Below are 144,179 nucleotides of genomic sequence, written 5' to 3'. Positions count from 1 at the left end.
GGCTTATTGGGAACCTATTCTCTTTGGATGGATACCATGCTTAGCCTAGATATAGCAGGGAAGGTCTTAAACCTTTCCCAAATCAATGTGCCTTACCTTCTCTGAGGAGTGAATGTGGGTGGGGAGGTAAGTGGAAGGGATGTGAGAAGGGGAGGGAGTGGGAACTTGGATTGTGTATGTATAATAAAATTTAAAATTTAAGCAATTTTTATAATCAAAATTAAAAAATAATATTATGCTATCTATTTTCAATGTCCCAGAATTCAAGGGAGGGAATATAGGGCAGGTCTTCCCTTTGTACCTGAGCTACCCACTGAAAATTGTTCTTTTACAATGACAAGTTTAGTCATTTACCACTGAGCATATACACACAAGCACACCCACACACAAGCACACACACACACACACACACACACACACACACACACAAACACATACAATGTCTTATGTAACCTGAAAACAGCACTAATCTATGTATAGAGAAATATGAAATTAGAGAGAAATTGCATACTATGTCAGTTTAGCAAAGAAATAGCAATAGGTTCATTCTTGAGGCCCTGATCTCCTCTAACGAAGATTGTTAGCCAATTTTGCTTTAACAGAAATGGCTTTCCTCTTCTGCAGTAGATCATAAATATAATCAGACACTGATGGATATAAACTTGACATATTCTTGCAATGTTCTTATTTTAATACTCTGGATTTCAAACACTGTCTTACTGTCTTTTGTTTTTGATTTTTTGAGACAGGGTTTCTCAGTAGCTATGGAGCCAGTCCTGGAACTCGCTTCTGTAGACCAGGCTGACCTCAGACTCACAGAGCACCACCTGCCTCAGTGTTCCGAGTGCTGAGATAAAAAGCATGCACCACCATTGGAAAACAGAACAAAATAAAACAAAACAAAGCAAAAACATTCTTAAGAAAAGAGGAAAGGACCATTTTTTTTCAATTTGTCCCATTACAAAACTTAAAAATATTAAAAAAAAAAACTATTGATTGTATGCAAGTCAGACTTTATATAGACTGGAAAATTGTTCCATTCCACCTTTTTTCTACTGAAGTGCTATATCCTATTCCATGTTTAGTATGATAATGAGTGTTCCATAAATTGTAAAACAAAGCATAATGATGAAGAGCTGCCTTCATATACTAGCACAATGGGAAAAAATAGAATTCAGTTTCTTTCCTTAGACATATGCTTCCTGAGCTGAGAACATGGCTCAGCATATGCAAGTTTAAGTTCAGCAGTTTGGGTTTCTAGAATTCCCCACATGAAAAACAAAGGCAGATGAGCATGGCAGCCACTGTATAACCATTGCTCTTAGGAGGCCGAGACAGAAGGTTGCTGGAGCTAGACAGCTAGGCCAGACTAACACACATGGAATTATCCCATTCAGTAATAGGTCCTGTGTATAAGCAGGGAGAGTGGAAGGGGGATATAGGGATATTTCCCACATCAATCTCTGGCCTCCCCAGATATATAAACACATTTTCTGCACCAGTGCATCTGTATAAATGCGCATTCAATTGTGCATGCATTACTGTACACATACGATAGATATACACAATAAAAGTAAAAAAAATGTTCTTACTTAATATGAACTATATTGAGAATAATGATGATTCTTACACCTCATGCTCCTGCCATCATAGCTTCCCTATGATAATGTACTATACCATTATTCCAGATGCTCAAGGAAGTATTTCCTTCCTTGGGTTACTTTTGCCAGATAGATTGCCATAGTAAAGAAGAATGTAATGAATACAGATTCCAAATATTTTTTTTAAATAGAGTTGGCGGTGTTCACTTTTCAAAAATGAACAAAAGCTAGTCAAGAGGCAGAATCTGTGAAAGCAGAGAGTAATCATATGTTAACTAGCATGGTGCTCGGAGAACAAGCTCAGGTTCATTTAAGAAACTGCAACTTTTTAATTGTTTTAGTTACTTTCATGCTTAGTTCATCATTTTGGGGGGAAAAAAGCCCTGCACATATTGTAAAATTTTTGTGCATATGTTACCAGCTCTTCTTTGGCTGTTTCTATCACCACTAATTAACATTTTTAATTAAGACAAAAAACACTGTTAGCATAATACATGAAAAACTGGAGCAGGTGCTCAGGGTAATAATTTGTATAAATAGCTATTGCCCTACACTAGCATCTAAATTATAATCATTAACTAGCTTTTTAGTGCATGAAAGTGAAATTCAGCCTTTTATTTAATTTAAGAAGGTAGGAGAGAAAAGCACAAAAATAAATGCAGACACCACAAAATTCCATACCGTTTTACTGGATGCTTCATTAAAAATTTACCTCTCTTTGAAACTCAATCTTCCGCTTCTGATATACCTAGTTTTGGTTCTAACCATGATTAAAATATCAAACATTAAGTCCTTCCTAGAGAGTAGACCTTAAATCCATCCATGGTGACAATTAGTGACCCCATTAATTACCCATTGACAGTGCTATTACACCTGTAGGTAAAACTTTCTTTGCAGGATACCACAGGGGATTAAATAATTTTTGTTTTTATCGCTATCAGCCTGCATAACACCTACCAGCATTAAGAAAGCAAACCAACAGGGAGAGAATTTCTTGTTTAGCTTAAGATCCTGTAAAAAAGTTGAGGGATTACACATTTGTTAAGATCATTTGCTTTTCTTGCAACTTACTAGGGTAAAGTTTCTATCATTTACAATGGGGCTCACAACCCTTTGTAACTCCATTTTCAAGAGGTCTTATGCACTCTTCTGGTCTTCATAGACAACAGATATTCATAGGGCGCATATATGCTTGCAGGCAAACATGTTAAAAAAAACCAACAACATCAAACTACAGAAAATATAATTGTTAAGGAAGAAAGTCTGCATAGGAACAAACCAATTTATAGGAAATGGCTTGAGATCCACCATCATTCATAGATAGGTACTATTAACTGTAAATGACTTTGGGGGAAGAGATAGTAAATTACTTTAATGCTTGGCTACTAGTTGGCCAGGCCTCAGTAGATGACCTCACATCCATAAACATATGGGCAAAATTAACTGAATGACCATGAATTGAAAAAAAAAGAGAGAGGAGTTTAGGAAGAAAATATACTAACAGAGGCTGAAAATAAAAAGTAGGGGTGGATTTGTTCAAGTTATATTGTAAGTAACTTTTAAATTTCATTGAGCAAGAAAAATTACCTCTCTTCCCTTTATGATCTATGACTAACCTTATGTTTCTTCTCAACTTGATCTTGAGAACAGTTCAAAAATGATTTTATTGTAATGATCTTGGCACATTTCTATTAGTTGTAGAATGAGTTTTAACAGCACCCATGTTGCATTCCATTGGGAATATATTCATTGAAGGAAAATAACTTAATACATGCTCATTTCTATTTTTATTTCGTTATTAAACTAATTGTTCTCTTTTTATATACCCCAAACACAGGTTCCCCTCACCTTCACTCCCCCCTTTTTCCCGCACACCACCTCACCTCTCCCCCAAATACATTTCTCCTCAATTTTTCTTCAGCAATAACCAGGTCTCCTAGGAATAGCAAAATATGATAAGACTAGGCACAGGGTTCATATCAAGGCTGAATGAGGCCACTCACCAAAAAGAAAAGGGTCTCAAAAGCAGAAGCATAAGACTCATTTTGAAAAGGAGTTAACTACATAGAATCTATACCACCAGTATGTTGCTAACATTAATTACCTCCTCTTAATTGAGTATTCAGAGATATTGTGCCTTTGCTTCAATACATCTTATTAGAATACAAGTATTTGTTCAGGAGCTGAAAGGAGATAAGTGTAAAGCCTAGATGCTCCAAAAATGGGCACTAACCCAGTAAAATCATTTTAATAAATGAACAATAATACACAGTGGTCTAAGCAGTATTATATCTATCTTATGCCATACTTAAATTATAATGTAGTATGTTTTCTTGCTTATATAAATAAAAATGATCAATGTTTCTTAGATATGCTCAAAGGTATACTTATTTAACAAACAAAACATTTCCACTGAAAATATATATGTGTTTGTGAAAAAGAAGAGAAAGAGAGAGAGCAAAAGGAGAGAATAAAACATTTTTAATGGGCAAAAATGTATAAGATTTCTGGATACAAGTATTCACTCATGACCAAAACTCTATTTAAAAATGCTATAAAATAATAATCCTCTTTTTGTTCATTTTTATGTGACTGTCTTCAAGCTTCAGAAATACTGCATTTGGATGATGAGGTAGAATTATCAAAAACAGTAAAATCATGACAAGCTTTGTAGATTCTGCGGGAGACTTTGCAGGAGGTGGTTCAGCTTCTACCCTCTCTCCAAAGAGGAATTATCCATCACCAAATATTTCTGAGTTTTGACAAGTTTGATGATATCTAGTCTCTCCCCATAAAAAGAAATTCAGTATGAATTCCCCAAGGTGATGCCTATTTTTTTATTCTAGATATATATTTTATCAATTAATATCATACCATATTTTCCAGAAGATACTAATAGGTTTCTGGTTAAAAGCTCTAACAATACACATTTTCTAATCTGTAGTTTCCTTCATTCTCTCGTAGAAGAGCTTTATTTAATTAATTAAAAAAATGCAACCATTAATAAAGACTTGCAAATGATAGTTAACCAATACATGCATTACTTATTATTTATTTACCTTGCTCTCTCATTCAGTTAAATTTAAGAGAGAGGTACTTTAAAGTCATTGGGAATCTGTTCATAATTCTCTGATTTGACAAGAACACAGGAATCACATTCCTATAGCTAGACATAATGCATATAACTTCAACAAAAATTTTACCTTCTTTTAGAACTCCCCTTTTGACATTAAAATCATACATTACAAAGTTGCATGCTGTGAAGCCATTACATAAAACAGTGCATTTATATGGTTACACATCATATAGCAGGACCATATTCTCACTTAATCCTGCTGTTACTTGCCATTCCCTATGTTGTATGTAAAATGCTTTACTAGAGTATCAAATTTAAATATTTTTATATACTAGTAAAAAGATGCAATATATAGATATTCATTCAATATATAGATACAGATATATATTCATTTATATATATAAATTCATTAAAAATAAATTCCTATGTGTTGTTCGCTATGTGGAAGGATACAGAGTCCTTTGAATATTCCTATACATAGAAGAGTCAGAGATGAGTTAAATGGTATAGCTGTCTTTAGTTTTTAGGAAAATTCTGCATTAATTTCCTCAGTAGTTGAATGAGTTTACATCATCACAGTTTAATGGTGATGGTTTAATGTTATTTTATCCATATCCTTGCCAGTATTTTTCTCATTCTATTTTTTGATATTGGTGACTAAGAGATCAGTGGAATCTCAAGATCTCAAGCAGCCTTTATTAGTATTTATCTGATGACTATAGGTAGTAAAGAGTTTCAAAGAATTGGGGTTGATGATTTGTATTTCTTCTTTTAGTAACTATGTTTAGTCCATTTATTGATGAACAATTTGGATGTTTGGTGTTGAGTTTATACATTTATTTATTTTAGATATTAACCCTTGACTGAAGAATAGCTGGTAAATATTTTCTCCCAGTTTGTTAATAATTTATTTCAAAAAGACAATTGTACATTACTATTACTACTGTTGTGTCCATAATAGCAAGGAAATAAAATTAGCCTAGACGTTGCTTAACAGATGCCTTAATAATGAAATTGGGACTTATTTATTCAATGAGAGTTTATTCAGCCAAAAATAAAATGCAATTTTGAAATTTAAAGTAAAATGGATGATCCTGAAAAGCATTACATATAAGAAAAGTGAGTCAGGTAGCAAAACCCTACACTGTGCATTCTCTTAACATGTAGGTCTCTGTTAGTGTATCCTATCCAAGTGGGAGTAAACATTAACAAAGGCAAAGAAACAAGAAATGGGCCCTCAGCTTGAAAGAAAAGAGACTTCAAGTGAGAGATTGGCAGGGATAAAGAAATCAATGTTAGGATAAATACTGCTAGAGAAAGCATGTCATGGAGAAAGACAACTGGAAGATGTGAAGAGACAGCAGAGGGAGAGGAACCCACCAAAATCATTATTATAAAATCATATATGAAAACTTGTCATTTGGAAAGATAATATACATGCAAAAAATAAAAACTATTTTAAAAGAACACATACATTAGCAGAGAGAATATTTTTCTAACTATGTTTATAGCAGCATTATATGTAATAGCCAGATCCTGGAAACAGCCTAGATGCCCCTCAATGGAAGAATGGATAAAGAAAGTGTGGAATATATACTCATTAGAGCACTACTCAGCGGTAAAAAACAATGAAATCCTGAATTTTGCATGCAAATGGATGGAAATAGAAAACACCATCCTGAGTGAGGTCACCCAGACCCCAAAAGGTGAATATTGTATGTACTCACTCATTAATGGATTCTAGCCATATAATTGAGCCTATATTTCATGATCCTAGAGAAGCTAGAGAGGAAGGTGAACCCAAAGAAAAACATGTAGATATCCTCCTGGATTTTGGAAGTAAACAAGATTGCCAGGCAAAAATTGAGAGCTTGGGGGTGGGGGCAGGATGGGGGTAAGGAGAGATGGGGAGAAAGAAGTGAGAAAGGGAGAATGGGGAGAGCTTGGGAGAATGGGACAGTTGGGATGGAGGAAGAGTAGATATGGAATCAGGGAAGTATATATCTTAATTAAGGGAGCCATTTGAAGGTAGGCAAGAGACTGGACTCTAGAGGGGTTCCCAGGTATTCAAGGAGATGTCCCCAGCTTGCTGCTTGAGCAGCTGAGGAGAGGGGGCCTGAACTGACCCTTTACTATAGCCACACTGATGATTATCCTTCATTTGACGTTGGATGGAGATAGAAACAGAGACCCACATTGGAGTACTGGACTGAGCTCCTAAGGTCCAAATGAGGAGCAGAAGGAGAGAGAATATGAGCAAGGTAGTCAAGACCACAAGGGGTGTGTCCATTCACCGAGAAAAATGGGACTGATGTAATGGGAGCTCACCAAGGCCAACTGGACTGGGACTGATGGAGCATGTGATCAAACCAGACTCTCTGAATGTGGCTGATGAGGAGGGCTGACTGAGAAGCCAAGGACAATGGCACTGGGTTTTGATTCTACTCCATGTACTGGCTTTGTGGGAACCTAGTCTGTTTGGATCCTCACCTTCCTCAACCTGGATGGATGGGGGAGGAACTTTGACTTCCCACAGGGAACCCTGACTGCTCCTTAGACTGGAGAGGGAAGGGGAGGGGGGAAGGAAGGAAAGGAAGGGAAGGGGGAGGAGGGGAGAAGGTGAAAATTTGTAAAATTATATAATTTAATAAAAAACAATCTGGAAAAAATATCATGGTGGCAAAGTCAGTGGGTCAAGCTTCAGAAAACAATGATCTAACAAAGTGTATTAACTCTACTACATTAGTACTACTACAGTAGTACAATACTACTCTTGTATTAACTAGAGCTACAGTAATGAAAACAGCCTTGTATTGGCATGAAAACAGACAGGAGGACCAAAGAAATCAAATAAAGACCTGAATATCAGTCCACACAATTCCAACACTTAATTTTTTACAATGAAGCTAAAAATATAAAATAAAAAAAAATGTGTTTGTGTAACTGGATATCAACATGTAGAAGAATTCAAATATGTCCATATCTATCATCAAGCACAAAACTCGAGTACCAATGTATCAACGACCTCAGCATAAAACCAACCACACTGAACCTCATAGAAGAGAAAGTTGGAAGTACACTTGAATGCACTGGCACAGGAGTCGACTTCCTAAATATACCCCTAGTAGCACAGGCACTGAGAGCAACAATTGATAAAAGGGACCTCCTGAAACTGAGAAGGTTCTGTAAAACAAAGGACACAGTCAACAAGACAAAATGGCAGCCTACAGATTGAGAAAAGATCTTCGAGTAGCCCACATCTGACAGATGGCTTATCTCCAAAATATACAAAAAGCCAAGAAGCTTGACATCAAAAGAGCAAACAATCCAGTAAAACAAAACAAAACAAGCAAAATAAACAAACCCCACCCAAAAAACCCCAAAAGAACAAAACAAAACAAACAAAAAAAACAAAACAGGAAAACAAGGGTGGGGGGAGGGGTCAGTATACAGATCTGAGCAGAGAACTCTCAGTAGAAGAATTTCAAATGGCTGAAAGAAACTTGAAAAAATGTTCAAAATCCTCAACCATAAGAGAAATGCAAATCAAAACCACTTTGATATTCCATCTTACACCTTCAGAGTGTAGAAGATAAAAAACACAGATGACAGCTTATTTTGGAGAGGATGTACATTAAAGGAAACACTCTTCCATTGCTTTAGGAATGCAAACTTGTCTAGCCACATTGGAAATCAGTATAGTGGCTTCTCAGAAATTTAGGAATCAGTCTATTTCAAAACCAGGCAATACCACTTTGGGGCATATATAAAATGGATGCTCAATCATACTTAAGGACTTTTATTCAACTATGTTCATAGTAGCATTATTTGTGGAAAATAATAGTAAAAAAATAATAAAAGTGGAAACAACTGAGAAGACTCTCAACTGAAGAATGGATATGGAAAATGTAGTACATATACACAATAGAGTACACAGCACTAAAAAAAAAATAATGACATCATGAAATGTGAAGGCAAATAGATGGATCTAGAAAAAAATATATTGTGTGGTAACCCGGATGCAGAAAGACAAATATAAAATGTACTCACGTATAAGTGTCTTTAGATATAAAGCAAAGAAAAGCTATAGGACACAACACTAGAGAACCTATATAATAAAGAGGACCCCAACCTAAGAAAGACATACATGATTCTACATAGGAAGTAGAAAAAGACATGATCTCCTTAGTAAATTGGGAGCATGGGGGTCATGGTAGAGGGCTCATGGAAAGCAAAGAAAGAGAGGGAAGCAGAGAAAATCACATAGCTCAAAAAACAAAAAACCTAAAAAAAATAACATGTACAAAAAACCCCAAATAATTTGAAAAAATATAAACTTATCTCAAAAGGCTACTGTTAAGATCTATAGTAGGTGGTCTCCCGTTAGATCTGTCCCACCGTCTCAATGGGTAAACGCACTCCTCACGGTCCTGACTTCCTTGCTCACGATCTCCCTCCTTTTGCTCCTCATCGGGACCTTGGGAACTCAGTCTGGTGCTCCTATGTGGGGCTCTGTCATTTTCTCCATCCAATGCCAGGTGAAGGTTCGCTGAGTGGAATGGGACTGATGGAACAGGGGACCAAACCGGACTCTCTGAATGTGGCTGACGGTGGAGGAGGACTGAGAAACCAAGGACAACGGCAATGAACGTGAACTCTACAGCATGGACGGGCTCACTGTGAGCCTTGTCAGTTTGGTTGCTCACCTTCCTGGACTTAGGGGGAGCTGGGAGGACCTTGGACTTAACATAGTGAAGGGAACCCTGATGGCTCTTTGTCTTGGAGAGGGGTGGAGTGGGGGTATGGGTAGAAGGGAGGGGAGGGAAGGGGGAGGAGGACGGAAGGAGATGGAAATCTTTAATAAAAAAAATGAGGAAAAAAAAGATCTATAGTAGGTATGTGGAGCAGACAATTAGAGAATTTTATTTAAGATGCTAAATTTTAAATTAGCCATATCAGTTTTGTGGAAATTTAATTAAATGCTGTTGAGATTTTCAATGGCTTTCTCCCCTAACTAACAAAGGATCTAGTTCATGAAATTTCCATGAAACAAAAATAAACACTGTGGAGAATAAGTGTGATTATGTTTCTTGCCCCAACTACTAATGAATTATGATCATAGAGAGATTTGGTTGATTCAGATGGTTTCCTCAACTTAATGTGTTTAGAAGAGTTCACTATCTATTATGATATAACTCTATAAGTATTATAATAGCCACATATAAATAATTATATTTACATATATATATATATATATATATATATATATATATATATATATATATATATCCCTTTAAACAAAATTGGTTTGGAGACCAAAATTTTATACTCGCAGTCACATTAATTGAGAACTCCATTTGCACATTGTGCACAACTTATCCTTCATGTTCTAGAGAATTATTTTCCTTACTTGTCTGACAAGATACTAGTAGCTAGTGAACAACAGTAACTAATGTTACTTTATATATTTAATCATAATTGTAGCTTAGCTTTGCTAATTCAAGACAAACAACATCTGAACAAAGACAAAACTCTGTAACTGTGACTGAGTGCACACATGTTCAGAGCCATAGCCAATGTACAATAGGAGCAGATGAAACAGGGTCATTTGTGAACTGGGGTGCAGCTCGGTGCTAGAGCACTTTTATTTTTTTGGCAGGAAACTTTGGTTTTATTCTCAGAACTGGGAAGAGGGCAGCCTCATGTAAACTGATGTAAAAGCATTAAACTTTACTTGCATGAATGAAATAAAAAAATCTTAACTCTCAAGAAATGAAGGTGAATTAGATCCTTGAAAATGTATTTAGTGTGTATAAAAATACTTTATATTAAGCATGGGATTCAGGAAAAGATAAATGATTGTATCCTCTCAAAATGTCAAAATAGTCAAAATGAATAATAGTGGTGCTTTCAAGAAGAAATAAATCAACCATAAAATAGATAGTCATACAAATACATTTTTGTTTTCAGTTATTTTCTCCTTTAGGTCTAAAGAGTTAAAATAATTAAATCACAGATTAAGTGAAAATATTTTGAACTTTTCTTGGAACAAGATCTAAATAAATTTTATATTTACCAGGAAAATAGTATGGCACGTAAATAAATATTAAAGGCTTGGTATATCATGGAATATTCTCCTAACTTTTTTCTCAGGTGTTTCATGAGTAACATCCCTTTGCAAATTTGATCACTGTCACAGAATGCAAAAGAAGATAAGAATCCTTTGACCATCGACCTTCCCAGTCAGACAGGAACGTTTCACTGTTTCAGACATCGCCTTGTGTATTTGTTTTTAGACTTAAAAGCTGTCATCAGATGACTGTTGACTAGACAGTTGGTTTTGCTTCAAATCATAAATCTGTCACTGCCAGCCCTATCGTTTGCTGTCTGACACTCTCCGCCAATAATAATGTCTGCAACCGGACTCTCTGAATGTGGCTGATGGTGGAGGAGGACTGAGAAACCATGGACAACGGCGTTGGGTTTGGACTCTACATCATGGACGGGCTCAATGTGAGCCTTGTCAGTTTGGTTGCTCACCTTCCTGAACTTAGGGGGAGTTGGGAGGACCTTGGACTTAACATAGTGAAGGGAACCCTGATGGCTCTTTGGCCTGGAGAGGGAGGGAGTGGGGGTATGGGTGGAAGGGAGGGGAGGGAAGGGGTAGGAGGAGGGGAGGAGATGGGAATTTTTAATAAAAAAATGAGAAAAAAAAGAAGTTGGAGGGGACTGCTCCCTGCAAACCCCCTCCATAGCACATTTGTCAGCTTCGGGTTTTTAACTCCCAATAGCTACTGTAGGGAAATTTCCAATTCATTCTCATTTGAGAGTCCTCATTGTATCTGCTTTCCAGAGTGCAGTGTTATCTGATGCTATTTCATGCTGAGATGAAAGACTGACTCTATCAGGAGGGATAACTGCTGAGAAGAACAAAAGGATGGCATATATCTCACAGTCCCAAATTGTCCCTCTGCTTGTGCTGAGCTACAGAGGATTTACTTATATCCCAAAAGGATGCTTTCACAATGTAATGGTTCCTATAAACTTTGGGACTTGCAAGGGAAGCAAGAATTCAACTACAAGTTTCATAATGACAAATTTTTCAAAGTGATCTTCTTTCTGTCACTATTCCCCATAAGGTCATCACTTTGCATATGCAACAATGTTGTCCTTGAGAACATTGATCTACAATTGAAAATTTTAAGAGTTTAATTTCTAAAGATGAGTAAAACTTTATATTTGTTGAACATATAATCTTGTAAGTGTGATTAAAAAATAGTGTAGGTGGGAGGAAAATTTAAAAACTATGACCTAATAAAAGAATTCAGAGGACTTAGCAACCTATAGCTTTAAATATTTGCTACAGTGTAGTTTTTGACAATTTTTACAATTAGAAACTTGGTTTATTCTTTATTCTTGGTCAGATAACCTTCATTTATGCAGTAGGCACAAATCAAAGTAGAGTTGCATAATTGGTAAGAGTTAGAGACTTATTAAGCAGGTGGCAATGTAGAAAATTAGTGTAGTTGAAACTCCTTAATATAAACCAGAGTGAAGTTAGTGAATTCTCCTAGTAATGGGGGAACAGACAAAGAAATGGCCATTCTCTGCTCTCAGCAGTGGGACTAGAACATCAACCACTCATAAAACTTTGATCTAAAATTTGTCCTGCCTGCGAGATATTCCAGGATCTAAAGGAGGCACAGAATTTTTAACAGTGGCCAACCAGTGACCAGTATAAACTTGAGGAACACTCTACAAGAGAGACCCATGCCTGACACTCCCTGATGGCCAGGAACTAGATGCAGGTTAGCCCAGAGAACCAGGGTAGAACTAAACCTACTAGCAAAAGCAAACCAAAACAAAAATCACTGAGATGATTTTAATGTTATTCTCCTATAGTCTTAGATTCCTGTCTAACCTAATTGTTATCACAGAAGTCACCCAGCAACTGGTGGGAGCAGATTCAGGGCCAAACAATATGCAGATTTAGGGTAACATACTTCTAAAGAGAGTAGGAAAGATTATAGAATCCAGAAATGTCAGGACAGCAAAAGAACACGATCCAAATCAGCTAAGTACGGATCATAGGGTCTCACAGTGACTGATAGGATAAACAGTAGTCCTGTATGGGTCTAAACTAAGTTCTCTGCATATATTTGATGGGTTTTTGTTGTTGTTGTTGTTTTGTTTGTTTTAGCATAGTGCTATTTGTAAACTCCGATGAGTGGTAGTAATGTTGTCTCTGACTTGCTTGCCTACACTTGTGTTCCCTTTCATCCTACTGGGTTGCTTCATTCTGCTTTGATATGAGAGTTTGTGTGTGCCTAGTATTATTGTAACACCATGTTCAGTTGCCTGGAAGTCTTGCCTGTTCTTTTTAAGGGAAAAAAGAGGAGAGGAGTAGATATGGGAGGCGGGAAGGTGCTAGGAGAAGGGAGAGATGTAAACTGCGGTCGGTATGTTCTGTATATGATAATAATAATAATAATGATAATAATAAAAGAATAAGAGACCGTGTATTTGTTCATCTTTTATTAGCATGTCTATATGATTTTAAACATCAAGTCTCAGGGAACATTATGGAAGAGGAGGAGAGAAACTCAAAATGAGATGATGGAGATGAGTGATGTGTAATGCTGACTTTTTTTCAAGTCTGCCAAGACTGATGGAGTTGTTGATCTCCAGACCCATGCAATATGTAGGACCATCAGTAGTTGATAGTTGCCAAAGAAGTGAGAAAATTGTTCTTCTATTTTTTATTTTTATTTGCTTATTTATTTTTAATACAACCAAGACTAAGTAAGGTTTGGTACATGGCCCATATTGGTGCATATATGCCTAGCACTAAGTAGATTTAGTTAGATGTGTAAATTTTATAAAAAGAAATGTAATTGTACTAGAATGTGAAGTATTGCAGACAGGGAATGGGAAATATTTGTGGTAATATTTCATTGTATCTATGTATGAAAGTATAAAGAAGAAAGAAATATAAAAGTAACCAGAAATATCATGTAAAATAAAAATGTCATGGCTAGAATACATTGAAAACTCTTTCCATTATAATAGCACAACTATAAGGAGACTGAAGACTCTAAAATATCTGAGCATATTTTAGATGTCTTTTAAAATTATATGAGAAAACTTGATAGGCTTTCATTTAAGTTGAATATAGTACTATATGCTACTATTTTGAAATACAACAAACATATCATTATTCCAGGTTGAAGATACATCATAAAATTGACAAAACTCTAAACATCATTGGAAGACATTGCAACTTAAATTATACAAATAGATACTAATGATGTTGCTGTGAATTTTGTTGCCTTTATGAAATCTAGTCTAATTGATAGTAATAATGGACATCAGTGGATGGTGTCACTAATGTGAGCCACTAGAATCTAGATTTGTGGCTGTCATCTAATTCCTTCTTGCTTTCAAATACTGGTATAATTATACTCCATATTTTATTAAACAGTTATTTGTGTGGTATATAAAAATTTAGTGATATGTTAATTTATAATAAATATAAAATGAATACAACGCAACAATACATTTTCTGAGTTATATTTATATTAAATTTCCATTTTCCATAATTCATTGCATGAATTCTTCCTGAGTAAGAAATATCATATGAGCTTTATTTATTATGTAAGCAAAAATGAAAAATTGTATTCTTCTTCTACAAAGAATACTTTATTAGTATTTCTGACTTTACAATACATGTTAGTTCATGATTAGATCTTTATACTTAATTTGTATTTAACTTTTACCAATTTGCTAACCATCAATAACAACTATCTTTCACAAATGAGACCACACACACATTAAAAATAATCATTGTATTAAATGTTACCACTTTCTTATTTTAATACACAGTAAATGCCCAATAAAAATAGAAAATGTTATCGAATATAGTTCTAAAATTGACTCATCAAATATTTTAGAAGAATGTAGAATATCTAAAACAAAGTTGGTAGCCAATGCTTTAAAATCCTTCAACTATGAAACATTTCACCATGATGCAGAGTAGAAATAAGAAGAAATTAAGGTTACACAACAACACTCTTTTGTTAAATGGCCTTAAATGGTTGTGTCGATGGAAATGCAAACAATAGAGTTGGTGGATTTCTTGAAGATAGTTTCCACAACAAACAATACAGTGACTGGCTTGCTCTGGGGAGAGTCAGTGGGAGGCAAGGTGACTTCAGTTTTGATTGGAATGACCAGAAGTATAGAAACTACTGCTAAATACCCCCAATCAAAGTAAAACATAAGGCCTAGCATGAAAAAATGTTTGAGTATTTAAAAGAGTGTTGTTGTGTAAGCTGAAACAATTAGAGAATGTATTGTGAAATTTTGTTTTACCTGGATGTTTTAGTAATAATTTAATACAATAAACAATGCTAAAATTATCAGCAGTCTTCTAATATTTGCATTTCATTTATGTTTACAGATATAGTCTCTTTTAAATCTATTAAACTATTTTTTAAGATGCCCCAAGCTAGTTCCTTGGGCAGTTGAGGAGAGGGTGCCAGAAATGTCCAGATCCTATTGCCATACTCATGAATATCTTGCATATCACCATAGAACCTTCACCTGGCATTGGATGGAGAAAATGACAGAGCCCCACATAGGAGAACTGGACTGAGCTCCCAAGGTCCTGATGAGGAGCAAAAGGAGGGAGATCATGAGCAAGGAAGTCATGACAGTGAGGAGTGCGTTTACCCATTGAGACGGTGGGACAGATCTAACGGGTGACCACCAAGTCCAGTTGGAATGGGACTGATGGAACAGAGGACCAAACCGGACTCTCTGAATGTGGCTGACGGTGGAGGAGGACTGAGAAACCAAGGACAACGGCAATGAACATGCACTCTACAGCTTAGACGGGCTCACTGTGAGGCTTGTCAGTTTGGTTGCTCACCTTCCTGGACTTAGGGGGAGCTGGGAGGACCTTGGACTTAACATAGTGAAGGGAACCCTGATGGCTCTTTGTTTTTGGAGAGGGGTGGAGTGGGGGTATGGATGGAAGGGAGGGGAGGGAAGGGGGAGGAGGAGGGGAGGAGATGGAAATCTTTAATAAAAAAATGAGAAAAAATCTATTAAGCTAATATGTTGTGCATTGAATAGAGTTTTCCACCCATCTGAAATATTCTAAATAAAAATTTAATTTAGCAAAAAAAAGAAAGAAAAGAAGAAATTATGGTATTTTATCAAGATTTTTGTATACAGTGTTATAGTATATGTGGGTAGCTGAATATTCCAATCTGAAGTTATAGAGAAGTAGAGACTGAGTAGAAATGACAATTATGAGGAGAATAGGGCATGATTACCTACTGAAGGGAATCATGATTGCTTTCAATGTATGCTAGCTATAATACCAAATTGTTATGGTTGTTTGTTAATATGGTTTCATCGCCTTCTCTGAACACACATTTAAAGATTTGGATGCAATATACTTTTGGTTGCTAGATCTGATGGGAAAAAATGTTCAGCCATGAAGATGTCAAATATTTTCAGTAGTGGCTGTAAGATTTTGCTATATTTTATTTACTTTCTTATAAAATATCAGCTGATCATATATACCTTGGTTTGTCATTGGAACTTCTGTTCCAAAGTTCTACTTGTGTTTTCCATTACGCTCAATTTTGTCCTATGGATTCACAGCGAGTTTTGAAATAGGATATTCCTACCACCATGTTTTACTTAGTTTTTCACAATTTTGTTGATTTTTATTTTTTTTTTTTAGATTTTTTTTTTTTTATAAATAACACACAAAAATCTTGTTTTATTTTTCTGACATGACATTGTCTAAAACGGAGCAGCACTAAAGTAGTTATGAACAAAGACTGCGTGCGGGTCCCCAAGCTCGCTGTTGCAGTGGTAGGAGAAATGTGCCTTCACCAGAGTCTCCCACGTGGACAGGAAGTGAGAGCCTGTCCAAGAATGCCAGAAATCTGTAATGTACATCGTTAGAGGAGAGGAGAGATGCAGGGAGCCGATTTGCCGGCCACCATCACAAGATGGCGCTGAGCCCCTGCAGGGCCAAGTAAACAACTCCATATTAGGCAAGGCTCTAGACAGAACCTCCCTCAGGCATGACCCGTGTCCACTCTCCCTATATAAGCAGCTGCCGTTTAGTGCTCGGGGCCCTTCGCTTCCTGCTCTCCCTTAACCAAGAGGCTCCAATAAAGCGTGATAGGAGAAGAATCCTTGACTCGGTGGTCGTTCTTCCCTGCTGGCCAGGGGGGTTCGCCGCAACTGGTGCCGGAACCCCGGGACGCCGGGACATCTTTCGGTCACCGGGCGAGGGGCCAAAAAGGATCCAGAACTCCACACGCGGGGCGGCGACGTCGGTAAGCAAGTCTCCAAAAAAAAAAAATGATGATTGCTGGAGTTGATCCTGAAGTGTTCTGCCTAGCTTTTGTGGTAATTGTGATCTGTGTGTTCCTGTGTTGTTTTTGATTGAGCTGCCAGAAGCCTGGTCAAGAGAGTGCCTTTGTTATTGCGACAGCGCCTAGTCAAAATCGAAAGTAAGTCCGTTGTAGATAAAACGGCTTTTCTCTGAGGGGGAAGTAAGACTGCCGTAAATTAAGCGGCTCCCCGGTAGGGCGCCCGTGCATAAGTGCACATTAAGGAAGATTGATAACGGTCGTAAAGGACATTGACCAGAACGCACCGTGGTTCGCGGTCTCTGGGGATTTCACCTTGCCTTCATGGGAAAAATTAGGACAGGACTTGGAAAGAGCTAAATATGAGGAAAGAATAGGCAACTGCTTACGGGAGGGTGATAATGCAGATCTTGTTAGAAAAGGTAGAGAGGCATTAATGACACACCAGGACAACTTATCAGAATCGGAATCAAAAGGGGGAGACTTGGATAGGCCTAAAAGAAAAAAAAAGAAGAGGAAAAAGAAAAAGAAAAGGAAAAAGAAAAAGGATCCAAAAGTTAAGTCCAGGAAAATGGGCCAAAGAGAGCCCTTGGACAGAGAAAATAAAATATAATAAAATATAATAAAATAAAATATAAAATATAATATAATATAATAAAATAAAATATAAAATAAAATAATATAATATAATAAAATATATAAAATATAAATATAATATATATAATATAAAAAATATAATCCCCAAGGCCAGGGGATTATTAAAAGGGCTAACAGAAGCCTCAAAGATATTCTAACAAAACAAAAACGGGGAATAGCAGAAACAGCATCCCCCAGGGATAGAATTGCCTTGGCATTTTTTACATTTAATTTTTTAATTTTTGATGGTCAAGGCCGAACAGCGGCTGATAGACATGCTAACATGACCCCCGAAGATAAGGGAGTATCTGTTATATGGAAAGATGTGTTGGATAATAAATGGTATGGACCGGATCCAGTCATTGCGGGATCCGGGGGAGCTGTTTGTGTTTTCCCACAGAGTCAAGAAGTCCCTCATTGGGTACTGACACGGCTGACAAGGAGCCTGAGACCAACAGCTGAAGATGAGGGCTGCAACGACATGGATGCTGATCCTGGCAATGGAGACAGCCCTGCTGAACACGAGTCCAATGACATTATGGGTGGTAACGAAGGCCTGGCCCATGCCAATGCCTGTTCATGCTAATTCCTCCATATTGCCCATACTGTTTTCCACCTCCTGCGATCTGGAGGCATCCTGTCTGCCTAACTCAGACGCTAAACAGGAGTTGTTTAATGCTACAAAGATAGCCCTAAATGGGACTATGTGCTTCTCCCTTGAGGGGAAGGGATCCTGCATAAGGCTTTTACGCAAGAACTTGACCAATTAGATGGATCCCCTGATGCAGAGTAAAGTTAGGATAGGGTCCCTGGGCGCAGTATTAGCCCAGGTGACTCAGGGTGCCACCTCAGGGTGAGGAGGGCCCAGTAATGCTACCACCTTGGCCATGAGAGTGGAGTCCATGGTACCGTTGGGAGGTGCATCCACTCCTAAAAATGCCACTCGTTTTAGGGCGTCACCAATACCTTTATAATCAGTCTAATCAAGATTCTACTATCTGATCAGGATGGTCCTGGTATCAATGGTTGCTCTCTAATGAAGTAGGAGCCACGGTGGACATCTCAGCCCTGGCGACGCTACAATTAACTAGGACTTGGCTCCTTAATGTTTCTGGTAGCATATCAGAGTCACGGGGCTGGAGAGATGGCTCAGCCGTTAAAGGCTAGGCTCACAACCAAAAATAAGAGTTCATAGCCATGGCTAATCAGGTACAAACGGCGACCACAATTAACGACGTGGTTTCAAGAACAGCTGATGCATTAGAAACCCAGAATAAAATCAACAATCGTATCCTTTCTGGCATAATAGCTGCCAATCAGAGCATAGATTATGTGCAGACTCGGGTGGATAAATTGACCCGTCTGGTCCAGATCGAATGTGTCTCCTATCAGAAACATGTGTGCATTACTTCTCTTATCTTTAACAATTCCAGGAATGAGTCATGAAGAATTGGGGGACTGGTCGCGGGAAGCAGAGCTGTTTCTCCAGAATCAATTGTTCCAGATCACTATCCTAAATAATACTCGTGTCCAGCCCATCACCCTTAAACTGATTGGCTATACTTCCGCTTTCTCCTTTTTTAAGGAATGGGTGGTGGTTGGGATATTTCTGGCATGCTGTCTGGGAGGATGCATGGTCTGCTTGTGGCTGATTTGCCGTCTTCGAGCCCAAACGAATAGAGATAAGGTTGCTGTCCTACAGGCCTTAGCCGCCTTGGAGTGTGGTGACTCTCCCCAAATATGGTTATCGGTTCTTAAGAACCAGTAGGCAATTGTCCTGCATAGCCTTTGCACCCCTGTAGGGCTTGTTCCCATTGCACCAGGGAAGGTATGCTGAGACAACGCTTGAGGTACTGCCTTTGCACCTCCTAGGGGTTTGTCCCATTGCACAGGAGAAGGAGTACCACGAGCCTGGGCCTCCCTTGATCGGCCCCCACATCATGAGGTGGGAGCCAGAACGGGAATAAGACCCCTTGTTGCCTACTTTGCTATAAAAACTAAAAGGGGGAACTGCAGGGAGCCGATTTGCCGGCCACCATCACAAGATGGCGCTGAGCCCCTGCAGGGCCAAGTAAACAACTCCATATTAGGCAAGGCTCTAGACAGAACCTCCCTCAGGCATGACCCGTGTCCACTCTCCCTATATAAGCAGCTGCCGTTTAGTGCTCGGGGCCCTTCGCTTCCTGCTCTCCCTTAACCAAGAGGCTCCAATAAAGCGTGATAGGAGAAGAATCCTTGACTCGGTGGTCGTTCTTCCCTGCTGGCCAGGGGGGTTCGCCGCAGAGAGAGAGCGTACATATTTTCAAAGTATGAGTAATTGTTATCTACTTTAGTGCTGCTCCGATTTTTATTTTTTTATGAAGAGTAGTTTTCTAAAAAAAAAAATCATTTTTTTAATACTGTTTATGTTATCCATTTTGGAGACATAGTGAACATTCCCAAACCACTTTAATACTGACTTGTTTATTTGTGAAACAAATCCCAATGTATTTTCGTAAATTTTTGTTTTCTCTGTTAATTTTGGGGCATTTAAAAATAACCCTTTTTAATAAACATAGATTCTTATCTAATGCATTATAATTTGAACTTAGTTCTCCTTCCTCCCATTTCCTCTCCACCTCCTCTCCCATTTGGTTGGTTCCACTCCAAATTGGTCTCTCATTTAAACAGAACAGTCTTCTAAGACATAAAAACAAAACATAACAAAATAAAATTTAATAAAAGGCCCACAAACTCATGGAAACTGAACAGTCAACTACTGACCCACACCTGGGTCAAGGAAGAAATAAAGAAAGAAATTAAAGTCTTTCTTGAATTTAATGAAAACAAAGACACAACATACTCAAACCTATGGGACACAATGAAAGCAGTGCTAAGAGGAAAGTTCATAGCACTAAGTGCCCACTTAAAGAAAACGGAGAAAGCACTCATTGGTGACTTAACAGCACACCTGAAAGCTCTGGAAAAAAAAGAAGCAGACTCACCTAGGAGAAGTAGAAGACTGGAAATAATCAAACTGAGGGCAGAAATCAACAAAATAGAAACACAGAAAACAATCCAAAGAATCAATGAAACAAGAAGCTGGTTCTTGGAGAAAATCAACAAGATTGACAAACCCTTAGCCAATCTAATCAAACGGCAGAGGGAGAACACGCAAATTAACAAGATCAGAAATGAAAAGGGGGGCATAACCACAGACACAGAGGAAATTAAGAAAATCATTAGATCTTACTACAAAAGCCTGTATGCCACAAAATTGGAAAATGTAAAAGAAATGGACAGTTTTTTAGATAAATACCATATACCAAAGTTAAACCAGGACCAGGTAAATGCTCTAAATCGTCCTGTTAGTCGCGAAGAATTAGAAACTGTTATCAGAAACCTCCCTACCAAAAAGAGCCCAGGACCAGATGGTTTCAATGCGGAATTCTACCAGAACTTCCAAGAAGACCTAATACCTATACTCCTTAAGGTATTTCATAATATAGAAACACAAGAGTCACTGCCAAATTCCTTCTATGAAGCTACAGTTACCCTGATACCTAAACCACACAAAGACTCAACCAAGAAAGAGAATTACAGGCCAATCTCACTCATGAACATGGACGCAAAAATTCTCAATAAAATACTGGCAAACCGAATCCAAGAACACATTAGAAAAATTATCCATTACGATCAAGTAGGCTTCATCCCAGAGATGCAGGGCTGGTTCAACATACGAAAATCTATTAATGTAATCCATCATATAAACAAACTGAAGGAAAAAAACCATATGGTCATCTCATTAGATGCTGAAAAAGCATTTGACAAAATTCAGCACCCTTTTATGATAAAGGTCTTGGAGAGATTAGGGATACAAGGGTCATTCCTAAATATAATAAAAGCTATTTACAGCAAACCAACAGCTAACATCAAATTAAACGGAGAGAAACTCAAGGCTATCCCACTAAATTCAGGAACACGACAAGGCTGTCCACTCTCTCCTTATCTCTTCAATATAGTGCTTGAAGTTCTAGCAATAGCAATAAGACAACATAAGGGAATCAAGGGGATCCAATTTGGAAAGGAAGAAGTTAAACTTTCATTATTTGCAGATGATATGATAGTATACATAAGCGACCCCAAAAACTCCACCAAAGAACTCCTACAGCTGATAAACTCCTTCAGTAACGTGGCAGGATACAAGATCAACTCCAAAAAATCAGTCGCCCTCCTATACACAAAGGATAAGGAAGCAGAGAGGGAAATCAGAGAAGTATCACCTTTCACAATAGCCACAAATAGCATAAGATATCTGGGAGTATCGCTAACCAAGGAAGTGAAGGATTTATATGACAAGAACTTTAAGTCTTTGAAGAAAGAAATTGAAGAGGATACCAGAAAATGGAAGGATCTCCCCTGCTCGTGGATTGGGAGGATCAACATAGTAAAAATGGCAATTCTACCAAAAGCAATCTATAGATTCAATGCAATCCCAATCAAGGTCCCATTAAAATTCTTCACAGAGATTGAGAAGACAATAATCAACTTTATATGGAAAAACAAGAAACCCAGGATAGCCAAAAAAATCTTATACAATAAAGGTACTTCTGGAGGCATTACCATCCCTGACTTCAAACTCTATTACAGAGCTACAGTATTGAAAACGGCTTGGTATTGGCATAAAAACAGAGAAGTTGACCAATGGAATCGTATAGAAGACCCGGATCTTAAACCACAAACCTATGAACACCTGATTTTTGATAAAGGAGCCAAAAGTACACAATGGAAAAAAGAGGGCATCTTCAACAAATGGTGCTGGCATAACTGGATGTCAACCTGTAGAAGAATGAAAGTAGATCCATATCTATCACCATGCACAAAACTCAAGTCCAAATGGATTAAAGACCTCAATATTAATTTGAACACATTGAGATTGATAGAGGAGAAAGTGGGAAGTACTCTACAACAAATGGGCACAGGGAACCGTTTCCTATGCATAACCCCAGCTGCACAGACTTTAAGGGCAACATTGAATAAATGGGACCTCCTGAAGTTGAGCAGCTTCTGTAAAGCAAAGGACATTGTCACTAAGACACAAAGGCAGCCTACTGACTGGGAAAAGATCTTCACCAACCCTGCAACTGACAAAGGTCTGATCTCTAAAATATATAAGGAACTCAAGAGACTAGACGGTAAAATGCCAATTAACCCAATTAAAAAATGGGGCGATGAACTGAACAGAGAATTCTCAACAGAAGAAGTTCGAATGGCCAAAAGACACTTAAGGTCATGCTCAACCTCCCTAGCTATCAGGGAAATGCAAATCAAAACAACTTTGAGATATCATCTCACACCTGTCAGATTGGCTAAAATCCAAAACACCAATAATAACCTTTGCTGGAGAGGTTGTGGGGTAAGGGGCACACTCATCCATTGCTGGTGGGAATGCAAACTTGTGCAACCACTTTGGAAAGCAGTGTGGCGGTTTCTCAGGAAATTCGGGATCAACCTACCCCAGGACCCAGCAATTCCACTATTGGGAATCTACCCAAGAGATGCCCAATCATACAACAAAAGCATATGCTCATCTATGTTCATAGCAGCATTATTTGTAATAGCCAGATCCTGGAGACAGCCTAGATGCCCTTCAGTGGAAGAATGGATGAAGAAACTGTGGAATATATACATGCTAGAATACTACTCAGCGGTAAAAAACAATGACATCTTGAATTTTGCAGGCAAATGGATGGAAATAGAAAACACTATTCTGAGTGAGGTAACCCAGACCCATAAAGATGAACATGGGATGTACTCACTCATATTCGGTTTCTAGCCATGATTATAGGACATCGAGCCTATAAGTTTGGGATCCTTGAGAAGATAATAAGAAGGTGAACTCCCAAAAAAGATATAGTAATCCTCCTGGATATTGGAAGTAGACACGATCGCCAGGCAAAATTGGGAACTTGAGGGTTGGGCAAGACTGGGCCAAGGGAAGATGGGGAGAGAAAAGTGTGAAGGGGAGAGCGGGGGGAGCTCGGAGGAATGGGGTGCTTGGGATATAGGAAGGGTGGATATGAGAGCAGTGAAGCATATATCTGAATTTAAGGAGCTACCTGAGGGTTGTCAAGAGACTTGACCCTAGAGGGGTTCCCAGGTTTCCAGGGAGACGCCCCCAGTTAGTTCCTTGGGCAGCTGAGGAGAGGGAGCCTGAAAAGGCCAGTTCCTATAGCCATACTGATGAATTTCTTGCATATCACCATAGAACCTCCACCTGACGATAGATGAAGAAAATGACAGAGCCCCACCTTGGAGCACCGGACTGAGCTCCCAAGGTCCTGATGAGGAGCAGAAGGAGAGAGAACATGAGAAAGAAAGTCAGGACCGTGAGGGAACCTCCAGCTGGCGACAGATGGGGAAGGTGACTGAGCCCCACATTGGAGCACTGGACTGAGCTCCCAAGGTCCCGATGAGGAGCAGAAGGAGCGAGAACATGAGGGAGAAAGTCAGGAACGAGAGGGGTGCGTTCACTCATGGAGACGGTGGGACAGAACTAATGGGAGATCACCAACTCCAGTTGGAATGGGACTGATGGATCATGCGACCAAACCCGTCTCTCTGAGTGTGGCCAACAGCGGGGGCTGACTGAGAAGCAAAGGAAAATTGCTCTGGGCTCTGATTCTTCTTCATGGACGGGCTCTGTGGGAGCCTTCTCAGCTTGGTCGATCACCTTCCTGGACCTGGGGGGAGTTGGGAGGACCTTGGTCTTAGCATAGAGTGGGGAACCCTGATGGCTCCTTGGCCTTGAGAGGGAGGGAGGGGAGGTATGGGTGGAGGGGAGGGGAGGGAAGGGGGAGAAGGAGGGGAGAGAAAGGGGAGAAGGAGGGGAGGGAGGGGGGAGGAGGAGGGAAGGAGATGGAAATTTTTAAATATAAAAAAAAAATAAACCATGAGAAAAAAAAAAAAAAAAAAGAAAATAACCATCTTATCAATGTTTGACCAGACAAGCTTACTGAAAAATAAAAGAGGTCCAAGAGAATATACAGGAATCCAAGACCGATTCATTCACACATTCTAGTTCTATGTAAGTACTGAACTGAAAACTGTAGTTTTTACATAGAGCATCTGATGGAGATTCCTGTCGGTCCTGTGATTGCTGATTCTATCTCTGTCAGTCTATATAAACTTGGCTCTGTTGTTATAGTGGGCCTTGTTCTCCTTGAGTCCTCTGTTCCCTCTGTGTCCTCCACTTTTTCTGCCACCTCTTCCATGGGCTTCCCTGATCTCTGAGGGGGAGGGATTTGATGGAGACATTGTATTTAGCTATGTATTCTTAGGTCTCTTTCTCTCTGCAATGTCTGTGTGTGGGTTTCTGCATCTGTTCCTGTCTGCTTCAGGAAAAAGCTCCTCTAATGATGTCTGAATAAGGCACCAATCTATAAGTATAGTAGAGCATAATTAGGAGACAACTTATCGTTACATTTTTTTTTTGACCATTAGTATTTGATTTTACCCCAGGTCTATGGGACATCCTTCTCTGCTTCTTAGTCATCAAAACTGTGTCAGGTACTGATTTCATCTCAAGGAGTTGTCCTTAAATCAAATCAGACATCGGTTGGATACTCAAAGTTTGTGTCACAATTATCCAAGCATATTTTGTAGGCAAGACAGATTGTAGATCATAGGTTTTGTGGCTGTGTGGGTGTTGATGTTTCTCATTAGGTAACCTTCAGAATACTAGAACGTGGTGAATTAGGATCTATGTATGTGCCTACTGGACCTCTCCATGTTCAATGAGTTGTGTTGGTATTGTCTTCAGCAATGGGGCTTTACAGCCAGTCTGTGGAGAGGAAACTATTGTCTTGGCAAAAGCTTGAATTGTTTGGGGATTACCATGGAACCCTTTTCTCCAATAACTTTTCATGTATGGAACCAGATCCCCTTCATTTGGTGAAAAGATATGGCAAGTATGGGCTTTTAAAATCCACTTCTAGGACAGGTCTGCTTACTTATGGAAAGACAGTGATAAGAAAATTGTATTCTCTTTCCAAATACCCATGTGGAAAGATTAATACTGAACTGGTTAGAGAAATGTTGATTTCTTGGGCAAAACTCTTATAAAGTACTCTATTACCAAAACAGTAGCAAAGAATAAACAGTTGAAACAATTTCTATACTAAATTGTAAACTTCTTTACTAAATTTAGTAAATTTTTTACTAAAGAAAGGTCATTCCAGGCAGGTTCCTGAACTGTTAGAACTAGAATGTTTGCTGTCCTACCAAAGGAAAAAAGTCCCTAAAAGCTGATAATTAAAAAATAAAAATAATACTCTTTCTCTACCATTGCATTGAGGTCATCTCATTTCATGTTCTATGCAAATGTATCACCCCTGAAAAATCCTAAGTTAAAAGCCACTTAACTTTTCCAAACTCCTTTAACTAAACCGTTTGACATAGCAAAAAAATAGAATGAAAACAATCTTCTTCTCTTCAGCAACCAAAAATATGTTTCAAAACTATATTCTTAAAAGCAATGTAGGTTATCCCTATAAGGGAAACAGATATTGCTATCTTATGCTCCTAATATACTTATCTCTATTGATAAATATATAATTGTACAGCTTTTAAATTCATTTTAATAAATTTATATTATCAGGAATTTTTATTTATAACATATATCAAAACATAGAAACGGTGTATATTAATGAAGTAAAAAGTGATTTAAAAAATACTTTTATTGTTATATGTGTAACCCTGTGTCAATTATTAAATTATTAATGTTTGATAGAGGGAAGACAAGTAGATGAATGTTTTGTTCTTGTCAATATTACAGCTTGAACAAATGTATTAATGTAACAGTCATTACCATTTTCCATTATGTTTTTAGATTATTACTTTCTGAAAGGAAAATACAGTTTTAAAATAATTCTACAAATGCAATCAGAAATTCATTGTGACCTCAAAGAAATATTTACTTATATATAAAAAGCAAAAGCAAACTTCCTAACCCTCAGAAACGGTAAAGCATCCAATAGGGAGTCAATAAAGTCTGATACATCACAAGATGGGTATGTAAAGTGAGAAAATATCATTTTTTAAGAAATTAATTAATTAAAAAGTCATGACTCCGAGGTTCAGTGAATATGGCAGATTAGGGGCAGAGAACATTATAAAAATCATAAGACCAAGATGCCTGCTGTAAGACAGTCTCCTGAATATTACGGGGGTGATACATCTATAAAATTGAAAAAAAAAATAGCAGGTTAATCCAACCATAAATGTTTCTGTACCCGATAAGCTTATCTGTTGATGCAGTAATCCAAATCAGACCAAATCAAACCAAATTAGAAAAAGTCCATGTTTAATGGATACCAATGCTCCCGGATGGCTTTCCAGCCCCCAGAGAGGAGCCCAAGAAAGAAAACCTGAAAACCACATATTTGTTCTTTGAGGTGCAGTTTAAATACCCCGCGGGAGTGGTTTTAAGCAACTCTGGGGAGGGGTCATCATTTGGTGGGCTTTCTCAGGGGTGGAGTCTTGACTGGGGCAACTCCCAGGGGAGGTGGCTTGGGATGGAATTTTCACCGGAACATTCCAAACTCTGGGTATATGGATGCCAGGGACTAGAGTGACACTTCCATCCTGAAAAAAAGCCTTCACAATGACCTCACCAGTTGATAGCCAATGTGCATAGTAGTAACAACTTCAGAAAGCTTCAGCTTTACAAATGTTTTCTAATTAAAAACAATTAGAACACTGCAACTAATCAATGATGATTGCTCAGGGAAGGAGAATCAGTTTTACTCAGGGATAATCTTAATAGGTTATCCAATGACAAGTAGTAAGCCCCTAATATATACATATGTGTATATATAGCCCAAGCTAAATAGGCTCAAGATAAGTGTATACGCACAGCCATATTAACATTTTCATACTATTGTTATACATGCATTCACAAATGTTGCCACTCGTGCACATGTAATTGTTAGAGGTTAGAGGAGTAGTGAAAGCTGGAAACAATCTAAATGATGTAACATAATGTTCAATATTCAACCAATAAAAATAAAAGTTTGGTTTAATTTCTAATTGAATTAGGAAAAGTTTAAACTAAAAACAAAATGACAATAAACCAGAACTCTAACCTACACATTTTTCTTGACATTAACATTCATTCAAGACATATTCATTAAAATGTTTCTTTGCATTTTCAGAATTATCATCTCATTTTAGCTAAGCATGTCGAGAAACATGACATAGTTTTTCTTACACTAATAAGAAGCCCAAGATTGCTATGCTGAGATTTTGTTTTCTTAAAGCTTCTAATAATAAAACAAAATTGCAGTTTCACAGCTGTGATGCCTGTTCTGTTTCCATAGAAGATTTTTTTTTTTAAATAAAGCAAGGACTGAGAATCCATCCGTATTTAAATGTTCCCCTTGCATGATGGCTCAATTATTATTGTTGGTACTAATCATCTCAGTCCTTGGCAAGGCTCATTCATCCTGCAGGAAAGCAAACTTTCCCAGAAATCAAAACACCAAATGTTCTGAACAAAATAATTGGAGGATAAGGGTCCCCTTAGAATCTGAAATTTTCACTTGACAGAACCTTGACAAATGTGAGTGGGTGTTTAATCAAAATGATATTTGTCATAGAGCACAGCTCACAATTTGAAGCACAGCAAAGGAAATATTTGATTCCTATGGTACAACTGGAGTTTAGGTTCAGGTAGACAATTCCAGTCCTTGGATCCATATTGCTCTTTAATTCAAAACTCAATGGCTTAAAGTTTCCATTACTGGGATTTTCACAGATTTGAAAGAAGCTTGTTTTGCTTCCAAACGCAAGATTAGTAGAATTGTTCATGATGCCATGATGTCAGAATACAAATAACTGAATTGAAGAGAAATATATGCTTTCTATGTGCTTACTCAATAAAAATTAGACTCCAAAATATATATTTTATTAATTTTATAAAAACACACTTTGGGAAATATTTGGGATGAGAAAGTGAAAAGAATACAAAAATGAAGATTGACAAATAAGAACTTAGGATAAACTGTCATTCCTTGGAAAATGCTTATGATTAAGCATGAAGAACTAAATACTAAATCTCTTTGAGGTTCTTGAAGGGGAGCAAGCGATTCATTTACGCTGGACTGATGACTGACCCTCCTCTGTTCTAGGAAGGTAGTCGTTACAACCAAGCACACAGCTTTGAGGTGGGAGGGCAATGCCCATGGAGCACTGATGGAGGATGAACAACTTCCTAAGCATCCAGATAAACAAGGTGATCAATAGGATCCCAGATCATGAAGAGAAATGAGTGGCAGTTAAGGTAAGGGGCTGGGAGGAAAGGCAGGAAGGGAAATTGCAGTCAGAATGTTAGTATGAGAGAATAATAAATTTAAAAGAAAATCAAAGATCTCTATTGTGAAAATCAAGTATGTATTCATAGAAAATACCTTGCATACTCACTTTTTGGAAAAACAAAATTGTTAACAGTGCTTGAACTCTTACTAATTAGTGGGTACAACTTAAAAGAAATCTTTAAAAATAAACATAACATATTTCATTATTCACTTCTACAACTTCCAGCACATTGAAGAAAGAGTGGTCAATTATTTTAAAAGCTAGGGTAGTTGAAAACATAGTATTCTGATTTAAGATGTTTGCATTTATAACTACTTTCTCAAGTGCTTTCTGTCAGAGGGGAAAAAAAACACATACCCAATAAATTTGTATGTTTACTCATCTCTTAAATAAATCTGCACATAATAAGTTATCCTTTGTGCATATTTTAGCTTGTGCCAAACAGAACCAAAAGAATGTATACCTCAAATATCTGAAGAGTATGAAGACTAACAAGCTTTTTCTAAGTTTTCATTATGGCTTTGCATAATCATCCTAGTCCATTAAAGTTCTGTGTTATCTGTTTTTTGACAATAGAACTAACATCATAATTACAACTATGTTATTTATTTCTGGAATAATTTTTTTTCCATCTGGAAAGTTATTACTTTATCAGCTTCCATCATGTCAAAAACATGAAGCTATATTTCTTTTCTAATGTCTTATTCATGTATTAACATTCAGAGGAAATTCACCATGCTCTATAATATACCTATAATCAACTAGTGTTTGAAATTTATAACTTTATAATTATTGTATCTAAATAGATATCTGTCTTTTCACAAATACATGGATACCTAAATGTGCATAACAATGTGATAAATAAATTGGAAATATTAACTAGATGCAACATTTCCTATTAATGGGAACCCAGATTATTTCCATATTAGTTGGTCTCCCGAATTGATTATTATGATTTGTACATTCTATATTTCCAATAGCTAACAGTAGCTAAATGCATTTTAATGCAATAGAACCCTTTTTTATCAAGTCTACTCCTCAGATGACAAGTATTTCAAAACTACACTAAGTATAATGCTTATAATCTGGTGATCATATATATTATGAGAAATCATACTTGTATAAATCTCAAATACACACTGACTCAGTTGAAAAGAGTTCTTTGTGTTGTGAATGGGCAGCTTGAAAATGCCACAGGAACTGGCTATGCTTTATGTTCTCCAATCCTTATTAGACATTTCTGCCATCTTTAACATATTTTAGAAGAATAAAAGCAAGACTGAAGTTCTAATTTTATAGTGTATTGGATTAATTGTCTTGCTTATAATTTCTATTTAATAGTTTATACAATAAAAATATACTTTCTTAATATATTTTACATGATTTTTTTGCAAACAATTGTGGTCAACGTATAATATAACTTATGTGAATTAAAATAAAATCAATTATGCATGATCATTTGTTTAAACTTTCTGTTTTTGATGCCATTTTTCCTTGTCTTTATAATACAAGATCTTTAAAAATAGTAAATAATGTGTGATCCATTTGGTATAACTGGCCATCTTCCTCCTAGGCTGTAATGTTGGCCAGAAAACAAGCAAAAATATTGAATATGTTTACACAAGTGAGTCAAAACCAGCTAAAAATCCGTAATAGCCTTAGTTTTTGTTTTAACATGTTACTATATTTAACAACTAGTCAATGAATGTTTGATATACAACTTTTCTCTTTGGGTTTCAAGGTTTGAAATATGTGAATAAAAAATTTCAATGACCTAAACAACTAAGAACAACAACTCATGTTTTAACAATGTTCTAACATGACATGTGAGAGCCATTCAGCATATTTCTTTGTTCAGACTTTCAAAGCTACCATGAATCTATTGATAGTAGACATAATCATTTGGATTCAGAAATGGGAATAATCTTTTACCCAGGTTTCTCAGGTTTTGGACAGCTTTTATCTATCTCAAGGTCGCTATGAGAAGGAAAAGGTTCTTATTGTTATATAATAGCTACTCAAAACTAGGGACGTTTTAAGGTTCTTTACACAGGACGTTTTGCCAATATAAAACCTCATGGCATGTCCAGGAGGTATTTCCCTTAAGGCCCTTAAAACCATGCTATTTATGACATAAATAAAGAACATCATCCTTTTCTGAACATAGAAGTAAAATTCCAAAACATCAGTTTTCCTATACATATGTGTGTATACCATATGTTTTTGTCTATATATACACACCCACAAACTCATATATTGCAATGTTTGTTATATAAAATAACTTAAATGAGACAATGTTGTCTAATTAACATTGTGACATTTTAATTATTTTCAAGCAATATATGCATATGCAGTGACATATTCGCATCAATAACTCTCGGTTGACTGGAGTCTTACCTCAGTGGAAATGGAGGTGAATTTATCTGTGATCCACACTACTCTTATTTTATACTAATTATTATATAGTTTTGTAAGTTATGTATCTAATATGTCACGACTCTATTTAATTAGCCGAGGAAAGGATATAATTGGTTGATTTTTTTTTCAGCCAAATTCTAGGGTGATATTTTGTTATTGTTTCTTCTTAGGTTAAGCTTTTAAAATGAAATCACTTATGCAATTTCATTCAATAAACAATATTTAACATATATTTATATATTAGTAATGACCATCTAAATTAGCTAGGCAATAGGTGAATAGTAAAATACACTGTATTAAGACTTTAGAAGGTTTTCATTTGTGTGTATGTACTAGGAAATCTGGAATAATGCTGTGGAACAATGCTCTTGTACACTGTAAATATTTGTCACTCGTATTAGTTTAATAAAATTCCAGGTAAGAAGTACAAGCAGGATGGCCAGACTAAGGGAATTCTGAGAAGAAAGTTAGTCACCATCCAGAGGCAGAGAAAGGAAGATGAGAATGCATCACTGAAGAAAGGTAAAAATCCACGTGACTAAACATAGACAAGAATTATGGGTTAGTTTAAGTTGTATGAGCTAGTTAATAATAATCCTGAGCTAATAGGCCAAATAATTTATAATTAATATAAGCCTCTATCTATTTTACTGGGTCTGAACAGCTGCAGGAGTGGGTGGGACAAAAACTTCTGCTGATATAATTTTAAATACTTCCTGTTACCCAAATAGACTCCTGGGTACCTCTCTGTCATACACTTCACTTTCTCTATAGAACAGCGTGATTCATCACTGTTCTGCCAAGAAAATTCTCTTCAGTCTATCCTAAACTATTAGATCTACTGAGGTATTATATCATATCTCATGGAGATGTGGAGGATATTAATTTAATCTTACAAAAATGTGTTGCATCAAGAAAAAAATCATTTGAGGTATAACACATCAATTTTCATTTTTTCCACTGAGATTTTGTCAATTAAAGTTAAAAGAATCTTGGAAAGTAAACTATTTTAAATGCCTTCCATGTTATAAGTGAGGCTTAAGAATAGTACATGATATATCTTTAACTAGCAAAGAAATTACTCAAAGACTAAAATTCAAATTCTAGCATTTAAATCTTGTCAGTGGACCTTGGACTTAACATAGTGAAGGAAACCCTGATGGCTCTTTGGCCTGGAGAGGGAGGGAATGGGGGGTATGGGTGGAAGGGAGGGGAGGGAAGAGGGAGGAGGAGGGGAGGAGATGGAAATTTTTAATAAAAAATGAGAAATAAATAAATAAATAAATAAATAATAAAAAAAAACCATGTCAGTGTTACTTAGAATTAAACCTTTATGGATACTATCCCAGTCAGGTTGTATAAGTTGTAGACTTGATGTTAAAATGGACCTAAATTCCTGTCATCTTGTTTCAGTCATTTTAGGTCAATTGTGAATTTCAACTCCATGAACTTATTTTTAACTCTCTCAATCTTCTTTATCCTTATGAATTTTTTTTCTAGATTATATATTAGATATAAATATTTTATTTGTTCTCAAATCAGATTTTGATAGTTTTTCTGAGTGGGTAATCAGTAGTCAATCCCTTTGTCTTTGCCTAATATTCACTTTTATTATTTAACTTCTCTTATGCATAAGTGTGTATTATTGTATATGGATATGTGAGGGTGAGTGCAAGAACATGAGGAGGACAGAACTGGATCAACTGAGGTGGAGTTGCACAGAGTTATGTGTGGCCTGATTTGGTTGTAGAAAATATGACTCAAGTCCTCTGGAAAAACATGAAATGTTTGTAATTTCTGAACCATCTGTCCTACCTCTCTGTGCCTTTTTTTAATCTTTCAGTCAATCATTTTTCACCTCTTCATACTCAACACATAATCAATATTATGTATTGTTTTTTTCCTCTAATATAAACCAGATTCCTTGGAGTGCAAAAATATGTTATGCTAAATCTTGATTCCTTATTGTTTTTATGTGTATTTACTAAAATTCTTGTCTCATCCCACCCAACATTGCTTTTGGCATTTTTCTTTTTCTTTCCTTTTTTCCCTTCTCAATGTTTTAGTTGGGGATTCTATTGCAGCAATGAAACACCCTGACTGAAAAGAGAGTTGGGGAGGAAAGGGTTTACTCAGTTTACACTTCCAAAGCACTGTTTATCAATAAAGGACATCAGGGTAGAAACTCAAACAGGTCAAAAACCTGGAGGCAGGTCTTATACAGAGGCCATGAAGGGATGTTGCTTACTGGCTTGCATCACATGGCTTTCTTAGAGAACTCAGGACCATCTTTCTGAGGATGGCACCACCACAATGAATTGGTCCCTCTGCCATATATCAGTAAATAAGAATAGTCCTTACATCTGAATCATATGGAGGCTACTTCTTAGTTGAGCTTGCCTTCTTTCAGAAAACTCTAGTCTGCATAGCAGGCTGGTATAGATAGCCAGCACCCCCAACAAGTTCAGCTTGTGTTACTCAGCTTGTCTTGGCAGTTTGTCGTTAACCTAAAAGAGATCACATTAATAAAATATCTTTCTCCATCTCTCACAGTTACACAATGACAGTGGTTCCCCCAGTAAGTAGTGAGACTTCATGTCAATCTTCCCCATATATGCTGGGAAGTTTTCTGGCTGGAGTTTGCAGAGACCTGTGGCTACAGAGACATTCACTGAGAATTCACAAATATATCTGTGCAATTATGTGTGCAAACCACTTCTTCCTTAGAGTTACTTCCTACCTCTTCCCCTTTTAATATGTCTGCCATGTTTTTCTAGAAAAATTATAAGATCCCTGAGACTTATAGTAAAAAGATTAATGTGAATATCCCATTTAGGACTAAGGACTACAAACTCTTTATTCTCAGCAGGTCAACCAGTTTGGAGGCTCTGTGTTAATGTATCAGGGTATATACTATAGAAAAAGATTTTCTGATGTAGTCGAGAGTTGCATTGATCTATGTGCATGTCAATAAATCATTAAGAATCATTTTAATATATCCATTTATTAAGGTATTATAATGATACAGGGCTTTCCCTGGGGCCTGTGACTTATTTAGTTATAGGTTATTGACTACGTTGACATTGCTGGGTGTGGGTTCCAAGTCATAGAGTGGGCCTTAGATCCAGTGAAAAAGTGTTCAGCCAGTTCAATAATATATATGGCTATATTTCACCAGTGGGACTCTTGTCAATCCATTCTCTGTAGCTTGTGGAGTTCATACTTAGATGAGATTAACACTTATCTTCTAGCAACATGCACAACAACTTCCAAAAGCGTGGTGGCCATAGATATTAGACTTGTAGGTGAGTTCCAGCTTGATCTCTCCATATTATGTCACTGACGTAGGAAACAATTTCAATTAGAGAGTCTTACTGTCATGTCCTGAAGGCTAGACAAGATGATTGACAATAGCCCATAATGCTTGAGGGTCTATAGGACCAACAACACAAAAGTAGGTATTCAATTACCAATCCTGGGGTTTTTATTTTCAATCATTGGATATCAAGTTTGGTATTATATTCCCCTAGAGAAAAGTAACTGTTAAAACTCTTATCATGAGTTTTTATATTTTATGAATTATCTATACAAGTAGGTTTGAATATGACTTTTTCAAAAGGCCTGTGGTGTTAGTTACTCCTCCACATAAATCATCCTACACCATGCCCTCCCACTTTTTGAAAATGATTTTAATTCACATTTTCCTTGGATCTGACTTACATTATTATTATTAGATTTCAATACTTTGATGTGATCAAATGGATTTAAAAATTGAAAAAATATCTACTCTACACTTTCTTTAATCATATCCTTAAACTAAAATAATAAATTGTCCTAGAGTTAATAATTGGGTAATAAACATTATTAAATTTTAAAAAGTTGTTTATAGTAGAGGACTATTGACAAACTACAAATTCAGTAAATTATTTTTGAGATATTTGGTTGAATTTTTAGTTATAATAAGGTGAATAAAAATTCCACACATGGATGAAATCTTTGTAAAAAAGTTTTGTTCCTTATAAAACTTTACATCTTTATCTTTGAAATATTACATCAGATTGAAAGTGGGACATAAAAGAATATTTCTAGGGTAGAACATGGAAATTAAAAAGCTACTAGAAAAGGTATATTATCACACTGATTTTTTGATAACAAGAAATATATTTTATAAGGACTGTTAACTAGAAAGTTTTAGGTGATATTTAATATTTTGTTAGATTTCTCTTTATAGTCTACACATTAGTGTTTATTTACTCTTGAGTTTGTTTCTCAGATGTCTGTAACACATATTTTGTTTTTCAGTATATTTATTCACAGTCCCTAAGCACTTATTTAAATGAATTTAGACAAATTTAGGAGCAAATCTTTTCTATTCAACTTAATAACCATTTTCAGACATTTCCCTGTCATTGTGTCTCATAGTGTTCATTAGCTGGAGCAGAATAAGCCAAATGACATGAATAACCTAAAATTATTGATTTTCAACATCTTTCTTTTATAGTAGTTATATGATTAGTTGTTTTTCTGAGGGTATGTCAAAAGGTATTATTTTACAAGATATTTAATTTTCCTGTTTGAAATATTTCCTAATTAATTCACCAAAGTTTTTATTGATTACTTTCTATTGTTAAGTTTTTGTTTTAAGCTTATACTATAAAGACAAATGAGAAAATGCTAAAGGGTGCATGAGCCAGATATTCAAATGAGAGACTTGAATTCTTAAAAATGACCTACAGTTTATACTAAAATGGCTGTTACTATGGTTACTTTCAGGGAACTCTTCAAGATTAAAAAGAAAAGCATAAAACAAAGCTTAACAATTTGCCATTTCCACCACTGTTAAATATGCTAATTATTTGTCTTTTTTATGTTTGAGAAAGAAAGCATACAAATTTAAAGTGTATTCACCTCCTTGAAAGAGAAAATCAGGGGATAAGACATATTAAGGTGCATTGTTAACAGACCAACAGAATTATATGCCAGAAATATATTTCATATCTAGTTAATTCCACATCAGGTCATCCAAAAATTGTAATCTTATGGTACTGTTCTCAGCCTATCTGATTTATCTTTATAATAAAATATAACACAAATTAGCAAAAGAAGCAATTTCTTTAGTGTTCTCTTGTTCTGTAACAAAAGGATAGATATTTAATTTCTTGAAATATAAAATATTATTCTCATTTTGTGTGAGTTTGTATTTGTGTTTGTGTGTGTAAGTATGTATGCATGTGTGTGTGAGAGACAGGGAAGGAGTGTGTGTGTGTGTGTGTGTGTGTGTGTTTGTGTGTGTGTGTGTGTGCATGCATTTCTCTCTGTGTGGTATTGTCTACAGAGAGGTTTTATCTCTACTTAGGATCTCATAGAAGTGGCCATTCATGTCCATCTCTGTTAAATTAACTGAGAAAACATTTGTATTCAAGAAAAATCAAGATGTCTTCTGGTGGGGGTGTAGAATCAAGATAACTCTTGTGTTTCTAGGTATTAATTAACAAGAATCAGTTCCTAGATGTTTCCTCACAGATTTTGCTAAGTCACACTGTCTTAGCAACATCTATCGCTTTTGGAAATAAATGCTATCTTTTTTCCAATTCTACAATATTCCAGTCTAAGTATAGATAAAGAATTTAGTGAAGGCCTAAATTAATTAGAAAAGGTTTCCTCAGATAATCTCCCTATTTCAAGGTCAATGATATTTTATAATGTAAATCAATCGTTAATGAAACTTTAACTTACAACATGTATATGTCACATTATTTGCGTTGCTGGAACATAAGATATTTTGCTTATCATGTTATTCATGAGTTTTATGAATCTGCTGATTTATTAAACAAGATGGCTTATCATATCAATGGTTGGTTTTAGTCGCTTATGTGAGTATAAAGAACTAGGCATAAGAGCAGGGTTGTCTGCTTTATGGCAGCCTCCAACAGAACATATTCAAGTAGCTCTTTTTAACTTTCTATTTCTAGAGGATGTTAGCCTGATATGTGTGCTAAAAACCAGTTTCAGAATTCTGATCAATAAAATAGGTTTGCAAATATTCTCAGGCTTCATGTTCTAAATCTATACACTGTTCCTTTTCTCTCACTGTGGTCAGTGACACTCAGGAGCCATTTCCAGATTAAAGATGTGAGAAAATAGACTTCACATTTTAAGAGATAAAATGAATCTTTTTTCATTGTCTGTCCCAGCACATGACTTCTAGTGGATAATATGCATTTTACCAAAGGAAAAATAATTCAGTAAAGATAATTTCAAAAATTTGTAATTAATCAACATTCATATTATTTTCTTTAACATTTCGAATAATTTTTATTGAAAGAATAAAAATAAACAAGTATAATTTAGAAAAAGTATATAAACTACAGACTACAAGAACTAGACTGTTTTACATTGCTTGTTATGTAATGAAGAGGAATGGAAGACAGAAGAAGGAACATTATATCTTCAACTAAATTCATCCCTTGTGTTTCAACATTACCTGACCATAATCTTGGACTATTAATGACTAGAATGAAAATATTTGACTTGAAGTTCACATTTCATAATTTGAGTTTCATGCACAAGAAATATAAAATATATTACATGTCATTTCATTGTATCCACTCTTTTTGATGTTGCACTTTACTTCCTGTTTGGGAATATTATTTTCAGGTTTATGATTTTGTTTATGCTGCATTTGCTTAACTCTGTGATTCTGTGATTCTTTGCCTGTCTAAAACACCTGATGGTTCTAATAAATAGCTGATAATAAAAATAAAAGCTGAATGGCCAATAGTAAGGCCAGAACTAGGACAGGCAGGGCTGGCAGGCAGAGAATATAAATAGATGTAGAAACAAGGAAGAGGAGAGCAATGAGAGAACAAGGAGAGGAGAACTTCAGAGGCCAGCCACACAGCCACCCAACCTGTCACAGAGTAAGAAGGAAAGTAAGATATAGAGGAGTAAGAAAAGGAAAAATCCCAGGGGCAAAAAGTAGATGTGTTAATTTATGTTAAGAAGAGCTGCTTAGAAGCAAACCAGGCTAAGGTCAGACATTTATAACTAAGAATAAGCCTCTCGAAAATTCTTTTGGGAGCTGGATGCCAAGACCCCTAAAAAAGCCAAAAGACTAAAATGTCAAACAACAACTTCCACTTATCAATCAAGTTTGAAGAAAATCTACAAAATGTAAAATATCTTTAAAATATCTTTATTACATGTAAAGGACGGGCTATTCTACAATTGTCTTTTCATTTTACGTACACTCTCATGTAAAGATAATGGAAAAATAAACCAAGTGAGATGGATCCAGTTATTAGGAAGATATTTGCTGTCTCCTAGACAATGAAAAACAATAAAACGATATCCCATAAGAATGAGATATCCATAAGATAATTTCCATAAGAAAATGGAATATAAGAAAGGTATTAGCTAATTTATAATTATATATTAAGAAAATTATTCCTGACTTCTGTGATTTAAAGGATTTTCTAAGGTTGCAGCCTCCATAAGTTGGTTAGAATATTAGAATAAACAAAAGCATGTTAATATTTAGAATTAGAGAGATTAGCTTTTTAAATACAGTGATATGAAAGATCCAAGATTTAATTATACTTCTGTTAGTGATTCCTCGAATCCCTTAATCTACACATCACCCTATTAATCTTTCCTTACTTTACTTGTATTGCTTTAGGAAGAAAGAAGGGGACAAAATTTTCTTTCAAATATATGTATGTATATGAAATCTGTTTAATTCTCAGTGATTAATTAACATGCAATCCATTATAATGCAGGAAATTAAGGAATCATAGAATTCTATTTCTAAGTGGAAAAACCTTCCTAACAATCTTTTTAATCTCCCTCAGTTCACACAAAAGACTACACAGTATGTCTTCTGAAATAATAAAAAATAAAACAAAGACACAAAAACAACCAGTAACAACAACAAAAAACTACTAGCAAGAGAATATATTTAGTAAATGAGACAGATGCGCTCTAAATTGTATTTTCTTCATTCACGTTGAATGTAAAGTGGAGGACTCTAGCAAGCATTTTGTGATAATTATAACACAGAAAGAGGCAGAGATCTCTTTTCCCGAGGTACTTATACCTACTTGAAAAATGAACAATGTAAATTAAATTATATGATTAGTGATAAGAATGAAAAATATAGTAAATCTAATATAGAATAACATACACACCATACATTGTATATATTGCCAGATACAATTTGTATATCATTCAGTATTCCCTAAGATACTAATTTCCTTAAAAAGAATTTGCACTAGGTCTTCTTCATATATGTTATGGCTGTGAGCTCGGTGTTTTGAATGACATAACAGTGGGAGTCAGTGTGTCTCTGACTCTTTTACCTGTTCTTAGGAATCTTTTCCTCCTCTTGAATAGCCTTGTCCAGCCTAGATATGAGTGCCTTTGCCTTCTCTTATTGTACCTTCTTTTGTCCTATCTGGCTTTTTTCTCTTAGAGGACTGCTTGTTTCTGAAGGGTGTAGTGGTATGCAAGTGAAGCTTTATTGAAGGGTGAGGTCCTGGCTTTAAGTAAAATATATAGGAAAGCCTTTGTTTCTGACTTTGAGAAAAATATTTCAACAAAGTCTTTATTATGCTTGTGTTAATCAGTAGAAGTTGTTAAATGGTTTTGAGACTCTTTAAACCTTGAAGAAATATTTATCTGAAGAATGTGCACTTGGGACTACATGAGAGCTTGTAGCTATATAGACCTTAGTCATAATATACTCCTGGAAGACCTGGAGTTTACATTTGATTATGCCTTGCAATAATCAAAAGGGACTGAGTAAGATTTGTATGGGTTAGATGCTCTTGTAATTAGAAGGCCTAGATGACTGTGGTAGTTGGAACCTTTCCCAGCCCCAATTAACCTTATAATGTTGGAATGAAGTAACTAGAGTGAGCTAGCTGGGATCAGTCTTTCCCAAAGTCTGTACACCTCTACTCCTTTAGAAAATAAATACTTAGCATCTTGGTGAACTTTTCTACTTTTTTAGAAAATAAATACTTAGCATCTTGGTGAACTTTTCTCTGCTGCTGCTGAGTCTAGAACCAATATTAAAGAATAGAAGCGAAACAGAGGGCAAGATGTTATAGGGCATAGGGAATCTTGGGGAAGCTGAGAGAATTGGAGGGAGGAAAAGTACTTTTCAGGATGGATTGTAGCAGAAAAGAATCTATTTCCAATAAAATTAAATTCACTTACATAGACCAAAAAAATAAAAAAGAACAGTAAAAAGAAAGAGAGGAAAGAAAAAGGGAAGAAAAGAAAGAAATAAAAAAGAAAAAGTTCAAAAACTTTCTGCTACAAGAACATAAAGATGAGCTCCTTCTATTTCTGTGTAGCTGATTAAATCCACCCATAGGTGTTAGAAACACTATGAAAGGATGGCCCAGGAAACTGTTTATCTATTATGTAAAGAAGACTTATTAAATGATGAAGTCTCTTTTCACATTCAATTGTACAATTCTCACAATTGTTATATGAGATCCACAGAATTCTTGAGTAATTTTCTTAGAAGTTATCCATTCAAGACCAGTTATTGAGTGTAATATTACCTTGAATTTTCTTTCAAATTCCATATCATATTTTTAGGATCACCTTCTAATAAACACTTATAGAAAAATCCAATTTTAGATTATCTACATAAATGAAACTATGAGAATATATTGCTCTATGTGGAGCCATAGTCTGTTGGTGTGGGAAGTCCTTCAGTCTATGTGTTGCTTTTACTGGTTAATGAATAAAGCTGTTTTTGGCCAATGGATTATCCGAGAAAGCCAGGTGGGAAATCTGAACAGAGATGTAGAGAGAGAGTAGCCAGAGTCAAGTGAAGCCAGGTAGCTACAACAGGAGACAGACACCTCCACCAGGACTCACTGAACCTTTGCCAGACTGGCATGCCAATGTAGTCAGAAGGTGCTTGTTCATTTCTGGCCACTCAGACTTGAAATAATCACACATAAATGGTATTATTTAAAACACTGCTTGCTTAATAGCTTGGGCATATATCTAGCTAGCTATTATATCCTAAATTAACCCATCTCCATTAACTTGTACATCACTACAGCATTGTGACCTACTGGCAAAATTTCAGTGGTTTAATGGACCAAGACCCCTGGAAATGTCACCATGAACACCACCAAAATGACTTCACCCAACAAAAAGCAAGAAAATGTTTGGAGAGAACTATGCCCAAATTCTATAAATGATTGTTTATAAATGTTTATTTATATTTAAAGGGGGATATGCTATAGAGATTTGCATTGGTATGGATAGTAATTTATTGATATAAATTTTAGGTCAATTTTCTTATCTGTATATAACTGCACTTGATTAAGGTATTGTGTTTGTGCACTCTTTTTACGGATTAATAGATAATCATCTATAATAGCCAAACTGTAGTTGTGTTTGTTAGGTTAGTTACATTTTCTAGATGTACAGAGATATATTTTAGACGGATAGGTGTTCTTCAATTCTTTCAAAGACTAACAGAATATGACATTTAAATTGTCCTAAGAACTTCTGACTTTTCATGACAATAAGACACATCTGCTTCTGGCAGCATCAATCTACTTCAAGAGGATAATGGGTATTGAAGAGGCTCCATATGGAGTTTCCTAGCCATTTGTACAAGAAATTGCTCTTGCCTGGCCTTCTTAGTGTTATGATGCATGTGTTGGATATGCAGACTTATAGAAAAATGACTGTTGAACTTGCCTAAAGATGAGACCATCCTTTGGGGTTCCTGTTTAATGAAAGCGTCTGCAAGACATTCAGAAAAAAGTGACTGACTGACAATGTTGTTTAAACTGTCTTTGAAATTTCCTGCTTCATGGAAATGTATGCTGGATACTATGGGCCTGTGGCTGACTTTGGGTGTCTCAGTGTTGCAGAAGAAATTTGGGTGACTGTCCAGGGAGCAAGTTGTCTCTGCCAATTCTAGAGTTTTGGAAGTTGCTTCAAATGCACTTCCTATTTACCCAGGTAATATCCTTCTGGAGTCTTTGATGGAGTTGAAGAATAGATAGTTAGTTTTCCTTAGTTATGATGAAAGATAGAGTAGATATAAATATTGTGAATATAAGTCTTGCTTGATACCTGTTTTGCTATATGTTATTTTACCTTGTGAAAATTAAAATAAAACCTTATTTTTTTATTTGAACAGAAAAGGGGAAATTGTGTGGGAAATTCTTCTGTATATGTGTAGCTTTTGTTGGTTAATGAATAAAGTTATTTTTGGCAAATGGCTTAACAGAGTAAAGCCAGGTGGGAAATCTGAACAGAAATAGAGTAGGCAGAGTGAAAGAGAAGCCATATAGCTACAACAGGAGACAGATGCCTTCCCCAGATCCCACTGAAACTTTGTCAGCAGGCCACAATGTTGTAGTGTTGTACAAATTAATGAAGATGGGTTAATTTAGGATAAAATAGATAGCTAGATATATGCACAAGCTATTAAGCAAGCAGTGTTTTGAATAATATAGCTTTGTGTGATTATTTCAGCTCTTAGCAGCTGGGAACAAATGAGCAGCTTCTGACTGCAGTCTAAGTTGGATTCTAAGAAAAATCAGTGATATATTGTAACTGACTGTTATAGAATGAGATCACCCATGCATGGTGTAGCTGTGGTGTGTGTACAGATGTCAAAGAACTTCAAGGACTCATTTCTATAGGAAGATAAATTTAGTACCCACATTCAAAAAGTGAGCATAGTTGGTAACTTCCTTCAATTCTATTCAAACTATTGATGAATTTTGTTGATGGCTAAATATTTACGGATGTCCATAGTCCTTAGCAAGGGAATATGCACAGTTTTTTCTTTAGATGCTAGTTTAGTTGAGATAAACTCTAACAGATAATCTTCCCAATGATAGTCTTTCAGCACTGTGGGCATATTTTAAGCTAGTCAAGTTGAGAAAATAACTAACATATAAACCCACTATGAGGTATTATAATCTAACCCAGAGCTTAAGGACAAATACTAAACCAAGTTTAGACTCTGAGTTAAGAAAACATGCATGTATATAATTGTATATTATAATAAATAATAAGTATTGTGTAGACTTGAAATCAGGAAATAATATGTATGGGGTAGACCTGAAATTAGGAAAATATAAGTTTAGGATGATACTGACAATGATGATATATCATTCATATAGATATTACTACCTTGGTATAGTGTACTTAGTAAAGAAAGAAAGGGTTGAGAGGATTCAGTGGAAGGGTCAACAAGGTTTGATGATTCATAGAGCTTAGTTGTTAGAGAAGTTCAAAATATACCTTTCTACATTTTTTTGTTTGAGTGACAGAAAAATAAAGAATCCTTCTAACAAAATTTGAAGAATTACATGAGAAATATATTGTTCAAAGGGATGAAGTATAATTTTAGAGATGATTTTGTAACATAATTTGTCTCTTTACTCCCAGATCCTTACCAAAACTTACTTTATACTCATATATTAGTAATCTGAAATGGTCATGCACATGCTGTCAATATTCCCAGCATTTCCATGGATGGGAAAAAGCCATTAACATCTCTAAGGTGGAAGCAAACTCTGTAGCTACAGAGTTCATATTCAAGTTACATTTGTCTATAAAGGACCTTTGTTTATACTTTGTTTTGCAATCAGTGTAAATCACAATGAAGATCATTCTTTGCATTTTAAGAATAATTTTCTCTATTTCTATAGTGTATCAGGAAGTACTTAGTAAAATTCTATACTGTGCTCATAAAAGAATAATAGATAAAAACAAACAATATAAGAAAACAACAAAAAGAATAAAAAAAACTACTTATTAAAATGTATTATTGTGGATACATATATCAAAGAATCAGTGTACGATTTTAGTATATATGTATTATTTTATTGTATATATATATATACATATATATAAACATGAACAAATCAATATGAACAAATTGTATAAATGAATACCTTCTTGTTTGTGCATGTGTTTGGAGCTAGGAAGTTGATATCAAATATCTTTCTTACTTGCACGTTACATTATTTTTGTGACAGAGTGCTTCTGTACCTGGAGCTTAAAGAGTCAGGTAGGCTAGTTGAAAAGGAAGCTGAAGAATTCTGCCTGTCTTTACTTGTCCACCTTATGATACTGCCATATACCATGGCACTGCATTTTTATGTGAACACTATGAAATGGAAACCTTGTGCTTGAGTGTTCAGCACTTGATTGCCTGAGACATCCTGCTGACTTTCTTAAGACATATTTTATTATAAAAAATAAAGTAAGTTTTACTGATATAGAAGACGTAAATTGTAATTGCTGAGAAAAGGAGATCAAAATTTGTTGAGAAATTCAACTTGATACTAAGGAAAAACATAAGAAGGTAGCAAATAAAAGACGAAGATGGCTGTTTCTGAGTGGGAAAACATGGCAGTTGAGAGAAAGACACCAAAAAGAATATAAAGTGTTTAAGTAAATAATGTCTGAAAGGGTAGTAATAGAGGAATTCCAAAGGTAACCTCATAATGACAATGGCAAAAAGTTATTAATTGTACATCATGAAACATTTGCTCACTTCAAGGAGCCAGAGTTAATACTAGTGATGCCATGAACTAGAATAATAACGTAATGCATGAGCAGGACACAGATATTGATGACTGAGGAAGCCTTCTCCAGTAGCCAAAACATCTACTTGGTGTTGCTCCTGAGAAATCAGGTTTTCTAACACACACACACACACACACACACACACAGACAGACACACACACACACACAAAGGTAAACATGGTTGCAGAAGTCATAAAGTCAAAGACTGGTGAGCATGACAATTGTTCTTGTGACAGAGACAAGTGTGTACTACTAGCAAATTTTTGCTTCAGTCCATTATTTCATATGTCAAGAATTTGAGTAAATGTCATAAAACTAGTTCTTTCATTATATTATTTACACTGTAAAAAATACTTTGTGTAAATAATTCTCTTTTTATTTGTCATGATTTCTCTTCCCTCATAGCATAAGTGAACTCTTTTAGGGAACAGTCTCTGTTAGGATCTTTAATTACTTTTGTTTACTTTATTTTATTACTTTAAAGTTCTACTAGATTAGTTTGTCTTCCTCTTAGTATTCTGAATTACACAAGATAGATCTCTGTGCTTTTAAGCATTTCATTGAGTCAAGCCAGTTTAAATAACCTTATATGAATATTTGCTATTTTTGGAAGTTCCCCTTCAGTATACAATGAAATAGGATCATATGTACTGTTACATCTGATTGCCTCATATTCACTCTAGAACAACCCCTCTTTCATTTATTTTATGTTTTCATTTATGATATATTATTTTTATTATTTGTGAATATTTCATAAATATAAACAGAAAATTTAGATTAAATTCACCCTCAATTTTCCATGATATCATCTCCAACATCATTGCCTCCAAACTTATAAACTACATTGATATACTGCTTATATATGCATGAGTGAAGGCACATTCAATGAAACTTTGTCAACTTGTTAGGAATAACACACTTAGAAAAAACTGACTTTCTCACTCCTCAAAACCATTAAGTATACATAGTGTCTTACTTTTGGGTGGAAACTCATGAATCGCTTCCCAGTTCATGCTAGATTTTAATCAAGTCCTATACTGGCAACCACTTCTGTTACAATATCATAGATATAGAGGATTTGTAGATGTTGTTTTGGTGCTTTGTTTTGTTTTATGTCCAGAAGACACTGCTTTTATCTGATCCTTGGCTACTTCAGGGTTTTACATACTTGTCTCTTGGCTTCAAACAGGGTTTCTAAGTCATTGGTGGGGAGTTTGACATAGGTGTTCCATTTCTGGCAGACCACTCCACAAATTTTATTTTGCCATTTCCTATATAAGTTTTGTGATTTCTTAAGCCTTATTTCAGTTTAACATACCTACAATATTTCTTTTTTTATTAATATAATATTATACACTGAATATCCTTAAGTACATAGGAAAATTTTTTATTACATGTAACATAATACAACCACACATAAGTATGTTTTCTTCAGGACTAAAGTAGAAATTCTCAAAGGGGTTTTAAGTGCAGTGATTTCTAATATTCATTTCATTTGTTACAAAATATGCTTTATTTTGTCTCAAGCACAAGATATTGAACACTGTCTAACTCAATCATTTGTCTCTGATAACTGCTTTTTGCCAGCATAACAAAATTCAAAGATATTTCACCTGCCACCTTTAATATTTCTTTAAAAATGTTTCTTGATAGCAAAATTAGGATTTAAAAAACCCATATTATTTGTCCTCAAAACTATTGGCAGTGCTTTTAGACTATAATTTTATTTATCAGGAATTATGTTTCTAGATGGATAGAATTGATTCTAAATTGTTTTGATAGAATTGGATAAATAAGTGATACAGTTCTAAATCATTTCTGCCAAGATTTTGACACTCCTATTAAAGTTTGGATCAATATTCTCTTAGCATGTAGTTGGGCTATTCAGTATCTCAATTTTATCCAGGCAATGAATCACTAATAGCATTATAAGACATTATAGTTGGCACTATCAAAGTGATTTTTTCATGTATTTTTGAAAAAAAAAAAAACGGATCACTTGAATCCTAGTGTCGACACAGTTCATGTGGTGATGTTGTATCACCTGGAAAAGGAACTTGCTTACACTCATATAGGAATACTTACCATTTGCCAATAAATTAATCTATGACCTGCCAGAATGGAAGACTTAACATTCAGAAATTTACCTTTTTATCACTAATAAAAATGTAAAAGGAGCTTATAACATGTTGGGGATTTGAAGTGAGTCTTTCTCATCCAAACTGTATATAAGAAGGACATGGCAGAAGAACTGTAAGGAAACATGAACTTGGGAGTATGATTTTCCTTCAAGAGATGATAGCAGTTCTTATCAAAAACAGAAAATAAGGTTGAGGGTCAAACAGAATGAGCTTAGGAACAAATTCCTCATGCCTTTATTTGAGAATAAATGGCTAAAAAGGTGAATCTGAGACAGTATGGGGATACTTGTAACCAGACTTTAACATACAAAATGATGAGATTGAATACATCCTCTGGAAGTAAGTGTATAATAGCATCTCATAAACACAATGTTATGCTTTGGGTTATCATTTCCCAAATCACCTTATTAACAGTGTATCCTAAGGTGAAATAGGCAAGAGATATCTCAGGACACTCAGAAAAGCCACACTTCTGGATCCCTTAGATAAATGTTTTAGCCATGGCTCCAGACAATAACTAGTACCATTAATCAAATATGTGAATAAAGACATCTACTGAGGAACACAGACTGGCACTGAGTCACCATTTCTTCCCAGCAAAACATCATGACATTGTGAATACAAATCAAGGCATTTGACTGTTCTCTGTGTGAATGTGGGAAAGAGACAGTGAGACAATGAAGCTAATCCTTATAGCTGTCTAACTTCTGGGTAAACAGCATGAAGCAATGAAACCCAACTTCTATCAGAAAAGGGATTTTAAGAAATTTTCCTTCAATGGGCAAACTCAATGATCAGGAAGTCTCTTTTTTTCATTCAAAATGTTAAACACAAGGTCTGAGGAAAAGTGTAAATATAGTTCCTATTACAAACTCACATTCACTTAATATTGTGTTGTAGTCACCTATTTTATTTTTTGATACATACTAATATTTGATGTATTTTATTGAATTCTTTATTGATTTCACCTTGATTGTATTTGGGTACTGCAAATACCTAGTCAGCACCTAAAGCTGTTTCTGACAAATGGCCTAATTCATCTAATATACAAAGAAGAGAAATATTTTATCTTTCAAACTTGTGGGTTATTTCCCACTAGCTTCACTTTCCTTGACTTAGATTCATCCTTTTATAAAATTTGTGGATGTTTTCCCTTCTATTTTATGTTATTTCCTTTCTTAAAGAACGAGGTTCGGCTGTGCATCAGTTGAGTGCTGCTTGGTGGAGTCGTTCATGCGTGAAGTGGACTTCCTTCAACAGAGCTTTAACAAGGGTTGGACTGTTTCTATCGCTCTCTGAAAGGATCATTACAGCATTACGCAGAGGTTGTTCAGCATTTTCTTAACTGTCCTTAAGAATCTTCTTTCACCCTTTACCTCTTCACCCTCGAGATGATCATCTCATTCTTGTGATTAGTATGAAACTGCTTCCAGCTTTCGATTTATTCTGGGCTGTCACTGTGTCTGTTGGCACTCAATGAACATTTGCAATTGTTGAGCAATAAAGAATTTCCCTAAGGGTGCCTTCAAAAATCAAAAAAAAAAAAAAAAAAAAAAAAAAAAAAAAAAAAAAAAAGAACAAGGTTTACACTTTTACAACATATGTGCACATACACTCGCTGTTTTTCTTTTTGGGGACATCCTAGTTATGTTCAAGTTTCCCATATATGTTGAATCAGAAGTCAGATATTTGAAAGATAAAGACATAAGCTTAGATTGTGAATGACATTAGATAGCAATAAGATTTTTGCAAAAAGACATGCTCGAGTCAAGAATTGTATAATTTTCAATATTTCCAAACAACAAAACCTTCCACTTGTCCATTTAAAAATCCACAAACCACCACTTTATTATTTACTAAGTACTTCTTGTAAAGTTTTTGTGGCTTGGTAAGCCTCTCTGCAAACATTAGAGAAGAGAAAGCTGGGAGTCTGTGGGCTCGTGCTCAGCAGGAGGTAGGACTGGAGAGGCATCCACTTTATTGCCATCCTAGAGACCTCAGGCTTCTGCTTCTTCAAGGAGATGAGAAGGCAGGTGGCAATTGAAAAGTCACGGGCTACATTATTAGTTAAACATTCTGTTGCTAGAACAAAACAAGTTACCAAGGAACACTCACACCCTGGACCAAAACACTCTGTAGGGAAACCACCCCCAAGGATGGAATCTCCATCCTTTATCTCCATAAAGGTAACTCTATTTTAGTTGTATTCTTAGACTTTTGTTTGAGATAGGAAGAAATTTACGTCTCTATTCCTGTAGTACAAGGTCTGGCAATAAACCACACCTGTTGACAATAACCGTGAGAGAGCAGAACTCTCAGATTATCATCTAGGTGGGGCGTTGTTTGAGGTAGAAGCAAACTAACCTTGTATGTTCCAACTCTTTGACCTTTGGTTAACATGGAAATAGGCTTATAATTTTGGGCCTCTACAGTCTTGGCCCAGATGGAAAGAGTGACCTGTAATATATGATTGAAAATGGGTGGGGATAAAATAGGCTCTGGAGACTGTTAGTTCATACCAGAACTGGTTTTTGATACAGCAGCAGAACATTTCTTAGGAACCTGCCGTTATCTGTATGACATCTGGAACAGTTTATACATCTTGGTGTCATAGCAAACAGCTATGGCTTTAGGTTAAAAGGAGTGAACATTTTAGAAGATAATTAAACGGATTTGGGAGCTCTGGATCTTTGAAACATCTGAAACCTGTTAATCCTGGATTTAGAAGCCTGTGGAAAAGGCACACCTGTCTGTATTTTAACTTAACAAATAAAGTAATGAGTTACCAATACCCTAAGTCATTAAAACTTAGACAGACCTAAGAGGGATAAATGGGTAGAAATGAGACAGCTTTTTTAGCTATGAAGACAATCCCAAGTCTCTCCATGGTAGTCTTTGATGAACACCAGTCTAAGAAGCAGTACTTGCCATTAGTTGCTGAGTCCAGGAGGCCCAAAGATTTTTCTGTGGGGGAGGATTTATTCTACTGGTCCTAGCAGGATGAGACAATTGATCCTCCAGTGAAGCATCCAGGAATCTAATGAGGTGAAAGGCCGCTTTTTGCTGTGTGGGTGGATTTGCCTTACCCAAAGGCAAACCTCCAGGTGGAAGGTCTTCTGTAACCACGTTATCTTCTTGGAGGAACTATAGGATGCTGCAGGAGCTTGCATGTCTCTGTGTTAGAAGCTCTCTTGTTAAATGTCATAATCTTACATCTGTAAAGGGAATTAGGGTACCACTACCTGTTAGGGATATTTAAATTAGACATAAAAGTTAAATTTAGAGAAATAGCTTACCCAATCAGTTACAGTTTTCCAATAATATTAGAGGCAAGAATACTAGAAAGAATATTTTAGTAAGTCAAAAAATTTTGGAGGCAGAATGTCTCTTTGGTAGGTCCAGCACATATGGGTACTCTTACCCAAGATAGTGCAAGAGAGAAGAGAAACATAAGGACAGAACATCTATACAGTTTTAGAGTACCAGGGCAGGGGAAATGGATGCATTGTAGAGAGAATCCCAGCATGAGCCAAACAGCAAACAGCTAGAGAGAAAGGGGAGGAGTGGGGAAGGGGAGCAGGAGCAGGAAAGCAGCTTCCAGAAACAAGCAAATGGGGCCTTGTTTGCTTTACGTTAGGCATCAAGGGATATTCAGTATCTGATAGCCCCAATTTTGAAGGATTTTTTTTTTTTTTTTTTTTTTTGTAAAAAGCAGCCAAAGGGCATTTGAGGACCTGGCTTTGAATTGCAGGCACCCATATTAGAAGCCTATGCTGAGACTTGTGACTTTAATATAGTGAAAGTACATATGCAAACCAGTTATTAAGTATATTGTAACTATAATTCTAACTTAATAGCTGGTTTGTATATGTACTTTCTCTATCTTAAGACCATAGCAAACATAAAGATGTAATCCCAAACTACAGTAGGTTGGGTGACTGTTTCATACATAAATACATTTAAATGCATACTTAAATCTTGTTAGCTTATCTTTTCTAATGTGTCTTCAATATTATACAGAGTAATATTAAATAGGTAAATCTTTCTGTAATGGTTTAATAATTCATTAATAACAGTGAGGCGCTGGATTCTATTTGAAAACTATGATAAAATATCTGAGACGAGAAGCTTAAGAACACCTAATATGTATTTTTTCTATTCCTACTTCTACTTATCACTTGATCTTCTATGTGTTGCATTCTAACACACAAAATGTCTCATTTAATTGTGAAAATGGTATGTGTGTATACATTTGTCTATCTTCTTCATGCATAGAAGATTATAAGAATTGTTGGAAGGAAATAAGAGCAAAACCATAAACTACTGGAACTGTATAAAAATTGGAAATTTGAATAATCATAATAAAAAGTATATCTTATAAATAAAAAGTTCAGGTTCTAAAGTTCAGGGATTGAGGCATATTTCATTTTTTCATGAGATGATATCAAAAATGGTACTATATCTAGTTGATTTAATTTTTGTGATAATAAAACACTCTAACATATTTAAGAGATCATAGCCCATTGGCATCAATAAATTACAAACTAAAATGAGCTATCCATTGGGAAGATTTAGAATTTGAATGTTAAATTCTAACTTATGATATGGAAAAGTCAAATGATACATTCATTAAATTAATATCTACCAATACACTAAGAAGAAGGAGCCAAAGAGAATTTAGGGATATTAATGTCAAAATTATACTTGAAGTGTAGCATGAACTATGCAACTTTGTTGAATATTTTAAATTAAATTATCTAGTTAGCTTAGAGAAAAATTACATGAAGAAATAAGAAATCAAAGTTTAACCTTAGTTCTTCAATTTAGTTGTATTTATACATGATATAATTTATCTTAAAATCTTATTCTCAATATCAAGTTTAGATTTTATATAAATCCAAATAATATAAATGAATAATTTACATTACAGTTAGGTGAGTATTATAGACACTGAAATTTATCTTAATTTTTATAATAAGTGAAAATTTTACATTTTAGGATACAATAACATAATACAATGATATTTCAGATACAAAGCACATATTTTTGCTGACTACAATAACGTGATCTACAACTTATATAGCAAGATACCTTACTAACACCTTTGTTTTATTAGTGTAAATTAATTTCAATAATATAATATGCAATTTACTATAAATAGCTTCAGAAGTAAGACATTCTTCTATTTCAATCACCACTTAGGAAAAGGGCTTTGAGAGAAATGATTCTCTCATAAATTATCCTAAATAGTCCCCAAATGACAGATAATTGAAATGTGCCTGGCAATATTTAACAAGTAACTGGTTGTGTGACCAAAAACTTGAGAATAGCTAGCCTAGATTCCTACCATAAAACCAAATAATATTTGTCAAAGAAATGTAGCAGTTAAATTACTTTTAGTGATAATCTGTTATACTTATAGATTAGTGCCTTGTTAGGTATACATTGGAGAAGCGTTCTCCTGCAACAGATGGGAACATATACAAAAACTCACAGACAATATTCAGAGAATGAAAGACTTTGAAACACTTCATGCTAAATGGGAGGCCTTAATCAAATTCCTCTCCTCTGGGCTCAGTGAACCTGCAGAAGAAGAGACGAGAGAGTGTTAGAGATAGAGGAAATAGAGGATACCAAGAAGAGAAGATCCTCTCAACCAACATAAACCAAACCATAGGAACTCACCTGGAGTGAAGCAGCAAATACAGGGCATGCTGGGTCTGTACCAGGTCCTCTGTATTTATATTACAGCTTCCAGTTTACTGTTTTTATGGAATTCCTGGGTATAAGAATGAGTGATTGTCTGATTCTTGTGCCATCTTTTAGATTCTTTTCTTTCAGTTGGTTTATCTTGTCCAACATTGATGTGATAGGTTTTGTTTTTTTCTTACTGGATTTCTATTTTGTCATATTAGAAATGAATGAAAATCTAGCCATTAAGAAAATTCATAATGAGTGTACTGGTATTTATTGCTGTTGGGAGCAGGAAAAATCAGTTTTCTCCCAATGAGTAGCATTTTTTATATTAGGGCAGACCTCATGCTCAAGAGAATTTGACCAACATATCATGGGATGCACTGTCTTCTAGTGTGATTTTATTTGGTTGCATTTTGACGTTTTATTTCTTTTTTGTGTGTGGCTTTATTTTATTTTATTTTGGGGGGAGAATTTTGAAAGTGCATTAGGTTTTCATTTGGTTGTTTTTTTGTTGTTTTAGAAAACTTAAAACAACATATATGTTGAGTAGGTGAAGGATAGTAGCTGGCATTTCTGCCTTCCCTTTCCTCCCCTAAAGTCCTGCCCTCTATCTTTAATTGCTACCTTCCAAATTCATGCTCTCTCAATCTTTTATTGAATATTATATATACATATGTATATATAATTAAAATGAATCCATAACATCAGGATTATAAACACTAATGTTTTAATCATATACACTGTTCAAAGTATTTTACCTTTTAAAAGTGTTAATCATTCAAAAATAGTTTTTGTAACACCAAACAAAAAATTTTATGATTACTTTTGTGTAGACATCATAACTGATTCTTCTCAGCTCATCATACAATATTTCTGAAAGTACAGAAATAATATTTCTATTAATTGTTTTATATAATTTATGTAATTATATAAAAGGCTTTTTAGATATAGTATTTAACTAAGATTAACAAGGCTAAATAAAACAGTATTTAGATTTATATTTAAATAGTTTTGATTTATTTTAAAGCATCTTTATGAAATTGGTTGTCTCATAGAAATAAACTAGACATTTAAGAATTAAGATATCATCTTGTCATAGTGGCAGATACCCTTAGTGCCAGTAATCAGTAGACAGAGATAGGCAGATCCCTGAAATTGAAGCTATCCTGGTCTACAAAGTTCTAGGACAGCCAGGGTTACAGAGACTAAGTTTGTCTCAAAACAACAACAACAACAAAAAGAATATTCAAAAGTAATAAATAAAACCAAAATAATGCTGTTGCCTTTAGGAAATCATTAACTCTCAGTAACTTAAAATTTTTCTCCTAAAACAATGGTAAAAGATTATATTTGTTAATTTTTAAGTTAACCATTTTTTCTGTGTTCATAAGTTTGTATTCAACACAGTAGTTTTATTTAATAGTAGCTTTATAATTTTTCAGTATTCTACTGACCATATAAATTATTTCAAATTTAATATTTGTAACACTGTATGTATGGAAGATTGTCAACATATAGTCCACATTTATTTTGTTTTTACAATATATATGTCTTAAAATTGTTAAAAATATGTAAGAAATTTATAAGTATAAATCTGAAAAGGGAAAGGTAAGACACATGTCTGCTAGCACGTCTTTTGTGTATATGCTATGGCTGTTATCTTGGTGTTTTGTGGGATGCTTAGCAGAGGCAGCAGCTGACTCTGACTATTTTACTGCTTTTGTACTGTTTTCCTCTTTTTGGTTGCCGTGTCCAACAACAACATGAGGGCTCTTACCTTTCTTATTTGTATCCTGATTTGTCCTGTTTAGTTCCTGTCTCTTGGAGGCCTGCTCGTTTCTGAAGGGAAACACAGAGGTGTGGTTCTTGAAGAGATGTGAAGTGAGAGGATTGGGGAGATGTGTAAAGAGGAGAAACTGGGAATAAGTTGCATTTTAATGAGCAAACACTCTTTTCTCAAATTAAAGAAGGGAAAAGAAAAGATGAGGAGAGGAGAAGAAAAGAAAGGAGGAGAAGAGAGATGAAAAGGAAAGATGTCTATAAGAATTCACCTTTTTCGATGGAAAAACCCTTAAAACCCTATGTTTTACATAGTACTTTGTTCATGAATGCAACCAGGCACATCAGATCAAATTAAGAATGACTGCTCCCAAAGATTCCTGAAAGCAAACTTCACTGCTACTATAAATTCTTAGAAACTACAAAGGAATATGGGACATTCTTCTTCTTATGCTAGTGATTCATTAATGTTGAACTATGTTGGGTGATAATGGGACTATCCATGCACATTAATGGAAAAATGTAGCCCTGGAGAGTTGAACAAATGTAAAGCAAGGAATGATGTTTCCCAAGAGGGAATGGATGACCTACTCAGTACATTAACTTTGTATTGTCTTTTCTCCCATGATTGCTTAAGAAAACCTATAAAAATGGTCATTAATATTTTAAGAACTGTTGGAAAGACGATTACTCTGCATATATAAAGGCAACAGCTAAAGACTTTATGTACAAGGATAATTTGATACTGCCTTATTTATAGCATACACTATCTTTGAATTTGACATGTGTTCACAAATTGTTATAAACCATTTCTAAGCAGACTTTGATTTCATAATTTACTTATGAGACTATATTAATGCCTTAATAAATTGTTATACCTTATTTTGTATTTTCCAAATACTATTTGGTGACTTCCCTAAATCTTTAGCTCTGCCATAAAAGATATTAGAATCATATTAATTCAAATATATTCTATGTCAGCAAACATAGATGAATTATTCACAAAAGAAAACAGTATGGCATTATCATTTTGTGTATGTATTTGTCTGTGGTGAGCATGCATATGTGCTGAAAGGCATAACAGTTATACATAAATATGTTGTGGTATAAGTATACATATACACATATGTCTTTGCACACTGTAGGCTGACATTTAGGTGTGTTCCTCCATCAATTTCTTTCTGTATGTTGAGAAAGAGTCACTCTATGAAACAAAGCTTGCATGTTTTGCTAGTCAGTCTTGTCAGTTTGATCTGGTATTTTCTTTATCTTCCTACTGATTACTGAATGTATTTGTAGGTCACCACAGCCACCCAGTTTTTTACATTGTCCCCATGTTTACCAGTCAAGTGTATCAAATTCTGACTTATCTACTTAGCCCTATCTCCTAAAGCTTCTGTAAAGCAATAGCTTCAACAATAATTAGCTTGTAACTGGCTACAGTTTGAAGAAATGAGTTTATTGTTGTATGCTGATGTGGCTATTACTACCTTAACATTCATAATCCTTTATAGGACTTTACAAGTTTTCATATAATATTCTTATCCACCTGAAAGCATGGGATCCAGTTTCCTTACATAAGCTGATAGATAAATCTTAAATGTTTGGAGTCCATTTGTAAAACTTTGACAAGTAGTGCTTAAAATAAACTATAGATTAAACAATCTTATGAAAAAAGAGAAACTTTGCATACCTAATTTACAAATGAGGAAACTGTAGCCCTTGAAACATTGATATAAGGGTATGTGGAATTGTAGTAGAAATGTAACATAAAGTTGTCCTCATAACATTTCTAGTTTTTTAATGTCTACGGTTCATTGGAGAGAAGAAGAAAGTTAGTAGTGGCAAAAGGAAATTTTCCTTAAAATAAATTTCTTATTGAACTTTGGGGAAATATATATTTATTTTGTAGTTGGAGTTAAAATATTGCCAGAAAGTTAATTGAAATATTGAGGACTAAATGATATAATGTCAGATGCATTATTATATGATTAAATATAATCTAAAATACTGTCAGAAATTTTGCTACTAATATCTTTGAGTTGTCTTCTTTTACAAATATGATGTACTTTGCTAATATTTCAGTTCATTGAAAGAAGTGATGTCTTAGCCAGTTATGGGCACCAGTCTTGCTGAGTTACCGTGAAATAGAGAAAGGAAAAAGCAAAAACTAGTAACCGTAACCAGTAAATGAACAACTGGGATCGGAGAGACGTTCTGTGGGAGTAAATGTCACCTAACATCTTTCTTGCTCTCTTCTACCATTACTTCGTCATCCTCCAAGCACTAAACACATTCTGAAAATAACCAAAATTATTGTCAGCCTATGTCTCTCAATTTTTAAATAACTTTCCTATGTGGATATAAATGCAATAAAATTTATTCATTCAATGGAATCTCTATTTTCTATGTCAAAATATGTATGCTCCTAAGAAAAAATTTCTCTCGTAATCTGTAAATATTTAATTATTATTTAATCTTACATCTTTATGCTTATTGCAATGTGTTCTTTACATTCATGGATAATATAATTAGATGTTACAAAAGAAAATATCTCAGTAAATGACAATATTGTAATTCCTGAAGGCAATTATTAATGCAGGAGAATTAGGACTATGAAAACAATAAGTAATAATAAGAATTTCCTAAAGAAATTTAATAGAACTAACGGCATTGTATCAGATAAAGTCTTACGTAAAATAATTTGCTTCTTCCCCTTTAGGCTATGTTAACTATTAAAAATTAAACTATAAATAGATGTTTATTAAGAAGATATTTGATATGTTAGTCATGCTCTATGTGTAGTTAATTTTCATTTACTTTAATTACTTTGAGCCCACAAACAAAGAAAATTAACCAAGAGATTTAACATAGAGAATGAAGACTTTGGACTAGCAAGGTCACATTTAACAGACATTTTTTTTTCTCAGGAATTTTTCCTAATGTGAACAATTACTCCGCTGTTTCTTTATTAATGGAGTGGGGGCATACCATACTGTATTTAGTTATTTAACCTACCAATTTGTGGGTAGCAATTGATCACAATTTTTTTCAACATTTGCTCTCTAATGCATAGATCATCACATGTTTATGGTAATACCAAGATTAACATCATCAATGACTATTAAACAGCTCCGGATGTGGACCAGTGGGAAACACCCTCATCATGAGTAAACCTTTGAAAACTGCTGTCAAGTATGACATCAGTATTATCTACAATTCCCAGACAATGAATCTAAGAGATTAGAAAAAATGTATTATGCAATAATAAGAACACTGCTATTATAAAGAGGGTCTGGAATAGAGACCTAAAGCATAAAAGTCTAATTTGTAACTCTTCCTCTAAATTCCTTAAACATAAACTTAATTACATAAATAAACACATACAGATGTTTTCATATATATTAACATTTTTTCTGAAAAGAATTCTTTGAGTGTGTTTGAGAATACATACATATATTTAGTGTAGATATATAGACTATATGTCTCTGTGTGTAATTATTTATGAAACGTCAGCTTTAAAAAGTTTTCAAATCTATATTTATCTAATGAATAAAGAGGGATATTTTCAGAATTAAGGGTATAAATAAGAGAAATAAGAAATAAGAAGAAAGGTGGGGAGAAGGGAAATATGGGGAGTAAAAGGAGGGGAAATGCTGTCCATATGTAACATACAAAAGAAGAACAAAATAATATTAGCATTATGTCTGCAATAAATGCAGTTTACTGATGTTTAATGATAATATGATTAAGAATGATGTAGGTGTGTCTTCTATCTATCTGATGATTTCATTGGATAATTAATAAAGAAACTGCCTGGCCCATCTGATAGACCGGCCCTTAGGTGGGTGGAGTATACAGAACAGGAAGAAGGAAGTGAGGTAGATGGCTCAGTCAGATGCCACGCCTCTCCTCAGGGAGAGAGATGCGATGAAGCCAGCCATCAGGTCAGACATGCTGAATCTTTCCTGGTAAGACACCACTTTGTGGTGTTACACAGATTATTCGATATGGGTTAGTCAAGATGTGAGTAAGAGGCTGAAAATAATGGGCTAGGCAGTGTTTAAAAGAATACAATTTGTGTGTTGTTATTTCGGGGCATAAACTAGCCAGGCAGCCAGGAGCCGGCCAGGATGAAAAGCAGGCCTGCCCGCACCTCATCACTACAGAATGGCACCCAACGTGGATAACTGAATCCACAGAAAGCTTGAGAAAGCTTGGGAAAGAATAGAGTAAAGCAAGGCTTCTTGGTAGCAGCAATTTCTCGAGACTGAACGTGTGTTTTTCGGTTTTCAGGCATAGCCAGAAAAAAAGCTATGCTGTTTAAAAATGCCGGCTTTCTGGGCTGTCCTGCCAGTGAAAACACTGACTCTTTGAGGCAGGAGGGCCGGCTACAGAGAGAGAACTTGAGTGTTGTCTGTGGACATACTTTTGCAGCTGGCTTGCTGGCAGGGACCATGAAACACCATAGAGTTGTGGCCATAAACATGGCTACAGCCGGTACCTCTGCCATGAGGCTGGAAAGCTAAGGAATGGGCTGGATCTAGCTGTCAAAGCCACAGCTTCAGTCTTACCGATATTGTTTGGTAAATTAAAGACTCATGTGGTCTCAAAAAGAGAGATATACAGTAAAAGAAAGATTCAAAGTCGAAGAAAACATCAAAATGGTTTACAATGTGTTGAAAATATATGCAGGCTAAAGGTGACAGTTCTTAAAATTAAAAAAAAGGAAGTAGTTTGTTGTGGTGGTACACACCTTTAATCCCAACACTTGGGAGACAGAGATTGACCTCTGTGACTTCAAGGTGTGGTAGCACACACCTTTAATCCGAATGCCTGGGAGGCAGAGACAGACAGATCTCTGTGAGTTCAAGGTGTTGTAACACACACCTTTAATCCCAACACTTGGGAAGCAGAGACAGTGGATCTCTGAGAGTTCAAGGACAGCCTGGTCTAAAGAGTTATTCCAGGCCAAAGATATATAGAGAACCCGTCTCAAAAAAAAAAAAAAAGTAAAAATAAAAGAAATAGAGGTTAAAGTAAAGTCGCATAAAGATGGAAAATACACAAAAAATCTTGATACTGTATGCTCTTATGCTCTCTTTGAATTGTTTGAATGCTGAGGAAGAAGCAACTAAAACATATTTGCTTATAAATGTTGCTGAACTAATCCAAGAAAGATATCTTGAAAATACCTTGACTTCAGAATTTGGATCTAAGGATATGATACTTTGGAAAAGAGATTCTTTTGTTTTTACAGAAAATGAGACCCTATGGATTGCATCTATCCCAGTATGGTATGATAGACCATGGCCTCCTGAAAGGTTGCTGTGAACAACTTCAGAAAATTACTTCACCCAACTGATGACTGAGATGAACCTGGCATACAGGTTACACCATGAAAGATCTGCTTAACAGCGTCCCCATTCAGCAGGAAGCAGTTTGGAGAGAAAAAAAAACTGCGCCCATATTCCCAACTATTGCTTATGAATGTTCTTTTACATTTAAAGGGGGATATGATATAGATATGAATAATTTGCATTGGTATAGATTTTGCTTTATTGATAGAGATTTAAGGTCAATTTTGTTATATGTATATGTATTTCTGATACTGATTAAGGTATGATTGTGTTGTTCATTTAAAAATGTAATGTGTAATTAAGAAATATAGGTTGTTAATGGATAATCATCGATAATAGTAAAGCTTATAGTCATGTAAGTTAGATTTTTCTAGATATATAGAGATATATTTAAGTTAAATAGGCATTCTTCATATCTTTTAAAGACTATAGAATATGGCATTTAAAATGTTTTAATAATAACTTAGGGCTTTTCATGACAATGAGACACATCTGCTCATGGCAGCACCAGCTACCTCAAGAGGAAGATGGGCATCGAAGAGGCTACTTATGTAGTTTGATAGCCATTTGGGCAAGAAACTGCTCTTGCCTGGACTATTGCATAAACTGGACACAGAGAACCCTCAGAGAGAGGACTGCTGAACTTGCCTATAGATGAGATGATCTTTTGGGGTTCCTGATTCAAGAAAAAGTCTGCGAGACATTCTGAAGGACACAGCAGATACTGACTGAACTGCCTTTGAAATTTTCTGCTTCATGGAAATGTCTGCTTGAAACTATGGGCCTGAAGAGCAAAGATGGATGCCCCAACCGTACAGAGGAACTTTGGGTGACTGTCCAGGCAGCAAAATGTCTCTGTGTCACAATTTCTAGAATTTTGTAAGTTGCTTACTTCTCATTTACTTAGGTAATAGTATATCCTTCTGCAGTCTTTGATGGAGTTGAAGAATAGATAGATAGTTATAGTTTTCCTTAGTTATGATAAAAGATAAAGTAGATATAAATATTGTAACTGTAATTCTTACTTGATAACTGTTTTGTTATATGTAATTTTACTATGTTAAAGTGAAAGCTTTTCTTTTTTGTTTAAACAGAAAAAGGGGAAATGATGTCTTCTATTTATCTGATGATTTCATTGGATAATTAGTAAAGAAACTGCCTCGCCCATCTGATAGACCGGCCCTTAGGTGGGTGGAGTATACAGAACAGGAAGAAGGAAGTGAGGTAGATGGCTCAGTCAGATGCCATGCCTCTCCTAAGTTAGTTAGACTGCCACGCCTCTCCTCAGGGAGAGAGATGTGATGAAGCCAGCCATCAGGTCAGACATGCTGAATCTTTCCTGGTAAGACACCACTTTGTGGTGTTACACAGATTATTCGATATGGGTTAGTCAAGATGTGAGTAAGAGGCTGAAAATAATGGGCTAGGCAGTGTTTAAAAGAATACAGTTTTCATGTAATTATTTGGGGGCATAGGGCAGCGGGAAGCCAGCCCACAGCTAATCACTACATAAGAAATCATCTGACACCATATGAAAACATACTTTAAAGATTAAATGACTGGGATGCCGAGACACAACTTCCTTTAATCACATAATGAGTTTTAGAGGTACAATTATCAGTGACTTAAGATTTGTATGTATAGGAAGTACTTTAACAATAGGTTTTCACACATGTGATTATTCTGTACTTTCATGACTTTACATAGAACCCTTTCTATGATTATAGAAACATGATGAATATGTTTAGTTATCTATAATGAAAATATGTTTTCCTTTGGAATATTAATCCTCATAATTATGTACAACAGCTTGATATGGTGAGTCTTAAGTTAATGCATCAATGAAACTGTTGAGGTGATCACAAATGTCAGAGGGATAAAAATACAAAACCATACATGAGCAAAACATGTTCTACTAGTAAGTGGATAACCATAGAAGACTTTCAAATCAATGACCAAGATAATACTCTAGGACATTCTGGGAGACAAAGAAAATTATTTTTGGTTATTTTAATATAAACAAAGCAGAAACTTTGATTTTAAATATGGATCCTAAAATAACATTCTCAAGATGCTAGCAAAAGTTCATTAAGTTTGTCACTTGTCCAAGGACCATAGTGGTGGATATTTTCAGATAGAAGGAATCTTGTAAAATTAAGAAGAGACAAAGAGTCATCTGAAGAGTTCAGAAGCCAGCTCTACCTTTATCACCATCACAGACTGAGACTTTGGAAAACTGAAAGTACATGCCTGTAGCCACCCACCGATGAAGAAAATATACAGGATCAGTACTTTGGAATGAAAACAGACCTTCAGATATAACTCTCATTTTATTTAAAAGCTTTTTAAAAAACTCTCCAATCAGTAGATAATTAGGCAAACAATATGACAATGTTTAGTAAATAATCTCAGCAAATATATAAATTATAATTAATGGAGTAAAATTTTCATGAGTAAAAATAAAGATGTGTAGTCTTTTTCTCTTTGGGGCATGATATACTAGCTAAAGGTCAGTTGGCAGACTAGCACAAAGATGTGCTTTTACTCCCCTCACTTACCTTTATGTTTTACATTTTCAGAGATGTTTCAGAACATGGTTTCCTGCAGTTCCTGTGTTACTCCATGACTAGCTACAGCTGATATCCATCAGCAGACAGACTCAATTACATAAAGTATAATATGAGTCATTGTAATTATTAGGAATGCTCCTCTTTTTGTCATTGTTGTTTGTCAAAAAATAGATTCCAATGTCTATGAATTGCTGTGATGCATAAACTTTTAATCAAATATTTTAATACTCTAAACACTCTTGAGTCCAACTTCTTAATTGTTTTTAATTAGGTACATCCCAGAACAGTCATTTTTTTTTATTTTTTATTGTTTTTTCATCTTCTAATACAAAGAAAGTATCACTTTGTGCCATTTTACAATGCAAAATTAATTATTCTGCCTTCATGAAAAATTGTTATTCTTGTTTTATCTTAGGTAATTAAATATATGAAGTGAAATGCAGATGCTATCGTTTGTGGTAGTTTTAATCACACACAAAATAGCATATTCCTTTAAAAATACACACCTTTTCATCATCAGGAAAAAATTCAAAAATTACTATTTTTCTGTACTTAAATTTTATTAATTTCACTGATGAAACAATAACCTGGAACAGTAATATGGAATTCTTGAGGAAATATAAGAATAATTTCTTAGAGTAAGCCATTTTATAAAGATACACTAAAAAATAACTATGTCAGAACAGAATCTCAAATGTTATATAAAAAACACATTAAATGTGCCAGTGTCTGTGAATCTCATATGGTACTAACAAAAATTTTTTAAACACTAAATCACAAATGGAATTGAGATGAATATTTTGATTTTACTTATGAGGACATTCAGATTAATTACTTACTGTGGTTTCATATTTACTACTAGGCATTTTTATTTCTAAAAGGTGTCTGAAGAAGATAGAGAAAAAATGAATTGAAATGAAAGTAAAGTCATATTAAGCTGTCTTTGATACTAAATAGGAGCACTTTCTTGTAATCAAAACTGGGTCAGTTTGATTGACTTAGCTCCACAAATGCATGGGTTTAAGATTTCTACCAGTAACATTTATAGACAGAGTGCTAAAAAAAATAACTGCATGCAAAATTAAAAGCGACAAGTGCACTGAAAATTATACCACACTTGGCAATAAGTAGGCTGACATATATATAAATATTAATCTAGTTTAAAAATCAAATGCCTAAATTTTAATGAATATGTTTATGCTAAAGTATATACTCTATGACAAATAGACAACACTGTGATAATCATAAAGTCCATGGACAGAAAAAATGAAAAATTTAAATAATGAACAAAGTACACTGCACTGGTAGTGTTAATAGTAGCTCATAACACCTTTTTTGTAGCCAATATTTGCCACCAACTCAGAGAGTAAATATTCCTCCTGGATAATATTTAAGTATATGAATAAATAAAAAATATGGTAAATAAATAGGAAAAAGGAGCTGGACGGTGTGGGATACACCTTTATTCCCAGTTCTTTGGAGGCAGAGGAAGGCAGATCTCTGATAGTGCAAGGCCAGCCTGGTTTACAAGAGCTAGTTCCAGGACAGACTACAAAGCTACAGAGAAACCCTGTCTCTAAAAACAAAACAAACAAAATAATATAGGAAAAATGTATAAAGCATGTGTATTGCTCTGAAGACAATATTCCATGATTTATATTTTTAGGATTTCAAGAATAATACAGACTTTCATAAAAAAAAAAAAAAAACTACTTTTGATTTGAAACTGTCACTGAGGGAGTTTGATAAAAGAGAGTGATAAAGTCATCAAAGCTTTAAAAAGAAGGGTTATACAAGTAATAGCGAAAGGTTACTAAAAAACTATCATTGTAGACATTCATACGCAGAGGTTAACACCATTATTTCGTATGCTTAAGCAGGTTAGTCAATGAAAATATTAAGAATGACTTAGATCAAGGGTTTTTCCAGAATATCATTAAAGAAGTTTAAAATGGGACATTAGTGAGTATATCTGAAGTATACACACCTGGTTAATTTTCTACTATAAAAATTCTAACATATGAAAAGTTAAAAATCATGGTTGTCTAAGGATTTTGAAACTTGGTGCTCATAAGAAAAAAAATCTTACTTTTATGTTCAGGGGTACACTCATCCATTGCTGGTGGGAATGCAAACTTGTGCAACCGCTTTGGAAAGCAGTGTGGAGGTTTCTCAGGAAATTTGGGATCCACCTACCCCAGGACCCAGCAATCCCACTCTTGGGAATTTACCCAAGAGATGCCCAATCATATTACAAAAGCATCTGTTCAACTATGTTTATAGCAGCATTATTTGTAATAGCCAGAGTATTCTGGACAATGCAAGGGGAATATTGATTCCAGCATTGAAAAGTTAGAGCAAACTCAGTTTCATGAAGTCCCGTTTATTGATTGTTGCTCTCAGTATCAGTGATACTGGTGTTATATTTAGGAAGTGGTCTCTTTTGCCAAGTTGTTCAAGACTACTTCCCACTTTCTCTTCTCTCAGGTTCAATGTTACTGGATTCATGTTGAGATCCTTAATCCGTTTGGACCTGAATTTTCTGCATGGCTATAGATATGGATCTATTTGCAATCTTCTACATGTTGACATCCAGTTATACAAGCACCATTTGTTGAAGATGCTTGCTTTTTTCCATTTTATCATTTTGGCTTCTTTGCCAAAAATCAAGTGTTAATAGGTGTGTGAATTGATGCCAGGGTCTTCAATTTGAGGGGTGGGTGTAGAACTGTGGATGAAATGTAAAATGAAATTAAAAAGTGAAAGGAAAAGTTCAGTCAAACTCATTTTTATAGCCCCAAACTATATATTTTGGTATCAATTAGCAATTTGTATTAAAGAAGAAATTGAAGATCTTAATTCTTGTTACAAATTAAAATGAGAAAAACAGATGATACTAAATTCATTCTCCAGAGGAATAGTGTGTTGGTTTTCAGGAAATGGTTCTATTTTTATATTCTGTTAGAAAATATGGTACCTGCCAAAAAGAAACCACTTTTTTATATTTTGTAATGGTATTCTGATTGTAGCTAAGCTTCTTATCTCTATTTCTATGTTAATTTATAGGTACTATATGTTTGTCATTGGTTGAGAGACTTACTGCTTTGGAAGATTATACAAACTTACCCTATGGTTGCCTAAATATAGTGTTAGATATCTCTGTTGGTTTCATAGCAACATAAGTGAAATATTTGACTAACAGATGAAGTGACTTGATCTTTAAAGGTTGACTATGCACCTGTCCTCTTGACCTAAAATTAGCTCAAAAGTTGCAAGCAATCATTTTGAAAAACAAATTGATACAGAGGAAACTACACATTTAAAGGAAAAGTAGGACTTATTACTGGATATTCCTTCTACTTCAAAAATCAGTGATTATAATATTACACAAAGAAGTCTCAACAAATACAAGAAAATAAGACAACGTCCAATATCCAATCTGACCACCAAAGATTAATGGCAAGAGAAAAAACAAAAAGTTTCCAAAATCATGAAACTGAAAAGCTCACTACTGAGTGCACTATGGTTCAAGGAAGATATTTAAAGAGACATTTAAAACATTTAATGAAAGTACAGACCACCCAAACATATATACGTTCCAACCACAGTTTCCTCTCCCTTTATTCCTCCAAGCTCCCCACAGCCTTGCTTCACCCAAGCTTCACTCCCTTCTGTGTCCTGTTCAGAAAGAGCTCCAAGAGCTGACAGCCAAATAGGCAAAACAAGATGCAATGTGACAAGGTAAAAGCCCTTGTATTGAGGCTGGACAAGGCAACCAAATACGAGGAAAATATTCCCTAGAACAGGCAAAAAAAAGTCCTGATCCCATTCTTAGGAGCCCCACAAAAACACCAAGCTAACACCCATTACATATACACAGAGGACCCGGTTCAGATTCATGCAAGCATAGTCCTCGTCACTCCCATCTTCATGAGCCCATGGGAACCCTGCTTACTTAATTTGGTGGGCCGTGTTCTGGTGTACACCAAACCCTCTGACTTTAGTCTTTCTTCCCTGTCTTCAACAGGGTTCTCTTATCTCTAAAGTAAGGGGCTGGATGAAGACTCCAATTTAGAATGACTTCTCTGAATAATGCCTGGCTGTGGGTCTCTGGTATCACTTCCATCTTCTGTCAAAGGAAGCCTCTTGGATGACAACAGAAAGAATCATTTTATTGCTGTTGTTGTTTCCTGGATATCTTTGGTTCTGCTGCAAATCTATGGACTATGCAGTATCCTTTTCCTGGACTTCCAGATAGTGTAGGTTATGAGTTCATCTCTCACAAAATAGGCCTAAAGTTAAGAGTCAAGATCATAAATAGCAGTAAGATTCTCCATTTAAAAATGGAGATTTATCATATGAGTAAATTTACATCACACATTTTAGCCTTATAGCTAGAAGAAATGAAATATCACACCATAAAAAAAGTAGATGACTAGAAATACTCAAACTGAGGATAAGGTCAGTAAAATATAAACAGGAGAAAATAATAGAGTCAATGAAACAAGAAGTTGGTTCATTGAGAAAACAGAAATATCAACAAACCCTTGGTCAAATTAAATGATAGACAGGTAGAGAGCTCAACAAAATTTGAGAAGAAAAGCAAGACACCAATAGACACCAAGGAAATACAGAGAACCATAAGGACTGTTTAAAAGCTTACCATCCAACAAATTGGAAAAGCTAAAAGAAGTAGATATTTTAGTCAATATATACCATTTGCCAGAGTTAAATAAAATAAGACAAGAAATTTAAACAGAAGGACAATCTCATTACTTCTCAAATTATTCCGCAATATGAAACAAGAAGGGATAATGCCTAATTTGTTTTATTTGGCAAAAGATACACTTACACATGTGTGTAGAGTCACACAAAGACTCTACAAAGCAAGAGGATTATAGACTAGTTTCCATTATTGGTCTGTAATTGTGTAATTACAAAATTTCATAATAAAATATTTGTAAAATAAATCCAGGAACACATTAAAAACATCATCTACCATGCTCAAGCAATCTTTATCTCAGAAATGCAAGATTCATTCAACATAAATCAATACGTGTAACATATTACATAAGAAGACATAAATGAAAGCAACATGATCATTTCATTTGATGCACAAAATGTGTTTGATGAAACCCAACACCTTTCTTGCTAAAAGTCCTAGAAAGATTGGGAAAGCAACAGACATATGTCATCATAAAAGAGACCCTCTATAGGAAGCCCATAGCCAATATCAACTGAAATGGAAAGTAATTAAGAGCATTTTCATTAAAACCAGGAACAAGATAAGGTTCTCCACTTGATACCTATTGAATATAGTACTTGAAGTCTCAGTTAAAGCAATAAGACAATTTTAGGAGATCATGAGGCTACAAATAGAAAAGGAAGAATTCAAACATCTTTATCTGCATAAGACATAATAATGTAGTTAAGGGACCCTAAATAGTCCACCAAGAAACTACTACAGCTTATAAACACTTTCTGCAAATTAGACAGATATAAAATTAACTTATAAAACTTAGTCTCCATTCTATATATAAATTAATATTCTTGAACTTTCGGGCATATGACTTTCTTAATAGAACTCAGCAAAGGTACTAAGCACAAATATTAATAAATGAGATCACATGAAGCTGAAAAACACTTCTGTCTGATAAAGTACACCGTCATTCAGGCAAAGCAGCAAACTTTAAACAATGTTAAAATATTTTTAACAATTAAATATAAAATAGAGAGCAACGTCTCTCTATTATTTAAAGAATTTTTTAAAAACTGACAAGAATACAATAATACAATTTAAAAATGGAGTGCAGTTATAAACAGAGAATAACCAAAAGAGAAAACTTGTAGAGGCAAAAAAGGCTTTGTGTGCACAGATAAGCACTGGAGAAGTCAGGAAATTTACCACTTAAATGGAATGAGGTACATGCATCTTTTCCTGGAATTCTAGTAATGGTGTAGTTTTACAAACTGGTGATTCTCTGCTGTATGACGACACAGACTTTTCCTATATTTTTCAGAAGTTTTATTTATACTTATAATAGAGACTTTTCTTCCAAATCTTGAGCATTGATTTTAGGCCATAAAACCCATCTTATGAGTGACGTCACTTGTGTTTAGGAACAGTCTTAGTGACTTCTCTATTATCTTAGGGCCAAATCATCCTGATTCTGAAAGTCAGAGCATTTATCTCAGTGTTTCGTACTAAACCATTATCTTGGACATTGTTTCTAAGTCGACCAAGAAACCATATTAAGAATGAATCCATATCAATCTTACTAAAAGCAATCTACGGATTCAATGCAATGCCTATCAAAATCCCAGCAAAATTTTTCACAAACCTCTAAAGAACGGTACTCAACTTTATGAGCAAGGAAGTCAGGACTGCCAGGGGTGCACCCACCCACCGAGATGGTGGGGCTGATCTAATCGGAGCTCACCAAAGCCAGCTGGACTGGGACTGAAAAGCACAGTATAAAACTGGACTCCCTGAACATGGCGGACAATGAGGGCTGCTGAGAAGCCAAGGACACTGGCACTGGATTTTGATCCTACTACATATACTGGCTTTGGGGTGGGGGGTAGCCCGTTTGGATGCTCACCTTCCTAAACCTGGATGGAGGGGAGAGGAACTTTTTTTTTTTTGCTGTGCTTATGTACAGATAAATTAAAATTATCTGAGCCATACTCTAGAAGTCCTGAGTGAGTGCCAAATACAGTAAGCTGGGCTGAGTCAAGTTTTCTTCTTATCTCCCTCTCATTGTTCTTCCTGCCTCCTGTAAAGTCTGTGGGAGAACCATGACAGAAACTCAAATGGCTGCGATGCACTTAAATAAATATTTAATATCCTTAGTTGTCAGGAAAATGCAAATCAAAACTACTTTGGGATTTCATTTTACACCCATCTGGATGGCCAAGATCAATAAAAAAAAAAATGACAGCTCATGCTGAGGAACATGTGGAGTAAGAGGAAAACTCATCCATTATGGGTGTAAGTGCAAACCTGTATATCTACCATGGAAATCAGTGTGGCAGTTCATCATGAAACTGAACATTGATTTACCAGAAGATAAACTTATACCACTCTTTGGCTTATACCCAAAGATTGCTTCCTCCTATCACAGGTCATCCGTGTTCATTGCTGTTTTTTTTTTTTTTTTTTTTTTTTTTTTTTTTTTTTTTTTTTTTTTTTTTTTTATAATAGCCAGAAACAACCTAGATATCTGTCAAGGGAAGAATGGATAAAGAAAATGTGGTATATTTACACAGTGAAAAAACTGAATCAATAAAAAAATGAAATCTTAAAATTTGCAGCAAAAAGAACAAAGCTAGAAAAAAAAATCCCAAGGGTGGTAACTCAGATTCAGAAAGACAAATATGGTATGTATCTACTTACATGTTAAGTCAATGATAAGAAGCTACATCCAAATAACCACAAAGATTATGAATAGAGTAAAACACTAGAGGATAAAATAGCTCTCCCAAGGTAGTTCAAATAAAATAGTTAGCAACGGACAGAAGGGCATGATTGGAATGAGAGGATCAAAATGGTTAGAGGAGAGAACTGAGGGGAAAAGGGTATATGGGGAGGGGAAAGGAAAATAGTCATTCAAGGGGACATATGGATGCTTAATGTAATAGGATCTATATAAAATATATACACAAATAAAAGTGATCTAAATAAAACAGCTAAATGAAGTGGGATATAAAGCCCCAACTGGAACTATACTGTCTTAAAGCTTTCTGAACCAGGAATGGGTTACATCTAATTAAGATTCTTGGGAAGTAAATTCCATGGGAACCACGAAAAAAACCCAGGCTATTGTCACGGCTATCAGTTGATCTGTATTCATGGATGCCAAGGCCCTATGCTGAAGGAAACACTTGAACAACTCATAACATGTGGAGCCGTAGTGCTAAGCCCTACCTTCAACCTCTATGGACGAGTGCTCACAATTCTGAAAAATTTTCTGTACTGTTGTGCCCAAGTGGAGACCCCCAGAGAGACTACCACCACAATCTAGTTGAGTCCAGAATGAAAAATCAAGGTTTATTTCTGCGTGCGAAATTCAAACCAGCTAGTTGGGAGCTAAGCCTCCACCCACGAAGCAGTGCAGTGGGGAGAACTCCTGTTTCTCGTTTGGGGTTGACATATATAGGCAAAAACCACAAGCCAGGTTTACTCAGGGTGAACGCAGTTGGTTTTTACTGAGTACAGGGTATGGAATACTTCTGCATACACTCTTCCTCCTTTAAGCTCCCAAGGTCCAAATGAGGAGCAGAAGGATGGAGAACATGAGCAAGGAAGTCAGGACCTAGAGGGGTGCGTCCACCCACTGAGACAGTGGGACAGATCTAATGGGAGATCGCCATGGCCAGTTGGAATGGGACTGATGGAGCATGTGATCAAACCGGACTCTCTGAATGTGGCTGATGGTGGAGGCTGACTGAGAAGCCAAGGACAATGGCGCTGGGCTTTGATTCTACTGCATGGATGGGCTTTCTATTTATTTATTTATTTATTAAAAATTTCTATCTCCTCTTTCTGTACCAGGGTGGAGCGGGGAGGACCTTGGACTTCCCATAAGGTAGGGAACCTTGACTGCTCTTTGGTCTGGAGAGTGAGGGAGAAGGGGAGTGGGGGAGGGGAGGGAAGTGGGAGGAGGGGAGGAGATAGAAATTTTTAATAAATAAATAAATAAATAGAAATACAAACGCCAGACATCAGAAAACAGAAAAGAAAATCTTTCAGTCAGTATACAGAATAACAAGTCAGACAGACAGTTCTCAAAAACAGAACTACAAATGACCAATAACTTTTGTTAATCATCAACATCCTTAGGCACTAGAGAAACAAAAATTAAAATTATTTTTAAAATTCAAAAAAAGGTGTTGTAAGCCATTCATGTAATTCTAGTGGCTTCTATATTGAAGTTCTATTAGCTTTGAATTACAAATGAATAAGTGAAGAGTTATGATTAATAATTAATACAATTTTTTTATTTTTGAATAGTTGATTATCATCATTTTGTAAAAGTAATTTCCAAAAATGTATTGTTTGCTATTGGGAAAAGACACCACAGCTCCTGCATATTTGAATACTATGTACAGTTCTTTAAAATAATCTATAAATACCTTTCACAGAAATTTTTATATGTAGAAAATATTGTATTTAAAATAAAAAAATAGAAAAACAATAACATTTCGAAACCTAGTAGAATTTAGGATTTTTGTGATTTAATATAAGGTTAAGAGACTGGCTGACCTTTAGCATGGGCGGAAGAGCAGTTAAAAGGATGATCTGGCTATTTCACAAGCTCCAGCTTAAAGTTAAGATTTTATCGATGGGTAGGCATAAAAGCTCTTTTCTGGTTAGGAGCTGCTTCATGGGCTATAACCAAGCAAAGTTCAATGTTTCTTAAACACAGACAATTACCTTATAAACACACAAACCACACACACAGACACACACACACACACAAACACTATACTGAAATAATTTAAAAATTTTTAAGGTTTTTAATGTGTGTGTGTGTGTATGTATGTATGTATGTATGTATGCAAAATCCCTGAGTTTTGCATATGCCAATAGCTTTTATTTAGAGTTCTTGTTATTAGTTCCTTGTATGATTAATATCCATGTTATCTAATTCAAATTCAACAGGAAATTTGTTCCTATTAATGATTGCTACCAAATACTACTACTACTAACGTATATTTTAAAATATTAACTCTCTTAAGGATTTGATGATAATAACTTATCAGTTTATTTGTGAATTATTCAGGTGATCATGTGTAATGACAATGAATGAGTTGTCACGTGTTTAGTAACCCCGCATCATTCCTCTAGTGAAATATCTGCCAATATTCACTAGGTATTCATTTGGAATGCTGGCTATTAGCTTTCTGTATATTTTAGAAACAGTTCTTTATCAAAAATATACTTTAAAAATATTTTCTGCTAGTTATGTGTTGGGAACAATTGGATTCCTGGCCTTCAACTGCTCTTCCCTGTCAAGAGCTTTCTAATCAAAGTTACTAAAAGCTGTGCCTTACCTAGAGGATCAGAGGATGGATTTTCACCTTTTGGCCATTAACTGTTGGGTATTTAAGCCTCCATGGTGCTTTTGTACCAGAAAAAAAGTTATTTATTAAGTTGAAAAGAAGGAAACTGAGGTGTGAGACAGAAACAAAGAACCAAGAGTTTTGTAACACACCCAGAGAACAAGTAACAACAACAGCAAAGATATAGAAATGTGTCCAAAATTAGTGTGAATATAAATTGTGCCATGAAAATACAAACTGTGGCTGAATGAACAAAGTAAAACACCCAAAACTAAAAAAAAAAAATGAAGAAACAAACAAAATGAATATCATAAAGGTAAATAAAAAGCAATCACGATTGAGCCTTTTGATGTTAAGTTTGGCATTTTTTGATGAATATTATTTACAAGGGCAGACAACTTCTAATGTAAAATTTCTTTAGTAGTTTTTCTTAGAGTTGCAGCTATTAATTTAAACAATATGCATATATATAGCCCCTATGACAACTGTTAAGTAAACATAATTATTATCCAGAATAAAATGAGCTTCAGTGACTCAAAATATAATCATGATTCAAATACCCCTACCTTAAGAACCAATCTACTTCTGTTTGTCTGTAGTTCTTGCATAAAAAATATTATGTTGATTTGTTTGAGACCATAATGCTAGTTTTCTGATGAGTTGAAAAAGTGTAATAATGAAATTAGGTCAAGAAAAAGGCGTTCTTCATTTTTTTGACCATAAATATATATTTTATATTATGTGATATATATTTATATCATTTATTACATTATATCATATCATATTTATGACCACACACATATATATATGACTATATATTTACTTCAATTGTTTCTACTAAATATATTATGTGATACATTCTTTATTTGTATTATATATTATATTTAGTCATATATTTAAATCACATACATTAATGGCATCATATAATATATCGTATTTTATATATATAACATCACACAGTATATATTATATGATATCATATGTATATAAAATGTCATAAATATGTTACTGACATTATCAATACCTTTTGTTTGCAACTTCTTTACTTTATGCTTCTCACATGAGAATCCACAAGGGTATTTTTCGACCAAAGTTTGTGTTTCTAACCAATTCGATGATTTAGATTAGTTAATTCAGCCTTGAGACTCAAGAGTCCATTTTGTGAACAAAAGTTCCATAAGCTGTTTTAACACACAATATACATCAAACAATCACCATGGTTCACTTTTAAATAATCTGAGGTTAATCTCTCCAAAGCAATTCCAAATTTGGGGAACTAATATCTCACTGCATTAGTTGGGGTTTCAATTAACATTCTTTTCTTTTAGGGATAATGCATTTGCCAATTAATAAACTTCAGTACGTTTTAAAATTCATAAATAACCCTGACCTAGGTAGTGTATAACTTTCTGTGCACTTGTTACTAGATAGTGCTAAATGGACAAATTCAATATTACAAATTACACTCTTTTCATGTTATTGGAAAGGATATGGGAAGGTGTCAAGGAATAAGAAAAGTCATGCTGAACATTTGAAAGAATATCGTCAACTGTAATTGGTAGATTTTAAATGTGTTTGGTATCTTTTTGCTTCCCTCAATTTCTCAACTATTTATTCACCTTAATTAAAGAAAAAGTCTGCATGACATCACTTAGATTTTTATGGAACACTCTGCCACTTTTGATTATTTTTGAGCTTTTAAATCAACATTGCTGAAAAACTCACTTAATGTAAAACCACCATGTGCCTGAAAAGTTGACAAAAGAAAAAAATCTCAGAACTGTGAAACCTTGAGGATACTGTCACAGAGTCTGCCTTGGAAACCAGACAAACAATGGTGATATTATAAAGAAGGTCACTTGGTGTGATTTTGGATTAAAACTTATCCCTGAGTATACAATTCTACCATGGATAGTGCAAGCAATTTATTGCTTTTTTTCAGTATTGGAAAAGAAAAAGTTCATGCTTTCGTTGATTGACCTTTACAAAGAAACATGTAGACTTATGAGTAATCAGAAAGCAATGCTTTTGTTACCTTCATAAGTAGAATTTACTCTTAGGCCTACTGAGTAGGTTTTCATTACATTTATTGTAATCTTAATGTTTAAGCAAATTGGTGACATGTTCTATTATCATAATAGAAAATATTTTTGATGCAGAAATTTCTAAACTTCAAGTACAGCAGAAAATAGATGTTTTAATTAAGTCATGATATTTTCCTCATTTTAAAAATATCATTGAATATAAAATTACTCTTCACAATTATTATTTTTAAATGTAACCCCTAGATCCATTCCACATTGGAGCACTGGACTGAGCTCCCAAGGTCCAAAGGAGGAGCAGAAGGAGAGAGAACATGAGCAAGGAAGTCAGGACCGCGAGAGGTACGGCCACCCCCTGTGATGGTGGGGCTGATCTAATGGTAACTCACCAAGGCCAGCTGGACTGGGACTGATGGAGTATGTTATCAAACCGGACTCTCTGAAAGTGGCTGACAAGGAGGGCTGACTGAGAAGCCAAGGAAAATGGCACTTGCTTTTGATCCTACTGCCTGCATTGGCTTTGTGGGAACCTAGTCTGTTTGGAAATCACCTTCCTGGATCTGGATGGAAGGGGGAGGACCTTGGACTTCCCACAGGGCAGGGAACCCTGACTGCTCTTTGGACTAGAGAGGGAGTGAAAATGGGGGGAGAGGAAGGGAAATGGGAGGAGGGGAGGAGGTGAAAATTTTTAATAATAATAAAAAAAGTAACCCCTCACCTGATACTTTATAGCTAAATCTTGTAATATAATATACATTTTAAAGATAGAGTAATAAGTTTAGGTGATAAAGAATCATTGTAACAGCCATGTTTTATAATGGAATATTTTCATAATTATATTACATTTTTCTATTTAGAGGTCCTTTATTATTTCTTTCCTCTTTTACCTTAATATATTAAAAATTTGGTGTATTTTGTTATATTACATATTTAAAAGGATGCTAATTTTGTAACATCCATCAATATTTCCTGACATTCAACTCACCTTTAAATTTATATAACAACTTAGAAAAGGCTTTATTATTGAATGTTCACCATATATTATTTCCTTTAGAAAAAGAGTTAAAAGTATTTATTCCTTGAAAGACACTTGCACTTGCAAATCAAACTTATAAATATGATCTCCTCATTTCATTGGAAGGGACAAAATTTAAGATGCAGGGGTTTAGCTATTCTTTGTCATAACAAAGGTGACATTAAAAATTATAAGGCTAGTCATTTATATTTATATGTATATACTGAATAATTCCAGGAAAATATTTTAAGGTTTTAAAGTCATGGCACTGGATTCATTTTTAATGTCCTCAGCAATATGGCACAGGGAACATTGCCAAAGAGGTGACTGAAAGTTTCAAAAAGCCAGAATAACAGGTCTGCCTTGAAACAGTTTTTTCCTAGATATATCCTGAAACCACTGAAACAATGTATAAACAAACAACAAATTAGACACAGCAAGTTGATATTTATATATTTATTCATATATAGATATGTAAATATATAGAGATATGTAAATATATATGTGTGTGTGTGTAAAATGAAAGAAAAAGTCCGATGAAATATTATACTTCTAGAGTTTAAGGTCAAATGACTATCTTTTCTTTGTCTATCCTCTTGATATACCTTTTAGCCTCCTTAGAAGATATCAAGGAAGCAATTACATGATGAAGCAAATGAGCTGATTTCTGTTGATATTGAATAAGTCAGTTCACATATTTTATTATGTTTCATTCTTTAAAACATGGTCATGTCTCCAATAAACCACATCATAGAAAGCTTTTATTTAAAGCTTTTCTTTGGTTTTTTCAATATAGAGTGGCTATGATGGCCAGGAATAGTTTTCATGAAATTGAATGTTTAAGACAAATAATTGTAATTTTAAAAATGTAGAATACTTATATTACTTTTGTTTTCTATTTGGTTGTTAGCTGTTTTCTCATAATCCCACTCCTATTGCAAAAATTTAATGTGCTTTTTATGATCCTTAGCTCCTTTGTCAAATGCAACTAATGAACTTTGCCAGTACAAGACATAAGAGACCTTCAAATTCCTGCTTGGTGGAAAAGTCTGCTGGATATTATGGACCTGTAGGCTGAAGACATATGCTCCATGTTACCGAAGAGCTTTGTATGACTGTTCAGGCAGGAAGGTGTCTCTGTCCATTCTAGAGTTATGGAAGTTGCTTACAATGGACTTCCTATTTAATTAGGTAATATTTTATCCTTTTGGAGTCTTTGATGAAGTTGAAGATAGTTATAATTATAAAAGATAGATTAGTTATAAATTTTACACTCACAGAGGTAGGTTAGAAGATAAAATATTTGTCTTAATTTCCTAATGTAAATAGAATAAATATTGTAACTATAATTCTTGCTTGATACCTTTTTCATTATATGTCATTTTACTGTATTAAATTTAAAACCTTCTTCTTTATTTGGAGTGAAAAGGGGACATGGTGTGGGAAGTCCTTCTGTATATGTGTTGCTTTTTTTGGTTAATGGATAAAGCTTCTTTGGCTTACACCTGGGCAGAATATAGTAAAATGGGAATTACAAACAGATAAAGAAAGAAAAGACAGAGTCAGGGAGATGCCATATAGCTACTGAAGGAGACAGACACCTGGTAACATTACTGGTAAATCATGAGCCTCATGTTAAAATATAAAATAATAGAAATGGGTTAATTTAAGATGTAAGAGCTAGCAAGCAACACACTTAAGCTACTGGTCAAACAGTATTACAATGAATATAATTTCTGTGTGATTGTTTTGTTTCTGGAATGCCAGGAATGAACAAGCAGCCTCTGTTTACAATGTTTTGTTTTATATGTTTTGTTTTACATTGTGTAATTATATTATATAATTTTAATTTATATCATCTTATATTTTATTTGTTCTTTTTCTTTTAGAAAAAATGAGTGAATAAATGAATGAGTAAATGAATATAAACCTAGCTAGTAGGATAATGTTTAGCAATTGAACTCTCACTTAAACCTATTTGAAGATACTCTTTTGTTGATGTCACTTACTATAAGAGATTCAATTATTTGGGGACATTCTTACAATTCCAATGCTGAGTATGTTTTCTAAGATACTCAAATTGCTTTTGGTCTATCTCAACACAAAACAAATACACACACACACACACACCCACACACATACACACACACACACACACACGTGCATCCTTGTTAACTGCATCATCCTATGTTCATGTATATGTAATTTCACGCTATATTTCAACACTTTGTTATAATCTCACAACAAACACTCCAGATATTTCTTTTTTGCTTCTCACATTTTATCTGGGTGTTGTGACCTTCACTACAGTGGATAAAATTAGAATGAGTCACCCAAAGATCTGTGGATTGGGTGAATCTGAATTGCAAATGGGGTCTACAGTTATTTATTTATTCCTCAATAGAGTAGAAACAGGACATGTTTCTCCTATGTAGAATCACACAGTTATTAGCAATCATCCTACTGATGAGTCCCTAAGAAAAATAGATAAGTCTTAAATGTTTTTAATCTCCTCTCTCTGGTACAATACAAGATATATAGTGAATGCTTATTACACATAAGTGGAGCAGTTGATAATCAGACACTCAACACACAGAGGACAGAGACAATTAAATCTCTAATCAGTCTAATGTACACATCAAAGACATTCAAATAAACATAGGTATTTTTTTAACATAACACACTATCTAAAAGGACTTTTTCACATCAGAATTTAATAGTTAATCCATTGAAAGCAATAGCAGCAATTTTTAAAATTTTTACTATATGTCCATATATCCTTGTTGCTCTTGATCCTCCTCTTGCATTCAAAGGAGATTTGCTGAGTAGGAAAAGTGGCAGAAAAGAAAATTACTTAAAAATAATATTCAATATTTCCTAAAAATTAACTCAGTGCAAAAGGGGAAACATGTATAGAATATTGTCATAATACTATATCTATTTTTAATATAGCAAGAAGTATTTTCTATAAAATATGCCTCATATATATGTATAGCATACATAATAAATTTTAAATAATATGTCTGTTCAAAATAGAGCAGTAGTCACTGACATATAGCATACAGAATCATATAACATGTGTAGCAATGTAATACTGTGAACACAAATGCATTTTGAATTTCTTTGTATTAAATATGTAGTACACATATACTTCTAATTACTAGATATTATAGTATAGTATATAGTTTAATATTATAGAGTATATCTAATACTATATGTGTGCACTATATACTTATATATTTAATACTAGATAGATAGATAGAGATAGATAGATAGATAGATAGATAGATAGATAGATAGATAGATAGATAGATACCAGAATCATTTTGTTAATATATTTTCCTGAAATGCATTCTTAGTTATCAGTAATACAGAATTTACCTTTTGGAAAATTATCAATAAATACATGCCAGCCATCATTAACCTAGGATTTTATAAATAATTAGAAACAAAGCAGCATAATTAGTAGAATGACTGATTCTGAACTTTGATAAACTATCCTATCCATTTCAAATTGAGTAATCTGGTTTTTTTTCTGTTCTAGACAATAAAAGCTTCCAACTTTTCTTGCGATATTTAACACTTTGGTGCAAATGAAATAAACTTTCTTGTAAGTTCTGAAATTTCCCATTCCTTGTTACTACCCAAGGAGAAGACATAAAATGAATTGTCATAAATGATGAAGACAATCTAATAGATACAAGTTTGTCCTAAATTCCATGTGTTTATTTCTTTTTTGTTTCTTTTCTTGTTTTTATATCCTAACCAAAGCTTCCCCTGTCCTCCATCTTCCCTGCTCCTCCGCATCCCCACCACCTTCTCCATTGTTTCTTTTCTTCTTTTCTTTCTTATTTTTTTTTCTCAAGAAAGGGTTCTCTGTAGCTTTGGAGCCTGTCCTGGAACTAGTTCTTATAGAGGAGTCTGGCCTTGAACTCACAGTGATCCGCTTTCCTCTGCATCCCAAGTGCTGGGATTAAAGGCGTGTGCCACCACTATTATTTTCTTCAGAGACAGGCATGCTTCTCTTGGATACCAGCCAGCCACGGTATATCGAGCTGCAGTGAGATCAGGCACCCTCTCCTTCACCAAGGCTGGATAAAGCAATGTGGCAAAATGAATGGGAACTCAAAACTGGCAACAGAATCAGATACAGCCCCTGCTCTCACTACTAGGAGTCCCACAGGAGTCCAAGTTGCACAATTGTTCCATATATACAGAGGGCCTTGGTCAGTCCCACTCAAGTACCCTTGCTGCAGTTCAATGTCTGTCAGCCTCTATGAGCCCAGGTTAATTGGTTCTGTGGTTTTTTCTCGTGGTGACCTTGATGCCACTGGATATGACAATCTTTCTTCCCCCTCTTCTGCAGGATTTTCTGAGCTTTGCCTAATGTTTGGCTGTGGGTTTCTGCATCTGTTTTAACCGCTTGTTAGGTGAAGCCTCTCTAATGATAGCTGGGCTAGGCACCAACGTACAAGTATAGCAGAATATCATTAGAAATTATTTCATTGACCTTTTTTTGGCATTCGTATGATTTTATCCTAGGTCTCTGGAGTATTCGGCATCTATGTCCCAGGTATTTATTTCTAAAATATAATCAACTCATGCAATTTTTGTTCCTTGTAAGCATTCAGTATTTCTCCTATCAGAATGAGATACAGATTGCTACAGAATTCATGTAAATCGAAGGTCATTGGTTTTATGAGTCTTTTATTAGTATTCATCACTTAAAATCTTTGTTTCCAACTAGTTTTGGTAATTAAATCCCTAAATATATTATAATCTTGCCTCTGGCATCCATAACAACGGTTTACTTTCTACATAGAATAAGTCTATACTCCTAGGTTTTACTTTCTTTTAAACAATTATCTTACAGCTATGGTGAGATGTGGTTTAGTGTCTCCTTTGTTAAACCCCATAACAACTAGTACCTGGCATAAATCACACATCAGCCACTGAACTTTTCCATCACTTCCTACTATTTTGGAATTTTTCTGTTATACTAAAAAGTTCCTCATGCATTTCTGAGTTTATATTAACTAGTAGATGATTTGGTCTTCAATTTCCAAAAGGTAAGATATGTTAATTTGTATAAACACATGCTAGGCAACCTCACACTATTATTCTGATGGGCTTTGCTGGGTAGGAACCTAGAGATGACTCTAGGCAGGCAACAAAACTACAAATGATCACCATAGTATAACTCTCATTATCACCCGATGCAGGCTTGCTAGAAAGAGACATGAAAAGATCTTCTGACTTACCTATATATTTTTCCAATTTTGGTATAGGAAGGATATGATTGTTGAGGAATCAGTTGATTCAAATTTAAACACACACACGCACACACACACACAGAGATATATTATGAGATAGCCGAAAAACTAAAGGCTAATTATTTTTCTCTCTTTTTATACAAATCATTTTGTTATTTGTGTTTGTATATATCTTTCTATGTGAATATGTGTGTTTGTGGGTGTATGTGCATGTGCATATTCAGAGGCCAGAGTTCAATATCAGATATCCTCTTTATTAAAGTTCTTATTTATTTTGAAGTACATCTTCAACAAACCTGGAGTTTACTGTGTCAGTTAAACAGGCCACTCAGCAAGCTCCAGTGCTCTATCCATTTCCACAGACCTCAGTGCTGAAATTGCAGACATGCCAAAGACCCAGCTTCTATACATATGGTAGAGTTATAAACTTGGGTCCTCATGGAGTCCTGTATAGTAAAAAGTAAATTGTTAACAATGAAATTTTGAACCGGAAGCAATCCAGTAATACTTATTATGATAGAATTAATCTACTTTCCCAACGAGGAAAATTTGTTATAGAAACAAAACTCTTATGTAAAGATACAAACTCAATTAGTTCCATCAAAAATCTCTTTTAATTGGACTCACTGCCTACTCATCTTATGTCAATAAACTTGTTAAATTTGATCCATGATCTATATCTAAATTCATTAGACTTCCTCTGTGTATATTTCTTCTGTAATGAGCCAAGTTCTAATAACATATATAGAGTTTGTCTATGAACTAATAAGTCTTACTTTTCAAGGATTTGTTTTTTAAATATATTAAGAAAAAAGCAAACCAATTTGTGTTTTTAATTAATTTATTTGTATTACATAAAATATTAGTTCTGTCTTTTATAAGTATTTCTGAAGAAAATGTATACATTTACATTATAGACACATCATTTCTTGAGAATTAAATACTACTGACTCTTTTCACCAACACATGAGAAAGAATAGGATCAATATGTAATAGGAAAAAGAACATATTTATTAAAATGTAAATGCAAATATATTGATTATTCTCCTATTTGTCAAAAAGATATTAAATTGTTTATTTATGTTCAGTGCCAGTTGACAAATATGATATATCATTGTACTAAATAATTTTGAGCAGTGGAACTTCAAATTCTCTATAACAATTCTTTTCTTCCTTTTGTGTACAGTATGAGTTATTTGGTCAGATAGCAAGCAACGGTCTCTAAAATTCTTGGCACTGTTCACATTATGTTTTTTTATGCTGTTGTTTGTTCATTTGTTTTGAGACATGCTCTTTTGGTAAATTGAAGCACCAAATAGACAAACCTAGCTGGACAATGAGTTCCAGGGTTTCACCTGTCTCTGCCTGCCCAGTGATGAGACTGTAAGCATGTGGCATTAAATCCAATGTTTTTCTCATTGTTCATGGAGTCAATCTTAGTCTTTGTATTTGCAAAGCATGTGCTTCACTAACTTAGCCATTTCTCCAATATCTGTTTTTTTTTTCATTTTTCTTAAGAGAGCTAAAGAAAGGACTTTTCATAGATGGTTGTTAAAAATTCCCATCTTGAATAGTTTTGTGCATCACAACATGAAAATTTGCTTATTTACTGGCACTTTCCTAATGAAATGGATGTAATTTTAGCAGTAAAATGATTGACTAGCATATGATTACAGTTCAAGACTCCCACTAAAGACAGAAACTGGCTATTGACAAATTGGTTGGAAGGAGATTGTAAGTATATTATAGGGAAAGCATTGAATGATTGTAAGAAATTCCAAATAAAAGTCATTATTAAAGCCACTACACTGGCCTACAGATTCTATTTGGTTGCCGATGATGAACTACCCTACAGACACTTGAGAAAAAATGTTTCCAAAATTTTCAGCTTAATAAGTTCTATAACAGATTTCATGTTACACAGGAGCATTTTGAATATGACTACTCATAATTTTATGATTCATACTTTGGGTTCTGTTGACCTTATACCAGAGATTGCCCAAATGGTTGCTGCAAAAGTATCCAAGTAATGCGTACAGGTCAGATGGAACTCTTCAGTATTTCTGATGTAATAGGTTCTTGGACTCACAAAGGAGCAATAGAGACGACTGGCATTTGTGGACCTTCTATTTTTGGTAATATTGGTGGATGAAAATTAAGTTTTTGCTTTCATCACTTATTTTAGCATCTAAAAGTTGTGCATCACAATGAGTCATCAAATAAGCTCCTCAGCAGGTCTGATGATTGAGGTTGTCTTAGTTAGAACTAAGACATGACTGTGTCCTGCCTTCATATCTAGTATAGCCTACACTGGTTCCCCAGTAGATTCTAACTTTCTAAGACCTAGGTAAAACTCAACATTTCTCTTGTATTTTTTCCATATTATAAGCCTTGAAAGCCATAAAGTAAATCAATATAAGGAGTAAAAGAAAAAAACTGTAAATGGTAATAACATGAATGCCTCTTGGCAATTACAAACAGATAAAGTCTGGGAAATTTTGATATTTTTGACAGATGATTTCTCCTGTGCCCAGCCAAAGTACAATTATTCTTTTAACAGTATAATGCTTGCCTCATGTGTATGTGTGTACAGTGTACATGCCTGGTGCCTTCTGAGGTTTGAAGAAGGCTATGACTCCCTGAAAATGCATGCAGTTAGAGATGGTTGGCAGCAATCATGTGAATGCTGGTAACTGAATTCTAGTACTCTGCACGAGAAGCAGGGATTCTCAATCTCCCAGTCATCTCTTTGTTCCCTATCACAGTATATTTTGCCACAAAGAATTGAGTTGTTCCTTTGTCCAGTTACCTCTTTGCCTCCACACTTAATGGCCTTTTGTAATTGTCAAAAGATTTGCATTTTTCTCAATGTAATATTAGTGATAATTTTATAAAAACCATTATAGCAACAGAAATAACCTAGTTTTTGAATGCTTATATACTTTGCATCAAACCTTTAGCTATCTAATTTATGTTTGTAGGCATGACTATTACAATATGCAATTATGAATGAGTGTTACACAAAATGATTACTGCAAAAATTTCTGATGACTTTTTTCTAACTGTAAAATAAGCAAATGTGAACTGATAAAGACAAGCAAACATACAGTCTTTCTCTGAGCTTCTCTGACGACATCTCATCCATCATATATATCACGGTCTGCTGAAGAAATTCTAGTCATTCCGCTCCTTGCAAGGAAATACATATTGCTCTCTGTTTTATACTAACTACATGCTTTCATGCACGAAAACTTTTCTTCCCCTGTTTCTCACCATGAGACATGACCTTCTGGCATTCTGTAAATTATGCCATATGAATTAAGATTAGATGTTTACATGTTTACATAGGCCAAATCAGATAGATTCTTGTTTTTGTGAACTAGCATTTATTAAAGCACAGCCAAACTTAAATAGCTTTTTTATCATCTATTGATTTTTTGTGCATGATACAGTTAATTGCACACTAGAGTAATTGCAGTATAAATATAGAATATACAAAACTGAGATATGTCAGGCCCATTAAAGATATACAAGTTCATCCTTCATCCTATCTATCTATCTATCTATCTATCTATCTATCTATCTATCTATCTATCATCTATCTATCTATCTATCTATCTATCTATCATCTGTCATCTATCTGTCTGCCTTTGTTAGGACTTTTATTGCTGTGAAGAGATGCCATGATCACAGCAACTCTTATAGAGAAAAAGTTTTATTGGGGTGAATTACAGATTCAGAGGTTAGTCTACTGTAATTATGGTAGGCTCTGTTTGCATACAGGTGTATATGTTATCGGAGAAGAAACTGAGAGTTCTATATCTTGGTCTGCAGGCAAAAGGAAATGAATTGTCACACTGCACATGACTTAAGCATAGGAGACTTCAAAGCCCACCCCCACAGGGACACAATTTCCCTAGCAAGGCCTTACCTGTTCCAACATGGCAATCCCTTCTGAAAGTACCACCCCCTTTGGATGACATTTTATTTCAAACAACCACATTCCACTCACTGTCCCCCAAAGGCTTGTAGCCATATCATAATGCAAAAATACATTCAGTACAACTTCAAAAGTCCCCATATTAAAGGACAGTATCAAACTTATCAAACATCTAATATTCAAAATTTCTTCTGTGATTCATGCAATCTCTTAACTTTAATCTTCTTTTAAAAAAATAAGTCAGATCATATACTTCCAAAATATAATGGCCCATATTAAATATTACTTTTCCAAAACACAGGGAGGAGAGCATAATGAGAAAATATTGAACTAAGCAAGAATGAAAGCCAGCTGGACGTACAACAGCATCTATATCTCCACATCTGTTGTTAAATTGGTCTTCAGAGGTCCAAGTCTTCTCAGTTTTGTTGACTACAACATACTTCTTTCTCTTGTGCGGTTTCCACTCTTTGTTAGCAACTCTCCTTTGTAGGTATCCAAAAGCACTACCATCTCCAACATTCGGGGTCTCTAAGGCAATCTATGCTTTACCTTCACAGCTTCACATAATGGCCTTTCTAATACTCCATTCAGGGATAACCCTTTAATATGCCTGGCCTCGGTAGCTTTCCTTTATCATGGAGGAAGATTCCATAACTCCTTTCTTCTGTCTTTGACTCTAATGCCAGAACCATGTGGCCAAACCTGCCCAGTTCTGCTGCAGGGGCTATAACATGGCTCACTTCTTCAATGAAATCTTCACGCAATTTCTATTTTTGATGGTTATTTTCATTGTCTGAGCTTGGCTTGTCTGGAACTTGTCTTAAATGCATGGGCACACACTTTTTTAAAAAGAAACACTACTGAAGCTTAAATCACATATTGAACCCCACATACTAAGAGACTTCCATACCCAATTTTCACCAATGAACAGATCATTCAGACAGAAACAGAGAAATAATGTAACTAATAGACAGTATATCTCAAATGTATCCAATAGATATCTACAAGACATTTTACCCAAACACAAAAGAATATAACTTCTTGGCAGCAGCTCATGGAACCTTCTCTAAAATTGACCACCTACTCAGTCACAAAGCAAGTCTCAACAGATACACAAAAACTGAAATAAGCACCTGTAAACCTATAAGAAGATTAGAGATTAAAACTGAATTTCAAGAACAGAAACAAAAAAAAGCTTACAAATTCATGGAAACTGAACAACTTTCTACTAAATTATTACTGGGTCAAGAAAGAAATTAAGACTTTCTGGAATTCACTAAATTCCCACATACAGAAATTAGAGAATTCTCATATTAGGAACCTAACATCATACATGAATACTCTAGAGCAAAAAGAATCAGCACACCCAAGTGAAATAAACAGCAGGAAATAATGAAAATCGGGCCTGAACCAGTAAATTATAAACAAAGAGAACAATACAATGAATTAATAAAACAAAGATTTGGTTCTTTGACAAAATCAACAGTATAGATAAACCTTTATCCAAATTAACTAAAGTTTCTGTGTGATTATTTCATTTCTGGGTTCCCGGAACAAACAAGCAGCCTCCTACAACAACTATGGACACCTGATTTTCAACAAAAAAGTCAAAATCATACAATGGAATAGAGAAAGTATCTTCAACAACTCGCACTGCCATAACTGGATGTCTGCATGTACAGAAATGTAAATAGATCAATAGCTATCACCCTGCACAAAACTTAAATTCAAGTGGATTAAAGCTCTCAACTTACGTTCAGATACACTAAACATGACAGAAAAGAAAATAAGAAATAGTCTTGAACACATTGGCACAGGAATTAACATCCCCAAACCAATAGCACACAAATACCAACAGCACAGACACAAAATTCAAAAATTAATCAATGGGACATTTTGGAACTCAATCATTTTTGTAAGAAAAAGGACACTGTCAATAAGACAAAACAGCAACCTACAGAATGAGAAAAGATCTTCACCATCCAAACATCTGACAGAGGACTGATTTCTAAAATATTTTAAAAGTTCCCAAAAGTATGCATCAAATTCCCAAAGAATCCATTTGAGAATGGGGTACAGAACAGGACTAAACAGAGAATTCTTAATAGAAGAATACCAAATGGCTGAAAAATACTTGAAGAAATGCTCAACATCCTCAGCCATCAGGGAAATGTAATTCAAATTAACTCTTAGATTCCACCTTTTACCTATGAGAATGGCTAAGAACAGAACCACAAGTGAGAAAACATGCTGAAGATGATGCGGAGTAAAAGAAACAATTTTCCATTGCTGGAGGACAATTGCTCAACTATGTTCATAGTAGCTTTATTTATAATAACCAGACCTGGAAAACCCTATATATCCCTCAATCAAAGAATGTGTAAAGAAAATGTGTTAAACTGCAACATCATGAAATTTAAAGAAAATTTGATGGCACTAGAAAAAAATTATCCCCAGACAGGTAACCCAGACCCAGAAAGACAAGCATGGTAAGTGTTCAATATAAATGAATATTTGCTGTAAGTTAAAAAATAAATTAGAAACAAAGAGAACAATACAATGAATTAATAAAACAAAGATTTGGTTCTTTGACAAAATCCAGAGTATAGATAAACCTTTATCCAGATTAACTATAAGGCAGAGAGAGAATATTCAAATTAATAAAATCAGAAACCAAATCATGCTACAATCCACAGTCCCAGAAAGGTTAGTTAACAAGGAGGGCACAAGGGGGGAAGATTCAGATCTCCCTTGGAAGGGGGAATAGAAGTGGTTTGATAGATGAACTGGGGGCATGTAACAAATGTGAACATGCATCATCACATGGAGGTGGCGTGAGAGGAGGGGTACCAAGAGAGCTGAATGGAATAGGGGTTTCTCAGCAGTAGAAACCGTACCTAAGATAATTGTAAAATATAAAAATTTAAGTTTAATTTATGGCAAGGTTTGAAATCTTTTCATTTTATAAAATCTATTTATATTTTGAACAGAAAATGTATAATTTTTCATTCATATGTATTTAGATGCTAAATTTTATTTCCCTCCAACAAGTATAAAAATTTTATATATCAGAATAAAAATAGACATTGTGTCAGGCCATTTTAAAAATATGTTTTAATGGCTTCAATTTGAAAGTATTCTATCATTTAGTAATTCTGTGATTGTTGGTGACATGTAGTTACATGAAATTCAAGTTGTCCAAGCAAAGATATAATACATGTGTCAAATTACCTTTATTAAATTGTGTTTTTGCCCCACAATTGACAATGATTAGTATTGAAAATTGCATTCATTAGTCATTTACTAAAATTATATTTTACTCTATTTTGCATTTATGTTAAAAATGAGTGAACTTGAAGAATACTTAAGGCTTTATTTATACAATCTTATACATTCATTTCCTGAAATTATGAGTGGAACCAAATGTTTTAGTTCAAAACTCATTAGAAATTTTCCAAAACAGCTACTTCTCAAATGCTAACACTTCCTTTTCTTTATCCGAGGTGTAAATAGCACTCCAATGCCTTTGTAAGTCTTATTTCAGTAAGCATTAGAAACTGTTGACTTAAGAAAAGTAGATACCAGTTTTCATTTGAAAACCATCCAACCTGACACACGAGATATCATTGCAAACAACTAGAGGAACGAATTAAAGAAAGACCTTTGAAGTCTAGATTTTTCTTCACATATAAGATATTATAGTCATTAATTCACGCCTTTGGTCAATAAGTATCTTAAATATAAATTTCTTCATGCTTATTGGATAGTCTTCAATACAAAGGTGATCAATATTTGGTCTTCCTTTAAAAAAAAACTTCAACATTTGAACAGACAGAGAGAGAATCATCTTGGAAGCTGTGTTTTTCTTTGGAAGATATGTTGCAGTGTCTCCACAGACTTGTTCTGTCTACAGAGGCAAATATTTGAAATTTAGTATATTTAATGATTTTTCTTTATACACATATATGAAGAATAACTCAATACATTTTAAAAGTTCCCAGTGGTGTCATTACTCCCTAAAATGTTCTAAAAGACAACTTCTAACTTTTTATTTATTTATTTTTTTATTAAAAATTTCCATCTCCTCCCCTCCTCCTCCCCCTTCCCTCCCCTCCCTTCCACCCATACCCCCACTCCGCCCCTCTCCAAGCCAAAGAGCCATCAGGGTTCCCTTCACTATGTTAAGTCCAAGGTCCTCCCAGCTCCCCCTAAGTCCAGGAAGGTGAGCAACCAAACTGACAAGGCTCACAGTGAGCCCGTCCATGCTGTAGAGTTCATGCTCATCGCCATTGTCCTTGGTTTCTCAGTCCTCCTCCACCGTCAGCCACATTCAGAGAGTCCGGTTTGGTCCCCTGTTCCATCAGTCCCATTCCAACTGGACTTGGTGGTCTCCCTTTAGATCTGTCCCACCGTCTCAATGGGTACACGCACTCCTCACGGTCCTGACTTCCTTGCTCATGATCTCCTTCCTTTTGCTCCTCATCAGGACCTTGGGAGCTCAATCCGGTGCTTCTATGTGGGGCTTTGTCATTTTCTCCATCCAAAGCCAGGTGAAGGTTCTACGGTGACGTTTTAAATTAAAATCTGCATTGCTTATTTAGAGTCAGGCTCTCATACTATAGCCCTGACTCTCTAGGAAACACACAGTTACTAGTCTACCTTTACCTCTTTGTTGCTAATATCGAGGTGTGAGTATTCAGTACTTGGCAGAATCTTTTATTTAATGGGGTTGTTGACACAAAGTTCCACAATAAGTAGCCCAGGCTGGCCTCAGTTAAGCGTGTTTTGTTTGGTTTTGTTTTATTTGGCTCAATCCCTGACTCTGCAATTATAAACTACATCTTCATTTTTCACTGGAGAATTTCTGTATGAATACTGTGGTTTTTTAGCTTGTAGTTTTCGATAGAATCTGAAGAGTGGGAATGGGTGTAACTCTGAATGCTTTGCTACTAATGGGACCTATTTGCTTCTAATGGGTTGCTCTGTCCAGGCCTGATACAATGGTATATGGCAAGTTTTATTGCATATTGTTACACCAAGTTTTGTTAATATTACTTGAAGAATCACTCTTTTCTTGAGGAAAACAAAGTAGAAATGAATCTGCGGACGGGGAAATGAGGGGCACTGAAACGAGGTGCGGTGTGGGGAGGATGAGGAGGAGTGGTGGAGGAGGAAGAAAGAAGAGATTGTGTTTGGAATGTAGGAATGTATTGTATGAGCTATGAGCGTAGGCCTAGGGGACTTTTTTTTTTTTTTTTTTTTTGGTTTTTCGAGACAGAGTTTCTCTGTGGCTTTGGAGCCTGTCCTGGAACTAGCTGGACTTTTGTTTTTATAGTTCTATTATATTTGGAAAAAAATTTAGCCAATACTATGGATTTTTTTTTGCTTTCACACCATTTCTTCTTTTTGGACTCTAATTACACAGTTATTTTCCCACATTATATTACTCTACAATGACACTAATTCTCGGCTCACTAATTCTATTTCTTTTTATTCTATACTTTCCTTTCAGTAAATTTTACTTCCGTGGTCAAATTATATGATCTTCCTTAGACAGCACCTAACTGATCCAGTACATTTTATCACATGAATATGCTTCTATATCTGGACATGTCATAGCAGTACTTTTAATATTTTATTTCTTTTTTCATCATGGAAAAACACATTAATTACGTGTTTTTTCTTTCAAAAACAATTCGATCAAAGCCTTAAAAAGAAACCATTCTCAAAGAATATTGAGCATTAATATTTTCCTCTCATAGTCCATGATTATTTGAGTTATTGTTATCCTCTCATGTAAATATTGATATTTTTGAATCATGCAATCATCTGAATTACTGTATTAGCAATGTAATATATTTATTTAATATCATTGACCAACTTGACATCATATTTTATTAGGTTATAAAATATTTTAAGTAATTTATATTAAAAATCAGATAAAAGAAGTTCCACTTTCACCATATCCCCATTAAAAATCTTTTACTGACAACCTATCCACCATATGAATCTTATTAATTTCATTTGAATTACATATCTTGAGGGCAAAGCTTTTTTGTCATTATTCTTGACATTCTATTTAAGATTTCTTCATTTTGGGTTGTGGGCCAAGCATTTATTAAAAAAAAAAAAGATTTCTTCATTTTTTTTCAGTTTTTTCTTTTAACATTTTAATAATTGCACAAGAGCATGCCTAAGCATGAATTTATTAAGCCAACTGATACACACAGCATCTACGTCTAATCTTGAAACTTCTATTCCATTCTTCCAAAAGTATCAACAACAGTATTCTGTTATAAAGATTTTCATGGATCATTCTGTGGGGAAAGCTGTTTGGGTTTCAGTGTGTGAATACACCATATCCTTGTCTTATTTCCCTGTATATCTATATGTTATGAATGTCATGTCAATTGATAGAGTGTGTGTCTACTATTAATCTATGCATACATTGCTTATACAAGAGTTTATCTCTTTTCAGTTGTCTCTTTTTCACTAAAAAGCATGAATTGACATTTCCGGATAACTAAGACTACACTTTCTGCTCATCTGTATCATTTTCCAGGTACATTAAACTCATATTATATAGTTCATTGATAATTTTTATTTGCAATAATAACAAACCTTTTCTAAAACTTTTATGAACATGGTTTTCCAGGCAGAGTTTCTCACTAAATCGGAAACTTTTTTTCCATCTACACTAGCTATCTATTGAAAATGCAGGATCATTTTTTTTCCTTTAATATGTGCATTAACATACCTGGGTTTTTGTGCATCAAGTTTTTCAACTCATTATCAATTTCCCTGAATATTAAATCACATGTTTGTGGCTATCTATTCTTTGGAATAAAATAAACATAGTTTTGATTACTGTTCTGCATTTACAATTCATTTGTAACCAAACAATCAAACATTTACTGGGACTTCACTTCCATTTATTCTTGGGAAATACCAGAAAGAAATTATCTCTTGTACTTTGAAGGATTACAAAACTTTCTTTATATTTTGTTCTAAATTACCTAATAAATTATATTTAAATAAAAGCAACCAGCTAAATAATTTTGGGCATAGTGTAATTACATCTTAAATGTTCAATATTTCTAAAGGATTAATATAGAATGGATTCAATACAGTGTTTATTGTCATCTATCTTTCCTATGTTAATGCCAGTGTTCCTTTTGTCAAGACATTTTCTTAACTCTTTCAACACAATTTCAGATGAGATCCATATACTTTTTGACAAACTATTATTTTAACCTTATTTAGTTTATTCGTAAGATATTCTATAGAATATGTGGTTGTAAGAATTTGAAGAAACATTTTAAGAAACATTTGAAGTATTGCTTTAATATTAATAGCAATCTGATGTAATCAGAAAAGGAACTGATTGCATTGTATGTTATCCAACTTATGACCATCTGACTAAAGAACAACATTACAATCATAAACTGCTTTTGAACCTACAAGAGAAAATAAATAACATACTTCCTGGAAATGGAAATACCATGATTATGAGGATAGTTTTCCTTGTATGAGGTTTCTTCATTGCACTCCAAATATGCTGACCCTTGTGATTTTTCCTAACACAGGAAAATCAGCTGCATAATTTGGGGAATTCCTTTGCACTCTTCCCTAGAAATAAAAAAGAAGAAAATAAAAACTTAAAAATCACAGATTTTTAGACGACAGTGTTAAGCATAAAAGCTTTATGGTCATTGGATGATGGAGGAGAGTTATCTGTCTATGTTACTTTCAGTGGTTAATTAATAAAGAAAACTGCCTTGGCCCTTTAAGAGAACAGAAAATTAGGTAGGCGGAGTAGACAGAACAGAATTCTGGGAAAGAGAGGGGAGACGCTTCAGGCAGTCGCCATATGCAGTCTCCATGATTCTCCTCTCTGAGATGGACGCAGGTTAAGATCTCTCCTGGTAAGCCACACCTCGTGGTGCTACACGGATTACTAAATATGGGTTAAAGGAAGATGTGAGAGTTAACCAATAAGAGGCTGAAACTATGGGCCAGGCAGTGTTTAAAAGAATACAGTTTCCGTGTAATTATTTCGGGAGTAAAGCTAGCCGGCGGCCGGGTGGCGGGAAGCAGCCCCACCACTTCCTTCTACAATTGAAGCATGAACTAAATACTGTTGAACTCCAATAACATGAAACATTTTATCAGAAATCATCAGGGATTAAAAACAAATCCATGTATTATTTATATTAAATCTATATGCTAGATTTTTGGAGAGATGGCTTAGAGATTAAAATAACTTGTTTTACAAGAGGACTTGGGGTCAGTTCCAGTACCTATGTTGGGCATCTTACAACAGCACATAACATTAGCTCTACAGAATTCTGTGTTCTCCTGTAACCTCTAAAGACACTACACACCCATGGTGCATATATATGATACAAACAATAATGCACATAAACAAGCAATAAACACCCACACTTGAATGCAGAAAGAGGGGGACAGACAGACAAAGAAAAAGACAGAGGAAGGAAAAGAGAGGAGATAGGGAGGTAAGAAAGAAGATACAGATATGAAAAATAGAAAGACAGACAGACAGATAGATCATAGATAGACAACAGAACAATTACAAAAGAGATAAATGGAAATAACGCAACACACACACACACACGTGCTACTAAAAGGGATATTGAACACAAAGAAGGTATTTCACAGTTCAATGGTATGTACAAAACTTTAACAATGAAATATGAGATACAGCTTCACATTTCTGAGATGCATATATCATGCCACATTAACAAGTAAAGGGAATAATTGTATACATTTTGCTGATTTTCTTGTCCCCAGTGTTATATAGATAGCATCAGAAATATTGGGAAAAAATGAGCAGTGTTAGGCTTTCCAAAAAAGATGCAGAATTGTGAGGGATACCCTTGATTGTTCAAATGAAGTGAAGCTGATTAATTTCTTTCTGGTTTCTATTGAGTGGAGTATTGATAATTTTTGGGAGAACCTTTAGAAAATTAAGATACCCTTGAAGTAATTTTATTGTCCTAAATAAAAGCTGAGTTAGAAAGCTCAATGAAGACAGTAAAAATATTTAAACAAACAGAAGTATTTTCATTAGGAAATGCAGGGAATTTTAAAAATAGAAATTGAAAATTGGATATCAATAAAAACAATGATTAAGTAAATATATATAGGAATATCCGACACACAGTTTTATATGTATTTGAATATCTGCTCATTAGAATGTCTAAAATAGCTGAAGAAAAGACCACTGGCATTCAGTGATTCCTGCAACTTTCTTCTGTGTTAGAGCATCGTAGTTTTTGGTGATCTACCAAAACTTTTTCAAAATTGTACAAGCACCCGACTCCTTCCATAAAATGCAAACCTGTCTAAAATGTTCTTACTTAATCCAGTTTCAGTTTAAAAAAAATCTGACTAGTTTGTCAAAAAATTATAATTTAGGAATGGCAGAGACATAGAATCTTATATGGAATAACCAATGGAATGCATATATCAATATTTTAACACTAAGGACAAAGAACATCAGTATTTTTTTTAATTAAGGATCTTGTTATGTATTTTTTATGTATTAATTAATTACACAATTAATAAATTACGTTAATTTCTTTCCACCTAATAAAGCTATGTCCTTCTTTAGTTTAATTGGTGAAAGTTTTCCTGTAATATATTGCTTATTTGTTATTTATTACATAATCAAGTAGTAAACCTAAGTATTTCAAACAACAGAAACTAAATTTCTCAGTTTTGGCACATAATTGCAACATTAAGGTATCAGGGGTGGTCATTTCTAATTAGGGTTAGTGGGTTTTGGGTTCTCGTCCAGGCCTGTCTCCTTAGCTTCGAAATGACTTACTTCTCCCATGTCTTCACATCATATCTTCCCTGTTGCCCTCTGCAAAAATGGTAATTTTTCTTATGTGATCACTTGAGTTTGGAGCAGAATCATCGATTACAATTTTACTATAATCTTTTATGTTGGCTCCATCCTCCAAATAAAGCTATATCCTGAAAAGAAGAAAAATCATAAGCTACCAGGGCTGGTTGTGAGAAGAAAGGAAGAACATGTGAAAGAGGCAAAAAATATGAGATAATAATAAAAATAATTTTACCAAATCTAAAATTGTAATAAGCTTTACCCTGGAATCCCAAATTAGTTTGTTTTAATAACAGAAAATTGCATTTATATTGATAATTATACTTTTCTGTGTTTTTGCTTTGTATTATTTATGTATATAATAACAGCATTTCAGAATTTCCAAGGTCAACTTTTTTTTGATATGTTAAAGTTATCAAGATGGCAAATATGAATCATACTTGATTGGTGATATGGGAATAGTGAATTGCTATAAAATTAATTTTGCAGCCTCAATATTGAAATGTCATTGTTTTCACTGTTTTTCTATTTTGTGACAGAACACCCTCACAAAAACAACTTAAAGGAGAAAGGACCCAATTCGACTTCAGTACTGAGTTGTAGTTCATGAGGTAGTGAAGTCAAAGACAGAGATGCTCAAAGAATCTGGGCACATCACATCCATACTATAGAAAGAGAAAGTAGCAAATATTTGATAGTATTCTGTTCCCCTTTTCCATATTCTATTCAATTATTAGTTATATTCTTTAATTAATATAATCAAATATTACACTCCACAGGCAAGCCAAAATACAAACCTCCAATATAATTCTAGATTCTATCAAGTTGTCGCTAATCCTTAACATCATAATAATGCTACAGAAAATGTTTTGTTTGGAAATAAATGGAGTTTGAAATATTAGGCACGTTTTGACTCTGAAGAACTTGATACAACTAAAAGAAATGGGTAAAATCTCAGTAAAGTGTACAAAGAGATCACAGTAAGAATGAGAACATACAAATGTAATGTTTTAAGAAACAAAGTAAATATTGTACCAAGAACAATTTATTCTTTTACATTGCAATAAATGAAAGTAGTAAAAAAAAGTCTTTGAGTAGAAAAATGAAATAAAATACAATAAGAATGAGTAAAAATACAAACCCCTGCAACTGTCTAATGGGTGTCTTGACTAAAAAAAGCAGATACACTGTAAGGCTGTTCCTCATTCCATAATTTGTTTTACCGATAATGAATTATGTCATGCTTAGTTTTCCCACAATATGTACTTGAATCAATATAAAGGATGTTGTCTCATATGCCTTAGTTGATGAACTCAGTGAGACATTTGTTGTACGTAAATTAGTAGTTGAACTACTAAATATATCATGTTTGTGTCCTACATTAGATTAGGTAGTATGAGAAAAACAAAGGATATGCCACCCACCTTTGCCATTTATATCTTTTATATATTGTCTTTCAAAGACAATAAACTTATATAAATAAATAAAATGGGTGGCAAGATACATTAATGAGATGCTACCTGATTGGGTCTATATAAGAAGTCATTCAGGTTAATGTACATTTGTGGTTTTAGAAGCTACACTCCAAGGTGAGATGATGAAATAAGTTTTGTCTCTGAAGTGTAGAGCATGACGATAGCAGTATGTTTAGGAACAAGTGTGCTTATTTCTAAGTGGGAACCATATGAAAGGGTCTCTGCTGCACAATGAATCTTGAGTTGATGAGTTTCTGGAATCCCTATCATATTTACATCAAAGAAGATGAGTCCAGCATGCTCTCAATCTATGTGATACTGATAATTACAGTTTATATTACTGAATAAAATATACTTTCCAAAAATGAAGAAAAAGATACCTGACAATATTGTAAGGGATTTCACTTTTAGAATAGTTTACAAAATCTAAAATAAGTAAGACTTCCTATGACAATTACAATAAACCAAGAACATAAACACTTGAGATGGAAAGCAAATCTTCTAAACTTATTTTAAATGTTCATATTCATTTTAGTGATTTCGATATTATCATTCTTTATGACAGATGAAATACAATGTGTATGTATATAAGAATGGAAATGATTCTGGACAATTTTGATAACCTTTGTAAGAGAAGTACCTATTCAATTAATACTTGAGAAATCTCTGGAGTCAGAAGATGGAATTCTTTGCTGATTATTTTACATGTATTTTCTTATTATTCTAATATAAAAGTCATAATAATCACTTTTGTGTCAGAAGGAAATACTCTCATTGTGGATGATGGCAAAATAAATATCTTTACCTTTTCTCCCTATCTGTCCTTTACCTGATTTGATCTTTTCAATCCCTCATTTCCTCCCCCCTGCTCCTCTAAGAGATACTTTGAGAGTGAGCTTTCGTGGCAACAGGGAGAAACCAGGCACTAGGGAAACTCCAAGGAAACCACAAGTCTATCTAAGCAATAATAGAGAGGACACCTAAACTGCCCTTCCCCGGTAATAAGATTGATGATTATCTTAATTGTCATCATAGACCCTTCATCCAATAACTGATGGAAGCAGATGCAGAAATCCACAGCTAAGCACCGGGCCCAACTCCTGGTGTTCACCCACAGAGAGGGAGGAGCGACACTAAGAGCAAAAGAGTCAAGAGCATGTTGGGTGGGGGGATACCAACAGAAAATAGCTGACTCAAGCTACAGCGAGCTCACTGACCCCGGGCTGACAGCTGAGGAAACAGCATAAGACCAAACTAGGTCCTCTGACTAAGGGTGTCATTTGTTTGGTTTGTGAAAACAATAGCAGTATTTTATTTTTATTTTTATTTTTATTATTAAAAAGTTCCACCTCCTCCCCACCTCCCATTTCCCTTCCCCTCCCTTAACTCTCCCCTCCCCCTTCCTTGCCAGTCCAAGGAGCAGTCAGGGTTCCCTGACCTGCAGGAAGTCCAAGATCCAACCCACTCCATCTAGGTCCAGGAAGGTGCACATCTAAACAGACTAGGCTCCCCAAAAGCCAGTACATGCAGTAGGGTCAAGACCCAGTGCCATTGTTCTTGGCTTCTCAGTCAGCCTTCATTGTCCGACACGTTCAGAGAATCAGGTTTGATCCCATGATTTTTGTCTTTACAGCCAGAACTGCCTCTTTGGAGCCCATTTCCTAAGGAAGGATAGCTTGCTCAGCTTAAATATAAGGGGAGGGCCAGGGCAGAGGTCCTGTCTCCAGTGACAGACTTGGTTGAATCCCCATGGGAAGCCTCACCTTCTCTGAGAAGAGGATGGGGGTTGCGTGGGGGAGAAGGTAAAAGGAGTGGGAGAACAAGAGGGAGAGGGAAGGACAGGAGTGAGAGGGAAGGACAGGAGGGAGAGGGAACTGGGATTGGTATGTAAAGTAAGATTGTTTTAAAAATATAAAGAGAAAGAAATACTTTTATATGTTTTTCTAGGTTGTCAGCTACTTTGTCAGTTCAAAGAGTTAATGTAAGCTTCGTTCCCTGTCTGCCACACAGAGGGCCAAAGTGATGGAATAGAAGAGAAATAAAAATCTCATTGCAAGATAATTATGGAATCGTGTACAAACCTTTAAAGGTTAATGAGCTCTCTAGAGAAGATGAATGACAGGTCTTGAAACTGTTGTCTGCCTATAATCCATTTTCCACATAATCCTAGTTATGAAGATTTGACATATTACAGGTAATACAGGGTGAATGTTAACTGTGAAAATGGTAATTTAAGTAATGTGAGATCCACTGATATTAAAAGGAACAGCATCTGGTCAAGAGATAAAAGAAGAGAACATAAAATTTAGTGGCTACAGAAACGAAAGCACACCTCAGTGATCAAAACAGAAGGTGAATAAGCGAAAAGTGATCTGAGATTCTTTCATGTAGGCATTAGGCAGCAGGAGACTAATTTCTCATTTTTCTTTCATGTTCATTTTCAAGATTATAATTAAGCAGAGCTTTTTCTTTATAGTTAAAGAGTGTAATGATAGCAAAGATTTAAAAATGTTTAACAGAGTAGATTTGAAACACTCAGATGACTTTCAGTGGAAGCCTAGAAATACAAGAAGTTTTCTTAATTATCCCTTTCTTACATCATATATACTTCAAGGTCAGGCTCTCTACAAGAAGACAAAAAATATTAGCATGAATACTTGATGAATACAACTCATTTACTTATTTAGCAACATGCTAAAGTAAAAATTTGCAATTGAAATTTGTGGATTTACTTATTAAGTTTTGATATAGACTGTCATCCAAAAGTAGTTCTATTTGATTTGTGAACAGATAATAGAATGGCAATAAAAAATATTTGGGTGTATCTTAAATATTTAATAAGAAATGAAGAGATTTGCATTTGGACTACCAGGCATTGTTGTCTCAACAGAATTGAACTGTCTGCAGAATACTCAGCCATCTTTATTTTTAAAGTGTGCTCATGTTATCTTTTTCCATGATCTTACCAGTATTGTTACTACAAAGCAGCAACGTCAAGTTCACTGTCCTTTTTTTTAATGTTCAAGAAACAATTTCAAATTCACTGTTCTTTTTAAAATGGAATTTGTATTTAGTTTTTTAACTTTTTTATTTGTTTTACATACCAACCACAATTCTCCTTGCCACTCCTTCTTCTGCTTCCCCACCTCCCCCATTTTACCCCCATCTACTCTTCAGAAAGGGTAAGGCCTACCAAGTCCTTTTTTTTATGGAGAGCAACTCAATTCCTTTTTGTTCAAATCACCTTTGTCTTAGGTTCAATGCTTCCTCTTCATACTTCTTTCTCTTTTCTTTTCTTAAAATATTTTATTTTTTACAACAACACAGGAGTGGCCTAATTTTACAAAACAAAAGCAAAATAGGTTTGAGGCTAAAGCTGAGTGTTAAAGTGTTATTTTGGTGTGTGAGAGACCCAGGTTCAATGCCAGGGAAAGCATATTTCAGTGAAAATTTAGTTATGCTTGTATAAGAATTTGCTTGTGTATGTGTGTGCATTCATTTACAGTTAGACCCACTGAAATTATGGAAAATATTCTGCTTATTCACCTCATGTTTGTTTGTTTTAATATTAATAAAATTTAGTGAAATATCTTTATAGTCACATCCATACTGGCATTTGGACTAATAATTGGTCTAGATTAATACAGGTAATTAACCACCTCAGTTGTCTGTAGTGTGGAGCTGTGGGCCGGCTTCCCGCCACCCGGCTCCCAGCCACCGGCTAGCTTATGCCCTGAAATAACAACACACAAATTGTATTCTTTTAAACACTGTCTGGCCCTTAGTTTCAGCCTCTTACTCACATCTTGACTAACCCATATCTAATAATCTGTGTAGCACCACAAAGTGGTGCCTTACCAGGTAGATTCTAGCATACGTCCATCTTGGGCTAGAGCTTCATCGCATCTGGCATCTCTCTCAGGAGAGGCACGGCAGTCTACCTAACGTAGGAGAGGTGTGGCATCTTACTGATCCTTCTACCTCACTTCCTCTTCCTGTTCTGTCTACTCCACCCACCTAAGGGGCGGTCTATCAAATGGGCCAGGCAGTTTCTTTATTAGCCAATGAAATCAACTCAAACAGAAGACTCTCCCACATCATTTCCCCTTTTTCTGTTTAAACAATAAAAGAAAGGCTTTAACTTTAACATAGTAAAATTACATATAACAAAATAGTTATCAAGTAAGAATTAGTTACAATACTTATTTACATTTTATCTTTATCATAACAAAGGAAAACTTTAACTATCTATCCATTCTTCAACTCCATCAAAGACTCCAGAAGGATATAATATTACCTAAGTAAATAAGAAGTAAGCAACTTACAAAACTCTAGAAATGACAGAGACATCTCGCTGCCTGGACAGTCACCCAAAGTTCCTCTGTACCGTTGGGGCATCCATCTTCGGCCTTCAGGCCCATAGTTTCCAGCAGACATTTCCATAAAGCAAGAAATTTCAAAGACAGTTCAGTCACTTTCTGCTGTGTCCTGCAGAATGTCTTGCAGACTCTTTCATGAATCAGGAATCCCGAAAGGTCATCTCACTTTTAGGCAAGTTCAGCAGTCCTCTCTCTGAGGGTTCTCTATGTCCAGTTTATGCAATAGTCCAGGCAAAAGCAGTTTCTTGCCCAAATGGCTATCAAACTCAACAAGGATACTCTTCGATGCCCATCATCTTCTTGAAGTAGATTGGTGCTGCCAGGAGCAGACATGTCTCATTGTCATGAATAGTCCTAAGTTATTAAAACATCTAAAATGCGATATTCTGTAGTCTTTGAAAGATATGAAGAATGCCTATGTAACTTAAAATATCTCTATATAGCTAGAAAATCTAACTAACATAACTACAGGTTTTAATATTATTGATAACTATCCATTAACAACCTATATACATTACATTTTTAAATGAACTACACAATCACAATACATTAATCAGTATCAGAAATACACATACATATAACAAAATTTACCTTAAATTTAAATCACTAAAGCAAAATCCATATCAATGCAAATTATTCATCTCCATATCATATCCCCCTTTAAATGTAAAAAAAAAACATTTATAAACAATATTTGGGAACATGGGTGCAGTTATTTCTCTCCAAACTGCTTCCTGCTGAATGGGGGCGCTGTTAATCAGATCTTCATGGTGTAATGTGTGCCAGGTTCATCTCAGTCATCAGTTGGGTGAAGTAATTTTCTGAAGGTGTTCACTGCAACCTTTCAGGAGGGCGTGGTCTATCATACCATATTGGGATAGATACAATCCATAGGGTCTTATTTTCTGTAAAAACAAAAGAAGAATCTCTTTTCCAAAGTATTATATCCTTAGATCCAAATTCTGAAGTCAAGGTATTTTCAAAATACCTATGTTGTATTAGTTCAGCAGCATTTACAAACAAATATCTTTTAGCAGCTGTTGCTTCTTCCTCAGCATTCAAACAATTCAAAGAGAGCATAATAGCATACAGTATCAAGATTTTCTGTGTATTTTTCATCTTATACGACTTTATTTTAACCTCTATTTCTTTTATTTTTACTTTTATTTTTTGAGACAGGTTCTCTGTATATCTTTGTCCTGGAATAACTCTTTGGACCAGGCTGTCCTTGAACTCACAGAGATCCACTGTCTCTGCTTCCCAAGTGCTGGGATTAAAGGTGTGTGCTACAACACCTTGAACTCACAGAGATCTGTCTGTCTGCCTCCCACGCATTGGGATTAAAGGTGTGTCCTGCCACACCTTGAAGTCACAGAGGTCAATCTACCTTTGCCTCTCAAGTGTTGGGATTAAAGGTGTGTACTATCACACCCAACTACTTTCTTTCTTCCTTTTTTACCCTAAGAACTTTAACCTTTAGCTTGCGTATATTTTTAACACACTGTAAAACATTTAGAGGTTTTCTTCATCTTTGAATCTCTCTTTATTGTATATCTCTCTCTTTCTGACCACATGAGTCTTTAATTTACTGAGCAATATCGGTAGGACTAAAGCTGACTTTGGTGGCTGGATCCAGCCCATTCCTTAGCTTTCTGCAATTACAGCCTTGTGGCTGAGGTACCAGCCAGAGCCATGTTCATTGCCACAGCTCTACAGTGTTTCAAGGTCTCTGCCAGCAAGCAAGCTGCAACAGTGTTAAACAACATTCAAAAGCTCCATAGTCAAGACCGCCTGCTTGAAAGAGTCAGAGTTTGTCCTGGCAGTACAGACCAGAATGCCAGCATTTTAAAACAGCACAACTTTTTTCCTGCTACAGCTGAAAACCGAAAACACATGTTCAACTTTTCATCAACACCATTTAAGTGTTTTGTGGCAGGACCTCTTAATGAGCTGCAGGGTTTTGCAGCTGAAGCTGAGTCAGGAAGCCTCTCTTAGATGAGAGCGCTTGCTCAGACCCGAGAAATTGCTGTTATCAAGAAAACATGCTTTACTCTATTCTTTCCCAAGCTTTCTCAGGTTTTCTGTGGATTCAGTTATCCACGTTGGCGCCATTCTGTAGTGAGGGGAGCTGTGGGCTGCATTCCCGCCGCCCTGCTTTCGGCCACCGGCTAGCTTATGCCCTGAAATAACAACACACAAATTGTATTCTTTTAAACACTGCCTGGCCCTTAGTTTCAGCCTCTTACTCACATCTTGACTAACCCATATCTAATAATCTGTGTAGCACCACAAAGTACCAGGTAGATTCTAGCGTACGTCCATCTTGGGCTGGAGCTTCATCGCATCTGGCATCTCTCTCAGGAGAGGCACGGCAGTCTGTCTAATTTAGGAGAGGTGTGGCATCTTACTGATCCTTCTACCTCACTTCCTCTTCCTGTTCTGTCTACTGCACCCACCTAAGTGGCGGTCTATCAAATGGGCCAGGCAGTTTCTTTATTAGCCAATGAAATCAACTCAAACAGAAGACTCTCCCACATCAGTTGTCTACTTTATAAGTGTAAGTTTATTAACAAGAGGAGTTTTAAGAATTTGGACCAACAGTGATTCATGTGATATTCTCTGATAGTATGTGGATGCGTAACTGAGATAGGAAGTCACAGATGAGAGAAACCTCCATTTCTATGAGTTATATTCACCCGGCTAGCTTAGAGCCGAAATAATCACACAGAAACTATATTAATTAAAACACTACTTGGCTCATTAGCTCTGACTTCTTATTGGCTAACACATATTTTAATTTAACCCATTTCTAGTAATCTGTGCATCTTCACGGGGTCGTGGCCTACCAGCATAATTTCAGCACATCTATCTCTGGTGGATCCATGGCGTCTTCCTGTCTCTGCCCTTCTTTCTCCCAGCATTTAGTTCTATCTTCTCTGCCTACCTAAGTTCTGCCCTGCTATAGGTCCAAAGCAGTTTCTGCTGTAGGAAGTCAGTTTCTTTATTCGTTAATGGTAACCCCAGCAATTCCACATCACAACCCCCTTTTCATTCCTCTCTTCAAGTTCTTCCATAGACCCTTACTTTCTAAAAGATGCCTCCTCTGTCATTAGTTTCTGTTACATGAATTAATTTATATACATTAATATTCTTAAATATAACCTTCTCACTCTGTATGATATTCCTAGCATAGATTTTTAGGTTTCACATTATGGTACAATATTGTCAATATTGTTTTAACACAGAACAGGACTGGATATATGAGGAGAATCCTGAGTGTCAAAACAAGACAGTTTTATGGACTCAGTTTCTTCAAAAGAAGGACTTGTTCTTGGAATGGTTTCATGTGACTCCCAAGCGGAATGGATAGGAATGAGCTTACTTCTACTTAGTCATTACAATTGTCTATTGCTCATTGTTTCTATGCCTCTGTGGTAAAACACGTTTTGGCATGTGAAGTTTGTCCTTCAGATTGTAGAAAGTTTGAGCTCATGAGAACTTCACTCATGTGACCTTTCTTAACCATCAGAATATAAATTATTTAAGGCTCTGAATAAAATTGGCTATTGCGTGAGACTTTATTCCTCCTCATTTACCACCTCCTTTCTCCCATGTCTCACTTCCTCTAGAGTGTTGACTTACTATAAAAAAAATTTACAGTCTGGGTGTAATCTTGTAAATATAGAAGATAAAAATTTACAGATATCTTTAAATTCACAGCAATTATGACCTTAGTATGTCTTTAAAAATTATGCTCTCTTCATACATACTTTCTTAGTCTGTAGTCAGGAGATCTGCAATATTCCTTCTTTGTCTAAAAATCAAACAAAAGTGGTAACACTGAACACAAAATTAAAGTCTTTTTTGCATTTCTTTTAGGTAATTCCTTTAAAAATGTGAAACTGACTTTTAGGGTTGGTACAAGATAACTTAGACAAATTTAATTATTTTGAGAGCAGGTTTTATTTCAAATTCAATATACCAATTCAATCTTAAAGTTAGAATTAAGAAAACAAAAGGAACTAACACTCATTTAAGTGTTGTTAGATAGCAAGCAACCTGCAGATAAATAGATATTTCAGGAATTCCTGTAAATGGTCTGCTAAACTCATCTGTTTGCCTAAGCATACATATGTATGTTTTTGAGTGTGATTTCCAAAGAGAGTTTCCATAATTTTCATCAGTTCGTCAAAGGAATCCATACATAAAAAGACTTATGAATTTTCATATCATATTTATATATGCAAACAAATTATGTTTTTAATAATTTAATAGCACCCAAGGCCACCCAAATATTATGCATTTCTTTTCATTTCATCCCTGTGTGTATAAGGTTGTCATAAATTTTCTTCCATCTGACCTAATTTCCTTAAAGTTTTACTACCCGTGCACTGAGTAAAGCTTGGTCTTATGTATCACATTTTGTTTCTTGAGGCAGGGTTATTTTCTTTGCGAGAATAATACATCAAACATACAGAATATGGAACTGTGTCAGAGAAGCAAAAAGGAAATGTAAGATATAAGTTGTGTTCTGATATTGCTTTTACGAGCCAGCAGCCACGGGAAAAAAGTATAAAATTCTATGGTTTGAGTAAAAGGGGAATCGGAGGCAAGTTCTTAAGAAAGACAAACCCACAATTTTAGTTAGCCTCTAAAGTTGTGTTTCTCTCCTAAAATAAATGCATCAGGCTTTGTCTCCCCATGTCTATTATTCTTGAGAAGATAGGAAATTTTACTAAATATTGATTGCTCACATCATTTGTTTGAGGCAAAAGTAAGGGAGAATATTTCTCAATTGTTTCCATGACTTTCATCAGCATTTTATTTCTTTAGAATAAAATGTGATATACTGGAGGGTTTTGTTTTTCAATGACTCTATTATCTCCAGTTGTCAAATTTCCTGTTAAAAATTTGTAATATCTTTTGGCAACCATAATTTACGAGATTTTAAAAATGTTTCTAATCATCTAATCCTAAAATTGCTTGCTGTTTGACAGAACTTATGGTTGTGTTCATAAATGTCTGCATATCAACTATACTTCAGTATAAGCAGAAAAGAAAAAGTATTTATTCTTTAATAAGTATATCTTCTGTTTTAACTTTGTATATGCTAACCAGATGTTCACCAAAAATAAAGTGAAAAAAATAACTTCTTATAACCTTGATAAAATTTTCTAGGGAAAAATCAGACTAGCTCAGTGACTTGACATCATGCAAATTTATTATTTTGATGTTTCAGAATAAAAAGTTTCACATGATTCTCAAACAGCTCAATCCAAGACCATGGTGTTGATATATAACAGCAATTACCTTTTCAATCTTCAGCGTTATAAATGGGTGGAAACCCCTTACTTTTGATATCACCATTTTCTTTATTTCCATTTTATTGTCAAGATTTTTATTACTTTACAAATATTTCCAAATAATATAGTATAATCTAGCTGCTAACTAGGAGCCATAGTTAAACTTATTGTACTTATTCACCCTCTGTCATATAAGACTTGCAGATATTCCAGAAACAAGGACAAACCCATCTTTAGGGATTGCTCTTTCTTCATAGGAAAATACTATGTGTTTTATGTTGTGCCAAATATTCTCAGAAACTCTGGGAGATCAGAGAAAGCCTGAAATGGAGTTATCTTTACGCCAAAGTGTATCAATTAGCTTGATAAAAAAGTGTCACAAGAACCTTTGTTTAAGTATTTACATGTCCAAACAGGAAAACTTTTTTCAATAGCTAAGAAAATCCTTAAGTACAGGATTATTCTTATTTTTATTACAGTTCTCATCATTTACCCTATCATATACAGGTTCCCTAAGCATTTAATGTACCAGGTACTAACTTCATTTCATACCTATATCAAGATTATTTCAATTTGACTTAGGTTATGATTTAATTCTACTAAAGAAACTAGAAATTGAGAAAAAATATTTTATGTCGTGAATCATCTGTTTCCTGAAAACTTCTGAAGAATTGCTATTTTTCTGATATGCTAAACCCATTTTCCTCATTATCTAAACTTTTATAACATGTGAGTTCACAGAAAGTAAAACATGTTTGTTTGCTTGTTCATTTTGGTGAGATATAGAATGAATTTCTTGGAACTTTATTATATAGAGAGCATTGAATTTACAATAAGCACACTTCGAGTTTCTTTTAAATGCATCGTTATTCTGGAAGAACACAAAGAAACAGAACATTTAAATTGATTCACAGTCAAACATTTTGTAGGAGGTGATATTGATTTGATTCTTAGAAAAAAATATTCTCATTTATTTATGACAAAATGTGGGTGGGGATACTGGCAGCAATAGGTAATAAAAATATCATAAAAGCTTAAAAACTAGGGCACTGTCTATGGATGTTTTACATTTCTGAAAAATGAAACTTTTAGTAGTTTCACTATATATGGAGTCGAATACAGGATATGATACATAATGGAATCCTTCCTTTCTGTTAAGCTTCTTAGGTATTATATAAAGTAAATATATTTAAGGTTTATATCTAGCACATAGAAGATAAATAACTTCAAAGAATTTGTTATATTTACTATTTATATAAATTGAACTACATAACATATACTCAGTCCTCAAATTGTCTTTCAGTTTCTCCAGCATTAAGGATAGCCAATACACAAAATAACTATTAAATAATAAATTAATACATAGAGAGGAAGATGAATATTCTATTGTTTAAACCAGGATATCTCCTTGGAAAGTTATTTTATTGATATAAATTTAAGTTGGTCAAATTTTTCTTTTTATTAATCTCAAGTGAAATTCAAAAGTGATGATTCATTATTTGTAAGACAACAGATATAGTCTAATAACTAATGTAGAAAGAATGAAGAAAAAACAAAGATATTAGGAAGAAACTGTGTTTCCAACACTTTAAGGAAATATATTTCAAATACCAACTCATTGTTATAATTAGTTCATAGATCTACACACTATTTAATAATTTCCCTCATAAGAGGTAGTTGATGATTCTCTTCTTGAGAGTGAATAAGATTCAGTTAAGAGTTACACACTGAAAGGGAAAAACAATAACCTTAAATTATGAAACCAGATAGACACCACCTTAACCAAGATTACTATCAAGAATTATAAAGTAGGTTGATTATTATTCTATTCTCACATCTGCTATCTCCTCTCAAAAAATCTGTAGGCCTACTATAACCTTGAGGAGATATAGCAGCCTAAACCAAAGACAACAAAGGAAATATTTGACCATGCCTAATCTTGCAATACTGAGCTACTCTCACAGTAAAAAGGACAATAATTATCAATGTCTCCATATGTTCTCTGGTTATCTAAAATGGAATTTATTGCAGAATGGGAACATTGGTAAAAATGTAAATATGAGCAAAATATTAACAAAAATACTAGTAGATATTAATTTATTAATGTGTGCAACCTCCTTGTATAAAACATTGCTATTTGGGTTGTATACATTGCTATAAAAGTAAAAATTATATATAACAGATTCAGTGACTGTTACAATACTATTTATATTTCTAAAATATTTTAAAAACAGTTATTAGAAATTATTTGTAATGTTGATGTAAAGTACTAAAGAAAGCTCGTAATTTTTGTCTCTACCCACCTGCAACAAATATCTTTTCAATTCTGGCTCTGTTTTATAAATTATATCATGGAGAATAAAGCAAAGTAAGTAGCTGGACGTTCTAGTCAATATCCATTCTTTCATTTCTTTGCTCTAAATTATGCTGTAGTAGCCATACATCTGTGTAGACAGTAAGCAACAGACATAGTATTTTATGGGTAGCAACCTTGGATAAAAGCCCGAAGATTTCCACTTCCTTCAGACCATTCACTGTATTTTATATACATTTTGCTAATAATATTCCAAAATTCCATGCTTTGGCATTTTCCTCAGTCCCCTGTTATGTTTCCTCTTCTTCTCTTTATTATTTTTACTCTCATTATTACTGTAAAGCAGTATAGGTGCCCCACAAAAGGCTGCGGGGCAGTCTATGGAATTCCAGAGAGAGAGAGAGAGGATGTGGACATTGAAAACCTTCGATTTGGTGTCAGTAAAATTTAACTGTTCTGTAGCTATGATTATAAAATTAGTTCAAATTGGGAAGTACAGAGTAAGAAACAGTATTTTAAATATCAGTCCCTTAAAACTGTGACTGCTTATATATTCTGATTACAAAATTTGCTGGACTCTGGGAGGTCTTGGATATTCAAATAGGGCACTTACCTTAATTCAACTTTCCTTTTTCCCATACAGGAGAACTCATAGTGTACAGTTACTCATTTTTCCTTGTTTAATTTATATAAATTCCAACTTCATTCTTCTGAACCTATGGCCTGACACAAATATAAAGGATAAGTTTTGCAGGCAAAATTTGCATAAGTAGAACAATAGTGTGGTCTACAGTCATTTTTCTCATTTTTCTAAGATCATACATATCTCTATGATTATATGAATTAAGAATATAAGTTTTCATCATCATTTGTTTATATGAGATGTATTTTCATTAATGTAGATTGGAAAGAATATTGTTGGAATAATTTATGGTGCTAAGACGAAGAAATGGCTCGTTACATTTTAGTAGTTACAATGGATCTGTCTAATTCCTGCCTAGCTGGCTATATACAATACATCCTTTGAAACAGTTAAAAAAATTAGGTCAACTTTGCTAAATTAGTTTTACCATAATTTTTGCATTTCAAATATTGAGGTTGATAAATTAAAAGAAACTCATCTTAAATTCTCAAGAAAATTGCTAGTTGTGCTAAAATAAACTGTCATGTCATTTTAGAATTAGATATTTAATTAAATTTTTCATTTATCTTCTATGAAAGGGAAGAAACTGGCAAGTTTTATCTTCAAGAAACTTTCATTTCTAATGAAATTATTGAACTTAAAGAACAAAGAAATCCATGTCTAGTATATTTAGTTTTTACAGTTCTTTTACTTTTCAGTGACTATCCAAATGAAAGAGGAAATTTTCAATGTTTACATGGTTTCACCTTTTAAATAAGAATTCCAACACTGTCATTGAATTTCTGTGGATATTAATCAGTGTATATCCTTGTTAGAAATTCTTTTAACATACCTGTCTGTAAAAATCATTGAAAATAGTTTATCAGCATGAAATAATTGTTATCATTTAAATGATTTTCAATTAATTAAATATCTAATAGAAAAAAAAATTCTATAGCACAGCTACTGACACACTTTTCTTACTGGAAAGGTAATACAGTCAGTAAAAATGTGAGTTCGCCAGAAAGACAGGATATGCCTTATGAGACTAATACCTATTCACATTTTCTTTATTTTTTGTAGAATGTATCACACCAACTGGTTTCATTAACAAAAGCCACTGTCTCTCTTTTCTGATATACAGTGATAATAAAGACACATGTTAAAGCCATGCAATGAGTTGTAGTTTAGTTTTCTTTGTATAGCAATGGAGGATATTAAGAGGTTTGATGTTTTATGCCTGGCACAGAGCAGGATTAGTGTGTGAGCTTTCAAATCTGGATCATTTCTATCACTTGAATATCAATATTTATTTATATGAAGTTAATTTAGTCTGTGAAAACTAAACAAATGCTATAGCTCCTACTTTAATGACTTTAACTTAACATTGGTGTTTGTATGAATTATCTACATGTCAACATTTACAGAAATATAGAGTTCTTCTACTACAGTATTAAGATAATAAATCTAGAAAATAACTCTTAGTTGAAGTTAAACACAATTATTTTAAATAAAGTTTTTGTATTTTACCTCCAAGCGAATAAAGTTCCCAGAAGGCATTATAATTTTCTCTTATTTGAACTTCTCAGTTCAACATTGCTCCAAGTTAAGTCTTAGACCATCCTTTATTTTGTATTATGATAGTAAAAGCATAGTCCAATTATACACTCTAAAGAGTTGAAATGGTTCTTTTTACCAGACACACCATTCTTTAAAGTGTTAAGAAATCATTTTTTGCTGGGCGGTGGTGGCGCACGCCTTTAATCCCAGCACTCGGGAGGCAGAGGCAGGCGGATCTCTGTGAGTTCGAGACCAGCCTGGACTACAAGAGCTAGCTCCAGGACAGGCTCTAAAGCTGCAGAGAAACCCTGTCTCGAAAAACCAAAGGAAAAAAAAAAGAAATCATTTTTTTTAAATAATTTCAGTTGCCAGAGCCTCCACCCACTCACATGATTCTCACTCTGGAATTCCTTTTTGTTCAAGCATATTCCACTTATGCAAAATAAAAACAAACTCACAATTAACTAATGGACAAACAGACACAGGGTTTATTAGCTGGGAGAGCATGACGACTGTCATCTCTCTTTATGAGCAGACAGACATAGGGACTTCCTCAAAGTTACCTCATCTGTTTTTGCCTCAGTATCGCATTTAGTTTAAGTTAAATACACACTCTCTATCTCTCTAATTGAAAAGATATTATGAAGACATTTAGGATTTAACATAATCAGTCTCTTATCTAGTTCCAGCAGCAGGGGACATTGTTCTTATCAGTTGTGTAACAAATTAACTGTGCAACTCTACCCTCAGTAACTCATTTCAGAATATTTATCCTCTCTTGTAGACAAAGGTAGTTTATCTAACACAACAGTCTTAAGTAATAGCACAAAAATTGCCCACAATGAAAATTTAGAGTGTGTAATTGAATGAAATATCATGCCCTTTCATGCTTCCTATGATGTTATAGTACTGGACAGTGGGGTTCTTAGGAGGAGGTAGGTTACAAAGGAAGAGTATTCATAATTGTGATTAGTGCCACTTCTTTGCTTATAGAAAGCCACATTCAAAAAACAAGCACTGCTTGCTGCCTTGTAAACATACGGCAGAATATATGAACCTCTATAAGCTCTATAAGCAAAAAAAGTGGCCTTGAACTGATGACAAATCTGTCAGCATCATGATTTTTGGCATCTCAATATGAACTCTAAAATGAAACAAAATAAATTATAATCTTTATAAGCCATTCAGGCTGTGGATCTTTTATATAGCAGTTTGAATCAACTGAGAACAAGTCTTTCGAACAAAAGGGTAAATTAATAAAAACTCAATATGTTGAAAAGCTTCAACTAAAGTATATATAACATTTCAACTGTAATTATTTCTAATAATGCTTGAATCCTTTGTTTAAGCCTGCTGAACTGATGCACTAATTCTACTTCAACTAGCATCACCTAGAAGAAATACACATATAGCTCAGCTGAACATTTTCTTAGGAATTCAACAATACAGAAATCATGATATTATCCCAAGTGTTCATTAAATTTCCTACCTATGACATTATACCATGCTCGAAAATAATCATTAAACTTTGTTTCTTTTTGTGTTGAGGTCTGTTTAAACACTTTAGATCTTAGAGACCCCACAATCGTGATCTGTATATGCATATAACAAGCCAGTAGGACTATATATCTGTTTGTTTTCTCTATTATTGTATTCTGCATTCAAAAGACTACCTTATTTATGCCAGGCCCAGCAAGCATAATTTAATTTTTGATTAATTTAAAGTGAAATAATAAGAGAATTTTAACCATTCATCATTGCCATCAAACTCCACAAATAGACATCATGAATTTCAGTGGCCATTTTTGAAAAGGTTCTCACACCTAAAGTCAACATCAATATAAAGAATCAGTGAATATATGAAAACAAATTGAGCCATCATTACTAAATTCTTTTGTTTTAATTTATTAACCACTTTTACCTTCCTTAACACATAGTTTTACTTATTAGTATCATATTGTGATTTTTATTATCTTGTTTCTCTCTTTCCTACTATTCTTGTAACCAAAACAACCATTTAATCAAAACATATAAAATTATGTAAACTTTCATAAAAATAATTAAAATGTAGTAATTTAAATTTGAAAATAGATATTCTCACAGGAACATACCTAAGCATAATAAAGGCAATATACAGCAAGTCAAAAATTGACATCAAACTAAATGGAGAGAAACTCCCAGTGATCCCACTGAAATCAGGAATAAGACAAGGTTGTCCACTCTCTCCATATATAGTTCTTGAGGTCCTAGCTAGAGCAATAAGATATCAAAGGAAAACCAAGGGGATACAAATGGAAAAAGAAGAATTAAAACTCTCACTATTTCCTGATGATATAATAGTTTACATAAGAGACTCAAAAATTCTACCAAAGAACTTCTATGACTCACAAACACTTTCAGAAATGTAACAGGATACAAGATTAACTAAAAAATATCAGTAGCCCTCCTGTACACACATGATAAAAGAGCTGAGAAAGAAATCAGAAAAACATCACCCTTCACAATAGCCACAAATATGATGAAATATCTCATTAGTAACTCTAACAAAACAAGTGGAAGTATTGTATGACAAAAACTTTAAATCCTTGAAGAAAGAAATTGAAGAAGATACCAGAAAGTAGAAAGATTGCCCATGCTCTTTGGTAGGTAGAAGTAACAGAGTAAAAATTGCAGTCTTACCAAAAGCAATCTACAAATTCAATGCAATGCCCATTAAAATCCCAACAAAAATTTCCACAGACCTTGAAAGAAAAGTACTCAACTTCATATGGAAAAGCAACAAACCCAGGATAGCCAAAATCCTTTACAATAAAAGAACTTCTGGAGGCATCACAATCCCTGAATTCAAACACTACTACAGATCTATAGTAGTGAAAACAGCCTGGTATTGGCATAAAAGCAGACAGGAGGTCCAATGGAACTGAATCAAAGACCCAGATAGTAAGCATACACATTAGAACACCTGACTTTTAACAAATAAGCAAAAAATATCAAATGAAAAAAAGAAGGCATATTTAACAAATGTTACTGACCTAACTGGATATCAACATGTAGAAGAATGAAAATAATCCATATCTATCACCATGCGTAAAACTCAAGTCCGAATTGATTAAAGACCTCAACATGAAGGCAGCCAAACTGAACCTCAGAGAAGAGAAAGTGGAAAGTATACTTGAAAACATTGGCACAGGAGACCACTTTCTAAATATAACCCCAGCAGCACAGACACAGAGAAGAGCGATTAATAAATGGGACCTCCTGAAACTGAAAAGCTTCTGTAGAGCAAAGGGTACAGTCAACAAGACAAAACGACAGCCTAGAGAATGGAAAAAGATCTTCACTAATTCCACATCAGACAGAGGTCAGATCTCCAAAATATACAAAGAACTCATAAAATTGGTCAGCAAAAGAAGAAATAATCCAATTTAAAAAAAAAAAAACTGGAGTACAACCTAAACTAAGAACTATTAACAGAAGTATCTAAAATGACTGAAAGACACATAAAGAATTGTTCAACATCTGTACTCATCAGAGAAATGCAAATCAAAACAATTGTGAGATTATATTTTATACCTGTAAGAGTGGCCAAGATCAAAATCGCTGATGACAACTTATGCTGGAGAGGTCGTGGGGTAAAGGTAACACTCCTGCATTGCTAGTGGGAATGCAAGCTGGTACAGCCCCTTGGATGTCAGTATAGTGATTTCTCAGAAAATTAGGAAAAAAACCTAATACCTCAAGACTCAGTAATAACACTTTTGGGCATATATCCAAAGGATACTCAATCGTGCCACAAGGACCTGTGTTCAAACTATGCTCATAGCATCATTGTTTGCCATAGCTAGAACCTGGAAACAACCTAAATGTTCTTTGACTGAAGAATGGATAAGGAAAATGTGGTACATTTAGACAATGGAGTACTACACAGCAGAAAAAAATGTGACATCTTGAATTTTGCAGCAAAATGGATGGAGCTAGAAAACTTCATTTTGAGTGAGGTAACCCAGATACAGAAAGACAATTACCACATGTACTCACTCATAATTGCATTGTAAACATAAAACAATGAAAACCAGCCCACAAATCATAATTCCAGAGAACCTAGACAATAATGAGAACCCTAAGAGAGACATACATAGATCTAATCTACATGGGAAGTAGTTTTAACAAGATCTCCTGAGTAAATTGGGAGCATGGGGACCTTGCAAGAGTGATGAAGGGGAGGGAAGAAGCAAAGAGGGGGAACAGAGAAAAATGTAGATCTTAATAAAAATTAATTAACCTCATATACATAATCAAATAATAACCTTCTACACAAATTTGAAAATGTATGATGGATCATGTTTACATCAGAGTTGAACATATGTGCTTCAACAGCAATGTTATAACTGTTCACAGATGTGTGGATAAAGACTTCCTGGATGTCCCAGCGGTAACAACTGAACTTGAGATAATTTTTCCAGAAGATAAAACATTGGACTGGAGAGGGAGGAGAAGGGGGAATGGGGGGAGCAGGAGGGAAATGGGAGGAGGTGAAAATTTGTAATAATAATAATAATAATAATAATAATAATAAATAAAAAGAAAGAAAAGAAATACATTGAATATCAGGGAAAATAGGGCCTACATCATTATTTTCCTGACTAATGCCATACTTTACATAGAAACAGGAGATATTTTTAAGAGACCTAAAAAAGGAGACAAATAGAGCTGGAAACAAACAAAAGTTTTTCTATACCTTTCAGTGCTAGATAAACATTTATACACATTCGTGTACAGATAGTTAGACACATATTCTATCAAATCATGAACTGATGTCTAATCTTTATAGGAGTAGTAAAGACATTCTTTGAGTTAGTTTTCAAGTTACAACAACCTGCTCATTAAACAGAGGCAAGAGCCATTGTGAACTTCCACTATTGAAGAATGAGAAATTGTGAGTTTGCCAGTACAAACTACTTAAGAGAGAAAGAAGCAAAAACCTAGCTAGCAACAATGTTATTCAGCAAGATAAGAATTAAATGCAGAAATAACCATTTATTTTAATAAAAATTTATTTATAAAATAAACATTTTATTTTAAATCGTCAATATTTTACATACACATGGAATAATTAAATAACATTACTCCAGTTATCCAAGAGAAAGTATAGTCAAATATATTATATTTGATTGTTTAACAGAATCAAAAAACAACTATTTCAAAGTATGCAAAAATAAAAGAAGGTAATTTTTAGTAACTGGACATATTTTAATTATTAGGTATGAAATTACTGTCAACCATAAGATAGTAAGAATCAAATAGAATCAAATATAAATTCTACACTGGAAATATCAAAACTTGTGTTATAAAAAAACTTATAAAGAGATTTTGAGATGTCAAAAAATAAAATCAACAACAAGATTATATGTGTAGGTGTTATTTAATGGGTAGAATAAAGAGAACATTGAAGAAAAATGAAAATCCTCTGAAATAGAACTGTGACAGTAAATTCCTTGACAGTGGTAAAAAGCAAACCACCAAGAGATAATTGAGAACCTCAAAAGGAAAATGGATACTTTGTCAACTAATTTAAAAAAGCAAAAGATTAAAAATAAAATGAAAATCCTGTAAGAAGTAAAAGTAAACAAGAACTTAAAAGCATACATTAAGATACACATTAAAGTAGATATAAATCAGAACAGTTGTAAATAAACACATATTTAAAGAAGTCACATTTAACTTGTTGAAATGTAAAGTAAACTCTAAAGAAGTCAAAACAGCCTGGGCCTCAGTACACATTAAGGAAAGCCAGGCAATGGTGGCACACACCTTTAATCTCAGTAATCAGGTAGATATGAGTTCAAGGTTTGTCTGGTCTACAAAGTGAGTTGCAGTATAGTTAAGGGTACACAGAGAAACCCTGTCTCAAACAAACAAACAAACCAAAAACAACAAACAACAAAATCAACTGAACTTTAAACTGATAAGTGGTTTCTCATCTGAAAGTCTGGAAACCAGAAGAAAGTAGAATGACAAACTAACAGGACTTCACTAGGAAAGCACTTTCTGGTTTGCTAGGAAAGGATTTTAAAAAATACTGTTGTGTAAGCTTTATATTCCAGAAATCAACTTCCATTATTATATATAAACTGTAATAGAGTAGAGTGTATTGTTCCATTTAGTGATATGGCATCGGTGGATGATATTAAATTTCATAGCTAATACAAAAGCTCTTTCTACATTAGACTCCATTGCTTGTGTTTTAGAGTTCTAATTGATATAAACATATACTCAACTCTATCATAACACAATCACTTAGAATGTTTGACCTGACCTAAAATTTTCTGTGTACTCTATGTATTCATTCCTTATTCTTTCTCCCTTTATTTCTGACAGTGACGGATTAGTTTCTTTCTTGGATGGCCTTACCTTTTCTGTAATGTCAAACACTTGAGATGATTCAAAATATGTTCTTTATAGACTATTTTATGTCACTAAACAAGATGCAATTTAATTTCTTCTATGTTTGGAAATGACTTGAGAGCATATTAAAAGGTATTTAATTGGGTTATGTGCCACTATTTGTTTACCTATCCATGATTTAATAGATTAATGGTATCAGTTTTCAAGATTATGAATAAAGTTGCTCAGAACATTAATGTGCAGATTTTTTGTAGATACATTTTTAGTTATGTGGATATGTGCTTAAATACACAAATATTGCATAATATGGTAAAAAGGTTTAATACTTAAAAATGCAAATATTTTCTAACTTCCGTGTGACTCTACAAATGTACTGTCCCATTTTGTTGAGTTCCTAAATCTTACTATCGTTTTCCTTGGCCTCATTTTGGCATTTAAGCATTTTAACATGTTTGGAGTGGCATCTTATTGTGGCTCTAGCCTGTAAGTTCATCATGGCACCACATTATGGAAGCGGTGACATTGCAGAGATGTGATTGCATGCTCTATCACAGTTAATTAGTGACATTTCCCCAGAACGCTCAAACCTTTGTAATAATTTAAACATAACTCAACAGGGTTGGCTAATGAAAAATAACATGGTACCAAACACCCTTGAATTGCCATTGACCTTTGACCTAGAATGCCTGTGCGATCCTAGCGGTGAGATAAGAATAGAATAACGGTGTAACTACTGTGAGTTATTCAACTGCATGCTTTCTACTTTTGTAACTTGCTTAGTGTTGTGGGACTGCGAGGAAGTGGTCTTTTACGAGCTACTTAATTAACCAATTAATTAATTTATTTGTTTTGAGATTTTAGAGACCAAATTTCTCCGTGAAGTACTGGCTTTCTTTGAACTCATTCTGCAGATCAGACTGGGAGTCAGAGGCGGGCAGACTAACAGAGGTCTGCCCGCCTCTGACTCCCAGTGCTAGTATTAAGGGAGTGCACAACCACTGCCTGCATAAGTGGTCTTTTTATTACTATACAATGGGAAAGAGACACAACTAAGGGGAGTAAACAATTTTCATACCAAACTGTGGATTCTATAGATGACTGTGATGTTCATCTCTGATATCCGCCATTATAAACCATGCCTTTAGAATCCTTTGTCACTGCATGCTCTTCGGTTCTAAAGATACCTTTCTTCTAATTTTGAGTCGAGTCTAGATCTTTGGTGTTTCATACAGATATAAGATATAAGTAATAATGAAAATTATTACTTATGAAATTTCCTTGGTATTCACCTTGCATTATCAGATAAATATAAATCAAAATTGTGGTATAACCTACCAACTCCATCTCCAAATCTCTGAATAAAAAACATGTTTAAAACTGTGTTGTAAATGTGCTTTTAAAAATATAACTACTTTCTTTTTTCTTATTGATTTCATCGAGGTATACATTTTTTGCTGCTTCCAATTTGCTCAGGAGATTTTGTCTTTTTCTACCCCCCATGTAAATTAGATCCATGTATATCTCTTTTAGGGTCCTCATTGTTGTCTAGGTTTTCCAGGATTTGTAGACTGGCTTTCTTTAATTCATGTTTATAAACCACTTATTGTTGCAAGAAGCCTCTTGTTCATCCCAGCTGCCCAGAACAAAAATAACCACAAAGATACTGTATTAATTAAATCACTGCTTGGCCCATTAGCTCTAGCTTCTTATTGGCTAATTCTAACATATTACTTTAACCCATTTCTATTATTCTGTGTATCTCCACAAGGCTGTGGCTTACCAGGTAAAATTCCGCGGATAAGAGTATTTTAGTTATTAAATAAATGGGCTGGAATTCAATTCTGAATTTTCTAGACCCATGTCATTGACTTCTAAAATTTTATAAGATTTGTAGTTATTGAAGTTATGACTTGAGTTATCAATGAGTCTCCATATCTTAAGTGCATCACCTACCTAATATTAATTATGAACTCTGAAGTAATTGGTTTTTAATAATGTTTGCAGGTGAAAGGTGGGAAAATACATTCACAAAGTCCAGATGGCTGAGAATGAAGATTGACATGCTACTCAAGTGTTTTAATGCTGTCAAAAACACCATCCACTCTCTTTCACTTCTTGACACTATTGGAAAAACAAAGACCACGTTAACCATTTTGTATAAACTTCATGAACATTTTGATCAAAATGTAGCTGTTAATTTTCATTCCGTAGATATTCTTTTATACATTATTTCTAGAAGAAGGCATGAAGTTCCTTTGTTTTGTTGTTAGGCAAACCAAGGGATAAGTTATAGGAAGCTTCAGCTGTTAGTTTTTGGGAAATGTAGCAAACCTAGGCCCTACTTAGAGGCATGGAAGCACTGTGTATCCCAAACTTCACTGGAACTAAATCTCAAGAGGTTCTGTATGTGTTTATCAATGTTTGTAATACAGTATCAACAATGCTAGGGAATGATGGGATAATGTAGAAAACTACTAACAAGCATAAAACTGTTTCAAGCTTACTTTGTTACTGTAATTTATGTACAATTATAAAGTAAATTTATTCATAATACTTTTGATACTTATAGTGTTTTATTCTTTTATCTATAAAAATAATTAAGGAGATTATTTGTATTTATTTTAATTGTTCCTGTAGTTTTTCCTCTAGATTTCAGATTTCTTAATTTATATTAAAATTTAGTATACTCTAAGGTAATGTTTTTGTATGTCAGCATGATGATTCTATGATAGATTTTTTTCACATTGAAGAAATAACGAAGATGATAACTGTGAAACTTGAAAAATAAATCAGTAAACATCTTGTTTTATTTTGAACCATTAAAATAATATTCAAAAATATTGGAGATAATATGAATAGGAGAGGTTTTTAAAATTTGAATAATAGTATTCAATAATTTGATGTATGGTTTCATAAACTTTGTCAAAATTGTTTTTCTTTGTTTTCTTTTTCTTTTTTAATTTTCTCAAATTGGTAACCAACCTACCTCAGGATCCAGCAATACCACTCTTGAGGATATATTCAAAAAGGGGGAGGAGGAGGGGAGGGAAGGGGGAGGAGGAGGGAAGGAGATGGAAATTTTTAAATATAAAAAAAATAAACCATGAGAAAAAAAAAGATGCTCAATCATACTTCAAAACAATTTGTTCAACTATGTTCATAGCAGCATTATTTGTAATAGCCAGAACCTAGAAACAACCTAGATGCCCCTCAACTGAAGAATGGATAACGAAAATGTGGCACAGTTACACAATAGACTACTAATCCATGGTAAAATATAATGATATCTTGAATTTTTCATGCAAATGGATTGAATGCCCTGGAATTCACGTTATGGATTATGTCGATCTAGAACTCACAGAATATTGCCTACCTGTTTCTAGAATGCGAGAATAAAGAATGCATCATAACAACCCAATTTTTAAAATTCTTAATATCATAATTCAGTCTTTATCTTTTTGTTAGTAAGTCTAAAAAATGTCTTGCTGAATATATATATATATATATATATATATATAGAGAGAGAGAGAGAGAGAGAGAGAGAGAGAGAGAGAGAAAAGAGAGACATATTTTTAGCATCATTGAGATTGTAATCCTAAAGAAAAACACTTCTAAAATAAGAGGAAAATACATAGAATTTCAATTCATGGCAGACTCTTTCGAAAACGCTGTGCCAATAATCCAATAAATGTAACGTCATTCTCTGGATACAAGTTACTATATTTTGTACATTGTATCTTTTTATTTCTGTGTTTCATGTCCTCTGAATGGTTATATGATTTGAGAGTATATTATGTGTAAAAGTAAGACAGGTATTCTGCCTACATGTTTTTACTCTGAGGCAGAATGTTGAAAAATGGACGTAAATTCTGCCTTTGAGTGTCCCATAAGCTGCTATTGTCCTGACATTGCCAAGTGTTTACAGGGAAAGTCCTCCACATCCATCACCAGGGCCAGCCTTTGTCTAATTCTAATTCCACTGACATTGAGTTCAGAAGCCCTCTGTGAGTCATTTATCACACTTATTAAAAAATGTTCCCCTGAGAATTCTCATAGCAGTTCACTGTTATTACAGAGTGCTGCCCAAGGGGCCTCATATGCAGCAATCTTAATGCTTTATTGAAATAATAGTTTACTTTTAATCAATGATTCTCTACAGAAATACCTTGATTTCAATTATGAAAGGAGCATTTGATTTCTTAAATTTGGCATTTTGGTACAAGGTGATATAAATCTCTTAGTTTAGTAATTTTCTTATGTGCCCTAAATAGTCTCTCTAAATGTTTCATCAAGGATATGTCAATTAGATTAATTAGAATGTGTAAGTAATATCTTTGTAAATTATCCTTTTAAAACAGGATTTTTTACTCAATATGTAACAAAGAACTTCAAAATAACAAGTATATTTCATATAAATAAAAAGTAAGTTCAATTATTTTCATAGGTAATGCAACATTTCTTCGATGAGTAGTTCATTTATCAGTACCTGAATGTAACTTGTTATTTTATATAATGAATTTTCTCCCAGATCAATGTCTTCCAAATGTTTTTAGAAACTTTGAACCTTGTGAATGTGCCTTCTCTGACTTTTCCCCATCTTTTTCCCTCCTGTCCCTCACTATCTCACTTTCTCTATCACTGTCTTAGACTTGATGCTTTGTTTCTTTGTTTCTCATTGTGGAATAAAGAAACAACATATCTATTTGACATGATATTAGGAAAAGAACATAAACAATTTTCTGTAAAATATAATTATTTTTATTTCTTTTTGAAAGTGTCTGATTTGAGGAAATAATAACTTCTTACATTTGAAAGAACAAAGGTTTTCACATTCATAAATCCATATCATGTAGGAATATATGCTATGAATTGACCATTTCATTTCCTTTTGAAAAATGGGAAAAAATTGTGCATATTCCACACCTATTATATTTTCTTTTGTGTTTCATAATTATTGAAATTAAACCTAAATTTTTTATTTAAAGTTACCAGAGAATGAGACAACAGTTAAAGTAATAAATATGAAAGATATTCTTTAAACTTACATGTAAGTAGAATCTTGATGCTAACTTGTATTTATTTCTCAAACTTGACAGGACCCTTTCTATAGCTGCTTATTCTTTTTCCATGTTCTTTTTTATTATTAAAATTATTTTAAAGATTCTTGTCTTACTTTACACTCCTATCCCAGTTACCGCTCTCTCCCCTCCTTCTGCTCCACATACTTTACCCCACCCCATTCACCCTCCACTGTTCAGAGAGAGTAAGATTTCCCAAGGTGACTCATTTGCTTATTCACATATTTACTTTTAGCCAGGAAAATTAGATTGGGACAATCTATCTATCTATCTATCTATCTATCTATCTATCTATCTATCTATCTACCTATCTAGGTTGTGTGGAGTGTATAGCTTATTAGCTTCACAGTGACCAAGTATTCTGAACTAAAAAAGTTGACATTTGAAAGTTAACACACTTTATTCGTTATGTCATCATATTATTATGAAAATTATTCAAAAATTTGGGTAATACATTTTTGGTTATTAGGCTAGCTTTTAACAGCTGAGCCATCTCTCCAGCCATCCCTTACCTGTTGAGATGAATGGTTGAAGTGTGGGCTGGGGAGGTAGCTGGGAGGGCTGGAGGAGGGGACCTGTGAATGGAATGGGAAATAAAATTTTAAAAATAGATTAAATATAAAAATATGGTATTTTGCCTTATAAATATATAAAGAGAATTATTCTATAAATAGTTTTATAATCCTAGAGAACAGAGTGCAAAATCGAATCTTACTATCTAAACACAAGTGACTAAGGCCTCTACTACTAAAACACCATTTAACTCACATTTTACATGGAATATAGTCAACAATGTGGAAATATTAGGTTTTGTCTCAATGAATTTCCTCAAAAGCCATCCTTTCAAGCCAATATTACTTATGAAAGGAGCCTCTCTTTGCACTGAGATTTCGTTTTAAAAAATAAGTACATATAAATAGATTCAAATTTTTTCACAAAAAAATCTCTATAATCCTCATCTCTTCAGAAGACCATTCTTGTTCTTTGAAATAAAATGGCCTGTTTTGGACCACGTTTGAATACTGGTTCCCTAGCCCATGTAATTGCTTGAAAATAATTAGTATTTGTGACCTTACCGATGAAAGTCTTTCACTCTTAAATCCTATGATCATTCAGATGACATGATCACAGAAATAAAAAGATACAATGTACAAAGTATAGTAACATATCCAGAGAATGATGTTACATTTATTGGAACATTGGCAAAGCATTTTCGAAAATGTCCTCCATGAATTGAAATTCAGGTATTTTCCTCTTATTTTAGAAGTGTTTTTCTTTAGGATTACAATCTCAATGATGGTAAAAATAGGAATTCTCCTCTCTCTCTCTCTCTCTCTCTCTCTCTCTCTCTCTCTCTCTCTATATATATATATATATATATATATATATATATATATATATTCAGCAAGATATATTTCAAACTTTATTAACAAAAAGATTAAGACTGAATTGTGATATTAAGAATTTTGAAAATCGGGTTGTTGTGATTCATTTCTTTACCCTAACATTCTAGAAACAGAGGTAGGCAATATTCTGTGAGTTTTAGAACAACATAATCAGTTAAGTGATTTCCAGGACAGCCAGGAGAAAGCCTATTACTTAGAAAATTACAAAATAAAAAGGAAAAAAAAAGAATACAGAGAGAAACAATTTTGACAAAATTTATGATACCATACAGCAAATTATTGAATACTATCACTCAAATTTTAAAAACCTCTCCTATACATATTATCTCTAATATTTTGAACATTATTTTTATGGTTCAAAATAAAACAAGATGTTTATTGATTATACTCTGTTAAATCCATCAGTTAAAGGTGTATTTTATATCCAGCAGCATAAATTCAACGACCCTTGAGGCCATTTGGGGCAATGACTTTAAGTTTAAGCTCCACAAATATTTGAAGGAAAATAACGATTTAAGTAAGAAAACTTTATTGTAGTGGCATTTCAGTTGTATTTAAATAAATACGACTTGCTTAAAGATCAGGAAAGTCAAATAACCACACTGGTCATCCTTACAGTCAGGCAGTGGTAACACACATCTTTAATCCCAATAGCCACCCCAGTTGCCATAGAATCTGGGAAGTGCAGACCTTTAATCTCAGTTGTGCATGCCTTTAACCCTAGCCCTAGTGAGTATTATAAAATGGGAGGAGACACCTATCAGAAACAATCTCATTCTGACGTTCCTGGAGTCAATTTCACCATTTCAGGATGAGGTCTAGGTAAAAGCCACTGACTGACTGCTTTGCTTTTCGGATCTTCAGGCTGAACCCTATGTTCTCTCTCTGGGTTTTTATTAATCGTGTTTCACCTTAAAATAGAAGAGAGAATGAAGGAGGGAAGGAGATGGAAATTTTTAAATATAAAAAAAAAATAAACCATGAGAAAGAAAAAATAAATAAAGAACAAATCTGTAATTTAAAAAAAAAAAAAAAGAAATTTTGAACAAGTGAAACCAGTCATATATTTGGATTACTTTTTCCATCTTTGGCCAACTTAATACCTGTAAATGTTTTGTCTTCTGTTTTAGGATAAACAATACACTAGAATTGAAGCACACAAACACACACACACACACACACACACACACACACACTCACACACAGAGAGACACAAACACATTGATTATAATTGTGAATTTGAATGCTTTTAGTTTGTTTCTAAATTTTCTTTTCCAAGAGAATGTGTGTATTAAAAAAAATAATTTAAGACAACAAGCTTTTTTCTGAAGGTAGTAGAGAGATTTCCATAGTTTTTCAAAAATGGTTTTTAGACATAAAACAAAGACAACCAGCCTACAAATCACAATCCCAGAAAACTTAGACAGCAATGAGGACGCTAAGAGAGATATACATGGATCTAATATACATGTGAAGTAGAAAAAGGCAAGATCTCCTGAGTAAATTTGGAGAATGGGGAACTTGGAGGAGGGTTTATGGGGAGGGGAGAGACAAGGAGGGGAGCAGAGAAAAATATAGACCTCAATAACAATCAATAAACAATAAAATAAATAAAAAAGTTTTTTAGCATTAATTATAAATCTTTGCCACAGTCAGGGCTATTGGGCTGTTCATCAATTAGGACTACATACAAGGTTTATCTTTCAAATATACTTGGTTTGTTCCTTACAAATGGCATGCTATTATAAAGATCAGAGTAATCCAACTTCCCACGAAGTAGGAAAGTCGGGCAAGAAAGCTCACTTATCAGGATTGTAGCATAATTGTTTTGGGGTACGGTTTTTTGGACATTTTCACAAAAATATTTTTATGTTTTGTTACAGTCAGAACATGCTACGTTTCTAGTGTTAGTAAATATTTTCAAAATGTTTATACTCATTTTCTGAAGCAAATTCTTATTCTGCAATATGACATCTGTTCAACCGTTTCCAGGTTAGACAAAAATGGTTTCACTTATGTTCCTAACACTTGCTATATTCCCTCTGCTACCCTTAATCCTTAAAACAATAAAAAGAAGAGAAATGAAGTCTCCAAGTCGAAATGGGAGATTTATTTATCTTGGTGTTTTACTGCTGTAAAAATTCCATAGATAGACAGGAAAACATACAAACATAAATATAAATATGCATATATAATTCATGTATACATATAAATGTTCAAACTGGTACATAAATATAAAGACATTTAAATTACTCTATACCAGAGCAACAATGCTTTAAGTATATCATTGGTTAGTAAATAAAATTTACAATATCAAAAGTGGATTACTTCTTTTTGAGTTGTTAACCAATGACCTCCTATAAACCACAAGCACATAGCCTGTTGCCAATGCTGCTTTTTACCCTCAAGAATTCAGTAGTAGGAAACTTTTGCTAAAGATATCAATTTCTTGAGTCAAAGAACATACGGAAATCAAGATGGCAATTTTCTAGATTCTTCATCATTATCAGGTGATGAAAGACAATATTCCTAGAAGTGAAATGAAGTAAATAAGTATTTATCAGTCATAGCTATAAGCATTGTGAGCTACAGGAATTCCTGGCCTGTGGAGACATCTCTACTCTTTCAGTAATGGTGTGAACATCATGGGAATAATCAACAACATTAAACAGGATTTGATTCTCACTCTACAAGAAGAACCCCATACATGCTACATGATCAGACTACAATCTATCAGACAGGGCATAGGGCCTAGAGGAGAATGTAGTCTATGATTCTGATAAGTAGAAACAGTATTAGAACATCTCCTAATGACTTGACTTTATGTACATGGTTTAATTTTTCCCTCAACACTCATAAAACTTTTTATTTTTATTTTTTGCAACATTTGGTGATTATCAGAGACCTATTTGATTTTTTTTAAATTGTGGCTATGTCATCATCATTTAAGTATAACAGTAAATTTATTTAGCACCTTTTTGGTTTGATTTAAAAATTCAAACTAATTGCATAATGATTTAATAATCCACAAAAAGCAGGTTAAATCTGGGGTTTTAAGTCAGTGAAACCTATAAAAACAAAAACTTTATCTTTAAGATCAGATGGGAGAAACTTACAAACAACATTCAAGGGTTAATGGAAGACTTCGAACAGCATTCAGAATTTAACATGTTTATATACTTGTAAGTTGGTATCTATGTCTATAAATGTCTAGCATAGAAAACTTAAATATAAAATGGCATATTATGTTTTTTTCTAATCCTTGTTTCATGGTTTGTATATGATTTTCAAGAAATCAAACATCCACATGTCCTTTTATGGTGAGCATCAATTGCCCTCATTCTGAAGGCGTATGCCTTGCCTTCTAACACTTAATTGCACATTCTCATTTTCTTTTCATGATTTTAGGAAAGTATATAATCCTTTAATCCCGAGAGAATTTCAATCCTTTATTATGAAAGGCTTACTATGTCAGGCAAGCAAATCATACGCTCTTTCAGTCGTGTTATAAATATTGTACAGACCATTTAGTTGCTATGATCTTCCTATATCTTTTCTCAATAAAGTTTCCTCATTAGAATAAATCACCAAATTTATACTTGTGCTATCTTTTAAATGTGCAACCAAAGGAGCAAATTTAATTTTACATCTGGTCAAGTTATCAACATCCATGGGCTTTACCCTTTCTTCCGTCTCAAAATATTTGCAGAAATTTGAAAAAAAATGAAACTTTATGTATAAATTTAGATTTAATAGGTAAAATTTGCTGTTACTGTGATATCACCATCACTTAACACTCTGTAGAAAGCACGCCCTTGCTGCTAACTATACTAATCAACAGTAATCAAGACTAATCTACGGTGTCAGAGACAATTAATCTGTTATCAAAATGTCTTTCTCACAAGGTATTTAAAGTGTGATATTTCTTTAACATGTGCAGGCTTTTTAGAATTTCCTCCTTTAAACATTTTATTTTTTTTCATTAAGAAATTTTTCTGTGAGGTTGGAGACATAACCAGTAGATAAAATAACTAGCTGTTTTTCTGGAAGTCCTCTAACTCAGTTCACAACTTCCAGTTAAGACAGCTCATAACTGCCTATAACTCCTTTCCAGATCATCTGACAACCTTTTTAGCCTGCCCAGTATCTGCATACTAGTGGCAAACATTCACACAGACACACACAGACACACACAGACACACTCACACACACACACACACACATACACAAACATGCACACACACCACACCATATTTAAATAAAAGTAAAAGCATGTTTTAAAAAATTTCCATGCATGTATATTACAAATTTTATTCTTATTCACTGCCTGAAATTCTATGTCTTGTCTCCTGTCCACACTGGCTAAACCCTAAAGGATTCTTTCTTGAATGGGAATGATCATAAGACTCCAGAAGTCATGGAAAAATATAATGTTAAGGAAACTCACAAAACTTATGAGGGTCTCAATGACCTTCATCAAATTTTTAAAAGTATTGAAGAATTTCTGATGAGAGAGGGACTCTTTAGTCGGTCCTGCCCACAAGGTATGCTGAGATATCCAACAAAGGAGCTTTTCTGTCAGCAGAACTGTTCCGTGAGACTTTCAGTGATGTATTTACTTCATAGTCATCCAGTAACTCATCCCCTATCTTATTATAATTCACGCTAAAAGTTCACCTGTTCACGCAGGCACACTTGGAAGGAATTGTCTTAAAGTATTTCATAATACCCTACATGAGACAAAAGAGTATTTTATTCATGTCTCTCAAGAAAATGTCATTCAAACAAAGATAAGCCTGCTTTGATTTTATTTTTATTTTGAACCTTGTACTGTGTTTAACCTACCCAATGTCAACACTTATAGCAAAGATAAAACATAGTTTTTTTGTTTATTTCTTTATTTTTTACACTCTGACTGTAGATTTCCATCCCTCCTCTCTTCACAGTCGCTCTGCACTTTCTCCCTTCTCTCCCAAACCATCAACTTCTCCTCCTATGTTTCTCTTCAGAGAAGAGTAGGCTGCCCATGATTACCAGCCAGCCTTGGAATACCAAGTTGTGGTGAGGCTAGGCATTTTTTTTTCTACTATGGCTAGATGAAGACATCTGGTAAAAAGAAAGGGTCCCAAAAGGAGTCAACAGTCAGAGACAGCCCCTGTTCCTATTGTTAAAAGTTCCATAAGACAAAACTACATAACTGTAAAATATATGCAGAGGGCCTAGATCAGTCCCATGCAGGCTCTCTGGTTGTCATTTTAGTATCTGTGATTCCTTATGAGCCCAGGTTAGTTGATTTGTAGGTTTTCTTGTGGTCGCTATATCCATTTAGCTCTAACAATGCTTCCTCCCCCACTTCCACAGGATTTCCCAAAGAAACGGATAACCATGCTTCAATGCCCAGACCCAGAAAAGCTAAGTAATCTGTGAAGGGGAAATAGAATAGACATACACAGTGGATAGGGGAGGGATCTGGATGGAGGTGTGGGGATGGAACAGGAGTGATCAGGTGAGAGGAGACTGAATGAGAGAAAACAGAAATTGGCAGTATCTCCGGGATGAGCTAGAAACTTAGTACAATGGAATCTCCTGGGAATCTATGAAAATTAATTAAGATATTAATATTAATATTAAGATAATATTACTTAAGTCTTCTAAAAATGGGGGAGGTAGAGCCTGAACAGGTCATCTCCTGTAATAAGGCAAGACTTCTAGGAGAAGGGTTGGGACATTAAGCCAGTCACCAAGCTTTTCAAACCCAAATTTGTCCTGCTTTTACATGTGCTGTGGTAAAGAAGGCACAGAAAGTATGGAATTGACCAACCAATGACAGGCACAGATTGAAGCCTATACCATGAAAGATAGTTCACACCTGAAAGTCAGAACCCAGAGGCAGAATGATAGCCCAGCAAGAAACCTAGGATAGAATCAAGCATTACTGGCAAATAATAATAATAATAATAATAATAATAATAATAATAATAATAATAATAATAATAATAAATAATACAATGAAATGATTTTTAATAATAATCTTCAGTATTCACAGGTTGGTGCCTAGACCAACTATCATCACAGAGACTCTGATCCAGCAACCAATGGAAACAAATTTAGAAACCCACAGCCAAACATTGACACAACACAGTTTTCAAGTGTAATAAAAATCTTTATTGTGATGTCAATCTCCACGGCCTGCATAGTGGAGGATGAATGTTGATATGTTCATCTGACTACCAGGTAGTGTGAGCCCTATCACTTATCCAGGAAATCCAGCTCACTTGCCTTTGAACTAACAAAGCCCTTACCTTACCGCATTTCATTTGAATGAAAGTCATGTTTCCCTTCCCTTTTGAATACTAGAATTCAACTGTATAGAAGCAATTGGAAATTAAGATTCTTTTTTTTAAACAACATAGTAAAAAATTTGAAATTTGTGGAAGTCCAAAAATAAGGTTAACTAATTATCTTATATCAAAGGGCTAAGTGAAGTTTACAAAATGTTTTAGAAATGAAATAAAGAATACACAAAGGGAAATGCAAAGCATATCTTAAGTACTGAGAAGGAGAGGGGCACAGGAGTCATACATAATGAAAATAATAAAAGCAAACAAGGGGCTCAAAAAGCAATCAGAGCTTGGATGCTCTTCCATATGTAAAATCCATTCAAAGAACAGTGTTTTAGACAATGCTTTGCTAGGGTTTTTTTTTTTTTTTTTTAGTTTTTAAGCTTAAAGGACTTATTTATTACTTGAAGGACTTTTTGGGTACAAATAAAATCAATATTTATGATATGCTGATATGATAGCAATTACTGGGCTACCAGCCAAACTAGAGGTTATCATTACATGCTAAGATAGAAGATGAGTTCTCAGTATCATGGAATGAGAGTCCTGGTGAAGGCAGCTGTGTTTCAGTTAATAGACCTAGCAGGGAGAAATGAAGAAGGAAAACATTAGCCACAAGATGATGCTGGTAAGAAGACTGGGGTTAATTCTGGTGGGTTTTCACCTCTCTTTATATATTGTAAAGGTTATTTATTTTTTTAGGATTCCTATTTCAAAATAAAAAGCAAGATAAGTTTAATAAGAAACAGGAAGTAACAAGACAGTGCACAGTTGTAGGAGAAATAATAGATGTGTGAGGCAAAAAAGGTAAGACATACCTGATGTAGGAGTGTTTCTATCTATCTGTTGTTTCATTGGTTAATTAATAAAGAAACTGCTTAGCCTGATAGGTCAGAACATAGGTGGGGGAGTAGACAGAACAGAATGCTGGAAGAAGGGAAGTGAGACAATCGCCATGCCTCTCCTCTCTGGGTCAGACACCATGGAGCCAGCGGCCAGGTCATACATGCTGAATCTTTCCCGGTAAGCCACCACCTCGTGCTGCTACATAGATTATTAGATATGGGTTAAAGCAAGATATGTGAGAATTAGCTAATAAGAGGCTAGAGCTAATGAGCCAGGCAGTGTTTAAAATAATAGAGTTTCCGTGTAATTATTTTGGGTGTAAACATAGCCGGGTGGCCGGAAGCAGCCTGCAGCTCTCATCACTACCTGTACCTAAGGAAGTTGTATCATTTGCATCTCTGAAGACTAATTCAATGAGGAGGAACAGTGTTTGTGTCTTAGAAGAGCCTAGTCATTATGGAAATTCTAAATGCCAGAGGCAATAATATTAATTACACACCTGAATTCTGTTTGGCTTTCTCCAATATTATGTAGAGGAAAAGGAGAAACATAGTATTTAATATCACAGAAATATAAAGCAAGAAAGTATTGGGAACAAAATTTTTTCTGGCTAAGATGACAACATTACCAAGCCATTTTAATATTTCAACATTGCTATATGGAAAGAAAGCATGGAAAAACAAGCATGCTCTAGAGTCATGGTTTTGCCTGAGTCATAAAGTAATAATGTAATACTGCCTTCAGTAAGTTCAGAGATTTTATTAGCTGAATGGCATCTCTTATCAAACTCTCACAAATTATTATGATTAGAACATCAAAGAACATGAACTCTTGACAAAATAAGGAGAAAAATGATAATAGTGATAATGGTGAGAGGGAAGGTAGTGAAATCACTTCATTTTTATTACAACATACATGAAGTGATTTGCCCTCTATTGCAATGTTCTCTTACTACAGACAACATATAGGTATTGGTTTTAAAATTTTAAAAATAAGTGGCTTCTAAAATGCAGATGATTATATGCGTTTCAGTGGATTAAATTTTGGCACTATAATTCTCAATTGAAATATTGATAATAGTACATGAATTGACAGAATTGTTAATTACATGACTATTTGTAGTGAGAAACTGTGGGCTGCATTCCTGCCCAGGTCCCGGCTGCCTGACTAGCTTATGCCCCTTAATAACAACACACAAACTGTATTCATTTAAACACTGCCTGGCCCATTAGTTTCAGCCTCTTATTAGCTAATTCTCACATATCTTGCTTTAACCCATATCTAATAATCTATGTAGCACCATGAGGTGGTGGCTTACCGGGAAGATTCTAGCGTATGTCCATCTTGGGCCAGAGCTTCATCGCTTCTGACCCAGAGAGGATAGGCATGATGATTGCCCGAGGCGTCTGCCTCACTCCCAGCATCCTGTTCTGTCTACTCCACCCACCTAAATCCTGCCCTATCAAAAAGCTAAGGTAGTTTCTTTATTAACAAATGAGAGTCCTCCATCAATTTTTATGACAAAAATCACAAAAAATTGAAATTCAGATAGAAATTGCTAAATATACAACAATATTATAAAATTTTATTGGTCAATGTGTACACAGTTAAGAAACAGAATTTTTATTGTCATTATATTCAACCATGAGATAAATCTCCACTTCTACTTAGTCATGCTTGGGAAAAGAGCTTAATGTCATTTCCACTCTGGAAGTCCTTCATGTTTTCCCCTAGAACAATACGTGACATAACATTAAACATCAATACAGTCTTGTTTCTACCTTCTCAAAGTTAATGCTTGAGGAAGAAATCAAGCGCAGTCTCATGAAAGGCAAAAACACAGGCCAAACCTTTTCTCATTGTCACTTCTGTTCTAGTGTTTTACAGACAGAGTTGACAGCAGGTGTAGTTGTGAAAGCATAGTTGTGTGCATGACTGTTGGTTTTTTTTTTTATTGCTTTCTTTTGACTTATCAAGTGCTATTTATTCTTCCCCCTGCCTGTCCAAAATAACTTGTCCAAATTCAGTTTTCAAATGTTGGCTACTTAGAGAATTGAGAGAGGATTTGAACCATGCTGTCCTATATCTTATCCCATCTTTTAAAACAAAATGTACCAGTACTGTTTGATATTGTGCCCTCTGTTTATCACATCTAGGAAGATGGAGAGGAGGGAATTTGAATGTCTTCTGTCTTCAGCTCACTACATCAATAAAATGGACATGGCATAAAAATGGAAGAAATACCCATAAACACTCACTTTAAAACATAGGAAACATGGTATATGGCTAGCATTTCACACACCAAAAAAAAAAAAGTCATGAAAATTAAATATAGTCAGTACGTCAAAGACAATGCTTGGCTTGTTTATTCAAAGATTCTGGCTTAGTGTTGATGCAACAAAACTTTTAAAAGTAAACTGTGTTCCTAGCATTTCTTCAACTTGTGGATACACTGCTTGCCTCTCTGGATTTATATCATTCAACCAAAGAAAAATTTTACCACATGCCTTTAAAAGTATGAAGATCCTCTGTTTTCAGTGTCAGAGTCATATCACGAACACATAAATTTTAGATAATATTTTCATGCAGCAAATGCTTCAGTAAAAGTAAAGACTAATTAACTTGTCAAATCTCTTTTTTCCAGACAGCATAAATGCAATAGATTCTTGCTTAATGAAATATTCCACTCCCTATCATGCCAAATTTTCATTTGACTGTTTCTCCAGCTGTCCTAGTCTGAGTTCAGAATTAGTGAGCAAACTTCAACACTGGGGCGGGGGGGGGGCGGAGACAAAATAACCTTTTTATCATTAAAAATGTTTTACTTTTTTATTTTTGAAAACAGATTTTTTTCTTATATAATACATCGTGAACAGAGTTTTCCCTCCCTCTACTCCTCTATCCCCTCACCCAATGTTACCTTTCCCTGGATCCAGATCAGAAAACAACAGCTCTTCAAGAGACAACAGTCAAAGTTTACAAAAGAAGATACAATATGACAAGAAAAAGATCCTCATATCTGGGTAGAACAAGGCAATTGAAATAGAAAAAACAAAAACAAAACAAGAGTCCTAAGAGCAGGCAAAAGATTCAGAGATATATTGTTAGAACTACTACAATACAACACACACACACACACACACACACACATATATATATATACATACATATATATACACATGTCTAAAAATAATAATTATTATTAATTAAATACTAATTTATTAACCTGCAACATATTATATTTCAATTTTTAAAAAATATTTGAATATTTCTAAAAACTTAAAATGCTTCTTTATTTTATAATTTCTAAGAAAATTCTGTTTCAAGATCTCTAAGGTTAATTTTCACCTGCCTTTTAATATTAAGACAACATGAATATTTTATAATTAATATATCTTTTATAAATAAATGCATATGCATCACAATTAATGTATTTACATATGAATATATACCTTATTACATATGCATACATAAATATTTCTAATTATTTTTAAGTGATCATTTTATTCTATTATTCATTTTCATCAGAAATTATGTTAGAATTTTTACTGCAATAAAGATAAAATTGTTAACTAAAATAAACACAAAATTGTGAACTGTACATGGATTTCTACACTCAATTATTTTTTGTCATTCTATATTCTTACAGTAGGTATACTTAATTTTACTTTTGTAGCTATTAAATTAAATACTTTTTAGTTTTATAAATCTTAATGTGTATTTAACAAAACAGGAAAAAACAAAATGGATATCCTTTTGCAACTAACTTGTTTATACATATTTATAGATATTTATGCCCTTGGTCTGCTAAGAGCGACTCTCAGCAATAAAGTCATTCGTGTTTTTTTTTATTGGAAATATTCGTAATTTTCTCTTGATACTTCTCTCCAAATCCATAAATAATGATTAACAGTGACTTCAATAAGGCAAACATCCAAACACTGCATTTTTTCAGAAAATATGTTTGAGTTCTTTCTAGATTTTGACAAAACTTCTCTCTGCCCAATTTCTTTTTCAGGGACTGCCTACAGCATGTCTGCCAAAGCTACAAGAATCAGCTTTAATCCTGTGATCCTAGATTCTTGGGGCAAGTCAACAGTGCTCCTGAGTCCTGGCACAGGCAAAATGCTCCAACAGAACTGACCAGCTTCTGAACCTGCGGTGTTTCACTCACAGCTGTCCATAAACTTGAGGGAAAATATGTGCTACACTGTGGAGAGCCAATTCCAAAGTGACATTTTTCTTCAACTTTTACATGGTCAGAAAGGGTGACCACTAATCGAGTAAACTACCTTCAGTTCTTAAAGTAGTTTATGGAATGAGGGCAATTGCGTTTAAGATACATCAAAGCAAGAAATAATAGAATATTACCATTGTGCTGTTGCCCTCTAACTACCTTGAGTTATTTAATAAACAGGATGATGGGGCGTTCAATAGTGACATATGATATTCAAGTCCTTTTTTGCTCATTTTGCTAATTATTAGAAAAAATACAGATGCTGTCATATGAATGCTATACAAATTAAACACTAAGTTTTTACTTCTTTTGAAAATAATTGGCCAAAATTTACATAAAATTATGACATACCCTTCAATAATTGAAAATTAAAATATGTGACAATATGTACTGGAAATGATCTTACAAGAAAGTAAGCTTATAGACCCAGGAAACTTAGTTTTATAATCAATACAGCTACTTCTGTACACTATTATGTGTTTGAAAAGATGGAAGAAGCCTATAGTAAAGTCCTACCTTGAGGAAAAAGTAAAACTTGTAATCTGAATGTCACACATAGATAAACAAGGTTACATACATTAAATATCAACATAATAGCTGACAACTATGTTAAACTTAAAAAATAACAGCAACAAATCACTAGGAGATAACTTGGGCTTTTAAAAAGACCTTTCACTTTAAGAAAAAATCATTTTATTTTCCACTCAGAAAGCAATTTCCTATTTTAAAACTCCGTGTCTAACTTTGACATTAAACTAATATGTATTGATTCATATCTCTCTGGTTGTACTAGAGAATATTGATTCATATGTTAAAAAATATGGGCACCTTTATCACAGCATTCCTGAAATTAATATTTTAACATTTTCAAGAAGTAGCAATCTATTCTATCAGTATATTAATATTCTGACCTCAAATATCATGTTTGTAGTAAAAGGATATGGAGAGATGCTCTCTACTGTGTTATAGAATTTTGTCAGTATTGAACTGCATCTCTTCCTATCCAACAGTTTGTCCTTTCAGCTTTTTGCTGTGACTATTAAGCACTATGCATAAAATTGATAAATATTTCACATCCAGCCTTTGGAAAGTAAAATTGGTTTTCATTTTGGACAAAGCTACAAGTACAGCTCAGCCTTCTTTCTCAGGATGGTATGACAAGGTTTCATGTTTCTAACATCCACTAACTTAAACTTACAACACACGTTATAAAAAAATGACACAAACCTTTCCCTCTACAAAATATGATTTAATAGACAGTATCATATATTCACTATTACAAAGACCTGTTTGCTGTATGAAACTCAGGGTTATAAAACCCCAGAATTTGGATGGCATTGCTTTCACATAGTAGAATGAGGTGAGAATGCAATCTTTCTAGGATTAACTCATTTCTTACAGCTGTGAGGTGTAGAAAGAAAGTATTAGTAGGGTGAAATAATTTTTAGGTCTTAGAATTTTAAGTATAAATCCAAAGAAAGAAGTATATGTTCATGATGTGAAAATAAAAACTAATCAAAAATACTGAGATTTTTTTTTTTATATGTCACTTTTCCTTTTCAGCTCCACCACAAACAATTGATGGTTGATTGCCCTATTGAAACAATATTCTCAAGTTAATTTTATAATGGTCACATTCCTTACACATACTGTTCTTGAGTTAAATGCCTTTTTCAACATAGCCTGTTCATTTGTCACATCTTCCTAGTACCAATATTATCGAAATTTGCATAAAAATTCTAAGTTTTAACTTCTTAAAGGATGATACCTACTTATATGATACTAATTTTTAATTATGATATTTTTTCTCTTTATTCTTTGAGTATAGTACATTGATTCAATAATTGCATATAATATGCAGCAACAAAATTCTAGTGTCTGATATTTTGCAAGACATAAATATTTATCATTTCTTTATTTTGGAAAGCTTCAAATTTTTGTAGTTGTTTATAAAATCTTAAAGAAATTATCATGAAACTTAGTGGAACTATTATAATGTGTAGGTGCTCATTCATAGGTAGGAGGTAAAATATTTGGTTAACATACAAGTAGATAGGAAGGGAACAGTCACCACAGGGCTTAAAATGAGTAGAGTGGGTGAATTACAGAGGTAACAGCTGTAGGTACTCATATGTGCTTAGATAGAAATAACAAGTGGTAGTGATCTATACCATATCCAAATGACCATAGTTTATAACAGTAACTAAAAATTCAAACTCAAATGCATCAGAACCTATGCTTGACTTCAGGAATACATTGGTAAATAATATAGTTATATGGGATTGCATCCAATACATAATGAACACAAGGAAAGTTGCATAGGAAGTCAAATGGTGTAAGTCAAGGCAACAAATTCTCCTAGATGGTTGCTCCCAAGGCATAATTATTCTTACAGTTTGTGAAAAATGACACCTTCCTCTCACAACTTATTTACATATTTATGTGTTGATTTATTGATAGGATCAATTGGAAACACATATGGTCATACCATATAATTCAATTGTTGGTAAGTTTAATGTCAGCAATGAAAGATTTTTTACCATGTCTAATAACCAGAATGAATACACATGAATTAGAAATAAATATTGTAGAAATAAGTTTGTTGTGGTGAGCTTATGAATGCAAGATATTTACAGGAATCATAGAATTAATTATATTTTCAAGAAAATAATTTCAAGACACATTTGCAAGAGTTATACCTTGAAGGCTTTGCAGAGTTTCTTAAAATGAAATATTAAAAATGAAATTGTAATTCACAACCTTGTTTACTCAATTTTTGATAACTATGAATTTTAAGGGCCTAGAGATATAGCTCAGTAGCTAGAGCACTGGCTGCTCTTCTAGAGAGCAGGTTTTGCATCCCAGCACCCCCATGGGTGCTTACAAACATATACAACTACAGTCCCAAGGGATCTAGGGTTCTCTTTTGATCATCACAGGTACTGCACACATATGATATACAGAAATACATGCAAATAAAAATGCATACAAATGAATAAAAATAAAGTAAAAAATTGAAAAGAATTATTAATGTTTTAGAAAAGCTACTTAAAGGCATTGAACTAAGTATTTCTCTGATCCTCAAATCTACAGATCAAATGTACTACTGATGATCAGATACACAATGGGTGCTTAGAATAATGATTAAATTTAAGAGAACACCACCCTAATAGTCATGATATTGCTAAAGCATTCTTGACAGATTTACTTAATTAATATGAAAGATACAATGTTGGTACATGCCTATTTAAGGGGAAAATAAAATGTTTGAATTCTGAAACAAATAATGCCATTAGAAATTTAAATGAGTTATTGAAAACACTAAGTACAAAAGAGTCACTCATGTTAATGGTGATATAAATGGGTATATTTGTGACAAATAATTTTATATGAGCTTTTATAATGTTATAACATTCATTTCATAAATTGTACTCATAATTAATTATTTCACAGAAGTAATTTTGTATCTATTTAAGTTAGTTCTTAAAAAATTGTTTAGGGTACCATAGTTTAAAATGGAAAAAGTCTAAAGAATCTACTTGCCTATGTACTGAAAATATGTGAGTAAATTTTAATAGACTATTATAATGTGATGGTATGCTTTCATTAAATTGGTTAGAAAAAATAACAGCTTTGAACATAGAAAGTGGGCAAAGTTAGTTGAAAAGGCAGATAATAAGGTAGCTCATAAAGATAGCACCACGTAATTCCTATTTATCGTTGACCTTGTCTATAATATATCAGGAAGCTTCCAAAGCTGAGAATACACAAACAAGAAGTTATTTTTTACTTAATTAAATGCCCTGAAAGTGGAGGGAGATTTTCAATGTCAAGCTTCACCCAACACCCTAGATTTTTCCTGAATACATAGTATCAGGCTAGGTCCCTAGTGACCATGGTTGAATGGAAAAGAACCAAAACTTGACCATGATCCAATAGTTCCACCAGTGTACAATAAGTTAGGGACTATCATCTACTGTGTATCTAAAAGAAAGGTAGAGAAATTGGTGAGCTTTGGTGGCTGAGAATGGATACACATTAACATTATTTGGAAGCTGTATTTGAATAGGCAGAAAAAGAAAGCACAGATACTTCACAAAAGGCCCAGTAAGGTATTAAGATCTGAAAGTAAAATTATAACTTCTATGTGGAAATGATTTTATCATCAACAGTCATATTTTTAACATATCAACTGCATATTCTGAGGTGAGAAATATGTTTAAAATGGATACTAAACTAAGATAGTTTAGATTAATTTTAATCTCTTCATGTGTGCTTGTAGTTTGAAAGTCTGAAATATGTAGTTTCACTCAGTGACAACAATTAAAGTACAATCATTCCATGGAAACACACACAAACAAAATTTAGTTTAACAGTAATTATACCATTTGATATTTATGTTATAAAATGATGACATAATATCAAATATTATCAAAATGAATATATAAAATTTTTATTTACTCTATCAGTGCCAGTGTGAATCCCAATTGCCGTGCATCGTGCCTCAGTCCGTCCTGTGCTCTATGCAGTAGAATCCAGTTCGCGAGCTTCTGGCAAGGGGCTGGAGTTTGAGGAAACACACACAGAGACAGACACGGACCTCCAATCTCTGTTACAAAAGCCCTTCTTTAATAGCACCATGGAGGCTTAAATACCCTGCAGTCAATGGCCAACAGGTGAAAATCCCATCCTCTGCACAGCTTTTAGTAACTTCAATTAGAAGGCTCTAGACAGGGAAGTGCAGCTGAAGGTCAGGACTCCTATTAGTCCCAGCACCCAATAACCGTGTTACATGTTTTGTTTTGTTTTTTTGGTCAAAATGTTAAAATAATAGTGCTTAGAAATTTACAGGTTATACAATTAGTACTACAGTGGTATTATTTTATACAAAATTTTAAAAGTAAATAAAAACACCTTTTGCATGAAATTTGACTCAGCCTCACCTAGTTAAATCAAATTAAGTACAATGGATAGGCAGACAACTGGTTAAAACAGTCATGTTAAGTTGCATAGTGTATACTGATTTATATTTCCTTTCCGTGGTATTGAACCTAGTGTTGGACATGGTACCCAAGCACCTTAATACTGAGCTGCAATACCTGTTCACAGAGACATGACTTAGTTAAGTTTTGCAGGCTTGCATTAAACTTGGATCCTATTACCCCACTCCCAGAATATCTGCAATTGCAGGCCTGCATAACAGAGAACAACTCCTAATTCCACATTTTGTGTATAATAAATAATCGAGTGAATAGAATAACATTATTAAATATTTTTCTACTAATCATTGTTATATATCATTTTAAGTAAATTTGTTTAAAAATCTCTATTGAATGATCTATGAATGTTGACTTAATTACAACTATTAATTCTGTAAATTACTTTTCAAGTTTTGAAGAATCATTATATAACATATATGAAATTACCAAGCAAATAATGCAAAGCGTACATTTTGTTCTGGTCTCATGAGAAAAGTTCTTGATAAGCCATCAAGGCCGACCTCAAGTGCATCTATATTTTTGGCCTCCTAAGCACTAACACTGAACTGTAGAACAACAGATCTGAGTACCTTCTAATCATTTTGCTATCTTTCCTGTTTTGATTTGTTTTCTTAAGATAGGGTCTCATACATGTAAGCTGACCTTGAACACATTATATGGGCAAGAGTTGCCTGGAACTCTTTTTTTTTTTCTCATTTTTTTTTATTAAAGATTTCCATCTCCTCCCCTCCTCCTCCCCCTTCCCTCCCCTCCCTTCCACCCATACCCCCACTCCACCCCTCTCCAAGACAAAGAGCCATCAGGGTTCCCTTCACTATGTTAAGTCCAAGGTCCTCCCAGCTCCCCCTAAGTCCAGGAAGGTGAGCAACCAAACTGACAAGCCTCACAGTGAGCCCGTCCATGCTGTAGAGTTCATGTTCATTGCCGTTGTCCTTGGTTTCTCAGTCCTCCTCCACCGTCAGCCACATTCAGAGAGTCTGGTTTGGTCCCCTGTTCCATCAGTCCCATTCCAACTGGACTTGGTGGTCTCCCATTAGATCTGTCCCACCGTCTCAATGGGTAAATGCACTCCTCACGGTCCTGACTTCCTTGCTCATGATCTCCCTCCTTTTGCTCCTCATCGGGACCTTGGGAGCTCAGTCCGGTGCTCCTATGTGGGGCTCTGTCATTTTCTCCATCCAATGCCAGGTGAAGGTTCTATGGTGATATGCAAGATATTCATGAGTATGGCAATAGGATCTGTACATTTCTGGCACCCTCTCCTCAGCTGCCCAAAAGATGAACATGGGATGTACTCACTCATAATTGGGTTCTAGCCATAAATAAAGGACATCGAGCCTATAATTCGTAAAAAATCCTAGAGAAGCTATATAAGAAGGTGAACCCAAAGAAAAACATATAGTTATCCTCCTGGATACTGGAAGTAGACAAGATTGCGGACAAAAAATGAGAACATGGGGGTGGGGTGGGATGGGGGAAGGGAGGGATGGGGAGAGAAAAGTGTGAAGTGGAGGATGGGAAGAGCTTGGGGGAATAGGATGGTTGGGATATAGGAAGGGTGGATATGGGAACCAGGAAGATGCCTGGAACTCTTGATCCTTTTGTTTATATCTCCTAAATTCCAGGATTATGCACAAGTCAGCATGTTTGCTTATAGAATGTTTGTTATTTATTTGCCTAATTTTGTGTTAATAGGGATTGAACCTAATTAATTCTAGGTAACAGCATTAATACTGAACTACATTCTCTAACTCATTATCTCCCATATCTGAAATGTGGGCAAATATATTGCAAATACTCTTATATACTTATTTATTTGTTTGGTCAACAGTAGACGGTGGAAAGTTTTTAAAAATTCAAGCTTGTTGCTAAAACGCGGGGGGGAGGAATTGAATATTTAAGGTTAATTTATTCCTAGTGTTCTTAAGACTTTTACTTTTTTAAAAAAAATTTATGAGTATACAAAAGATGTTTCAAAGACAAGTATTCATACATTTTAATGGAGAAAGGGTGACTGGATGTTTCCTAATGCCATATTACAGAGTCAGGAACTGTTATGGCTTAATGAAAACTGTCCACGAGAGTCTCAGACATCTGAAGATTTAGGTCCCTGTTAGTGACTCTTTTTGTGGTAATTAGTGGGTATTGACTTGCTGCTGTCACTGAGTCTGGCATTTGAAAACTGAAGTCCTTATCCTCTACCCAGTTTGTTCTCTCTGCTTCACATCCACACTTCTAGGCATGATTTCAGTTGATGTTCCAGCCACCTTGCTAGCCCACTCGCATAACTTTCTGTAAGATTGTGATGGACTCTTATCCCTCTGGAACCATAAAAACAAATGTACCTTTCATTCTACATGTTGTCTTGAACACGGTGTTTTCTTGCAGCATGAAAAGTAATACATACAGTTACTATGGCAACACAAAAATTTACATTTTACTTATGATTTTGTTAAGAGTTTATTGAAATAGAGTAAGAACAATTCTTTGCATTTATTTTATATAATTAGAATATAATTTTAGTACAGCTTTTAATTTATCTGTATTAATGCATACTGGAGTAACAAACATCATTTTCTGCTCTTTTGCAGAAAATGCTTGCCAATTATTACTATTGTTGTTTTTGTTTTTTTTTCAAGACATGCTTTCTCTGTGTATCCCTGGATGTCCTGGAACTTGCTTTGTAGTTGATGCCGTAACAAAATAAAAACATTCATGTGAAACTAGAAATCACTGTCTAGCACATTTGAACACTCAGAAAACATATTTCAATAACTTATTTTTCTTTCATTTTAGCCATGTTCAGTGAAAATATGTCCCATATGATTTTCAGTTTCTCTTCAGTCTTCATTCATATGAATATATTCAATGAAACATATTTTTCTTCATGAGGCAGCATAAATAGTTCTATTCTTTTATGGGAAATTATCTTTCCTTTTGCTTCATTAAAAAGAATGATTCTACACTAATTATATGGACAAGAATCCTAAAATATAATGAAGGCATGCTGAATACCTAAATGTACAACATGAAGATTAGGATTATTGATAATACAAACAGGTGAGATAAGTTTGTTGCATTTTGACTAGGGCATTAATATTATAGGGCATGAATTTTCTGGATTTAATGGACAACCAAGTCTACCTATTACTGACAACAAAATATATTTGTGAAAAATACCTTTTCTGAAACACCACAAATAGACAGGGAATATTGATCAAATGATTCAGATCCCAAGTATTAGAAGGTACGAGCCTAGGAATGTGTTCATTAAAGTCAGACAGAAAGGATACCATTTCCTGATCATAGTTCCTTCCCTACGGCTGACAACCTGGCCTTAGATTCATGGAAGATTTACCTTTTTGGCTCCAGATATTCCCAATACATGTTCTACTCATGAGTGGAAAATCCATTCTTTCTGTTGCTGAGTTCTTGTCAGTCATGTAGAAGTGATGTTCAATTATGCCCTGAATCTTCTTCAACCTGACCTTTATTTTAGGAGATTGACTTGTTCCTTGAAGTCCTTCACTGCATGGAAAACACTTAAGGTAAGCTCATTACTGTAGTTCCTTGATATAAACATTTAAAATGTCACAAACACAATAAGTAGATTATCACCATGCACGCTGTAAAATGTCCAATGTTGTATTAGCAACTTCATTGTAATTAATTTGAAATTAGCATGACCAGGGTAATACTACAATGGTTCTCAGGTTTAGTATAATATCAGAACTACCCAGAAATATTGAGATCACTAGGCCTTGATGGTCACCAAGGTTCAGAGATATTACTAGAATAAGGCATTCTTCAAAATACAGTTCTGAACATTAATAGTTTTAACTTAGCTATAAAAATATAGACTAGCATATTGGATTCTAAAATAGGAGACAACTATTGTCAATAATGAAACCCCACCATCAACAAATGAAACTACTTTGGAATAAAAGGATTAATAAAGGAATTCCAAAAAAATAAAACTAAGTAACTATCAGCCATAACTACTTTGATATCTTACAATATAGACTTTAATCCCAAACTAATCAGAATAAATAAATGAGGTCGGTTTGGACTCATCAGAATTAAGTGAAGGGTGTACAAACTCCCCCCTCCTATTCAATATAGTGCTTTAAGTTTCAGCTAAAGCAGAAACACAAGATAAGAAAAATGTCAAAATGAAAGAAATTAGAAAAGAATTCAATGTGTCGTTTTTATACAGACAATAACAAATATACACAAGATACTCTGAATACTCTACATAAACTTTTGGAACTGATAAATAATTTCAGCAAAATGGCTGGAAACAAAATTAACACACAAACCTCAGTAACCTTTAAGAAACAATCTCAATCACATTAACCATCCAAAACAAACAAACAACCAAAA

General features: G+C 34.4%; 1 pseudogene; it reads left to right on the top strand.

Annotated features, from left to right (window-relative positions):
- Nucleotides 1-92,437: 92,437 nt before the first annotated feature.
- LOC119806151 lies at nucleotides 92,438-92,590 on the top strand (annotated as a pseudogene).
- The last annotated feature ends 51,589 nt before the right edge of the window (nucleotides 92,591-144,179 follow it).

The sequence above is a fragment of the Arvicola amphibius genome, chromosome 1, assembly GCF_903992535.2.
Source record: "Arvicola amphibius chromosome 1, mArvAmp1.2, whole genome shotgun sequence".
NCBI lineage: Eukaryota > Metazoa > Chordata > Mammalia > Rodentia > Cricetidae > Arvicola > Arvicola amphibius.
The sequence above is the reverse complement of the archived record's forward strand: the minus strand, read 5'-3'. Positions and strand labels throughout refer to the sequence as shown.